The 110,900-nt window shown below is 38.3% G+C and overlaps 2 protein-coding genes across 3 annotated transcripts in view; both read left to right on the top strand.

The window, feature by feature from the left end:
* Window positions 1-6,075: 6,075 nt before the first annotated feature.
* LOC133608925 (leucine-rich repeat-containing protein 49) lies at window positions 6,076-89,389 on the top strand. Of its 2 annotated transcripts, XM_061964579.1 has the most exons (19): window positions 6,076-6,349; window positions 8,706-8,768; window positions 8,858-8,924; window positions 9,266-9,406; window positions 9,491-9,593; window positions 11,370-11,573; window positions 14,116-14,182; window positions 25,098-25,241; window positions 53,942-54,013; window positions 54,107-54,168; window positions 57,220-57,367; window positions 61,325-61,408; window positions 65,673-65,848; window positions 67,376-67,522; window positions 80,708-80,936; window positions 80,999-81,184; window positions 83,799-83,908; window positions 86,722-86,875; window positions 88,980-89,389. In XM_061964579.1, exons 1-19 carry the CDS (start codon window positions 6,275-6,277, stop codon window positions 89,187-89,189), a joined length of 2,442 nt encoding a protein of 813 aa, XP_061820563.1. In that variant the 5' UTR covers window positions 6,076-6,274; the 3' UTR covers window positions 89,190-89,389. The 2 variants fall into 2 exon arrangements, with proteins under 2 accessions (XP_061820563.1, XP_061820565.1); XM_061964581.1 differs by lacking the exon at window positions 53,942-54,013.
* A 2,771-nt stretch (window positions 89,390-92,160) lies between these two features.
* Window positions 92,161-110,900, top strand: part of LOC133608924 (thrombospondin type-1 domain-containing protein 4-like) — a 75,516-nt gene continuing 56,776 nt past the window's right edge. Inside the window, exons 1-7 of the mRNA XM_061964578.1 lie at window positions 92,161-92,565; window positions 93,939-93,993; window positions 94,063-94,132; window positions 98,737-99,014; window positions 106,431-106,752; window positions 108,735-108,837; window positions 109,833-109,972. Of these exons, the coding sequence (XP_061820562.1) occupies window positions 93,965-93,993; window positions 94,063-94,132; window positions 98,737-99,014; window positions 106,431-106,752; window positions 108,735-108,837; window positions 109,833-109,972 (942 nt within the window). The 5' untranslated portion in view covers window positions 92,161-92,565; window positions 93,939-93,964. The remainder of the gene's footprint in view (window positions 92,566-93,938; window positions 93,994-94,062; window positions 94,133-98,736; window positions 99,015-106,430; window positions 106,753-108,734; window positions 108,838-109,832; window positions 109,973-110,900) is intronic.

Genomic DNA, 110,900 nt, shown 5'->3' with positions numbered 1-110,900 from the left:
GGCGAGGGTCACCACTTTGTGAACAAATGCATGAGAAAATTGTTGAACAGTTTAAGAACAACATTTCTCAAACAGCTATTGCAAGAAATTTAGGGATTTCACCATCTTGGGTCCGTAATATCATCAAAAGGTTCAGAGAATCTGGAGAAATCACTGCGCGTAACATTGACCGTGGATCCCTCAGGCGGTACTGCATTAAAAAGCGACATCAGTGTGTAAAGGACAGTTTAAGCGCTTTTTACCAAATGGCCCACACTCGCACGATGACGCTGATTAAATTGTGAGCCGTAAATGAAGCGTATGTGCAGCTGGAAGACTGACGTGGTATTGTGCCAATATGGCCCACTCCTCGTCACACACACGCACACACACACACACACACACACACACACACACACACACACACACACACACACACACACACACACACACACACGCACGCACACACACATTTTCTTGTATTTCTTACCTTCTTGCGATCTCAGAAAAATGCCTACCTCTTTAGGACCAGCCTTTCTGGATATATAAAGAAGTGTATTTACAACATTAATAATATATACATACTATGCAAATATAAAAAAAGCTTGTAGTGAAAAAAGGAGTTGGAATTTCAGAAGAAAAAGGTCACAGTTTCACAAGAAAAACTTAAAATGTCGGCAGTATTATAATAAAAGTCGGAATTTTACTCAACGCCAGTCAAAATTTTACAAGAAAAACTGAGCATTTGTGCAATATTATGATAAAAGTTGGAATTTCACTCGATAACGTTCGCTATTTTACAAGAAAAGCTTAACGTTTTGGCAGTTTTATGAAAAGAGTCGTAATTTTACTCGACAAAAGTCCCAATTTTATAAGAACACTTGAAAATGTTGGCAACGTTACAGTAATAATCAGGGGCGCCGAAAAGGGGGTGTGGGGGGGGGGTAAAGGAGACGGATTCTAGAGGCCCATGATGGAGGGGGGCCCAGAGAGGCCCCTAATGATGATGAAATTATAATACAGAAAAAATAATGACACTGTGTTGGGTGCCCTGTAAAGATTATTTTCATGGGGCCCAAAATCCCTAGCAATGCCCCTGGTAATAATGACAAAAGTCATAATTTTACTCCAAAAAATGTTCACTATTTTACAAGAACAACACAAAAATTGGCAACATTGTGATAAAAGTCAGAAGTTTATATGACAAATGTCACCATTTTGCAGTAAAATGTCATAAGTTTGCGTAAAAAAAGTGATAATTTTACAAGAAAATATTACAGAAACAGAAAGAATATGAGAAATATGTTCCCAATTTTATAAGAAAGAAGTCAACACATTGTGAGAAAAAGACTGCTTTTAGTTAGCTTTTTGTTGTTGTTGAATTTTGTGTTTGTAATTGGTTTTTAATCTTCATTATTTACTTCAAGTTATTACAGTATGTCTCTATTTACATATTTATTTATTTTTTTTTCATTAATTTTGACTTTTGGGGGCGCATTTCAATTTCTCACACACACTCGTTATTACACATGTTGGCCAGAGGGGGGCACTTCATATTTTTACACACACTTGTTATTTCATTTGTTGACCAGAGGGGGAGCACTTTTAAAAGCGACACACAGTCAATTTGAAAAATCCCTACAAACAGTCATTTTGAAAAATCTCTCCTTTTTGGGACCACCCTAATTTTGATAGATTTCACCACCAGGGGTGTAACTGAGATCTCTATTTTTTGTTTTTTTTGTAATGTGCTTAAGGCCGATGACAAAGGAGTCACAGATGGCCCCTGTGCCGCACTTTGGGCAACCCAGCTGTAGAAGCTAACTGTTAATGGCCACTATAGTCTTGGAACCGTAGTTTATTTGTACATCCTATAGTCACATATGGGACGCGGGTTGTCCTACGTCAGCCCCGGAAGTCGTAAAATCAGCTGTTCACCTTTTTTCGGGGATGAATAGGGAAGTCCTTCTTTAGCTGCCGTCTTGTTTTATCACATATTGCTGCCTTTGCACCTGTCAATGTTTACATTTGCATGCGCATTAAATCAACAAAAAATCCTGACTTTGGAGCAATGTTCACAGACTCTAGTATTTCGTTCTCTATTAGATGCAATGGTTTTCCGTATTGGGACCATGATTTCGGTCCTAACTTGTTCACCGGTCCTCATATGGAAGGTAATTTTCCTTGTTGATGTCTCAAGAAGGGTAGAAATACAAGAACACACACACACACACACACACACACACACACACACACACACACACACACACACACACACACACACACACACACACACAGACACACGACAGGCAGCTCACATGCCAGCATGCCAGCTTCATGAATAGATTGTGACAAGCACTGTGTGGGAAGCCCTTTTGATAAATAAAGACTGCCTTCACAGTCCATTTTATCACACTATTATTGCTGTTTAAAAAAATATATATTTTATGTACAGTGCATCATGAAAATATTCACATTGCTTCACTTTTTCCACATTTTGTAATGGACTGTATTATTTTTCCTCCCTCACAATTATATGCACACAACACCTCATGGCAGCCTGATTATTTGTTATTAACTGCAGCACGGTGGAAGAGGGGTTAGTGCGTTTGCCTCACAATACGAAGGTCCCGAGTTCAATCCCGGGCTCGGGATCTTTCTGTGTGGAGTTTGCATGTTCTCCCCGTGACTGCGTGGGTTCCCTCCGGGTACTCCGGCTTCCTCCCACCTCCAAAGACATGCACCTGGGGATAAGTTGATTGGCAACACTAAACTGGCCCTAGTGTGTGGATGTGAGTGTGAATGTTGTCTGTCTATCTGTGTTGGCCCTGTGATGAGGTGGCGACTTGTCCAGGGTGTACCCCGCCTTTCGCCCGAATGCAGCTGAGATAGGCTCCAGCGACCCCCTGCGACCCTGGAAGGGACAAGCGGTAGAAAATGGATGGATGGATGACTTGACCAGTGGGTCGCATATGTCAAGCCTCTAATTCTAGATTGTGTCCCAGATGTCAAAGGTCAGGTGAGGAACCATACATCAACATGTCTATTAGGGGTGTGGGAAAAAATCGATTCGAAATCGAATCGCGATTCAGAATCAATTCTCATTTAAAAAAAATCTATTTATTTTTTTAAATTTATTTATATTTTTTTCTTTTTTTTTTTTTTTTTTTTTTTAATTAATCAATCCAACAAAACAATACACAGCGATACCATAACAATGCAATCCAATTCCAAAACCAAAACCGACCCAGCAACACTCAGAACTGCAATAAACAGAGCAATTGAGAGGAGACACAAACACGACACAGAACAAACCAAAAGTAGTGAAACAAAAATGAATATCATCAACAACAGTATCAATATTAGTTACAATTTCAACATAGTAGTGATTAAAAATCCCTCATTGACATTATCATTAGACATTTATAAAAAAAAAAAAAAAAAAAGAACAATAGTGTCACAGTGGCTTACACTTGCATCGCATCTCATAAGCTTGACAACAAACTGTGTCCAATATTTTCACAAAGATAAAATAAGTCATATTTTTGGTTCATTTAGTAGTTCAAACAAATGTACATTATTGCAATCAGTTGATAAAACATTGTCCTTTACAATTATAAAAGCTTTTGACAAAAATCTACTACTCTGCTTGCATGTCAGCAGACTGGGGTAGATCCTGCTGAAATCCTATGTATTGAATGAATAGAGAATCCTTTTGAATCGGGAAAATATCGTTTTTGAATCGAGAATCGTGTTGAATCGGGAAAAAAAATCGATTTTGAATCGAATCGTGACCCCAAGAATCGATATTGAATCGAATCGTGGGCCACCCAAAGATTCGCAACCCTAATGTCTATTTACCAGGCGGTATGTGTGTGTGCGTGTCTTTATCTGTGCTGCATTTTCTCTATAGTGTGTGCATTAGAACTAGCTGATATTTGCCCCTGCTGCTCTGAAAAAGACGTAAAAAAATGCTCTGTGAGCCAGATTAACCTCACAGAATGCAGTAAGTAGCCTAAAATACATCAACGGGTGTAAAAGAAAGTGCATCTCTACCCTCCTTCAAAACCGCACTAAAACAACACCTCCAGCCAGGCAACTTCAACAATACCCTCCCCCCTCCACATCCCACCTGCCCGGATTGTAAATAACCAAATGTAAATAATCAAATGTATTTCTAATGTATATACTTGTTCTTATGCTATCTGAACTCGCTGTACATATCCTACCAAGTCAGACCTACACTGTTTCAATGCCCATTTCTCCGATGATGCAATTGTTGATGACTGAAGTGTTGATATCAACCAAACCCTCCTCATCCCACCCCCCCGGATTGTAAATCATACTTGCCAACCCTCCCGGATTTTCCGGCAGACCCCCGAAATTCAGCGCATCTCCCGAAAACCTCCCGGGACAAATTTTCTCCCGAAAATCTCCCGAAATTCAGGCGGAGCTGGAAGCCACGCCCCCTCCAGCTCCATGCGGACCTGAGTGACGTGTCAACAGCCTGTATTCACGTCCGCTTTCCCACAATATAAACAGTGTGCCTGCCCAATCACGTCATAAGTGTAGAATGATCGAGGGCGAGTTCTTGGTTTCTTATGTGGGTTTATTGTTAGGCAGTTTCATTAACGTCCTCCCAGCGCGGCAACAACACACAACAACAGCAGTCATGTTTTATTCTACCGTAAAGCAGTTCGTCTGCCGTAAACAGCAATGTTGTTGTAATATATTGAGTTGGAGGCAATAACCAGGCGAGGTGATGAAGTACGTCTCTTTACTGTAGACTTCAGAACAGACTCACACACTTGACGTCAGGTGCGCAACACCACGTAAATCGTTGGCCAACCAAAAAGTAACCCCAGTACGCTATAGCCAACATTCACCAGGAGATGGCAACAGACAAACATAGATCACTCTGTTACATTCCTCCCCTTTTCGAAATGTAGAAGTCACTCAAAATAAATAAACAACCCAACCAAAAAATGCAGCAGCTCAATTAAAAAACTGTACTTAAGCCACATTCTTTCTTTTTTTTTTTAGTACTGAACTCTTAACCCTCATTTGTAAACAATAACATGCTTATTATACAAACAGTATTTGTACACCTTTAACACAGATTTTTATACTGTCTTCAGAGATTCAGTTTTTTTGGTGGTACTCGAAACCTTTCTGGGTAACTGCGAAAGGGTGTTCAGCATGGTTAGAAAAATAGTGACAGAGAATAGAACAAGGATGGACAATTCAACCCTTAACTCAACAATGAGTAGATGAGTGTTATGTGTGTGTATATGTGTAAATAAATGAACACTGAAATTCAAGTATTTCTTTTATATATATATATATATATATATATATATATATATATATATATATATATATATAATTAAAAAAATAAAAATATATCAATCAATCAATCAATCAATCAATCTTTATTTATATAGCCCTAAATCACAAGTGTCTCAAAGGGCTGCACAAGCCACAACGACATCCTCGGTACAAAGCCCACATATATATAGCTAGAATTCACTGAAAGTCAAGTATTTCTTATATATATATATATGTGAATACTTCCCCCCGACCACGCCCCCCCCACCTCCCGAAATCGGAGGTCTCAAGGTTGGCAAGTATAATTCAATGTATATACTCAATCAATCAATCAATCAATCAATCAATCAATGTTTATTTATATAGTCCTAAATCACAAGTGTCTCAAAAGGCTAATACTCTGATGATTAACTTGTGTGATGACTGTATTATGATGATAGTATATATTTGTACCATAAATTGATTTACGTGGACCCAAGTTGAAAAACTTATTCGGGTGTTTAGTGGTCAATTGTACGGAATATGTACTGAACTGTGCAATCTACTAATAAAAGTTTCAATCAATCAATCAATCAATCAATCAATCAATCAATCAATCAAGAAAAAGGCGATATAAACTATTGTTGTACCGTTTATTAAAAACAAAACATTGCATCACACTAGCAGGCGGCCCATTTAATGAAAAGCAGATTCTGGGGCAAGATAAAACCATGCTAGTGCCAGTTCCTTCACGGAAGGCCTTTTTGCAAACACCGGAAGTGAGCGTTGCCGAGCAACGCCGTGGTTGTTATGGAAACGGAACCTTTTTTTTTTTAAGCCTCGTTCTCCGTGGAAGTTTTAAAGCGCCGGAAGAGAAGCGAATAACCGACAAGGATCGATTTTCGAAGCGACAACTCGAACATTGGCGAGCTTTTGTTGTCGTTGTTGTTCGATGCTATTGCTAACGAGCGGCGGCTAACGTCACTCAATGGAGTCGGCGCGGACCCGGAAACAAAACCGAGCAAACAAAAGCAATGACAACCTTCTGTTTCTCACCCCCACGGTTTGTTCGCCGTTTAGTCATTAAATGCTTCATTTGGACGTTTTGCTCGGCGCCACATGTTTTTTTTAAAGTATGTAAAAGTTGTCGAAGTCCGTCAAAGTTGCGCACGAGTTTACGCGCATGCGCAAATGGGTTAACATTTAAAATACAATTTGAACTATTTAAGTTGGATTGTCATTTATATGTAGATTTGGATACTTGTAGCTATATTTATTTACATATTGGTTAGTCATGTGGGGTTATACATTTTGAAATAAAAGTAAAATATGGGCGGATCAAGCCCAATATCGACTTGCCGATGCTAGGGTACTATTATTGTGGATGTTACATTGTATCATTGTCGATGCCAAAATGTGTAGTATCGCCCACCTCGACTCACAATAGGGATTGGATGTATGACTCTTTGAAAGGGATCCGGATATCAAGGAGCCGTTCCTTTCAAAGAGAGTCAGACTGGCTCGTTATTATAGTTTTTTTTAACAGTTTTTTTGTTTTAATCAAGGACACAATCACTAATATCAGTTATATGTTAGGTGTGGATCAGAATGTAATTTACACTAATATTACTGTATATTAATATAAACATTCCATAAGGCGGTGCCATATTTCTATGTTTTGGCAATGACATCACTCGTTATCATCACCTAAAAAAATGTTAGGCATTTTAACAATATAAAAAGTACACAAATAATGAGTTAGAATAAAATGCATTACGAATATAAAAAGTGTAAATAAAAACAAAAATGGTAAAAATGAAGACAAAATAAAAATTTCCCTTTAAAACACAGGCGTCAAACTCAAGGCCCGGGGGCCAGACCTGGCCCGCTACATCATTTTATGTGGCCCGTGAAAGCCTGGTAATAACATGAGTTAATAAATTACTTAATCCTTTCTTACTAAAGGTATTTGTTCTTTCCATTTTGATATTTAAAAATAACATGTACTGCACGCAATTTCATATCTTTTAAACTTTAATTGTATCTAATAATGAAGCAAAATATTACATTCCTATGGAGCCCCTAAAGGGACATAGGGGAAATGTTTTTTAAATTTTTTAGACATGTATCTCGTGCACACGAGAAACTTTCTCATGCGCACAAGAAACTTTTTATAAAGTTATAACACGCACGAGATACATGTCTAAAAAACAAAAATTCCCCCATGTCCCTTTAGGGGCTTTGTACATTCCCATACATTCCAAAACATTTTTTTGTTAAAATATAAAAATAAATACTTCAATATCTGCTTGACTTATAATTGCATTGTAAGTTACCCATCAAATTGTACACTGTAAAAATGGGAATAGATTTTAAGGTAAAATTCTGGGGATTGAGCTGCCATTTTTTTTAATCGTACAAAAAACTTTTGTACCGTTTTTCTATGTACATTAGCACACTATAAAAACAACAACTGTAGATTTTATTGTGGAAAAACTAGAAGCTCTGTTGCATGAATTTAATTGTAAAAAAAAAAAAAGTTTTTTTTTTTAGACGAAAACTGGTAAAATTCTGGAGACTAAGCTGGCAGTTTTTTTGCAGTAAAATCTAAAGATTTTTTTTAACAGTGTATGTAAAAAAAGATTCTAATAATCAAATGCATTGGCAATTATGAACATGTATTGTACAGGTATACATTTATGTTGATATATTATTCACTATTAGAAGCGGCCCTCTGAGAGCAACCATATGAAAACAAGTTTGACATGCCTGCTTTAAAATAATGAACCCGCAAAGTCAATCTAAATGAAATTAATACAATAAAAAAATGTATACAATAAAAAAATAATACTACTTTTTGTATATTTCTATATTTTTATCTGTAAACATTTAAAAAAAAAAAAAAAGGTCAATCCGAAAGCTGCTAAATTTCCTTTAAATCTGGCTAATTTTCTAGTCCAGTTGCCAGTTGGGCAGAGTGGGCAATTGCCGACGCTAAATTTGCATGCGCATACAAAAACGATTCTCATCATTCACTTAAAAGAGCTGTTAAAAAACCTTGATTCGTTCGTAAACATCACATCTCAACTAACTAACAGCAAGTGTTTTGTCAATTAGTTAACACCCTGGTCCAGAGTGATGTATGATGTCATTACATAAACAGTCATTACAAGATTAGAGGATTATATTTACCATAGATTTATTAGTAGATGGTATGTGGTTTTTTTCTTATTAATATGAGTGCAAGTGAACAAAAGATTCATACTATGAGACCATAAATTATTACCATGACCTTGATGTGGAAACAATCAATGATTTATCTACAACACAGATGAAATAACCGACAGTTGCTGGGCTTCATTGCATTAGATTGCATTGTTTGACCAGTTTAATGACAATTGTCAACTCTCTTCCTGCAGGTCAACAGTTGCAATTTGCGCCTGAAGACGGTCAGATCGCTCCCGGAGAGAGGCCAGCGCCTGGTGAGAAGGAACACACCGGTTTGGATGTTAAATTATTGTTTACTTTCAGTTGTCAAAGGCTGATTCAATTATATTATACCACATGGCAGGTTACCTCTCATGATTTTTTAAAGGACCCTTGCCTGACTGTCAAAGCAATAAATCCTCCTCATCCAGGTAAGTCCTGTCTGCACACTCGAATAATGCATGAACATTAATTGTGGTTGTAGTTGGCATCGACGCAGAGCGGCACTGCATCACACTAAGAGCATTTTTTAAAATATTTAAATGCCCTAATGAAGGTATCAAGACATTCTTTATTTTAATAATAACTACTTTTTGTGCAAAAAAATGAGGAAAATATACAGTATTATTTAATAATGTTATTTTTAAGAAATGTAGACACAAAGACCCTCACCCGCAATAGAAACCTTACCACTGTTTGCTGTTATCTGCCATTAGGTAAGTAATAAAAGGGAATGCATCCTTTGTTTTCCCCATTATGATTTACTCTCCAGAGCCACTGCAAGACGGCGCCCCCCGCGGTTTGCCCGTATTCTCATTTACAGGAAATGATGGCCGCCACCAACACAGCAGGCCCACTCACAGTGCGGACGCAAGGCACTGCCGCCACGCCTCACTCCCCCGCAAGCCAGCGGGTAAACAGCATGGAGCAAATGAGTACATAAATGCATGTTTTTCCTCCTTTACCTGAGTTGATTGTGTGTTCGTGTCCATGCCAGGTGTGTCCGGAGCGTATCATTCCAACGCCACATCTGGGTTCCCCCTCATTCACTTCCATTGGGACGGCGCTCTATCCTGTTTTCAACGCATTGACCTGGACAGGTGTCATTTGTCTGTCCACCTATATCAGACCTGGGTAAATTAAGGCCCGGGGGCCACATGCGGCCCGTTAAGCTTTTCAATCTGGCCCGCCGGACAGTCCCAAATAATTTTTTTAGATCTTTAAGATGGAAACTGTAGCTATCATTATGATTGATTGATTGAGACTTGTATTAGTAGGTTGCACAGTGAAGTACATATTCCGTACAATTGGCCACTAAATGGTAACACCCCAATAAGTTTTTCAACTTGTTTAAGTCGGGGTCCACTTAAATTGATTCATGATACAGATATATACTATCATATATACTATCATCATAATACAGTCATCACACAAGATCATCACATTGAATTATTTACATTATTTACAATCGGGGTGTGGAGGGGGGCGGGGGGGGGGGGGGGGGTTGGGTTTGGTTGTTATCATCAGTCATCAACAATTGAGAACAGAGGAATGGATATTGGAACAGTGTAGGTCTGACTTGGTAGGAAATGGACAGCAAGTAGTGGGCAGAGAGAGAGAGAGGGAGGGAGAGAGAGAGAGAGAGAGATAGAGAGAGAGAGAGAGATCAGAAGGCATAAGAAAAAGTATCTGCATTTGATTGTTTACATTTGATTATTAACAATCCGGGGAGGGTGTTAGTTTAGGGTTGTAGCTGCCTGGAGGTGAACTTTTATTGCGGTTTTGAAGGAGGATAGAGATGCACTTTCTTTTATACCTGTTGGGAACGCATTCCATATTGATGTGGCATAAAATGAGAATGAGTTAAGACCTTTGTTAGTTCGGAATCTGGGTTTAACGTGGTTAGTGGAGCTCCCCCTGGTGTTGTGGTTATGGCGGTCATTTACGTTAAGGAAGTAGTTTGACATGTACTTCGGTATCAGGGAGGTGTAGCGGATTTTATAGACCAGGCTCAGTGCAAGTTGTTTTACTCTGTCCTCCACCCTGCGCCAGCCCACTTTGGAGGAGTGGGTAGGAGTGAGGTGGGATCTGGGGTGGAGGTCTGGAAGTAATCTGACTAGCTTGTTCTGGGATGTTTGGAGTTTAGATTTGAGGGTTTTGGAGGTGCTAGGATACCAGGAGGTGCATGCGTAATCGAAAAAGGGTGCAGTGATGTTTTCAAATTACCGTAAGTCTTGAACTATACAAAGCATTTCAATGGTTGGAATCTGCGCTTTTGCATGGTATACTAGCTACTATGGTAATCTAAGTCACGAGACACCAGGCAGTGTGGGTGGGGAGCGTTTCCACAGAGTGTTACCAGAGCGGCCAGCCTGAAAAGCTTATATCAGATATACCAGATTGTAGGTGTTTTTTTGTTTTTTTACCTTTCGCGTTCTTATTTCGCTGTGTTTGTTGCATTTTTGTTGATTGTAAAAATATGTCTATCAAGAGGGGGTGTAACGTTTAATATGTTGTCAAAATTCAGTGTTTTATCATTCATAGTTAATATTGTAATATTTTCATGTACATTCTGGGTGTCTCATTCAGTAAAAACATGTACAATTCCATTCTGTTTTTTAAGGCGCTCTGTCATAACGTTTTTAGCATTCAATCAGACATTATTGCGAGATTTTGTATTAGTGTTCCTAAAAATATATATACCGGCCCCCAGACACATTTTTTTCTCAAAATTTGGCCCCCTCGAGTGAAAAGAATTGCCCAGGCCTGACCTATACCGTCTGTCTGTTGCAATGCCGCATGTTGCCACGGGGGCGCAGCAGAGCGCCTTGCAATACCTCAACACTTGAGAGTTCAATTGCTCTTCAATCATCCAGGCGGTGTCTGCAAGAGTGCCCTCACCTCGGCGTCATGGACCAGCTGCAAGTTCTCAACCTGCAGCACAACCTGATCGCCAGCATCAGCCGTCTGTCGCTGCTGCAGCAGCTGGTGGTCCTCAACTTGTACGACAACCACATCTCGGACATGAGCGGCATCGAAACGCTCGTCTCCCTCAGGATCCTCAATCTGGGGAATAACAGGTTTGTGGTTATATAATAACAGTTTCTGCCATCCTTTAAAGCACCGTCATGTCTTTACCCTCCTGCTCCCAGTGCCACCCACACTGGTTTAAATGTAGCTTAAAGATGGAGATAAGGGTATCAAAGTCAAGACCCTCGGGATGATATTTGATTAGTATTAGAACCGGCCCGCAGGCCACAGCCGCCTGCTGCTGTTTTGCACGCACCAATACTCCATCAGTGTTGAGGCTAGGAAATTTCAAAATGGGGTCCCAGGGACCCCATCAAGTCATAAAAATGGGGTCTCACAGTAATTTTTTGGGGTCCCACTTTTTTATAACCGTTTTGAAAACAAAAGACAAATGTATGCACTATTCTGTTATATCTCACATTCTATATTGTGTTTTGGGAAAAAGTTGTCATAAATGTTACTTAATTCATAAAAAAAATAATATAAAAGAAAACACATTTTTATGCAAACATTCATTCACTTTCTTCTTTCCTTCATGGATCTAAACTTTACCGCTGCCGGTATTTTTTTCTATATTTTTATTGTAATATTTTCACAATGTGTTTGTTCTATTTTTGGCCAAAGTAAGACAAAGAAAAACAATCTGAAGTTGTCTTTATTTTTTTGTTTTAATGCCATGATTTTAATAGCGTGTGCACAGATTTTCCTCCATGTGGCCCCTGAGCTAAAATGAGTTTGACACCACTGCTGTAGATCATGGGGTCCACTATGTAAAGTGTAGTGAGTCTCTAGAGAAAAGCGCTGTATAAATATAATTCAGTTCACTTCACATTTGATTGTGATTCACCTTCAAAGCCATACAGTATAGTACAGTGGTCCCCAACTACAGGGCCGCGGCCCGGTACCAGTCCGTGGACCGATTGGTACCGGGCCGCGGCCGCACAAGAAATACATTTATTTTTTATTTTATTTATTTATTTTTTATTAAATCAACATAAAAAACACAATATATACATTATATATCAATATAAGTCAATACAGTCTGCAGGGATACAGTCCGTAAGCACACATGATCGTATTTCTTTATTAAAAAAACAAAAACAAAAAACCATAACTCCCCCCCCCCCCCCCCCGGTCCGTGGGACAAATTTTCAAGCGTTGACCGGTCCGCAGCTACAAAAAGGTTGGGGACCACTGGTTTACTACATTTTTGAGGGGTGTAAAAACATTTTGCATTCAAGTTTTTTTTAGCAGTTTTTTTGCTCAAATTTCTCAATGAAGTTCGGTCCTAAAAAATATCAAACATATATATTTTTTTACCATTTTGACAGCTTTTTGATTCGATTGTCTTGACCTATTGTTCAGGTCATGCCTTGTTTTGGTTTTGTGGTGGTTCTTCCTAAGTTTAGTGTGTGGTTTGTTAAAGGATGCATATATGTTTAGGGGTTCTTTCTTTTTACATAGCCATGTTTAGAGTATCTAGTACTTTTCTTTTTTGTCTTTTACCAGTCTCTCTTTGTCTTCAGATTGTCTGTTTAGTGTCTTACGTTGGATTGTGAAGACAACCCCCACGTCTCTCTCCTTATCAGTGTTGAGAGGGGGAAGATGAGGGCTTTCTTTGTGTGAATTTCCGTTGGAATGCCAAATCACTTAGAGCAGCCGATATGAATGTATTGGTTAAGCTGATCTCCTAAAGCTTTGGTATAAACTTGAAAATATTCCAATTCTGTCTTGATGGTCCTTCTTACTCAGCATATATGTCATCGAAAGAACTTGGGATTGACCAGTAACTTAGATTCCCTGGGAGGAAGAACTGGTCCGACGCAACAGGTTCCTGCCAGCGCTCTTATGTTGTAGTTTTCACTCCCTGCTTCTTATTATGCAGCACGCACCTGCCCCTCAGTTTGTAACCAGGTCTATTTAGGTTCAGCTGTGGCTGCCAGCTGGTGTTGGAACATTGTGTTTGGGGAATGCTGTTGTACGCTTCATGTTTGTGAACTGTTGCTGTTAAGTTTACTTTGAAGCCGGTTTATTTTATTTTTTTGTATTGCATAGCATTCGCTACACTTCAGGTGCACTTCTAGCTGCACTTGTCTTTTGTTTCGTCATAGATTGAAATACTTTTTACTTGCATGCTCTCTTCTGCTGTCCTTTGCATATGAGATGCAACAACCGCTTCATTGGGGCCACACCTTCACAGGGATACAATTACAGGTTTAAATTAGTAAAATAAGTCCTGTTATGCACATTTACTAATTGGAAACTGTGACATAATTTTATCAAAAGGCCTTAAAAGGGTTAAAATAATTAAAATACATGTTTTGGTATTTTTCAGGGTTTAGCTAATAAAGGCCCTGGCTGTAACCACAGCATTTACTTTGTGTGTTTATCTAAAATTTGTAGTTAATATAGTGTTTAGTTAAATCAAATTTTTATGTCATTTTTGAGGTAAGTATGATAAAAAAAAATGTTGATAAACTGTGGGACATTATGTTATCAGAATATTTATTTGTAATAATATGTAACAGATATGCTTGTTTTTGTAATGTGTCTTTAATAGTGTGTGTAAAGTACTGTCTTCTTCTATTGCAGGATCCATAAAATATCCTGCTTGGATAACCTACATGAACTCAACATCCTGGATTTGCATCACAATCAGGTGCAATTCAATATTCTTACCTTGTGTTCAGTCGGGGCATTTAAGAAGAAGAGTGCCATGAATGGGAGTGGCTTTCTTGTTTCATCCACACTGTCTGGAGTGAGGATTCCACTTCCCCAGCAGCACTGTAAATTGCAGGGTCAACCTGGTTTGGCAGCAGAATCTTTGCTAAGCATGAGGGGTCATGTTTGCAGCGCTGAATTCTGCCATCTCGAAATTGGGATGCATGTACGATATTTAACGGTGTGGTGTCCAAAGTGTGCTCACTTTTTAAACGGTATCATTATCAAAGTGCAATAAAAGAACAAACAGGTGTAATGTAATAAGAAAAGCTTGACATGCAGGCTGTTTTTTTCCTAGAAAAATATATTTAGAATTACCATTTAAATTTATTGTACTGGTTTTGAAAGTGAAAAATATCAAAATGACCCCTACATCCTTTATTCGCCACAACATAATCATAATCCTACAGCTCAACCAGGACAAAGCCTTGGCGCTTATAATAACAATATCACTCATATTTGGTTACTTTTCAGGTCACAACATGTAAATAATGGAGTATTGTTGGCGCTTTCAGGATTTTTATAGTATAATGATCGCAACAGAGGACCCTTGACTCAATTGTTAGCTATTTATTTACGATTTTGAATGCATACAAGAAAAGCCAAGCATATGTTCTTGTCTTACATAAGGATTTTGAATGATAGACAGCACATCTCTTTCTAATTTTTGTTTTTTTTCAACAAGGCTGATCTGATAATATAGTCAGAGTGCAGAAGCGTTACTATCGTGATGTCAGTCAAAATAGCTGAAAGTATTCGGAGCAGAATATTCAAAATGACTGACCGAATTTGTGGCATTTTATGACGTTCAAACTGTGTTCTCAGATCCTTTGTGGACTGTAAATACAATTAGATATTGTTTAATAAAACAATGAAACAAAAAAAGGATATAGAGTCAACTTGTTTTTGTCCACTTTACTACACTGCAAAAATTGAGTGTTCAAAAACAAGAATAAAAAATACAAAAATTAGGGGTATTTTATTTGAACTAAGCAAAATTATCTGCCAATAGAACAAGAAAATTTGGCTTGTCAAGACATTTCAAAGCAAGTAAAATTAGCTAACCTCAATGAACCCCAAAAAACCTTAAAATAAGTATATTCTCACTAATAACAACTGTACTACTATATGAGCAGTGTTGGGACTAACGCGTTACAAAGTAACGCGTTACAAAGTAACGCGTTACTGTAACGCCGTTAGTTTCGGCGGTAACTAGTAATCTAACGCGTTATTTTTTATATTCAGTAACTCAGTTACCGTTACTACATGATGCGTTACTGCGTTATTTTACGTTACTTTTTATGTAGTATAAAGTGTGTTTTATCGGAGCGCTGCGTTCTGATTCTTCTTGTGTCACAAGCCGGAGAAGAGAGAGAGACATGCGCTCTGTGTGGGTGTGTGTGGGTGCGAGTGTGGGGAGGGAGGAGAGGGGGGAGGGGGGGGCGTGTCTGATCATGGCGGAGCCAGAAGTCGAGTTTGCTAACATGGAGATATTTTCACTACTTTTCTTTTGTCGAGCACAAAGAAAAGAACATTTTAGTTAAATGTAAATTGTGCTTTGGATCAAAGATGCCATCTACTGCCCAAAACAGCAATTCAAATCTGCTGAAACAAGCTACATAAGCAACATGCTTCGACGAAGCTAGTAAAGAGAGACAGAGACTCTGATGCCACTTCACCTCCACCACCACCATTTAAGGATTAACTCTGCCTCTGCCTCATCATTCACCGCTGAAGGTACACACACTCTGTCAATCAATGTTCCCTCTAATTGTTCATGTTAAAGTTAAAGTTAAAGTTAAAGTACCAATGATTGTCACACACACACTAGGTGTGGCGAAATTATTCTCTGCATTTGACCCATCACCCTTGATCACCCCCTGGGAGGTGAGGGGAGCAGTGGGCAGCAGCGGTGGCTGCGCCCGGGAATCATTTTGGTGATTTAACCCCCAATTCCAACCCTTGATGCTGAGTGCCAAGCAGGGAGGTAATGGGTCCCATTTTTATAGTCTTTGGTATGACTCGTGTGACTGTGTGTGAGCAAAGGCAAAAAGTCCCTGAGCATTGAGTGGAGCCCATGTGAGCAGCATCACATGTGTACACTGTGGCTACACCAGCAGCACACCTGTCCCAAACCTCACTAAATAACAAGTTCAATCTCCATCCATCCATCCATTTTATACCGCTTGTCCCTTTCGGGGTCGCTGGAGCCTATCTCAGCTGCATTCGGGCGGAAGGCTGTGTACACCCTGGACAAGTCCCCACCCATCGCAGGGCCAACACAGATAGACAGACAACATTCTCTTATTATTATAATCAAATGACAGCAGTCATTTCCATTTCTAATATAAGTGTTTAGGCCCACTTACAATGACAATAACAACAAATAGTGTTTTTCATGAACTGTGTACTTGTATTGTTTGTCTGGGTGGAGGTCCTGCTTTGGAAATAGTTTGTACCCCTTTCAGACATTGCATTTAGTTCCCATTAAAACATTCACATGTTGCGCAATGAGATGTAAGCAGGGGATCATGTGTACATTCCTGCAACTTCCTGTTTGTAAAAAATATATTTTTATTAGTATTTATTTAATATACTAACAGCATTTAATGATTAATATTTATAAATTAAGATTCCTAATAAATGACACTAGAATAAGCACACATTTGATTGGTAAATCATAGTGTAACGACCTGGAATTACACTTTATGTGTGGTGTTGGAGTTGTCCGACTTTTTGTGTGGCTGTAAACGCATCACTGGCTAAGTGCCATATGTGCAAGTGTTGGCGCACATGAGAAAGAGCGAGTGGCTGCTGTTGATATAACAAAGTAGCTTTAGGTCTGGTTTGTACTGCAGAAAATGACCACTTTTGCTAGATATCGTTTTTTTTTACAAATGTTTTGGTGATGTGTTTATGGCCGACAATAAAGAGTTTTGCTCAGTAAAGTGATGGATGGAATTCATGTCCTCAAAGCGTCTCGACAGACGTATTATTATATTTGAACAATGATGACGAAAACGGTTTTCTCTGTCGTGTCCGTGTCGTGTCGAAAATTGTTATGCGCTTATTTTTTTATTTGATTTTGTGCGTGGCATAGATTTGCCGTGCGCAGAGGACGCTTGAGCAGTGCGCAATTGCACAGGCGCGCACCTTAGAGGGAACGTTGCTGTCAATTCTCTTATATACTCTTTCATTCTAGACTTCTAGAGTGTTTGATTATCACATCACTCTAAATGTATAGACTATAAAGTTCACAAACATAAAGAGGGATGCTAGTGGGCCAGGCCAATCTTTCCTTATCTCTAAACTAAAACTGGGGAAATGTGTCGAGTGTTCTGGGCTTCAGACATGATTTTGTATCAGAATTACTTGAGGAAGAAAATGCCTGGTTAGGCTTTGTGTATGTAGTGTGTGCCTTTCTTGCTTTACATCTATGCTGTTATTATGTTGTTTGTTACTTATGTATGTTATGTTGCAGCTATTTAAAATAGTTTTGTCAATTTGTTCTGGCCTGAAACAAATTGGCCTTTGTAACATATCTTTGTCTTTGTGTGTTGTATGTAGAGCACATTGCTTAGCAGAGTTCAGTGATACAAATGCATGTCAAGTTGATCAACACATTGTATTATTCTCCAGTGCAATAACAGTACTGAAATGAAGGCTAAAAGGGCATTAATGGGAGCTTTAAAAAAAAAAAAGAAAAAAAAAAGAAGTAACTAAATAGTTACTTTTCACAGTAACGCATTACTTTTTGGTGTAAGTAACTGAGTTAGTAACTGAGTTACTTTTGAAATGAAGTAACTAGTAACTGTAACTAGTTACTGCTTTGCAGTAACTAACCCAACACTGTATATGAGTACATATTTTCTATTGTTTTATTGAAAATAAAACAGCAAAGTCCATTTGGCTGTCATTTGTTTTAATTATGAGACACAATTGTGTCAAAGTCATGATTTTTTTTCATGCTTGAAATAAGAAATGATTACTTAAAAAAAAAGCAGTTTTATACTTGTAGTGTTGATGACACAGCTTTGCAACAGTTGATATTCTAGTCTCAAGCATGTTTTACTCAATATACGTCATCAAATCTCAGCAACAAGCTGTAATATCTTACTGAGATCATTTAGGACCAAAACCCTTAAAACAAGTAAAACACTCTAACATAAAATCTGCTGAGTGAGAAGAATTATTTTATCAGACAGAAAATAAGAAATATCACCCTTATTTGAGATATTTAATCTTACTTAGATTTAAGTTTTTGAAGTGTAGTTCCTAAACACTTTAGGCCAAAAACAAGTACAATAGGCTTAAAAAAAACTATGTGGTGAAGTCGTGATATTTGAGGTGCGTTGTAGCGAGGGACGGCTGTGTTACTCCAAAATCATGCATCTAATCCAGGGTTGTCATCAAGCCCGCGAATTTGCTAAGTATAAAGATTAACTTGAAATTTTTGAATGAAAGAAACCGCTGTTCTAAATGTGTCCACTAGATGTCGCAACAGCAATTCTTTGTATCTTTGTAGATAAATGGGTTGTTCTACATATGTACAAAATAAACCACATGATGTTATAGTGCAGTGGTTCTCAACCTTTTTTCAGTGATTTACCCCCTGTGAATTTTTTTTTAATTCAAGTACCCCCTAATCAGAGCAAAGCATTTTTGGTTGAAAAAAAGAGATAAAGAAGTAAAATACAGCACTATGTCATCAGTTTCGGATTTATTAAATTGTATAACAGTGCAAAATATTGCTCATTTGTAGTGGTCTTTCTTGAACTATTTGGAAAAAAAGATAGGATTTTATTTATATTTATAAAGGATTTTTGAATTGTTGCTATTTTTAGAATATTAAAAAAAAATCTCACGTACCCCTTGGCATACCTTCAAGTACCCCTAGGGCAGGGGTCGGCAACCCAAAATGTTGAAAGAGCCATATTGGACCAAAAATACAAAAACAAATCTGTCTGGAGCCGCAACAAATTAAAAGCCATATTACATGCAGATAGTGTGTCATGAGATATACATTGAATTGAGATGACTTAAAGGAAATTAAATGACCTCAAATATAGCTACAAATGAGGCATAATGATGCAATATGTACATATAGCTAGCTTAAATAGCATGTTAGCATCGATTAGCTCGCAGTCATGCAGTGACCAAATATGTCTGATTAGCACTCCACACAAGTCAATAACATCAACAAAACTCACCTTTGTGCATTCATGCACAACGTTAAAAGTTTGGTGGACAAAATGAGACAGCAAAAGAAGTGGCATAAAACAAGTCCTCGAAAGTCGGAGAAAGTTATACATGTAAACAAACTACGGTGAGTTCAAGGACCGCCAAAATTAGTAGGACAAAACGGCGCTTGCCAAATACTTGAGTCAGTGAAGCATGTTTAATATAAATAGTGTGCTTTATAACAATTAGGGAGGTTTGTGTCATGTTTGTCTTCCTACAGAAACCATATTAAAACAAAAAATATATTTTTTTCCCCTCATATTTTTCCATTTTTCATACATTTTTGAAAAAGCTCCAGAGAGCCACTAGGGTGGCGCTAAAGAGCCGCATGCGGCTCTAGAGCCGCGGGTTGCCGACCCCTGCCCTAGGGGTACGCGTACCCCCATTTGAGAACCACTGTTATAGTGTACTAGTCGAGGAAAATGATCAAACTACATAAATAACATACTGTAATTTGATTTTGATATAATTTTTTTATTTTGATAGATTGAAAATTAACACCAATGAGTTGACTAATGAACATTATCATATGATTTATTCAGAAAATATAAACAACGCCAAATAAGGATAGAATACTAATAACCGCAACATGTAAGTGTAAAAAAACCCCAACAACATTATGATTTGTACAATTTCAGAATGTGCTTGCTCTATTTTTAAACAAAGAAAACAATCTGAAGTTGTCTTTATTTTTAAGTTATCGTGCCGTGATTTCACCAGTCCGGCCCACTTGGGAGTAGATTTTTGTCCATGTGGCCCCCGGTCTAAAATTAGTTTGACACACCTGACCCTTCAAACCACCAACTTCTGAAATCCAAATCTCATCTCTGGTTCCCATGATTCATACCAAACATGTTTTGTCTCAGGTGGACTCCCACGTCTACTTTCCCAGTGATCCGAGCCTGATTCCTTCAACAGGCTGTGATCTCAGCTGTGAGAAACGGCGCCTGCAGCGGATGATTACTATGCCCCTTATTAATTTCAGCTACCACCTTTTAGCTGTTGTCCTTTTGCATGCCGCCTCCACAGTAGCGCGTGGCTCCCGCACACACACGAATGCAAAACAAATAAAACGATAAAAAAGATCAAACGTAAAGGACCTCGCTTGGTCTTAATAGCGCTTTGCCAACACGCCGCCCACGCCACTCCTCAGAGAGGCGCCCCCGAGCCCTCCCTGCTTTGTAGCGCCGCTTTACACAAGCCCAGAATCCAAATAAATAATCATTTCAGCCACATCAGACAGGTCTAGCTGTCTTTGTCTCATACGTGTGCATTCATGAAATGTATGCTTATTTGAAACTACACCACCGATACTTTAATCATTTATTTATTAAGGACTTAATTTCTCATCTTTAATAGATTTTGAGTGCATGAGAAGGTGGAAACGTAGCTCTGTTCGACCTCAAGCTCATTTGCAGACAAGTAAATTGCACAACACAGCAGCAACAGAACCAGTGTTGCAATGGCTGTTAGCAACAAATGGCTCAATCAGCATTAATAGTACTGATGTGTTCATTGTAAACAAAAGTAGTGATTTCATAACAACACTTGAGGGGGCAACATTTTAAAGGGGTGGTGATGATGGTCAGGAGGTTGCCTACAGCCACAGCTGTTCATGCCAATGTTTTTGAACAGAAATAAAATGGGGTATGTGGGCACTTTGAAGGAAGCCGGTTTTTGAGGAGCTGTTCCTTTTAAAGAGCCGTTCAAAAAATTGTCTCATTATAATTCATATCTTTAGCAAAAAAAAAAAATCACAGATAAAATGTGGATATTAATATTTCTGATGTACACCAATATTACTCTATTGTTGGGAAATATTCGTAAATATTGGCTATTATTGTACTAGTGTTGTGTTTTCAATAACATTCCATAAGGTGGTGCAACATCTCCATGCATTGATGCAGGGGTCTGCAACCTGCTGGCTCCCTGGAGCTTTTTCAAAAATGTATGAAAATAGAAAAAGATGGGGGGAAAAATATAGTTTTGTTTTAATAGGGTTTCTGTAGGAGGACAACATGACAGAATCCTCCCTAATTGTTAGAAATCCCACTGTTTATATTAAACATGATTCTCTGATGAGAGTATTTGGCGAGCGCCGTCTTGTCCTCATTTTGGCGGTCCTTGAACTCACCGTAGTTTGTTTACGTGTATAACTTTCTTCAACATGCCAGAGAAATGCATATTTTATGCCACTCCTTCTTTGTCTCATTTTGTCCACCAAACGTTTTATACTGTGCGTGAATGCACGAAGGTGAGCTTTGTTGATGTTATTGACTTGTGTGGAGTGTTTATCGAGCATATTTGGTCACTGCATGACTGCAAGCTAATCGATGCTAACATGCTATTTAGGCTGGCTTTATGTACATATTGCATCATTATGCCTCAATTGTAGGTATATTTGAGCTCATTTAATTTCCTATGTCCTCTGTGTATTTAATTTTTATCTGCATTTCTCATGACGTATTATCTGTATGTAATATTGGCTGCATTTCTGATAGTTGTTTGTGCGCCATGTTGTTCCAGACCACAGCAAACGTTACCCAGCTTGCATAGATTCCAATAAATTCATTAGAAGAAGACAGCCCGCCATTTCCTTTAACTTGGACATACCTTTGGCCATTCCAAGACAGTCATTTAGAGGAGTTATCTTACCCTCTGAGAAGGTTTACTAATGTTTTCCAATGTTGTAAAAATAAAAGTAGGCTAATATAGCTAATATAGAGACACGTAAATCATGTGTTGTCTTCATTATAACAGATGTATAAGACTTTTAAAGTAATTTCGATAGTAGGCTAATATAACTAAAACAGACACATACATCATGTGTTGACTTCATCATATCACTTATGGAAGGCTTTTCATTTTTTGCGGCTCCAAACCGATTTTTTTTTTTTTTTTTTTTTGACAAAAATGGCTCTTTCAACATTTTGGGTTGCCGATCCCTGCCCTAAAACAACCTTTTCAGAAAGAATACACCAATAATGAGTGAGAACAAAATGTATGTATGTATGCAAAAAGTGTAAATAAATCTAAAATGAAAATGAGGACAGAATAAAAATGTAACTGCAAAATTGCACCGTGTTTTTACGCTCAAATTACTTTACATGTCATCTTTACATCAGAACAATGAACCGAAAAAGTGAATCAAAATGCTGCTTTGACTCCGACTCAATTGCATGCTGTATGTGCATGTGCATAATAAAACAAACTTCACTTGGTTCAAAAGATTAGATTTGTTAACAGGGATGTAACGATAAACAGAAAACAAATTCTTGACGGTTAGTATAACATTTTGAAATTAGTATTATCGAAAAACCGAGATTGATAGCCGCACCGTCAGATTTTCCTTTTGTTTATGAGTTTAGTTAGTGTAAGTGCTCCTTCTTCCATGTTTTCTCTACTTCCTGTGCACTTCCCTGCTGCACTAGCTCTTTGTTTTTTAATTAAATACTTCGGCCTGCACGCCGTCTCCTGTCTCTGCTTCTTGCAATCGCAACTATTGAAATCACGAGGCCCAACCGTATCACGCACTCTAATAAACTCACTTTCCGATTTTTTAAACTCACGGACTGGCGCAGGCTCGCTAGCTTAAATACTAACATGAATACAACAGACATAACGTCTTTCCTCCACTTATATAGCCACATTTCTGTCTGAGTAACTAAGCTATTCAATTGTGCACAGTGAACCTACAAGCTGTGCTCTCTTACAACAAAGTTATAGATATATATGACCCAGAGGTGTTTTTATGATGTGTTCAAAGAGGGCTAAACTGAGTACGCCATTACAACGCCGCCAGACCACTTATCAATGAAGCATAAGAAACACAAAATATTCCAAATAGTGGGATTTCTAACAGTGTGTCTTTTTTAAACATTTATTTTAAAAATATCTAAAGATTATACATAATTTTTGTGGGTTACTTCTTTGGGAGAGAAAAAAAGAACATTTGACATGTGTTTAATTGTATTTCTGCACTGTAATGTTAAAAATCCAATAATAATACAAAAAAAAAAAAGACAAAACAGTGTGATGTTTTATCATATATGTATATATAATTTTTCTGTGTGTGTGTATATATGTATGTATATATTTATATTTATATATATATATGCATGTATATATATGAATATATGTATATATGTATATATGCATATACATATGTGTATATATGTATATATATGTGTATATATGTGTATATATTTATATTTGTATGTAAGCATATACAGTATATAATTGTGTATATACTGTATATATGTATATGTGTATATATATATATATATAAGTATATATATATATATATATATATATATATATATATATATATATATATATATATATATATATATATATATATATATACACACACACATATATACACATATACATATATACAGTATATACACAAATATATACTGTATATGCATACATACAAATACAAATATATACACATATATATATATACACACATATACATATGTACACATATATATACACATATATACATATATATATACATATATTCATATATACATGTATATATATCAATATAAATATATATATATATAAAAAATAAAAAAATAATATATATATATATATATATATATATATATATATATATATATATATATATATATATATATATATATATATATATATATATATATATATTTCAGTGCTCTTTTGCACTGAAAAGGAAAATACTTTTTTTTCAATTTAATTTTTTTGGTTTAAAAAATACAATTCTGATAAAGCAATAAAAAAAAAAGGAAAAAACTAAAGATTTCAGTGTCGTACTGTTTTTAACACATTCAACAATACAGCTATAGTGATAAAAATGTTTTTATATCGTTATATGCGTATTTGTTCACAGACGTCACCATGTCTCGAGACCCCAGTGACCATTTTCTTTTTGATACCACATACCTGGCAACTTCATGGAGTCATACGTCGGCAGTTGATTGAATGTAGAGGTGTTAATTAGGGCATTTCTGTAAATCAAAGCAAGAACCCTGTTGTAATGTGACAACTGGCCCAAGATGGCAGCGGTAGCAAAGGACGAGCTCTCTGGCATTGTGCAACGCTTCCATCCTCAGTGACCCAAGCTCAGCTTTATATGTGACCTGACACGTTTGAATGAGCGATGCTTTTATTTCTTCCACTTGGCCAGTTTGACTCGTGGAGTGACACTGCTTGTGTTTTCGCTTTTGTTAACATTCGCCTCGACGGTGGCCCGCGCCGCGCTGAGTGACATGATGTATTGTCATCATCGCGCTGCCGAAACAACAAATCTAATGGTGGTCTGAGGCTGTTTGCACGGCATTGTACAGTGAGACTAATGCAGGCCAATGATCGCTCTTTTGCTGTCTTTGAACTTAATAACCCCACTCAGGCATTGCAGAGTAGACCACACTTGGATTCTAAATGCATATCGTAAATGGAAAGGGCTGAAAACTGAAGGCTCCCCCGTTACTTTCTTTGTATTATGCTATAAGCTGTGAACGGGCTTCCCTTCTTAAGTGATTTTCTAGCTCCAAGGTATTCACAGTGCTTTTATGGTATCACCTCATTCGCGCAATGATTAATGGCACCCCTCTGTCTGACTGCAGATCTGCAAGATGGAGAACCTGAACCACCTGAAGGAGCTGCAGGTGTTGAACTTGGCAGGAAACAACATCTCAAAAGTGGAGAACCTCCAAGGCATGGACTGTTTAACGGAACTCAACCTACGGCACAACTGCATCTCTTTCGTGGTGAGGACTCTGCATTTTCGAAGACAGTTTGAACAGGCGGTCATTTATTAACAAGTATATCGCACAACACGGCAGCAACCAGAGGTGGGTAGTAACGCGCTACATTTACTCCGTTACATCTACTTGAGTAACTTTTGGGATAAATTGTACTTCTAAGAGTAGTTTTAATGCAACATACTTTTACTTTTACTTAGGTATATGTATAGAGAAGGAACGCTACTTTTACTCCGCTACTTTTATCTACATTCAGCTCGCTACTCGCTACTAATTTTTATCGATCTGTTAATGCACGCTTTGTTTGTTTTGGTCTGTCAGACAGACCTTCAAAGTGCCTGCCTTACTGGTGACGTTTCACTTTGTTCCACCAATCAGATGCAGTCACTGGTGACGTTGGACCAATCAAACAGAGCCAGGTGGTCACATGACCTGACTTAAACAAGTTGAAAAACTTATTGGGGTGTTACCATTTAGTGGTCAATTGTACGGAATGTGTACTGTACTGTGCAATCTAATAATAAAAGTTCCAATCAATCAATCAATCAATCAAAAGTGTGAAGGAAAAAGATACTTTTTTTTATTTCAACCGGACATCCCGTCAAAAGCCTAAAGACTGACCGCACATGAGGACGTTCCTGTCTTCACAATAAAAGTGCCGTTCCATCGCGCCTGCGCTTTCAAAACAAGAGTCTCCAAAAGCCAAACAAGCTAGCAAGCTAAGGAGTTTGACGCCAATATATTTATTGTAAAGTGTATAAAAACGAATATGGAAGGTGGACAAATAAGATGCCAAAAACCCACCACTTTCATGTGGTATTAGACAGAAAGAAGGAACTTTTCTTCTCCTCCATTTGAAAACGTGGACGTTATCAGCACTACTGTCTGATTACAATCAACGCAAGTCATCAGAATCAGGTAATACACCAACTTATATTCTACTCTTCATGAAAGAAAAGAATCTATATGTTAAACATGCATGTATATTCATTAAAACACCTTTAACATGTAAACAAAAACAGCAAAATAAATACATATAAATTATATACTGTATATATCAATGTATATGTATGTATATATATATATATATATATATATATATATATATATATATATATATATATATATATATATATATATATATATATATGATATGAGTGTGTATGTTACTCATCAGTTACTCAGTACTTGAGTAGTTTTTTCACAACATACTTTTTACTTTTACTCAAGTAAATATTTGGGTGACTACTCCTTACTTTTACTTGAGTAATAAATCTCTAAAGTAACAGTACTCTTACTTGAGTACAATTTCTGGCTACTCTACCCACCTCTGGCAGCAACAGAACCAATGTTGTGATAGCGGTAAGTAGGGATGTCCGATAATATCGGACTGCCGATATTATCGGGCGATAAATGCTTTAAAATGTAATATCGGAAATTATCGGTATCGGTTTCAAAAAGTAAAATGTATGACTTTTTAAAACGCCGCTGTGTACACGGACGTAGGGACAATTTCAGAGCGCCAATAAACCTTGAAGGGGAACATTATCAGCAGACCTATGTAAGCGTCAATATATACCTTGATGTTGCAGAAAAAAGACCATATATTTTTTTAACCGATTTCCGAACTCTAAATGGGTGAATTTTGGCGAATCAAACGCCTTTCTATTATTCGCTCTCGGAGCGATGACGTCACAACGTGACATCACATCGGGAAGCAATCCGCCATTTTCTCACTTTCGTCGGTGTGTTGTCGGAGGGTGTAACAACACGAGCAGGGACGGATTCAAGTTGCACCAGTGGCCCAAAGATGCCAAAGTGGCAAGAAATTGGACGAAATTTGTTCAAAATACGAGGCTGTGGGGAAAGCCGACGAAATGGTCAGTCGTTTGTTCCGCACACTTTACCGACGAAAGCTGTGCTGCGACACAGATGGCAAGAATGTGTGGATATTCTGCGAAACTCAAAGCAGATGCTGACATCAACTCCAAAACTGGACAGATCAGCTTTCAGGAAAAGAGAGCGGATGAGGGTATGTCTACAGAATATATTAATTGATGAAAACTTTATTCATTACTCGCGGTTTTACGTAAATTATTATACATAAACTGTGTTTACCAATAATTTAGCTTAAAAACTTCTTTTTTTTTAATCATTCGATTACATTCGGGTAGTCTTGTGTAATGCAGTATTTTGCGTCTATTTAGGTATGGTTAACCTGAGTGCTGAAATCGTGGAAAAATATATGTTCTTAGCGCGCCTGAAATGGGCTGTCTGCACTCTCAAAGTGCATGTTGTTGCCAAATGTATTTCATATGCTGTAAACCTAGTTCATAGTTGTTAGTTTCCTTTAATGCCAAACAAACACATACCAATCGTTGGTTAGAATAGCGTCTGTTAGCGTCTTATACAAATTGGAGTTCAATAAGCATACAGAAGGAAATATATGCCATGGTTTCATGGTTTGTGTGTGAAAAGCCATAGATATTATGTGACTGGGCCAGCACGCAAAGGAAGTGCCTTTAAAGGGGAACATTATCACAATTTCAGAAGGGTTAAAACCATTAAAAATCAGTTCCCAGTGGCTTATTTTATTTTTCGAAGTTTTTTTCAAAATTTTACCCATCACGCAATATCCCTAAAAAAAGCTTCAAAGTGCCTGATTTTAACCATCATTATATACACCCGTCCATTTTCCTGTGACGTCACACAGTGATGCCAATACAAACAAACATGGCGGAAAGAACAGCAAGCTATAGCGACATTAGCTCGGATTCAGACTCGGATTTCAGCGGCTTAAGCGATTCAACAGATTACGCATGTATTGAAACGGATGGTTGTAGTGTGGAGGCAGGTAGCGAAAACCAAATTGAAGAAGAAACTGAAGCTATTGAGCCATATCGGTTTGAACCGTATGCAAGCGAAACCGACGAAAACGACACGACAGCCAGCGACACGGGAGAAAGCGAGGACGAATTCGGCGATCGCCTTCTAACCAACGATTGGTATGTGTTTGTTTGGCATTAAAGGAAACTAACAACTATGAACTAGGTTTACAGCATATGAAATACATTTGGCAACAACATGCACTTTGAGAGTGCAGACAGCCCATTTCAGGCGCGCTCAGAACATATATTTTTCCACGATTTCAGCACTCAGGTTAACCATACCTAAATAGACACAAAATACTGCATTACACAAGACTACCCGAATGTACTCGAATGATTGAAAAAAATAAATGTTTTTAAGCTAAATTATTGGTAAACACAGTTTATGTATAATAATTTACGTGAAACCGCGAGTAATGAATAACGTTTTCATCAATTAATATATTCTGTAGACATACCCTCATCCGCTCTCTTTTCCTGAAAGCTGATCTGTCCAGTTTTGGAGTTGATGTCAGCATCTGCTTTGAGTGTCGCAGGATATCCACACATTCTTGCCATTTCTGTCGTAGCATAGCTTTCGTCTGTAAAGTATGCGGAACAAACGACTGACCATTTCGTCGGCTTACCCACACCCTCGTATTTTGAACAAATTTCGTCCAATTTCTTGCCATTTTCGCATCTTTGGGCCACTGGTGCAACTTGAATCCGTCCCTGTTCGTGTTGTTACACCCTCCGACAACACACTGACGAAAGTGAGAAAATGGCGGATTGCTTCCCGATGTGACGTCACGTTGTGATGTCATCGCTCCGAGAGCGAATAATAGAAAGGCGTTTCATTTGCCAAAATTCACCCATTTAGAGTTCGGAAATCGGTTAAAAAAATATATGGTCTTTTTTCTGCAACATCAAGGTATATATTGACGCCTACATTATAATGTTCCCCTTTAAAGGCACTTCCTTTGCGTGCCTGCCCACTCACATAATATCTACGGCTTTTCACACACAAACCATGAAACCATGGCATATATTTCCTTCTGTATGCTTATTGAACTCCAATTTGTACAAGACGTTAACAGACGCTATTCTAATGGGGTGTACTATCCTGATAGAATCTGCTAGAAGCTTCATTCATCTTCATGTCGTTCCTTTGGAGCGTGTCCTTCTTAGAGGCCGCTGTTCTGTTATATCACTTTGTACGTGTAATCAAATCTGTCCCATTGCTACAACTCAGCGAGACATGACCAATAGCCTAACATTGTCTCTCTGGCTCGGCACATGAAATTGGATCTTCCAAACAAAGAAACACTTCTTCTTCCCTCAGTAAAGTTGTTAATCTGCTAAACAGAACCAGTACAAATCAGAACATGTCCCTTCTTTTGTATGGAAATCTCCACAGTCATTTTCTGGCATTTTGGGGTAGAATCCGACGTATGGAACTTTAACCCTTCACTTATTGTGTACTGTGCTTGGACGGTCTCCTGAAGAACCATTTCCTGTCCGGTTTATCGAATGCGATGCTTCAGTTGATGAAAGGGGCTGGAAAAAATGTGTCGTCTCTGGCAGATTCTCCAGGTCCATATCATTAATGCTACACACTGCTGCCAAGCTGCTGCTGCTACACGGGTAAACAAGCAGGTTTTTCCCTCTTGAACCTTATGACAGTGAACAGGTGGATCTGGAGAATCTTAGTTGACTCTCTAACTCATCCATCCATCCATCCATCTTCTTCCAGGTGTCAAACTCAAGGCCTGGGGGCCAGATCTGGCCTGCAAAAAAATATTTTATCTTTTCTCAGTAAATGTATTCGTTCTTTCCACGTTGACATAGATAATACATACATCTAATTATTCAAATATTATACTATCATATATTTCAAACTTTTTTTTTAGTAAAATAAAAATAGTACCGTACTTAGAGTGTATTTAAGCCGAACTTACCAAATTTTTAAAGAAATAAATCATACTTGCCAACCCTCCCGATTTTCCCGGGAGACTCCCGAATTTCAGTGCCCCTCCGGAAAATCTTCCGGGGCAACCATTCTCCCGAATTTCTCCCGATTTCCACCCGGACATCAATATTGGGGGCGTGCCTTAAAGGCACTGCCTTTAGCGTCCTCTACAACCTGTCGTCACGTCCGCTTTTCCTCCATGCAAACAGCCTGCCAGCCCAGTAACATAATATATGCGGCTTTTACACACACATAAGTGAATGCAACGCATACTTGATCAACAGCCATACAGGTCACACTGAGGGTTGTCAGAGTTTGTAGGTGACGAACCCCAAGATGCAGAGAAGGTGAAAGGCATTCTGCGGGAAAACAAGATTTAATGTTCATAAAATAAAGGAAAAAACACAAACAAGGAACTAGGAACAGGAAACAGGATGCCAGGAAAACAGGAACTGGAAGACGAGGAACAAAAAGACAGCAAGCTACAAACATCTACAATAAATAGCTTACCGCTACCGCTTACAGCTACACTGGCATCGACAAGTAGGAAAGACAATAATCCAGCATTGACTGAAGGGGAAGGCAGGTTTAAATAGCAGCTGGCTGATTGACACCAGGTGTGGCCAGGTGCCAATCAGCCACAGCTGAGGGGAAGCAGCACTCAGGGAGACAATCAGGAAATGAAGACAAAATAAAAGCGCTGACAGAAAACTAAGACAAACGCAGAGGAAAAACTAATACACAGTCAAACTGTCAGGAACAAGCCTGACAAGGGTGGCCGTATAAACAACTTTAACACTGTTACAAACATGCGCCACACTGTGAACCCACACCAAACAAGAATGACAAACACATTTCGGGAGAACATCCGCACCGTAACACAACATAAACACAACAGAACAAATACCCAGAACCCCTTGCAGCACTAACTCTTCCGGGATGCTACAATATACACCCCCGCTACCAGCAAACCCCACCGCCCCTAACCCCCCCCCCCCCCCCCATCCCGAATTCGGAGGTCTCAAGGTTGGCAAGTATGAAATAAATATTTTTACATATATTAGTCGCACCAGACCATAAGCCGCAAATATATACCGGTACGAAATATTTTGTAAATGTTTATTTACATACCTTAATTGTTTCCAGTAAAACGGCTGATCAAACAAAACCGAAGGCCACGTTATTCACCCACTATCCGTGGAAGCTAACTCTCCAATCAGCTAAACAGACTCATTAAATCCACAGTGACATTTTGGTGAATTCACAAAACTGAAACAATGCAAAAAGAATGCCAATGTAAGTTAATTATACTAACACAGACACTTATAAAAGTGTTAGCAGGATCACTAATGCTAACAACACTTGCTTGATTACATTTCGATAGCCCGTACAAATATGCATTCAAACATTCCTACAGACATCACACATGAGGCCGTTTAGTAAATATGAATTGTTTTAGTTCTATTGTAAAACGTACAAACGTTGCCTGGAGTGATGAATGAAGAATCCTTTCAAGCTTCCGGTTCAAGGGAGGAAACATGAAGTACATTTGAAAAGTTCTTGAAAAAGCGAAAGGTTTGTATAGTGAAGCAAACTTCTCCACAAGAAACAATGTAACTATGAATAATGGGTTCCAGCCTTGACAAAAGTCCACATTTTAGTGAAGATTTGTACACCGAAGACAATATGAAGTTCTATACAGTTCAAACAAACAATAGCAAGGGGGTGATGGATCAACTTTCTCTTTATTAAGAAGCCAAAATAACAACGACAGGCTGTTGTCCTGTATGCGCCGCTCTGCCAGCACGCGTGCACACACAGAACTCCCTTTGGTGCCCTCACGAATGATCAGAAATTACAAAAATCCTCAACTTTAATAACCATATTATTTCAATAATTTACAAAAGTAAAATCCACTTATATTAAAATACTAACCATGGTGATAGTTTGACCTGACAATTGATTATTTCTATTTCCATTATTTCCAATTGCTATAATTAGAATGCTTTAAAATGTAATATCGGAAATTATCGGTATCGGTTTCAAAAAGTAAAATGTATGACTTTTTAAAACGCCGCTGTACAAAGTGGTACACGGACGTAGGGAGAAGTACAGAGTGCCAATAAACCTTAAAGGCACTGCCTTTACGTGCCAGCCCAGTCACATAATATCTACAGCTTTTCACACACACAAGTTAATGCAAAGCATACTTGGTCAAGAGCCATACAGGTCACACTGAGGGTGGCCGTATAAACAACTTTAACACTGTTACAAATATGCGCCACACTGTGTACCCACACCAAACAAGAATGACAAACACATTTCGGGAGAACATCCGCACCGTAACACAACATAAACACAACAGAACAAATACCCAGAACCCCTTGCAGCACTAACTCTTCCGAGACGCTACAATATACACCCCCCCCCCCACCCCCGTTACCCCTAACACCCCCCCTAACACCAAATTCCAAGCTGCTGTTTTGAGGCATGTTAAAAAAAAAAAGCACTTTGTGACTTCAATAATAAATATGGCAGTGACATGTTGGCATTTTTTTCCATAACTTGAGTTGATTTATTTTGGAAAACCTTGTTACATTGTTTAATGCAGGGGTGCTCACACTTTTTCTGCAGGCGAGCTACTTTTCAATTGATCAAGTCGTGGGGATCTACCTCATTCATATATATCATTTATATTTACTTATTTATGAAATATATGTTTTTGTTAACAAGTTAAAGGTGTTTAATGATAATGCAAGCATGTTTAACACATATAGTTAATATTGTTAATAAATTAAAGGTGTTTAATGATAATGCAAGCATGTTTAACACATATAGTTAATATTGTTAATAAATTAAAGGTGTTTAATGATAATACCAGCATGTTTAATACATATAGTTAATATTGTTAATAAATTAAAGGTGTTTAATGATAATACAAGAATGTTTAATACATATAGTTAATATTGTTAATAAATTAAAGGTGTTTAATGATAATACAAGCATGTTTAATACATATAGTTAATATTGTTAATAAATTAAAGGTGTTTAATGATAATACAAGCATGTTTAACACATATAGTTAATATTGTTAACAAGTTAAAGGTGTTTAATGATAATACAAGCATGTTTAACACATATAGTGAATATTGTTAATAAATTAAAGGTGTTTAATGATCATACAAGCATGTTTAACACATATAGTTAATATTGTTAACAAGTTAAAGGTGTTTAAAGATAATACAAGCATGTTTAACACATATAGTTAATATTGTTAATAAGTTAAAGGTGTTTAAAGATAATACAAGCATGTTTAACACATATAGATTCCTTTCTTTCATGAAGACAAGAATATAAGTTGGTGTATTACCTGATTGTGATGACTTGCATTGATAGGAATCAGACAGTAGTGCTGATAACGTCCGCATTTTCGAATGGAGGAGAAAAAAAGTCCTCCTTTCTGTCCAATACCACATGAAAGTGGTTGGTTTTTGGCATCTTATTTATCCAGCTTCTGTACTCCTTTGTATACACTTTACAAGAAATACATTGTCGGAAAACTCCGTAGCTTGCTAGCTTGTGCACGCCAGCTTTCTGAGACTCTTATTTTGTTAGCGCAGGCAGGATGAAGCAGCGCTTTTATTGTGCAACTGTGCAGTCGGTCTTTGGAGTTTTGACGACAGGTACGGCGCCAGAGTCTGTTGAAATAAAGTGTTTCTCGCCTTCCAGTCGGTAATTTTAATAAGCTGGCAGCAGCCAGCGTCCTCTCAGAAGACCCTCGGGTGCCGTGAATGTCAATCAAGTGACGAAAGTGACGTCATAGTGAAGATTTATGATCGCTCATTTTTAGGACTATTTTTTTAATGCCTGGCTGGTGATCGACTGACACACCCTCCGCGATCGACCGGTAGCTCGCGATCGACGTAATGAGCACCCCTGGTTTAATGCATCCAGCGGGGCATCACAACAAAATTAGGCATAATAATGTGTTAATTCCACGACTGTATATATCGTTATCGGTTGATATCGGAATCGGTAATTAAGAGTTGGACAATATCGGATATCGGCAAAAAAGCCATTATCGGACATCTCTACTAATAATGCTGACTCAGCAGTTTGTTTCTTAACGCTGTCACAACATTGCTTCTCTTGCTGCTGTAAGTTTTGCAGCACGTTGTTTTTTTTCCAAATACTCAATCTATCATTTAGACAAGCGCGTGCTTCCAAGTTGATACCGTAGCTGTAAACGTTAGCTGTTTACCTTTGTCGTCAGGTGGGTCGCTGTGTGTGCGTTTTGGATGAGCGCTCGCAGTGACAGCGCAAGACAAAAACATAAGAGACATCACCCAAAGGCATGCAAGGCGGCTTTAGGGATTACTTTTTTCCATTGCCGCTTGTCTTCATGTGAGGCTATCTGGCCAAGCTTCATTAGTGATGAGAAATAGTCGATGGATAGGTTGCACATCACTCATCTTCGCGGGTTTGTGTGTGGTCCTGAGTTTGAACACGTACAGTACAGTACAGTATATTAAGTTAAAAACACTAGGTGTGGCGAAATTATTCTCTGCATTTGACCCATCACCCTTGATCACCCCCTGGGAGGTGAGGGGAGCAGTGAGCAGCATCGGTGGCCGCGCCCGGGAATCATTTTTGGTGATTTAACCCCCAATTCCAACCCTTGATGCTGAGTGCCAAGCAGGGAGGTAATGAGTCCCATTTTTATAGTCTTTGGTATGACTCGGCCAGGGTTTGAACTCACAACCTACCGATCTCAGGGCGGACACTCTAACCACAAGGCCACTGTCGTATGTGACTGTGTAAATGAGCTTGATACGGGTGTATTCTGTTGGTTAACGGCGGCCCTTGAGGAGCCTCTCCCTCAGGCAGGACTCTGCCTCACTCCTGTTTGCGTGCCAGCGAGGAGGCGCTGCACGGCGTCTGAGGCTAAATTTAGCCGCGCCGTTTTCAGACAGAATGATGTCATCGCCAAGCCCACGCGCCGTCTAACAATGGCGTGTCTCTTTCAAATAACCTGATTGATTTGAGCCAATATCAGAGAGGAATGTTGGCGTTCCCCCCTCCCAATCTCTCGCCACCGACAGCTCGCGTGTGTTTTGCTTTTCCCACTCAGGCAGAGAGGGCTGCAAAAGAAAACACCGAGACAGTGCTCGTCACCTCTTTCACCTCACTAAAACAAATGTACAGTCGTGATTAGAGATCTCCGATAATGGCTGTCTTGCCGATATTCCGATATTGTCCAACTCTTAATTACCGATTCCGATATCAACCGATACCGATATATACAGTCGTGGAATTAACACATTATTATGCCTAATTTTGTTGTGATGCCCCGCTGGATGCATTAAACCAGTGATTTTCAACCACTAGTGTGCCATGATATATTGCCTGGTGTGCCGTGGGAAATTATGCAACTTCACCTAATTGGTCCAAAAAATATTTTTTGCAAAATCAATAATCATAATAATGTGCCGTTGTCTAGTGCCTGTGCTGTGTAGAGCTTGGCAGGGTAACCATGTAATACTCCATATCAGTAGGTGGCAGCAGGTAGTTCATTGCTTTGTAGAAGTCGGAACGTGTCGAGGATGGTTTGTCGTGATCCCAATAGGCAGAGCACAGCGGGAGACAGCGTGCAGGTAAAAAGGTATGGAACGCTTAAACCAAAAATCAACAAAAGGCAAGTCCCGCTAGGAAAAGGCACTGAAGCATAGGGATGGCTATGTAAAACAAAAGTAAAACTGAACTGGCTACAAAGTCAACAAAAACAGAATGCTGGACGACAGCAAAAACTTACAGCGTGTGGAGCAAAGACAGTGTCCACAAAGCACATCCCGTTCATGACAATCAACAATGTCCCCTCAAAGAAGGATAGCGTACGCACAACTTAAATAGTCTTGATTGCAAAAACAAAGCAGGGGCGGGGCAATAGCGCCCAAAGGAAGGCGTGAAGCTGCTACAGGAGAACACCAACAAAACAGGAAGGGTCACCAAAATAACAGCGCAAGACAGGAACTAAAGCAATACACACAGGAAACAACAACAAACTCAAAATAAGGCACGACAACCTGGTGGAGTTTAATTTTTTAACCTTTTCTGCTGGTGGTGTGCCTCCGTATTTTTTTTTATGAAAAAAATGTGCCTTGGCTCAAAAAAGGTTGAAAAACACTGCATTAAACAATGTAACTTTACCATGAATTGATTAACGTGGACCCCGACTTAAACAAGTTGAAAAACTTATTGGGGTGTTACCATTTAGTGGTCAATTGTACGGAATATGTACTGTACTGTGCAATCTACTAATACAAGATTCAATCAATCAATCAAAAACAAGGTTTTCCAAAATAAGAGAACAACTTCAACTCCAGTTATGGAAAAAAGTGCCATAACTGGGGTGTTGAGGTGGTGGTGGGGGATTGCGGGGTTGAGGTGGGCAGGGTTGGCGGGGGGCGGGGTTTGGTGGTAGCGGGGGTTCTGTTGTGTTTATGTTGTGTTACGGTGCGGATGTTCTCCCGAAATGTGTTTGTCATTCTTGTTTGGTGTGGGTTCACAGTGTGGCGCATATTTGTAACAGTGTTCAAGTTGTTTATACGGCCACCCTCAGTGTGACCTTATTGGCTGTTGATCAAGTATGCCTTGTGTGTTTAAAAGCCGCATATATTATGTGACTGGGCCGGCACGCAAAGGCAGTGCCTTTAAGGCAGTGTTTTTCAACCTTTTAAGAGCCAAGGCACATTTTTTGCGTTGAAAAACTCCGGAGGCACACCACCAGCAGAAATCATAAACTCAGTTGACAGTAAAAAGTCCTTGTCGCAATTGTTGGATATGACTTTAAACCATAACCAACCATGCATCAATATAGCTCTTGTCTCAAAGTACAGTAGGTGTACTGTCACCACCTGTCACATCATCCCCTCACTTATTTGGAGTTTTTTGCTGTTTTCCTGTGTAGTGTTCTAGTTCCTGTCTTGCGCTCCTATTTTGGTGGCTTTTTCTCTTTTTTTGGTATTTTCCTGTAGCAGTTTCATGTCTTATATTTCCCACATCTACTTTGTTTTAGCAATCAAGAATATTTCAGCTGTTTTTATCCTTCTTTGTGGGGACATTGTTGATAGTCATGTCATGTTCGGATGTACATTGTGGACGCCGTCTTTGCTCCACAGTAAGTCTTTGCTGTCGTCCAGCATTCTGTTTGTTTACTTTGTAGCCAGTTCAGTTTTACTTTCGTTCTGCAAGCTTCAATGCCTTTTCTTAGCGACACTCACCTTTTGTTTATTTTTGGTTTAAGCATAAGACACCTTTTTACCTGCCTTTACAAAGCAATTAGCTACCGGCTGCCACCTACTGATATGGAAGAGTATTACACGGTTACTCTGCCGAGCTCTAGACAGCACCGACACTCAACAACAACACATCATTTGCAGACTATAATTACTGGTTTGCAAACATTTTTTTTAACCCAAATATGTGAAATTAGATAATCTCCCACGGCACACCAGACTGTATCTCACGGCACACCAGTGTGCCGCGGCACAGTGGTTGAAAAACACTGCTTTAAGGTTTATTGGCGCTCTGTACTTCTCCCTACGTCCGTGTACACAGCGGTATTTTAAAAAGTCATCAATTTTACTTTTTGAAACCGATACCGATAACTTTGAAACCAATACCGATAATTTCCGATATTACATTTTAAAGCATCTCTAGTCGTGATCAAAAGTTTACATACACTTGTAAAGAACGTACCAGTGACCAACAATATGTGCTCCAATCACTCTATCACAAAAAAATAAGACTTGTATAAATTATTGGAAATTCAAGACAGCCATGGCCAAACAGCTCAATTTTTGTTTCATCTGACCACATAACTTTCCTCTAGAAGGTCTTATCTTTGTCCATGTGATGTCAGATGAAACACAAATTGAGCTGTTTGGCCACAATACCCAGCAATATGTTTGGAGGACCGTTTTTGTCCGATTTCAGTTGTGATCAAAAATGGAATCATTCAATGATCTTTAAAATGTGAAATATCAGTATCAGTATCAGCATTGATCTGACCTATACTTCCCCTGTAACCACTCACATTTGTAGAATCGCCCAAAACTAATGTACAATATCAAACGATAGAAGAAAAAGTTGTTATTATATTTTAACAGAAGTGCAGATAGAACCATGTTATGACAGAAAGTAACCAGATATTAGCAATAAATTAACAAGTACATAAATAATAGTTTTGACAAGATCATACAACCAGAACTGATGCAATATGTTACCATATTTGTCAACAGCTAAATTTAATTTAAAATGATTCTATTATAATTTATAAATGCCAAATACCGCATTTTCCGGAATATCGGGTGCACTTAAAATATTTTTTTTATCCTCAAAACTCAACAGTGTGCCTTACTGTACTCTACTGTACGGAATAATTCTGGTTTTGCTTACCGACCTCGAAGCAATTTCATTTGGTACATGGTGTAATGACAAGTGTGACCAGTAGATGGCAGTCAAACATAAGAGATTCACGTAGACCGCACTATGAAGGCAATATGACTCAAGTAAACAACACCAACGTTTAATATGTTCCCTTGAAAATATAGAACATTACACACGGCGCGGCCCTGCGATGAGGTGGCGACTTGTCCAAGGTGTACCCCGCCTTCCGCCCAATTGTAGCTGAGATAGGCTCCAGCGCCCCCGCGACCCCAAAAGGGAATAAGCGGTAGAAAATGGATGGATGGATACACACGGCGCTCAAAAACCTATCAAAATGGGGCGGCATGGCGTAGTGGGTAGAGCGGCCGTGCCAGAAACCTGAGGGTTGCAGGTTCGCTCCCCGCCTCTTACCATCACTTCACCCTTGCCCCCGGTGCCGCTCACACCGGAGAATGAATGATGAATGAATGAGTTGTAAAAATGAATGATGGGTTCTCACTTCTCTGTGAAGCACTTTGAGTGTCTAGAAAAGCGCTATATAAATCTAATCCATTATTATTAAAATGTTTTAGTACGACTTTGGTAAGCTATGAAGCCGCAGATATGGTGTGTGTATAGGGTAAGACATATTATCTAGCGTCTTGTTTCGCAATATTATGCAAAAGCAACGTTTCTTACCTTCTGGTACCTACTGATCTATATTTGGGATCTGCATAAATCCTGAAAAATTGCGCGCGTTCGCCTTTGTACTCCGTGCCGACTCTGTAGTCGATAAGCCATACTTGCCAACCTTGAGACCTCCGATTTCGGGAGGTGGGGGTGGGGGCGTGGTCGGGGGTGGGGTGGGGCGTGGTTGGGGGCGTGGTTAAGAGGGGAAGAGTATGTTGACAGCTAGAATTCACCAAGTCAAGTATTTCATACATATATATATATATATATATATATATATATATATATAGATATAGATATAGATATCTACATCCTGAAAATATGCAAACAAACTGTGTTTAGATAATTGATACTTCAAACTTGCATAAATAAATCTTAAGAAATATAACATAACTTGGCTTCTGAGAGTTTCAAAATGTAATGAATAAAATGCTAAAGTTGTTGATAAACAAGCAATTATTTTAATAATTAAATATGGTCATTTTAAATGAATTATTATAATAATTTAAAATCAATTATTTCAAATATGTTTATTTTAATGTATAATTCTATGGCTGGATGTAATAAGGAGTCACAAAAAAATACAAATAAAAATACAATTAATTTTGATGTTTTTAGCAAAATATAGTAAAAATGTATTTAGTTTTTTTTGTTTTTTTTAATTAGTAAATATATTTATTTTTAGGTAAGATAAACATAATAATATAATTTGTCTCTAGTCTGGACGATTTAGTTCTTGTCACCCTGTTGTCCTCCCGTCGTGAAAAAAGGCTGTCCTCACTCAGGTTTGCATGGAGCTGGAGGGGGCGTGGCCTCCAGCTCCGGCTGAAAATCGGGAGATTTTCGGGAGAATATTTGTCCCAGGAGGTTTTCGGGAGAGGCGCTGAATTTCGGGAGTCTCCCGGAAAATTCGGGAGGGTTGGCAAGTATGCGATAAGCATCTTCTTTTTCTTTATCTTCTTGTTATGGTACGTTCATCCTTCGCTGTTGCCATTTCTAATATAAAGTAGTGTAAAGTTCCTAATTATCTGTCAGTAAACTCGCCATGAAAGCGCTAAAACGTACCGGTGTAGTGAGTTTACATTATTTACCCAAGGAACTTTAGTTATTAGAGAGTTCCGGTCAGACGGTTTTTCATGGGACACATTTCCGGTGTTGTTATTTTTGGATGAGGAGATGCTGCTCCGTTATTGATTGAAGTAAAGTCTGAATGTCATTAAAACCGTTAGCTCCATCTTTTGACACTTCTTCCACTCCCGTCCTTGCACGCTACACCGCTACAACAAAGATGACGGGGAGAAGACGCTGTCGAAGTTGAGCCACGTAAATAAGACCGCCCACAAAACGGCGCATCCTAAAGCGACTGTCATAAAGCGGCTTGAAGATGATCTGTAAAACATAATCTATGCAACATTTTGACCAAAGAACAATCATTACATGTTTTGTAGACCACAAGGAAGTGTTTTCCATTTAGAAAAAAATAATAATAATATGACTCCTTTTATGCGCCCTATAATCCGGTGCGCCCTATGGTCCGGAAAATACGGTAATATATTGTGATAGTGTGGTGTTATTGCAAAAAGCTGCACTATGTATCCTAATATAGGCTATAGGCCGTATTGCCCATCCCTAATTTGTGATAGTTGTAATTAGAGATGTCCAATCGGCCGATAAATGCGTTAAAATGTAATATTGGAAATTATCGGTATCGTTTTTTTTAAATTTTTTAAATTTTTTTAAAATTTTTTAAATTTTTTTTATTTTATTAAATCAACATAAAAAACACAAGATACACTTACAATTAGTGCACCAACCCAAAAAACCTCCCTCCCCCATTTACACTCATTCACACAAAAGGGTTGTTTCTTTCTGTTATTAATATTGTGGTTCCTACATTATATATCAATATATATCAATACAGTCTGCAAGGGATACAGTCCGTAAGCACACATGATTGTGCGTGCTGCTGCTCCACTAATAGTACTAACCTTTAACACTTAATGTTGCAAATTTTCATTAATTACTAGTTTCTATGTAACTGTTTTTATATTGTTTTACTTTCTTTTTTTTCAAGAAAATGTTTTTAATTTATTTATCTTATTTTATTTTATAATTTTTTTTAAAAAGTGCCTTATCTTCATCATACCTGGTTGTCCAAATTAGGCAAAAATAATGTGTTAATTCCACGACTGTATATATCGGTTGATATCGGTATCGGTAATTGAAGAGTTGGAAAATATTGGAATATCGGATATCGGCAAAAAGCCATTATCGGACATCCCTAATTGTAATGCATTATATTTTATATTTAGCTACTGCATCATCGTCACTTGTGATTACATTTTTGAACATAACAATGTTTTACATGACCTTATTAGAGGCTCCTTTTTTACACTTACTTGTATGACAGTTACAGGTTAAAAAAAAAGAAATGCATGTGGAAGATCTCTGTAAGGAACATGATTTCAAATAATGTTTTATTATGTCAGTGGTTCTCAGTTTTTTTTTTTATCGTGCCCCATGATTCACTGGGATGTGCATTTTTACACTGATCCCCGAAGGAATTACTGTATTATATTAAGATATAAAAGGTACGGTAGCTAACTAAGAATGCTCAAACATTATCTTAAATATTTACCATAAAGTTAGCACGTTTTTCTATGGTGACAGTAATTTTCGTAATTCAGATTCAATAACAAGGAACATTCAAAGTTAAACCTAAGCCATTCTGCTTGACTTTCAAGTTGTTGTAGTGTCAAAATCAAGAAAACGAGGATTTCATCTGTTCCAGATTCAAGCTGTTGCCATCATAAAATGTTTGATATCAATGCATGCTATGTTTTAATTTCATTTTATTTTATCTCCCTAAACTGCCATTCAAAGGAAAACAATTCACCACTAAAATGACTACTGTCAGAAGATCTTTCTAAATAAATAAATCACACTTTTGCATTTTAATAGATCATGTTTTACTTAAATCTCTTTGAAAAAGTAATTAATTATAGTTGTTGCTTTCCAAAAAAAAAGTAATTTAATTACTAACAAATTACTCTTCAGTAAGTGTAATTAATTACCAAGGAAAGTAATTAATGTGTCACTTAATTTTTTAAAATAATATCTGGCATATGCAGTTGAGAGATGCTACATGAGCGCTGGGCCTGTGTGTGTGTGTGTGTGTGTGTGGCTTTTCAAAGGCGGTACCTGTTGCCAGGTGACGTCAGCGAGAGCGTTTTCAGACAGAGCAGTATTAGCTGTGTTTGTTAGCTTAGCAGTGGCATTTTGCTGGCAGTGACTGCAGCTCTGTTTAATTGTTTGATTGGATTGTGTTTGCGTTAGTTAACAAAGAGATTTGAATGTGCTTCGGTGGCTGTAGTCTCCTTGTCCACCAACAAGATTTGCAAGCTTGTCACTTCCATCTTTGATTTATTGTTCATTATTCCCTCGTAGTAGTAGTAGTAGTAGTAGTAGTAAGAGTGTGTAGTGTTTGCTGTGTGATGTTTCTTCTTTCTATTTGATATCCAGATCATTTCAGTGTGGCGCTGGTTGTTGCTTTCATTAGTAAAAAGATACTTTCTGAATTGAACTTCCTATGCTTTTGACACTGTCTTGTTGACATAAAACCACATCAAAATTAGTGTGCCGCATTCCTTCTCATGCATCAGTAACAGTGTTGTAACGTACAGTACATAAAAGTAATTTTTTAGATTAGGGATGTCCGATAATGGCTTTTTGCCGATATCCGATATTCCGATATTGTCCAACTCTTTAATTACCGATACCGATATCACCCGATACCGATATCAACCGATATATGCAGTCATGGAATCAACACATTATTATGCCTAATTTGGACAACAAGGTATGGTGAAGATAAGGTACTTTTAAAAAAAATTAATAAAATAAGATAAATAAATTAAAAACATTTTCTTGAATAAAAAAGAAAGTAAAACAATATAAAAACAGTTACATAGAAACTAGTAATTAATGAAAATTAGTAAAATTAAGTGTTAAAGGTTAGTACTATTAGTGGAGCAGCAGCACGCACAATCATGTGTGCTTACGGACTGTATCCCTTGCAGACTGTATTGATATATATTGATATATAATGTAGGAACCACAATATTAACAACAGAAAGAAACAACCCTTTTGTGTGAATGAGTGTGAATGAGTGTAAATGGGGGAGGGAGGTTTTTTGGGTTGGTGCACTGATTGTAAATGTATATTGTGTTTTTTATGTTGATTTAATAAAAAACAAAACAAAAAAAAACCCCCAAAAAACCCGATACCGATAAGAAAAAAAACGATACCGATATTTCCGATATTACATTTTAATGCATTTATCGCATACTTGCCAACCTTGAAACCTTCGATTTCGGGAGTTGGGGGGCGGGGGGCGTGGTCAGGGGTGGGGCGGGGCGTGGTTGGGGGCGTGGTTAAGAGAGGAGGAGTATATTGACAGCTAGAATTCACCAAGTGAAGTATTTCATACATATATATATATATATATATATATATATATATATATATATATATATATACAGGTAAAAGCCAGTAAATTAGAATATTTTGAAAAACTTGATTTATTTCAGTAATTGCATTCAAAAGGTGTAACTTCTACATTATATTTATTCATTGCACACAGACTGATGCATTCAAATGTTTATTTCATTTAATTTTGATGATTTGAAGTGGCAACAAATGAAAATCCAAAATTCCGTGTGTCACAAAATTAGAATATTACTTAAGGCTAATACAAAAAAGGGATTTTTAGAAATGTTGGCCAACTGAAAAGTATGAAAATGAAAAATATGAGCATGTACAATACTCAATACTTGGTTGGAGCTCCTTTTGCCTCAATTACTGCGTTAATGCGGCGTGGCATGGAGTCGATGAGTTTCTGGCACTGCTCAGGTGTTATGAGAGCCCAGGTTGCTCTGATAGTGGCCTTCAACTCTTCTACGTTTTTGGGTCTGGCATTCTGCATCTTCCTTTTCACAATACCCCACAGATTTTCTATGGGGCTAAGGTCAGGGGAGTTGGCGGGCCAATTTAGAACAGAAATACCATGGTCCGTAAACCAGGCACGGGTAGATTTTGCGCTGTGTGCAGGCGCCAAGTCCTGTTGAAACTTGAAATCTCCATCTCCATAGAGCAGGTCAGCAGCAGGAAGCATGAAGTGCTCTAAAACTTGCTGGTAGACGGCTGCGTTGACCCTGGATCTCAGGAAACAGAGTGGACCGACACCAGCAGATGACATGGCACCCCAAACCATCACCCAACCATGCAAATTTTGCATTTCCTTTGGAAATCGAGGTCCCAGAGTCTGGAGGAAGACAGGAGAGGCACAGGATCCACGTTGCCTGAAGTCTAGTGTAAAGTTTCCACCATCAGTGATGGTTTGGGGTGCCATGTCATCTGCTGGTGTCGGTCCACTCTGTTTCCTGAGATCCAGGGTCAACGCAGCCGTCTACCAGCAAGTTTTAGAGCACTTCATGCTTCCTGCTGCTGACCTGCTCTATGGAGATGGAGATTTCAAGTTCCAACAGGACTTGGCGCCTGCACACAGCGCAAAATCTACCCGTGCCTGGTTTACGGACCATGGTATTTCTGTTCTAAATTGGCCCGCCAACTCCCCTGACCTTAGCCCCATAGAAAATCTGTGGGTTATTGTGAAAAGGAAGATGCAGAATGCCAGACCCAAAAACGCAGAAGAGTTGAAGGCCACTATCAGAGCAACCTGAGCTCTCATAACACCTGAGCAGTGCCAGAAACTCATCGACTCCATGCCACGCCGCATTAACGCAGTAATTGAGGCAAAAGGAGCTCCAACCAAGTATTGAGTATTGTACATGCTCATATTTTTCATTTTCATACTTTTCAGTTGGCCAACATTTCTAAAAATCCTTTTTTTGTATTAGCCTTAAGTAATATTCTAATTTTGTGACACACGGAATTTTGGATTTTCATTTGTTGCCACTTCAAATCATCAAAATTAAATGAAATAAACATTTGAATGTATCAGTCTGTGTGCAATGAATAAATATAATGTACAAGTTACACCTTTTGAATGCAATTACTGAAATAAATCAAGTTTTTCAAAATATTCTAATTTACTGGCTTTTACCTGTATATATATATATATATATACACATCCTGAAAATATGCAAACAAAACTGTGTTTAGATAATTGATACTTCAAACTTGCATAAATAAATCTTAAGGAATATAACAACTTGGCTTCTGAGAGCTTCAAAATGTAATGAATAAAATGCTAAAGTTGTTGATAAACAAGCAATTATTTTAATAATTAAATATGGTCATTTTAAAGGAATTATTATAATAATTTAAAATGAATTATTTCAAATATGTTTATTTTAATGTATAATTCTATGGCTGGATGTAATAAGGAGTCAGAAAAAATACAAATAAAAATACAATTAATTTTGATGTTTTTAGCAAAATATAGTAAAAATGTATTTCGTTTTTGTTTTTTTTAATTAGTAAATATATTTATTTTTAGGTAAGATAAACATAATAATACAATTTGTCTCTAGTCTGGATGATTTAGTTCTTGTCACCCTGTTGTCCTCCCGTCGTGAAAAAAGGCTGTCCTCACTCAGGTCCGCATGGAGCTGGAGGGGGCGTGGCCTCCAGCTCCGGCTGAAAATCGGGAGATTTTCGGGAGAGGCGCTGAATTTCGGGAGTCTCCCGGAAAATTCGGGAGGGTTGGCAAGAATGATTTATCGGCCGATAATATCGGCAGGCCGATATTATCGGACATCCCTAATTTAGATTGTTCGTTACGAGAGATGGGAATGTTTGGGCAGCTCATGATTCGATTACGTTTCAGGATCTATGATTCGATTAAAAATCGATTATGGATGCATCCTTAATTCATGTATATGGTTTTACATTTCTTTTTGTTTCACTAAAGAATCAGAAGAATTAGAATCAGAAGAGTTTTTTTAATTGCCATTGTTTGAGAACGGGTTCACAAACTAGGAATTTTACTTGGCGCAATCGTGCGACATCAAACACATATAACACAGAATAGAATAACATGAGCTGTAACTGAGCTATCAGATCTTGTTATTGTTCATGTGCCTGATGGTGGCGGGAGGTGTGGGTCTGGATGGACCGTAGTCTCCTGCCTGAGGGGAGAGGGGAGACTAGTTTGTGTTTAGGGTGAGAAGAGTCAGCTGTGATCCGACCCACACGCCTCCTGGTCCTGGAGGAGAACAGATCCTGGAGGGGTGGGAGTTTTCCAGCCAATAACCTTCTCAGCAGCACGTACGATGCGCTGCAGTCGATGCTTATCCTGGACTGTGGCGCCTGGGAACCACACGGTGATGGAGGAGGTGAGGATGGACTCGATGATGGCTGAGTAAAACTGCACCAGCATCTCGGTCGGCACCTTCAGTTTCTTCAGCAGGAAGTACATCCTCTGCTGGGCCTTCTTGATGAGGGAGCTGATGGTCGACTCCCACTTGAGGTCCTGGGTGATGGTGGTGCCCAAGAAACGGAAGGAGTCCACAATGGAGACGGGGGTGGGAGAGTCAATCCGGGTGAGGGGGGATGGTGGGGCTTTGACTTTCCTGAAGTCCATGATCATCTCCACTGTTTTCTGGGCGTTCAGCTCCAGGTTGGGCTAGAGTATACAAATGAGATTTAAGATGGGACCATACTTGCCAACCCTCCCGGATTTTCCGGTAGACTCCCGAAATTCAGCGCTTCTCCCGAAAACCTCCCGGGACAAATTTTCTCCCGAAAATCTCCCGAAATTCAGGCGGACCTGAGTGACGTGTCGACAGCCGGTTTTCACGTCCGCTTTCCCACAATATAAACAGCGTGCCTGCCCAATCACGTTATAACTGTAGAATGATCGAGGGCGAGTTGTTGGTTTCCTATGTGGGTTTATTGTTAGGCAGTTTCATTAACGTCCTCCCAGCATGGCAACAACACACAACAACAGCAGTCACGTTTTCGTCTACCGTAAAGCAGTTTGTCTGCCGTAAACAGCAATGTTGTGACACTCTTAAGCAGGACAATACTGACATCTACTGTACATGCATATGTGACAATAACATCTAGGGCTTTTAGAGAGTGCAGTGCACAACTGCACACACAACAAGGAGACGAAGCAGAATGCATCATCAGAGAGGGTGTTCAGCATGGTTAGAAAAATAGTGACAGAGAATAGAACAAGGATGGACAATTCAACACTTAACTCAACAATGAGTAGATGAGTGTTATGTGTGTGTATATGTGTAAATAAATGAACACTGAAATTCAAGTATTTCTCTTATTTATATATATATATATATATGTATATATATATATATATATATATATATAAGTATTTCTTTTATATATATATATATATATATATATATATGAAATACTTGACTTGGTGAATTTTAGCTGTAAATATACTCCTCCCCTCTTAACCACGCCCCCAAACACGCCCCCACCCCGACCATGCCCCCCCACCTCCCGAAATCGGAGGTCTCAAGGTTGGCAAGTATGGATGGGACTTAAAATCTCTCTCCTGTAGGCGGACTCGTCGCCATCCGAGATGAGCCCGATGAGGTTTAGTGTCGTCCGCAAACTAAGCATTCATCACTTGCAACTTTTAAAAACAGTACATTTGTAATAAGAAACAGTATAATTAATTTCCATTACTTCTTCTAAATGAATGGAAATGTGTGCAAAACTGGAACATAAATGCCCTAAAATGGTCGGATCTCTCGACGAGGTGGCTCGCTCCGGTCAGCCAAATTTTAGAACTGTCTGCATTACTTTATATACAATAAATAAATAATCGATTATTGACGTATAATAATCGATTTTGCAATCGCCTTTGTACAAATTGCGATGCAATTAGTTGCAGTGAATAAAAATTAAGTGCCTATTTGAAAAAAGACCCCAAAATGTTAAAACAAATGCAATTTTATTGCCAGAATATCATAGAGGGACATTTGTTGATGTTTTACTTCATTTATTTGATCAAAACGTGCTAACAGTTTTATCTAAAGTACTGACTATTGGTGTATTTTTAAGTGAAATTTACCAGCGAGCATACCAATTGGAGTCTCCTCCCTCACCTGATTTGCATTCAGTTAACCCACTTACTTCTGGCCTGCAGAGGAAGTAAATAATGCAACTTCCTGTGAACCATGTGACTCCCCGAGTATTCCAACATTTTCAAAATGGTTTAATATTTCATGGTAACGGGACTGAGTGCAGACCCAGGGACAACACTGAAATGTGAATTTGAACTCATTTTTTTTCAAAGTAAATAAACTTATAGTATAATTTGGAATAATAGACTAACACTAAACGTTCAAAAGTATAAATTTTTTTATGATTATACAGGTATTTTTGTACAAGCTTTCAAAGCCAAAAATTACTTACCGGAGTAACAGGAGTGAGTCTTCAGCAAAGAAATAGCACATGCGTAAAATGTAGCCACATGACATTCTTGCTAATAGCATGTTGACGCTAATGCAGCTAAAACATTTGAAAAATAAACATCAAAAAGGATTATGGTAACAGGACTGTGCTTACATATCATCAAATATACAGACAAATAAGTTAACAGTCTTACTTTTGGCCTGGAGAGGATGTTAATGATGCAACTTTCTGTGAACCATGTGACTCGCAGAATATGCCAACATTTTCAAAAAGGTTTGTTTCCGGGAAACAGGACTGAGTGAAAACCCAGTGACACCACTAAAGTATAATTTCAACTAACATACACTGGAAAAAAAAAGTCCCTCTGAAATAGAGTAGAAAAACAAAATGATGCAAGTTATTTTTTGCTTGTAATGAGCAAAAAAAATCTGCAAAATGGATCAAGTCAAAATTGTCTTGGTAAGATTTCTTATAATAAGACATTATATTTCAGCTTTAAAAACTTAAAAGGGATCTTGAAATGAGCAATTATTACTTCACAATACTAGTAAGTATACCTTTGTGTCTTACAACAAACTTGTGATGTTCAAAAGCAGTATTTTACCTCCCCTAGAAGATCTATTGCCTAAAAACAAGTTCTTATAACCTGTATTAAGTTTGTTTAGCTTTTTTGACTAGAAATGACATACACTTGGTGAGATTGTGAGTTTTTCCCAGTGTAATATAAATAAATGTAACTCTTCTAGAGGATTTAAATTCAAGGTTCAAAGAGCGTATTGTCATTTGCACAATAGAAACATGTTTCATCTGTACAATTAACTTATTTATTTGTTTTCCACACTAGTGCAGAATATATTAAAGAAAGAAGATATATATATATATATATATATATATATATATATATATATATATATATATATATATATATATATATATATATATATATATATATATATATATATATATATATATATATATATATATATATAAAAGAAACATTTAAGATAAGTCTAAAAAATAAGAAAATAAAAATAGTATGTAAACATTAGGAAGGTGATAATGTCCATATTGTGTAAAAGTGTACGGGAAAAAAGTATGTATATATATGTATGTATGTATGTATGTATACATGTATATATGTATATATGATATGTATATATATATATATATGTATGTATATTTATACAGTCGTGGTCAAAACGTCCAATAATTTCTACAACTCTTATTTTTTGTGATAAAGTGATTGGAGCATATACTTATTTGTCACAAAAAACATTAATTAAGTTTTTGTTTCATCTGACATCACATGGACAAAGATAAGACCTTCTGGAGGAAAGTTATGTGGTCAGATGAAACAAAAGTTAAGCTGTTTGGCCACAATACCCAGCAATATGTTTGGAGGTGAAAATGGGAGGCCTTTAATCCCAGGAACACCATCCCTACCGTCAAGCATGGTGGTGGTAGTATTATGCTCTGGGCCTGTTTTGCTGCCAATGGAACTGGTGCTTTACAGAGAGTGAATGGGACAATGAAAAAAGAAGATTACCTCCAAATTCTTCAGGACAACCTAAAATCATCAGCCCGGAAGTTGGGTCTTGGGCGCAGTTGGGTGTTCCAACAGGACAATGACCCCAAACACACGTCAAAAGTGGTAAAATAATGGCTAAATCAGGCTAGAATTAAGGTTTTAGAATGGCCTTCCCAAAGTCCTGACTTAAACGTGTGGACAATGCTGAAGAAACAAGTCCATGTCAGAAAACCAACAAATTTAGCTGAACTGCACCAATTTTGTCAAGAGGAGTGGTCAAAAATTCAACCAGAAGCTTGTGGATGGCTACCAAAAGCGCCTTATTGCAGTGAAACTTGTCACCAAATATTAACATTGCTGTATGTATACTTTTGACCCAGCAGATTTGGTCACATTTTCAGTAGACCCATAATAAATTCATAAAAGAACCAAACTTCATGAATGTGTTTTGCGACCAACAAGTATGTGCTCCAATCACTCTTATCACAAAAATAATAAGAGTTGTAGAAATGATTGGAAACTCAAGACAGCCATGACATTATGTTCTTTACAAGTGTATGTCAACTTTTGATCGCGACTGTATATATAAACACATATACATACATACATTCAATGTAGACATATATATATATATATATATATATATATATATATATATATATATATATATATATATATATATATATATATAAATAAATAAAAATAGTATTTAAAAAAATGTAAATGTGCAGAGAAGAATATGCAGTAACACTTTAGTATGACAAACATCCATTCTTCCCATCCATTTTCTACCACTTGTCCCTTTTGGGGTCGCGGGGGGTGCTGGAGCCTATCTCAGCTGCATTCGGGCGGAAGGCGGTGTACACCCTGGACAAGTCGCCACCTCATCACAGGGCCAACACAGATAGACAGACAACATTCACACTCACATTCACACACTAGGGCCAATTTAGTGTTGCCAATCAACCTATCCCCAGGGGAACATATTCACCATTAATTAGTTGCTTATTAACAGGTTCGGGTATTAATATTCCCCATACTAAAGTGTTATTGAATATGCATATTCTGTAATACAGTGTTTTTCAACCACCGCGTGAGATACAGTCTGGTGTGCCGTGGGAGTTTATGTCATTTCACCTATTTGTGTTAAAAATATTTTTTGCCAACCACTAATCATAATCTGCAAATTATGTGCCATTGTTGTGTGTCGGTGCTGTCTAGAGCTTGGCAGAGTAACCATGTAATACTCTTCCATGTCAGTAGGTGGCAGCCGGTAGTTAATTGTTTTGTAGATGTCGGGAACACGTCGTGTGAGACGACAAGGGTTTGTCGTCGTATCTAATGCTTAAACCAAAAATAAACAAAAGGTGAGTGCCCCTAAGAAAAGGCATTGAAGCTTAGAGAAGGCTATGCAGAACGAAACTAAAACCGAACTGGCAACAAAGCAAACAAAAACAGAATGCTGGACGACAGCAAAGACTTACTGTGGAGTCAAGACGGCGTCCACAATGTACATCCGAACATGACATGACAATCAACAATGTCCCCACAAAGAAGGATAAAAACAACTTCAATAGCCTTGATTGCTAAAACAAAGTAGATGCGGGGAATAGCGTTTAAGGAAGACATGAAACTGCTACAGGACAATACCAACAAAACAGGAAAAGCCACCAATATAGGAGTGCAAGACAAGAACTAAAACACTACACACAGGAAAACAGCAAAAAACTCAAAATAAGTCACAGCGTGATGTGACAGGTCGTGACAGTACACCTACTTTGAGACAAGAGCTATAGCGATGCATGCTTGGTTATGGTTTAAAGTCTTATCCAACAATTGCGACGACGACTTTTTATTGTCAACTGAGTTTTTTTTTTTTTAATGATTTCTGCTTGTGGTTTGCCGCCGGATCTTTTCAATGAAAAAAGTGTGCCTCGGCTCAAAAAAGGTTGAAAAACACTGCAGTAATATATATATATATATATATATATATATATATATATATATATATATATATATATATATATATATATATATATATAATATGTATATATATATATATATATATATATATATATATATATATATAATATGTATATGTGTGTATCAGTGACGTGCGGTCACTGGAGTCAGGTGAGGCGGGACCTCACCTGCCATCATGGAAAGAAAAAAAATGTAAAAAGAAAAAAAATTAATTAAATTGTTATATGTATTCAGTGATTGTACTATAAAGTTATTTTCCATTTGACTTCACCAGTTTTAGATTATTTTTATTCAAAATCGCTGAATTTTCACATTTGCCGTTCAAATACTGAGAAGAGACGGTGCGGTGATCAGCAGCCAGTTGAGGCACGTCACTCAGTGCCTCAACATGGATTGCGGACTCGGCTAACTGCTGGCCTGCTGTGCAGTGAGACCGTATTGCTATATGAATTATATTATACATTTCCATAGTTCAGTCAGCTGAGGTATATAATGTGCAGTGTATTTTGTCAACAACTGTATGTGTGTAAAGTATTTCTTGTGCTGAGCGATCATAAAACTGCTGCGAAGACGCACTGTGTGAGGCTCGCAGTAATCCTGCCTCCTGGTGCCAGTTAATGTACCCCCGCCGCAGAATGCACCCCCCCGACGGGAGCGCCACACCAACCAAAGCCCACACCCAAACCCTCCACGTGCAAGACCGAATCCACCCAAAAAAAGTCGCTTAACAAGAACCCAAAAAGTGCAAAAACAACAATGCTCGCGCCGGAGGAGCCGTGAACGACTGCAGGGACACAACATTAGGTACACCTGCAGACTGCAGCACGGATTTCATATTTCATTCATTCACAACTCCTCCAACACGAACACAACTGTTCCCGCACTTATAAGTAAAGGTAAGACCATGATAACGTTTTTTTAATTAAATGTGCTTTTTTGTGTGCTACAATTTGTATGTGTAAAGTTAAAGTTAAGTTAAAGTACCAATGATTGTCACACACACACTAGGTGTGGTGAAATTTGTCCTCTGCATTTGACCCATCCCTTGATCACCCCCTGGGAGGTGAGGGGAGCAGTGGGCACGGGAATCATTTTTGGTGATTTAACCCCCAATTCCAAGCCTTGATGCTGAGTGCCAAGCAGGGAAGAATGCTGGTATGAGCTTTTAAACATAACCCGTTAACTGCTGCCAATCAAATGGTGAATAAGATACTCTTTAGGGTTCATATGTTTGTAAATGTGACTGTGATGAAGTCAGTGCCTCACCAGCCATCAACCTCACCGCACGTCACTGGTGTGTGTATATATATATATATATATGTATATAAAATAAAAAATGTGCAGAGAAAAATATGCATTTTGTGTAAATGTGTATGATGATACATTATTATATTTCATGGCAAAAATGCAATTTTTATGGTAGTTAATGTAGTTTAAATTCATCTTTTGAACAGTATTTCGAGTTACTTTCAACATGCATGTCTACATGTTATTTCCTGGGGATGCAAATGGAACCAACTGGTTGGACTTGGTCCAGCGAGGGGCGTGGTGCTGATGCTGCTCATTCAGCATGCTGATGGGTGTGTCCTCTCCGCCCTTCAACACGTGCTCCGCTCATACTAACGTCTTAATGGGCTGCTCATAAAAAAATGTGCCATTGATTATTTCAAAACACACACGCCGTCCCTTCCGCCGATGTCAGCCATTGTTCTTGCGGCGGGGTGTGAGGATGTGGCCTGCTGCAGTGTGAGCTTCTCTGCATCGGCTCCCTCCCTCCCCGCCTCATCCTCGCTCTCATCGCTCTCACACCGCCTCTCTTCCCCCCAGCCCTCCCCGTGCAGACCAGGCAGCATGCTGGGCTCTTTGTGCATGCGCAGGGCACACGGAGGAAGCTGCAAGGTGACTGAGGCGATGGAGAGGCAGCGAGGGCTCACACAAAGTGATGATGATCCATATCTCATCTCTCATCCGTCTCCCCCTCTTCCCTCCTAGACCGAGGTGGACCGCCTGCCCCGCTTGCAGCGCCTCTTTCTCAGCTGCAACAACATCACCAGGTAAGATCTTCCACAACCTTAACCACCACACTTTCACATCCCTTTCCTCTCCTGGTGTTAATAACCTGCAGGGACGCAGACGAATGTACATTAAAAAAAAAAAAATACCCCGGAGGTGTGACATTCCCTAAAAAAAGTTGCAGACAGATTTATAGGTTGAGTGAGTTCATGCGCTAGCAAAGAACCTTGTTTTTGTGCAGACATCAGTCGTCTTCCACACGCCCTTCGGTCTTGATCTGTGAGCCAAGCACAAACAATCAAGACGTCCTGACGCTAACTTGTTAAAGCAGCGTAAGCTAGCCTTGCTAGCCTGAGGGGGAAAGAGGAAGGCAGGAGGGTAGCCTTCTTGAACTACTTTCATACCATTAGGTTCACCTATGTTCCAAACAGCATGCAATTCTGATTATTTGCGTTGAAATATATTGTTCGTTCACCTTTAGGGCTTATAAGAAATCACTTGCACTTTGTTGCTAGGTAGAAATCTCTCCTCTCTATTATTTAATTGTCCTGTCACTTTAAACTATTTTTAAAAAGCCTATAAGTGTCATGTCTGTGTAATCATGTTTTGTTTTAGTCATGTTTTGTTTAGTTATTGGACTCTTTAGTTTCTGGCTTTCCACTCCCTTGTCTTGTTTCCATGATTACCCATTAGTTTCACCTGTTCCACGTTTGGACTCATTGTGCACTCTTGTTTGTCACCATAGCAACCCATTAGTTTTCACCTGTCACGTCACGCACCTGTTTCACGTTTTGAGTCACGCACCTGTTTTCGTTAATCATGTCTGTAGTATTTAAGTTCATTGTTTTTCAGTTTGTCTGTCTGGTGACATCCCCACATTTATGCTCTGCACATTTCTGACTCTGTTTTCATGTCCATCGTTCACGCTGCTCCTTTTTGTCCATGCCAAGTAAGTTTTGTTTATTAATGCTATAGTCTTTTGGTTCCATAGTTTGTTCTCCGCCACTGTGCGCGCTTTTCGTTTGTACTTTTTTTTGATATATTAAATAAATCATGTACTCACATTCCCGTCTCGCCCGAGCCAACTTTCCGTTGCATCCCGGAAAAGCAAACACCCAAGACCAAGTCATGACAATAAGTATGTTATCCAAAATGTCACCTTCGTGCAGGGATTTAGACAGTTTTTAGTAAGCACTCGTGGGTTTTGTGTGTCTGTAGCTTTAATGCTAATGAGCTGTGTGTGTTTCCAAGAAAGCGCTACACTGCAAAAAGTCAGTGTTCAAAAACAAGAAAAAATACAAAAATTAGAGGTATTTTATTTGAACTAAGCAAAATTATCTGCCAATAGAACAAGAATATTTGGCTTGTCAAAACTTTCCAAAACAAGTGAAATTAGCTACCGTATTTTTCGGAGTATAAGTCGCATGTGGGTGGGCTCCATACTTGCCAACCCTCACGATTTTTCCGGGAGACTCCCGAATTTCAGTGCACCTCCCGAAAATCTCCCGGGGCAACCATACTCCCGAATTTCTCCCGATTTTCACCCGGACCAGAATATTAAGGGCGTGCCGTGATGGCACTGCCTTTAGCGTCCTCCACAACCTGTCGACGCGTCCACTTTTTCACCATACAAACAGCGTGCCGACCCAGTTACATGTTGCATGCGGCTTCTGCATACACACGTAAGAGACTGCAAGACGTACTTGATCAACAGCCATCCAGGTCACACTGAGGGTGGCCGTATAAACAACTTTAACACTGTTACAAATATGCGGCACACTGTGAACCCACACCAAACAAGAATGACAAACACATTTCGAGAGAACATCCGCACCGTAACACCAGATAAACACAACAGAATTTTTTTTTCTATAGTTTATTATTCTTCGGTCAATGGTCAACAAAATAAACAAACAGTTGTACATTCATAGATTGAAAATGTTGCAGACCGAAAGGGTTTAGGCTGAAGTTGAACACTTATAGCGCCTAACCCTATAAACAATGTCAAGTACAAGATGAACTTCCGAAAATTATGAAATGTCTTTTGTACAACATATTATAAATACACATTATACACAATATGAACACTGTTCAATTATATACACAGTAAAGGCATGTGAAATATCCTTGTCCGCGTGTTAAACCTTTGTACCAATTGATATACTATATACAAACAAATATACTTCCATTATTATTTATATCCCACATTTAGTATTTTAATTAACATTGATCATAGTATTAACGACTGTGTTGATTCAAGAGTGATATCTTTTTTTCAAGACATTGGTCTTAAAGTGTTTTTTAAATGTGTGAATGGAACTGGAACATTTGAAGGGATCATCCAAGCTGTTCCACAGTTGAACCCCCCTGACACAAACACATCTACTTTTTAAGCTTGTTCTTATGTTAGCTTTCTGGAAGACAGCTGAACCTCTGAGGTCATAGGGATTATCTCTGGGTTTGAACCTCTCCTGTAGACACCGAGGCAGCATGTGGTTATGAGCACACAACAGAACAAATACCCAGAATCCCTTGCATCCCTAACTCTTCCGGGCTAAAAAACCCACCCCCGCCCCAATCTCCCGAATTTGAAGGTCTCAAGGTTGGCAAGTATGGTGGGCTCGTCTAGATAATCTCGCATCAGAAGTGCTATCATGTTCATGAGTGATGAGGTTCTTCCTCAATAAGTGGAGCAAACAGGTGAGGGCAATTAGATGTTTCTCACTTTTGGACTTTAGGGACATATTACTGTGAGAACATCATTAAAAATGTTTACTTGGGTGTCCCACTTTTGATGATTTTGTACACTTTTAAGATGATTAGACTCAAATTAGGCAGCTTTGGTTTACATGCAATAAATCTCTTCAAGGTTCATAGTTGCAGGCTATGATTATTATCCTGATTAGATAATGATCTCAAATTAATGCAAAATTGTACTCAGCATGACTCAGCTTTTCTTCTTAAGCCTTTTGCCCAAATGCTGTCTGCTAGTTGGCCTCTCCCTTCTCCCCACTTAATGTGAGGTTTTATATGTGCTGCAAAAATCTAATCAGTCTCTTGATACCCATTGAGCCCAATTTCTTCTTGTCCAGTCTCCATCAGCTAGGCTGCTCCGGAGAGTCGCGCTCCCTTTCTGAGCTCACCCTGGATGGGAACCCTGTAGCCCTGGAGACATGGTACAAGCAGGCCGTCCTGCGCTGTGTGCTTCACCTCCGACAGCTGGACATGAAGCGCATCACCGTAAGCATCACTCTTATGTCAAAGAATTGAACCCAGTCAGACACCTACTGCCTATTTGCATGACTGCCGATGTTGTGATTCTCTGCATGCGATCTCTAAAATGTCCACTCAAGCACTCGTCAGCTTGACAACTGCAGCTGAAGCCAGCAAGTCTCACCAAAGAGCTGTCAGAGTGTATGTTTTTGAAGCCGTCCCAGATGGAATACATTTGTCTCATCAAAGACTTTGTGTTGTATCTCTGGATTAGGGTTGGTCATTTCACGGAGATTTTTAAAGCATTCATCGTCTTTCATTGGAATTATGTAAGATCAATGTCAGAATTTGATGTTGTTCCAACATTAGTCAACATTCTCGTCATCACGTTTTAGAGTGTCCAGGTCTGAGCTTGTCTTTCGAGAAATCAGAAAGTCCCACCCACTTTTTCCCTCCAAACACAACACATATACAAACCCTGTTTCCCTATGAGTTGGGAAATTGTGTTAGATGTAAATATAAACGGAATACAATGATTTGCAAATCTTTTTCAACCCATATTCAATTGAATGCACTACAAAGACAACATATTTGATGTTCAAACTCATAAACTTTATTTTTTTTTTGCAAATAATAATTAACTTAGAATTTCATGGCTGCAACACGTGCTAAAGTAGTTGGGAAAGGGCATGTTCACCACTGTGTTACATGGCCTTTCCTTTTAAAAACACTCAGTAAACGTTTGGGAACTGAGGAGACACATTTTTTAAGCTTCTCAGGTGGAATTCTTTCTCATTCTTGCTTGATGTACAGCTTAAGTTGTTCAACAGTCCGGAGGTCTCCGTTGTGGTATTTTAGGCTTCATAATGCGCCACACATTTTCAACGGGAGACAGGTCTGGACTACAGGCAGGCCAGTCTAGTACCCGCACTCTTTTACTATGAAGCCAAGTACACGTGGCTTGGCATTGTCTTGCTGAAATAAGCAGGGGCGTCCATGGTAACGTTGTTTGGATGGCAACATATGTTGCTCCAAAACCTGTATGTACCTTTCAGCATTAATGGTGCCTTCACAGATGTGTAAATTACCCATGTCTTGGGCACTAATACACCCCCATACCATCACACATGCTGGCTTTTCAACTTTGCGCCTATAACAATCCGGATGGTTTTTTTCCTCTTTGGTCCGGAGGACACAACGTCCACAGTTTCCAAAAACAATTTGAAATGTGGACTCGTCAGACCACAGAACACTTTTCCACTTTGTATCAGTCCATCTTAGATGAGCTCAGGCCCAGCGAAGCCGACGGCGTTTCTGGGTGTTGTTGATAAACGGTTTTCGCCTTGCATAGGAGAGTTTTAACTTGCACTTACAGATGTAGCGACCAACTGTAGTTACTGACAGTGGGTTTCTGATGTGTTCCTGAGCCCATGTGGTGATATCCTTTACACACTGATGTCGCTTGTTGATGCAGTACAGCCTGAGGGATCGAAGGTCACGGGCTTAGCTGCTTACGCGCAGTGATTTCTCCAGATTCTCTGAACCCTTTGATGATATTACGGAGCGTAGATGGTGAAATCCCTAAATTCCTTGCAATAGCTGGTTGAGAAAGGTTTATCTTAAACTGTTCAACAATTTGCTCACGCATTTGTTGACAAAGTGGTGACCCTCGCCCCATCCTTGTTTGTGAATGACTGAGCATTTCATGGAATCTACTTTTATACCCAATCATGGCACCCACCTGTTCCCAATTTGCCTGTTCACCTGTGGGATGTTCCAAATAAGTGTTTGATGAGCATTCCTCAACTTTATCAGTATTTATTGCCACCTTTCCCAACTTCTTTGTCACGTGTTGCTGGCATCAAATTTTAAAGTTAATGATTATTTGCAAAAATGTTTATCAGTTTGAACATCAAATATGTTGTCTTTGTAGCATATTCAACTGAATATGGGTTGAAAATGATTTGCAAATCATTGTATTCCGTTTATATTTACATCTAACACAATTTCCCAACTCATATGGAAACAGGGTTTGTACATGTATCTCTTTATGCTTATTTTTCCAAGGTCTGTGTACCTGTTTTCATGACCCTTGTGGTCCCATAAGACCCTTTTCAAACCCAGTTCAAGTGGTCTGCAAGAACCTGTCAGCTGAAGTGACTGGATTAGCAGGCGATAGATAGCATCAGTGCTCCACAAGTCCACACATGTTAAATAGCTAAATGTAAATCTTATAGCTGAATGGCGGCCAACAGTTTTGTTCATTCCAAGTCATTACTTTAAGTGGGAAAGGAGATTTTACGATCATAAAATACAAGCCGGGGTCATTTTTGATCCACTCTACTTTGCTCAGAACCGGGTACAGGACAATATGACCTGATGCAACATTCAGGGCCTGATCTAAGATCCCAAAAAACAACTTCTAAATAGCATGTGCACACTATAAAATTGCGTGTTGCGGGTGATATACCAAGACTGTGTGTACAAATGATGGGTTCTCTGTGAAGCGTTTTGAGTCTCTAAAAAAGCGCTATATAAATCTAATCTGTTATCATTATTATTATTATTATTATGATAACAAGTGCAAAGGTGGTGCGGACCACTCTAAATAAATGAGGTTTTTGCGTGTATACCAGGTAGCTGTCACCATGGAGCCATTTCATATGGTCCAACCTGTGGCGTTTTGTCATGTTGTTGATGGTCAACAGCCATACAGGTCACACTGAGGGTGGCCGTATAAACAACTTTAACACTGTTACAAATATGCGCCACACTGTGAACCCACACCAAACAAGAATGACAAACACATTTCGGGAGAACATCCGCACCGTAACACAACATAAACACAACAGAACAAATACCCAGAATCCCTTGCAGCACTAACTCGTTTGGGACGCTACAATATACACCCCCGCTACCCCATACCCCCCAAAACCCCGCCCCCTCCCAACCCCGCCAACCTTCCTCATGCTCTCTCAGGTAGAGCATGTCCCAAATTCCAAGCTGCTGTTTTGAGGCACGTTAAAAAAAACAATGCACTTTGTGACTTCAATAATAAATATGGCAGTGCCATGTTGGCATTTTTTTTCCCATAACTTGAGTAGGATTTATTTTGGAAAACCTTGTTACATTGTTTAATGCATCAGGCGGGGCATCACAACAAAATTAGGCATAATAATGTGTTAATTCCACGACTGTATTTAATGGTATCGGTTGATAATTAAGAGTTGGACAATATCGGAATATCGGCAAAAAAGCCATTATCGGACATCTCTACTTTTTGATGTTTAGGGAAAGTAAAATAAAAATTACTTTTATCTTTAATTATGATCATGATTTCTGGTTATGTTAGGCCAGCAGAGAAGGCCTTGCTGGAAGGTGAGATGTATCCTGTGAGACTGGGTGGGACTATTATTGATGGAACCCCCAACAAGCATAATCTTTGTGCCCAAAACTTAGTGGGGGGGGGGGCACCTAAACAGAGAGAGTATTCTTAGTGAAAAATGGCATTCTCTGAAATCAATGAGGTATTGATTTGTGTCACCAAACAGAACACAGGTTAGTTTCTGTTTCTTTATTTTGAAGCAACACAGCAGCTCCACATCTTAATAACTTGTCACTGGCAGACAGCCATGTCATTGTTTTTAATGACAGCAGAATTTCGCCGCAAGCCCTGTCTCGGGCTGTCGCCGACTGTCACAGCTTCTCATTGCTCGACGCCAGCGCACACACAGATTGTGGCTGGCAGCGTTGCATTCTGGGAGTATTGGCTATCCCCGACAGCAGGGCAACTGGCTTGATCCGAGACAGAAAATCAGACAGATAATCCTGTGATGTTGCTGCATCGCTCCCCTCCCTCAGCAAGTGGTCCAATTCCGGACGCCACAGCAGCAGCAGCATCTTTTTTTTTTGGTATAATAATTAAGAAGTCGGAAGCAAGCCTTATTCTCACCTCACTGGCTTTATTTGTTTGTTGCTTTGTAGGAGGAGGATCGGCGCATGGCTGGTGTTCAAGCTCGGAAAGAGGAGGAGAAGAGGAAGGAGAGTCAAAAGCAGACCATTCATAAGGTACATGTTCTTATCATCTCTGTTTTACCGCACCGACATCACATCCTTATTTATTTTAGGCAGTGACTTTCAGTTTTTCTTACTTAAAAAACTAATCTAAATATAATCTATTGAAGGTTTTTCTTGACATTCTTAACTGCCATACAAGTGTAAGAATAAAATACTACCAGAGTAGTAGCCAAACATGTACCGTATTTTTCGGAGTATAAGTCGCACCTGTCGAAAATGCATAATAAAGAAGGAAAAAAACATATATAAATCGCACTGGAGCCTGGCCAAACTATGAAAAAAAAACTGCGACTTATAGTCCGAAAAATACGGTACTCAAGTAACTTAGAGAAGTTTATTTTAGAGCAGCGCTTCTCAAACAGTGGGGTGGGAGTAAGTATTGAGTAAGTATTCAGTGAAATACCGTAGTCGGTGTGTGTGTAAGAGACAGAGAGCCCCTAGGGTGGTGCGGCTCGGTTGATAGAGCGGACGTGCCAGTAATTTGCGGGTTCGATCCTCGCTTATGCCATCCTAGTCACTGCCGTTGTGTCCTTGGGCATAACACTTTAGTGCCACCCACACTGGTGAATCTTAAAAGGCCTACTGAAATGCGATTTTCTTATTTAAAGGGGGATAGCAGGTCCATTCTATGTGTCATACTTGATCATTTCGCGATATTGCCATATTTTTGCTGAAAGGATTTAGTAGAGAACATCGACGATAAAGTTCGCAACTTTTGGTCGCTGATAAAAAAGCCTTGCCTGTACCGGAAGTAGCAGACGATATGCGCGTGACGTCACAGGTTGTGGAGCTCCTCACATCCGCACATTGTTTACAATCATGGCCACCAGCAGCGAGAGCGATTTGAACCGAGAAAGCGACGATTTCCTCATTAATTTGAGCGAGGATGAAAGATTCGTGGAAGAGGAAAGTGAGAGTGAAGGACTAGAGGGCAGTGGGAGCGATTCAGATAGGGAAGATGCTGTGAGAGGCGGGTGGGACCTGATATTCAGCTGGGAATGACTAAAACAGTAAATAAACACAAGACATATATATACACTCTATTAGCCACAACACAACCAGGCTTATATTTAATATGCCACAAATTAATCCCGCATAACAAACACCCCCCATGTCAATATAACCCGCCAATACAACTCAAACACCTGCACAACACACTCAATCCCACAGCCCAAAGTACCGTTCACCTCCCCAAAGTTCATACAGCACATATATTTCCCCAAAGTCCCCAAAGTTACGTACGTGACATGCACATAGCGGCACGCACATACGGGCAAGCAATCAAATGTTTGTAAGCGTACTCACGGTACCGCGTTTGCGCATCCAACTCAAAGTCCTCCTGGTAAGAGTCTCTGTTGTCCCAGTTCTCCACAGGCCAATGGTAAAGCTTGACTGTCATCTATCGGGAATGTAAACAGTGAAACACCGGCTGTGTTATCCGGCACAACAGTCAGGGGATGCATTCTACGGCGGGGGTGCGTTATCCAGCACAACACCTGCCGCAATACACCGCTTCCCACCTACAGCTTTCTTCTTTGCTGTCTCCATTGTTCATTGAACAAATTGCAAAAGATTCACCAACACAGATGTCCAGAATACTGTGGAATTTTGCGATGAAAACAGACAACTTAATAGCTGGCCACCATGCTGTCCCAAAATGTCCTCTACAATCCGTGACGTCACGCGCAGGCGTCATCATACCGAGACGTTTTCAGCAGGATATTTCGCGCGAAATTTAAAATTGCACTTTAGTAAGCTAACCCGGCCGTATTGGCATGTGTTGCAATGTTAAGATTTCATCATTGATATATAAACTATCAGACTGCGTGGTCGGTAGTAGTGGCTTTCAGTAGGCCTTTAAATGTAGCTTAAAGATGACGATAATGGGTTTTACATGTAAAGCGCTTTGAGTGTCGGGAAAATATCGCCGTATAAATATAATTCACTTCACTACTAGACTACAGAACGGGTATGTACTACAAAAGATACACATTTTGCAGTCACTGGTCAGCTAAAACATTAAAAAAAAAACATTTCTGTGGTTGTAAGTGGAATTCCTGCAGGCTGAAAAGTGGATATTCCTACTGACACAGATGACAGCACATGGTATAATTCTTGTTTTTCATAGTTACGTTTTGTGTGTAGTACGAGTGTGATCATGTGACTGCCAAGCGCCGTTGGATTGGTGAAAAGGAGTCAAAAGCCACCAGTGCGGGGTTAAGGGGGGAGGAGTACAGTATATTTATAGCTAGAATTCACTGAAATTCAAGTGTTTCTTATATATATATATATATATATATATATATATATATATATATATATATATATATATATATATATATATATATATATATATATACAAGAAATACTTGACTTTCAGTGAATTCTAACTATATATATATATATATATATATATATATATATATATATATATATATATATATATATATATATATATATATATATATATATATACATATATATTTTATTATATGTCACGACTAGAACTATGGCGTGGTTTGTTCTCCCGAGGTGCAAGTAATTTGGACCAGACATGGCGTGAAGGTGAATACATGATTTATTTTAACACTATATATCAAAAAGGAACAAACGAAAAGCGCGCACAATGGCGGAGGTACAAAACTAGGCTATTGAAAACAAAACTTGCACATAGGCAGAAACTGTGAACAATGAAACAAAAACACTAACTGTGGCATTAATAAACAAAAAAACTTACTTGGCATGGACTATGAAGTGCGCAGAGGTAAGAGTGTGACAGGGGTATGAATCCGGATGTCGCCAGAATGACACACTGAAAACAATGAACTTAAATACTACATACATGATTAACGAAAACAGGTGCGTGACTCAAAACGTGAAACAGGTGCGTGACGTGACAGGTGAAAACTAATGGGTTGCTATGGTGACAAACAAGAGTGCACAATGAGTCCAAACGTGGAACAGGTGAAACTAATGGGTAACCATGGAAACAAAACAAGGGAGTGAAAAGCCAGAAACTAAAGAGTCCAATAACTAAACAAAACAAAACATGACTAATACAAAACATGGTCACACAGACATGACATTATATATATATATATAAATAAAATAAATACTTGAATTTCAGTGTTAATTTATTTACACATATACACACACATAAAAGTCTGATCTACAAAATGTGCAGGCAGCATACCCCTTCCCCTTCGAGCTGTCCTGGATGAACTGAAATTATTTTTTCCAATCATTTTGGAACTTGCAAGCGTACTTCTTCTTACTCGTCGTTGCCATGTCTCTTCTTCGTTCTTCTGCTTCGTATCTGTTATGTTTTTGGACATTACTACTTGCCGTAGTTTTGAAGCAATGCATAATGGGAATCCGGATGTTGTGTGTGAGTGTATTAAGTGCCGGCTGGAATAAACAAATGCTGAGAAATAGCTTCGTGCCTGCCTACTTTATGGGTTATAGATAAACCTATGGATAACGGAGACATATATAATAGCATACTTGCCAACCCTCCCGAATTTTCCGGGAGACTCCCGAAATTCAGCGCTTCTCCCGAAAACCTCCCGGGACAAATATTCTCCCGAAAATTTCCCGATTTTCAGCCGGAGCTGGAGGCCACGGGAGGGTTGGCAAGTATGGTGCCTGCTGGAAGAAGAAGTTTCTCTGACAAGCAAACGTCTTTGCAAGCAGTAATTAATAGACTATAAATAGGTATGATGACGCAAAATAGTTCAAACTGTCCTCAGTGGCTCGCTCTACATTCCACATCAATATTTTGTTTGTGAGGATCGCCTCGTTCCGCCTGAGAGACGCTCCTCGTGCGCTCCACTCATTTCAGCTAATCCCTGAAAAGCCACTGTAGATACTGTGGTTCACCATGGGAGCTGCAGACTTGTTTGAGTTTTCAACTCTGACTCACCTCGTCATCAGGGAGTGGTACATTCCAGACGTGAGAGCCTCAAAACCAGGTGGAGATACGTGACACAGTAGAAGGGCAACCGCTGTCATGGAAGAATATTTAGTGTTAAGGCCACAAAGTCCACCTAGTATAGCATTCAGTATGTCTGCAAAGCACAAGCTATTAGGTTGCCTTTGACGGGGACAGGTCGCTATATGGCCTTTGTGGTTTTGCTTGAGGCGACTGTCACTTGAAACCGTCACTGGTGTGTGTGTGTGTGTGTGTGTGTGTGTGTGTGTGTGTGTGTGTGTGTGTGTGTGTGTGTGTGTGTGTGTGTGTGTGTGTGTCTTCCAGGAGAAGCGACGTCTAGCCATCCGTAATGCGGCTCAGCAGTGGGAGGGTGTCATCGCCTGCCTGGAGCTGCCATCCACAAATGGCGCCAAAGAAGAGGTCAGCCCGGAGAACAGCCCCGCCCACTGCCCGACGCAGACCAATGGGCTGCCTCAGGAGCCTTCGCCCGATGAGCCGAGGTGGGCCTGACCATATTAATATTAATAGAATTTCACTTCCTGTGTATAGTCTAAGGATACGTCTCATTTGTTGGAGGTCTTTTACGGTGTTTTCGCTACACATAGTAACAGGAAGGGGAAATGATCTGTTCCAGGGTCAAACTGAAAACATCCCAAAATCCTCTGACATCCGTAACTGCCACAAGGGTTACAGTTTGTCTTTTTCAATTGCGTGAAATGTGTTTTATAATAGACTTAGACTTAGACAAACTTTATTGATCCACAAGGGAAATTGTTCCTAGTATCTACCAAAGTTTAATGTGGGCTACTGGATTATTTTTGTTTGTTGAAGATGCTCCAGTGTTGCATCCATTCAACTTTTGTGGATTACATGACCTGATGACTGACGAGCTACACACACACATTTGTTGTTAGACACCCTGTAGTGTCACTATCATAAAGTGTAGTGTCACTATTATAAAGTGTAGTGTCACTATCATAAAGTGTAATGTCACTATTATGAAGTGTAACATTACTATCATAAAGTGTAGCGTCACTATCATGAAATGTAATGTCACTATCATAAAGTGTAGCGTCACTATCATAAAGTATAGTGTCACTATTATGAAGTGTAGTATTACTATCATGTAATGTAGTGTCACTATCATTGAGTGTAGTGTCACTATCATAAAGTGTAGTGTCACTATCATGAAGTGTACTGTCATTATCATAAAGTGTAATGTTACTATTATGAAGTGTAATATTACTACCATAAAGTGTAGCGTCTCTATTATGAAGTGTACTGTCACTATCATAAAGTGTAATGTCACTATTATGAAGTGTAGTGTTACTATCATATAGTGTAGCGTCACTGTCATAAAGTGTAGTGTCACTATTATGAATTGTAATGTTACTATCATAAAGTGTAATGTAACTATTATGAAGTGTACTGTCATTATAAAGTGTAATGTTACTATCATAAAGTGTAATGTCACTATTATGAAGGGTAATGCTACTAGCATAAAGTGTAATGTCACTGTTATGAAGTGTAATGTTACTTTTATAGAGTGTAATGTCACTATTATGAAGTGTAATGTTACTATCTTAGAGTGTAATGTCACGATTATAAAGTGTAATGTTACTATCATAAAGTGTAATGTCACTATTATGAAGGGTAATGTTACTATCATGAAGTGTAGTGTAACTATCATTGAGTGTATAGTGTCACAATCATAAAGTGTAGTGTCACTATCATGAAGTGTACTGTCAATATCATGAAGTGTAATGTTATTATTATGAAGTGTAATATTACTATCATAAAGTGTAACGCCACTATTTAAGTGTAGCGTGAGTTTTATAAGTTGTAGTGTCACTATCATAAAGTGTAGTGTCACGGTAATAAAAAGGTGTAACAAAGTGCCTCCCCTTACAGCTCAATATACTTTGCATCCTTTTGTTTCCAAACGGCTTCCACTTAATGTCCTCTCACACAGCCACACTAGCTGGCATTGGGTACATACGTCATCTCTGTTTGATGTCCTCCATCAGGCGTACAAGTCCAGGTGCTGGACCAGAACCAGTCATGTGTGCTGGACCAGAACCAGTCATGTGTGCTGGACCAGAACCAGTCATGTGTGCTGGACCCGAGAACAGATTCCGCACCAACAGCCGTCCAAACAGCCCCAGAGATCCAAAGTAAGGCAACAAATTCATCAATTTCACGTTGTGTAAACTGTAAATATAAACAGAATACAATGATTTGCAAATCCTTTTCAACTTATATTCAATTGAATTGACTGCAAAGACAAAATATTTCATGTTCACACTGAGAAACCTATTTTTTTTTTTTGTGCAAATAATCCTTAACTTAGAATTTAATGGCAGCAAACAAGTTGGCACAGGGGCATTTTTACCACTGTGTTACATGGCCTTTCCTTTTAACAACACTCAGTAAACGTTTGGGAACTGAGGATACCAGTTTTTGAAGCTTTTCAGGTCTATTTCTTTCCCATTCTTGCTTGATGTACAGCTTAAGTTGTTCAACAGTCCGGGGGTCTCCCTTGTGCTATTTTAGGCTTCATATTGCGCCACACATTTTCAACGGAAAGACAGGTTTGGCCTACAGGCAGGCCAGTCTAGTACCCGCACTCTTTTACTATGAAGCCACGCTGTTGTAACACATGCAGAATGTGGCTTGGCATTGTCTTGCTGAAATAAGCAGGGGCGTCCATGAAAAAGACATTGCTTGAATGGCAACATATGTTGCTCCAAAAGCTGTATGTACCTTTCAGCATTAATGGTGCCTTCACAGATGTGTAAGTTACCCATGTCTTGGGCACTAATACACCCCCATACCGTCACAGATGCTGGATTTTGGACTTTTCACCTATAACAGTCCGGATGGTTCTTTTCTTCAAGACATCCACAGTTTCAAAAACAATTTGAAATGTGGACTTGTCAGACCATAGAACACTTTTCCACTTTGTATCAGTCCATCTTAGATGAGCTCAGGCCCAGCGAAGCCGACGGCGTTTCTGGGTGTTGTTGATAAATGTATTTCACTTTGCATAGTAGAGTTTTAACTTGCACTTACAGATGTAGCGACCAACTGTAGTTACTGACAGTGGTTTTCTGAAGTGTTCCTGAGCCCATGTGGTGATATCCTTTACACACTGATGTCACTTTTTGATACAGCACCGCCTGAGGGATGGAAGGTCACGTGCATTGCCACTTTCGTGCAGTGATTTCTCCAGATTCTCTGAACCCTTTGATGATATTACAGACCGGAGATGGTGAAATCCCAAAAATTCCTTGCAATAGCTCGTTGAGAAAATGTTGTTCTTAAACTCACGCATTTGTTCACAAAGGGGTGACCCCCGCCCCATCCCTGTTGGCGCATTTCGTGGAAACTGCTTTTTATACCCAGTCATGGCACCCACCTGTTCCCAATTAGCCTGTTCACCTGTGGGATGTTCCAAATACGTGTTCGATGAGCATTCCTCAACTTTCTCAGTCTTTTTTGCCACTTGTGCCAGCTTTTTTGAAACAGTTGCAGGCAAAAATATAACAAACTTTACCAGTTCGAACGTTAAGTATCTTGTCCTTGTATTCTGTTTTTATTTACAATTTACACAACGTGCCAACTTCACTGGTTTTGGTATCTATCTATCTATCTATCTATCTATCTATCTATCTATCTATCTATCTATCTATCTATCTATCTGTCTATCTATCCATCCATCCATCTATCTATCTATCACATACAACAACATAACATTAAGGAATGGCAACACTAGCATATCTATGTCAGCTGCAAAACAAACAAAAAAAAGGTTTTCAGTTCCCATCTCTGTATCTGACTGACAGATGGTTAGCAGGTTAACAGAGCTATATTTTAAGATGTGTAGTGAAGCATTTTTTTATTTTTTATTTTTTTTATACAAAGTGGTTGCATTTTTATTTGGTGGGTTCATCTACTGTAGCTAGAGGCGGGTCAGAGGTAGTATCATGTCCACCAGGAAGGTGGTTTTTCCTTCATAATATCACCTACAAACGTAAATGTGTTTAGTGCCTCCTCTTTTAAAAGTGGGGCAAACAAGTAAGGTACCGTATTTTTCGGACTATAAGTCACAGTTTTTTTCATAGTTTGGCCGGGGGTGCGTCTTTTCCTCAGGAGCGACTTATGTGTGAAATTATGAACACATTACCGTAAAATATCAAATAATATTATTGATCTCATTCACGTAAGAGACTAGACGTATAAGATTTCATGGGATTTAGCGATTAGGAGTGACAGATTGTTTGGTAAACGTATAGCATGTTCTCTATGTTATAGTTATTTGAATGACTCTTACCATAATATGTTACGTTAACATACCAGTTGGTTATTTATGCCTCATATAACGTACACTTATTCAGCCTGTTGTTCACTATTCTTGATTTATTTTAAATTGCCTTTCAAATATCTATTCTTGGTGTTGGGTTTTATCAAATACGTTCCCCCAAAAAATGTGACTTATACTCCATCGCGACTTATATATCTTTTTTCCTTCTGTATTATGCATTTTTGGCCGGTGCGACTTATACTCCGGAGCGACTTATACTCCGAAAAATACGGTAATACTAAAAAAAGGAAACAACATTTATTAAAGCAACAGTATAAATAATAATAACATTATTAATAGCTGTTTAATTTTTTTTAAATCCAAAAAACACATTATTTTTTATTACGATTCCTCGAAAATTATGAATCAATTTGGAATTTGAATAAATAAAAATGTGTGATTTGAATGTGAATCGATATTTTTGAGCATCCCTAATTGCAACATTGGTTGTGTTGCTGCTGCATTGTGCAATATACTTAGTTATTGCCTTGTGATCAAAAAGAGAGCAAGGTTTTTACATTCCACTTTCTCATTCACTCCGAATCAGCATTTACTTTGTGTGTTTATCTAAAATTAGTAGTTATTATAGTTTTTAGTTAAATATAATTTTTTTGTCATTTTTGAATTAGTAACAACTTTAAAAAGAATTTTGAGTGATCTAATGAAAGAAAAATCAATCCCAGCTTTACAATTCTTAGGATAGGAATTCACAACGCAATTGAGAAAACATACAAATATTAAATACATATACCGTATTTTTCGTACTATAAGTCGTAGTTTTTTTTCATAGTTTGGCTGGGGGTGCGACTTACACTCAGGAGCGACTTATGTGTGAAATTATGAACACATTAGCGTAAAATATCAAATAGTATTATTTATCTCATTCATGTAAGAGACTAGACGTATAAGATTTCATGGGATTTAGCGATTAGGATTGACAGATTGTTTGGTAAACGTATAGCATGTTCTATATGTTATAGTTATTTGAATGACTCTTACCATAATATGTTACGTTAGGGGTCACCAACGCGAGGTAGCCCGTAAGGACCAGATGAGTAGCCCGCTGGCCTGTTCTAAAAATAGCTCAAATAGCAGCACTTACCAGTGAGCTGCCTCTATTTTTATTTTTTTATTTATTTTTTCCCAAATATTTTTATTGAATTTTGCAGACAGTACAGTATGATGGATCATGGCAACAGCAAGTTGAGGTATCTGCACATTTTACAATATGTAACATAGTAAACCCCACCCCTTACAATACCCACCCACTTTAATTCCCAAGGTAATTGTCACCTAGTGCCCACAACAAATATAGACACACATGAATATATGCAAACTTAGATTCAATCCAACAAATATATTAAAGGTAAACAAAAGATAAATAAGGTAAAATAAATAAATAAATACTACATAAGATATGCAAAAAAAAATAAAATAACGTAAAAGTAAATAAACACAAGGAATTTTATTTATTTACTAGCAAGCTGGTCTCGCTTTGCTCGACATTTTTAATTCTAAGAGAGACAAAACTCAAATAGAATTTGAAAATCCAAGAAAATATTTGAAAGACTTGGTCTTCACTAACTGACAAAGAAACAGATAACAGATTTGGTGTCCAGTTCAAAGTTTGACATGATTTATTTAAACATTTGAGAGTTGACTTTTGTATTTTACATGAGTTATTATTTGTACAAACACGGTGCAAAGTAATTCATGATTTGTTAAAAAAAAAATGTTAGTGGCTAGCTCAGGGGTCGGCAACCCAAAATGTTGAAAGAGCCATATGGGACCAAAAATACAAAAACAAATCTGTCTGGAGCCGCAACAAATTAAAAGCCATACTACATACAGATAGTGTGTCATGAGATATACATTGAATTGAGATGACTTAAAGGAAACTAAATGACCTCAAATATAGCTACAAATGAGGCATAATGATGCAATATGTACATAGCTAGCCTAAATAGCATGTTAGCATCGATTAGCTTAATCATGCAGTGACCAAATATGTCTGATTAAGTCAATAACATCAACAAAACTCACCTTTGTGCATTCATGCACAACGTTAAAAGCTTGGTGGACAAAATGAGCCAGAAAAAGAAGTGGCATAAAACAAGTCCTCGAAAGTCGGAGAAAGTTATACATGTAAACAAACCACGGTGAGTTCAAGGACCGCCAAAATTAGTAGGACAAAACGGCGCTCGCCAAATACTTGAGTCAGTGAAGCATGTTTAATATAAACAGTGTGCATTATAACAATTAAGGAGGTTTGTGTCATGTTTGTCCTCCTACAGAAACCATATTAAAACAAAAAATATATTTTTTTCCCCTCATCTTTTTCCATTTTTCATACATTTTTGAAAAAGCTCCAGAGAGCCACTCGGGCGGCGCTAAAGAGCCGCATGCGGCTCTAGAGCCGCGGGTTGCCGACCCCTGGGCTAGCTAGTTAAAATGGGATATTGTGATTTCACAAGACTGTCTTAGAAGTGATCATTTGAAAATGTTCAATTTGAAAAATGTGCACTTAGAGAAAATATAAAAATAAAGTGTTGCATAATGATATTTATCTCTTTCTATATTTATTTATTGTGAGAAATCATTAAGATGATCAGTGTTTCCACAAAGATAAATATCATTAATTATTAATAATAACATACAGTTAAAGGTAAATTGAGCAAATTGGCTATTTCTGGCAATTTATTTAAGTGTGTATCAAACTGGTAGCCCCTGCGATGAGGTGGCGACTTGTCCAGGGTGTACCCCGCCTTCTGCCCGATTGTAGCTGAGATAGGCTCCAAAGGGAATAAGCGCTAGAAAATGGATGGATGGAAACTGGTAGCCCTTCGCATTAATCAGTACCCAAGAAGTAGCTCTTGGTTTCAAAAAGGTTGGTAACCCCTGTGTTACGTCATACTTGCCAACCTTGAGACCTCCGATTTCGGGAGGTGGGGGGGGGGGGCGTGGTTAAGAGGGGAGGAGTATATTTACAGCTAGAATTCACCAAGTCAAGTATTTCATATATATATATATATATATATATATATATATATATATATATATATATATATATATATATATATATATATATATATATATATAAGAGAAATACTTGAATTTCAGTGTTCATTTATTTACACCTATACACACACATAACACTCATCTACTCATTGTTGAGTTAAGGGTTGAATTGTCCATCCTTGTTCTATTCTTTGTCACTATTTTTCTAACCATGCTGAACACCCTCTCTGATTATGCATTCTGCTTCGTCTCCTTGTTGTGTACGCAGTTGTGCACTGCACTCTCTGAAAGCTGTAGATGTTATTGTACAGTAGATGGCAGTATTGTCCTGTTTAAGAGTGTCACAACATTGCTGTTTACGGCAGACGAACTGCTTTACGGTAGACGAAAACGTGACTGCTGTTGTTGTGTGTTGTTGCCGCGCTGGGAGGACGTTAATGAAACTGCCTAACAATAAACCCACATAAGAAACCAACAACTCGCCCTCGATCATTCTACAGTTATAACGTGATTGGGCAGGCACGCTGTTTATATTTTGGGAAAGCGGACGTGAAAACAGGCTGTCGACACGTCACTCAGGTCCGCCTGAATTTCGGGGGATTTTCGGGAGAAAATGTGTCCCGGGAGGTTTTCGGGAGAAGCGCCGAATTTCGGGAGTCTCCCGGAAAATCCGGGAGGGTTGGCAAGTATGTGTTACGTTAACATACCAGGCACGTTCTCAGTTGGTTATTTATGCGTCATATAACGTACACTTATTCAGCCTGTTGTTCACTATTCTTTATTTATTTTAAATTGCCTTTCAAATGTCTATTCTTGGTGTTGGCTTTTATCAAATACATTTCCCCCAAAAATGCGACTTATACTCCAGTGCGACTTATATATGTTTTTTTCCTTCTTTGTTACGCATTTTCGGCCGGTGCGACTTATACTCCGGAGCGACTTATAGTCAGAAAAATGCGGTAAATAAAAAAAATGTCCTCAAGTTGTGTACACAGAAACATGCTCTACGTACTTGCTGTTAGAACGTCATTAGTAGGGCTGGTCTCGTATCAGAAAGGGTGTTAAGATGTTGACACTCGTACCGATTTATTGCATGGGAATGTGCCAATGCATCATGTTCCCGTCAGTCCTGTGAGTCTTAATGTGAGCTGCAGGGCTGTGATGCATCTTCCCTGCGGGGGAAAGCGGCGCAGGTCACGAGGAATTATGAGGAGGACGTACAAATGTATCATTTTACAGTTCAAACGCCGCCTTCCTTCCTGCGCGGTGATAAGAAAAATAGCCTTGAAGCAAAATCCCTCACAGGCTAATAATCTCTTCTCCCTTCAGTCATGTGGCTCAAAAGGCATACAGTGACTCGCCCCTTAGAGGCGGTGACACCTCTCTATTGTGTTTGAAAAAAATTATTAATATAGCTTTCTCCCCTTAGGCTAAGCGTGTCATTCATTAGGCGGGTCATTCCCACACGATTAAACACAAACAAACAACAATACCCCGCCACTCCCCTTCCCTCCCTCGGAAGGCATACTCGGGTGTCAAAATAGCGCAGGAAGTAGCCTCTTGTTTGTCGAGGTCTTTGCACGACATCTTTGCATATCATCTCACCGAGCGTGCCAGGGAAGTCCGGGTTTTTCCTGGCTCAAATTGACACAGAGGTGGTACAATCCTGACCATACGGCAGAATTTTAACGCAAAATTTAGACAAAATTTAGTTTTTTTCAATTTACAGTAAATGTCATGATCTGTGGTCTGGATCATGTTTTTGTTATTTTCTGTTAGATTAAAGGGGAACATTATCACCAGACCTATGTAAGCGTCAATATATACCTTGATGTTGCAGAAAAAAGACCATATATTTTTTTTAACCGATTTCCGAACTCTAAATAGGTGAATTTTGGCGAATTAAACGCCTTTCTATTATTCGCTCTCGGAGCGATTGGGAAGCAATCCGCCATTTTCTCAAACACATTACAAACACCGAATCAAATCAGCTCTGTTATTTTCCGTTTTTTCGACTGTTTTCCGTACCTTGGAGACATCATGCCTCGTCGGTGTGTTGTCGGAGGGTGTAACAACACCAACAGGGACGGATTCAAGTTGCACCAGTGGCCCAAAGATGCCAAAGTGGCAAGAAATTGGACAAATGTTGTTCAAAATACAAGGGTGTGGGGAAAGCCGACGAAAATGGTCAGTCGTTTGTTCCGCACACTTTACCGACGAAAGCTATGCTACGACAGAGATGGCAAGAATGTGTGGATATCCTGCGACACTCAAAGCAGATGCATTTCCAACGATAAAGTCAAAGAAATCTGCTGCCAGACCCCCATTGAATCTGCCGGAGTGTGTGAGCTATTCAGGGACAAAGGACCTCGGTAGCACGGCAAGCAATGGCGGCAGTTTGTTCCCGCAGACGAGCGAGCTAAACCCCCTGGATGTCTTGGCTCACACCGCTTCTACCGTCCCTTAAGCCACCGAAGATGATCAAGAGAAGAATATCGACCCTAGCTTCCCTGGCCTGCTGACATCAACTCCAAAACTGGACAGATCAGCTTTCAGGAAAAGAGAGCGGATGAGGGTATGTCTACAGAATATATTAATTGATGAAAACTTTATTCATTACTCGCGGTTTTACGTAAATTATTATACATAAACTGTGTTTACCAATAATTTAGCTTAAAAACATTACAACACTTAAAAACAAACACATACCAATCGTTGGTTAGAAGGCGATCGCCGAATTCGTCCTCGCTTTCTCCCGTGTCGCTGGCTGTCGTGTCGTTTTCGTCGGTTTCGCTTGCATACGATTCAAACCGATATGGCTCAATAGCTTCAGTTTCTTCTTCAATTTCGCTTAAGCCGCTGAAATCCGAGTCTGAATCCGAGCTAATGTCACTATACCTTGCTGTTCTATCCGCCATGTTTGTTTGTGTTGGCTTCACTATGTGACGTCACAGGAAAATGGACGGGTGTATATAACGATGGTTAAAATCAGGCACTTTGAAGCTTTTTTTAGGGATATTGCGTGATGGGTAAAATTTTGAAAAAAACTTCGAAAAATAAAATAAGCCACTGGGAACTGATTTTTAATGGTTTTAACCCTTCTTTGCAATTGAAATGCGTAATATTGACTAGCTGTACTACTAAATAATATGTTGCTGTTCTCGTGTTGGAGTATTTAGATAAATGCTTCAAACTGCTTCAACTGGTTTAGAGAGGCTTTAAAATTGCCAGATGATTCTTCTAGGATTAAAGGTGATGGACTCTAATTGAATTAGATCCAGTGTCTAAAAAAATATGTCAGAACGTCAGCGCGACATCATCCTCGCCGCATCGTGCTCCTCCTCGCTCAACATGGAGTCGCCTGGCAGCCTGCCTCTTGTGATGTGCGAGGTACAAACAACCGTGCGCGTACACGTTAGTACAGACTGACTCACCGGGTAACCCCCCCCCTCCATCTCTGCCGACTTTTTTGTACGACTTTCTGCAAAGAGTAATTTGGGCTGGCTGTTTTGTGAGATTGTTGTTGTTTCGCCCTATTACTCTATGTGAACAAACAAGCAAAGCTGCACTTGTGCACCAAAAATCCCCACATTGTCACACCTTGGCCTCCAAATAGCACTAAAAGTTAGTCATTTCTTTTCATGACATTACTAACTTGTGTATAGGGAAAGGTACATTTCACATTTGAACCCACACAGTCCCTGGAAATCGTTATCGGTACTCAAGAGTACCAATTTTGTGTACTTTTGTCTGTGTTAATGTGGTGATAAATGTTAATTTTAGGGATGTCCGATAATGGCTTTTTGCGATATTGTCCAACTCTTTAATTGCCGATACCGATATCAACCGATATATACAGTCGTGGAATTAACACATTATTATGCCTAATTTGGACAACCAGGTATGGTGAAGATAAGGTCCTTTTTTTTTAAAATTAATGAAATAAAATAAGATGAATAAATTAAAAACATTTTCTTGAATAAAAAAGAAAGTAAAACAATATAAAAACAGTTACATAGAAACTAGTAATTAATGAAAATGAGTAAAATTAAGTGTTAAAGGTTAGTACTATTAGTGGAGCAGCAGCACGCACAATCATGTGTGCTTACGGACTGTATCCCTTGCAGACTGTATTGATATACCGTATTTTTCGGACTCTAAGTCGTAGTTTTTTTCATAGTTTGGCCGGGCTCCAGTGCGACTTATATATGTTTTTTTCTTTTTTCCTTATGCATTTTCGGCAGGTGCGACTTATACTCCGGTGCGACTTATACTCCGAAAAATACGGTACATTGATATATAATGTGGCCCTGTGATGAGGTGGCGACTTGTCCAGGGTGTACACCGCCTTCTGCCCGATTGTAGCTGAGATAGGCTCCAGCGCCCCCCGCGACCTCGAAGGGAATAAGCGGTAGAAAATGGATGGATGGATGGATATATAATGTAGGAACCAGAATATTAATAACAGAAAGAAACAACAAACTTTCGTGTGAATGAGTGTAAATGGGGGAGGGAGTTTTTTTTGGGTTGGTGCACTTATTGTAAGTGTATCTTGTGTTTTTTATGTTGATTTAATAAAAAAAATTAAAAAAAATAAAATATAACGATACCGATAATAAAAAAAACGATACCGATATTTTCCGATATTACATTTTAAAGCATTTATCGTCCGATAATATATCTAGTTAATTTGTTTAATAATTAAGTATATTTTTAATTGAACACTGATGATGATAACTATGCTGTCCAGTTGTTACATTTTAAATCAATCAATCAATCAATCAATCAAAGTTTATATAAAGTGTCTCAAAGGGCTGCACGAGCCACAATGACATCCTCGGCTCAGATCCCACAGTCCAGTCCCTAGTGGGGCCAGCAGGGGATCATCTTGAGTGGAGGCAAGTCAGCACCACAGAGATGTCTCCAACTGATGCACAGATGAGTGGTCCACCCCGGGTCCCTCATCTGTGGTCACCTAATAACCTCTCCACGCAGGAGAGAGGGGGGCAGAGCAGAAAAGAGAAGGCAGATCAACTGGTCTAAAAGGGGGGGGGGGGGGGGGTCTATTTAAAGGCTAGCATGTATAAATTACCGTATTTTTCAGACTATAAGTCGCAGTTTTTTTCATAGTTTGGCCGGGCTCCAGTGCGACTTATAAATGTTTTTTTCCTTTTTTATTATGCATTTTCGGCAGGTGCGACTTATACTCCGAAAAATACGGTAGTAGAGATGTCCGATAATGGCTTTTTTGCCGATATCCGATATTCCGATATTGTCCAACTCTTAATTACCGATTCCGATGTCAACCGATACCGATATATACAGTCGTGGAATTAACACATTATTATGCCTAATTTTGTTGTGATGCCCCGCTGGATGCATTAAAAAAATGTAACAAGGTTTTCCAAAATAAGAGAACAATTTCAACTCAAGTTATGGAAAAAAGTGCCAACATGGCACTGCCATATTTATTATTGAAGTCACAAAGTGCATTATTTTTTTTTAACATGCCTCAAAACAGCAGCTTGGAATTTGGGACATGCTCTCCCTGAGATAATCCTGATACCCACTACAACTATGGGAAGTACTATACTTTGACTTTCAGTGCATTATTTGTTTTAAACATGCCTCAAAACAACAACTACAAAAACAGTGAAGGCACACAGCTTCAGTCCAGAGTAGAGATGTCCGATAATATCGGCCTGCCCATATTATCGGCCGATAAATGCTTTAAAATGTAATATCGGAAATTATCGGTATTGTTTTTTTTATTATCGGTATCGTTTTTTAAATTTATTTTAATTTTTTTTTAAATTTTTTAATTTTTTAATTATTAAATCAACATAAAAAACACACGATACACTTACAAATTAGTGCACCAACCCAAAAAACCTCCCTACCCCATTCACACTCATTCACACAAAAGGGTTGTTTCTTTCTGTTATTAATATTGTGGTTCCTACATTATATATCAATATATATCAATACAGTCTGCAAGGGATACAGTCCGTAAGCACACATGATTGTGCGTGCTGCTGCTCCACTAATAGTACTAACCTTTAACAGTTAATTTTACTAATTTTCATTATTTACTAGTTTCTATGTAACTGTTTTTATATTGTTTTACTTTCTTTTTTATTCAAGAAAATGTTTTTAATTTATTTATCTTATTTTATTTTATCAATATTTTAAAAAAGGACCTTATCTTCACCATACCCCAGTCTGCTGACATGCAAGCAGAGTAGTAGATTTTTGTAAAAAGCTTTTATAATTGTAAAGGACAATGTTTTATCAACTGATTGCAATAATGTAAATTTGTTTTAACTATTAAATGAACCAAAAATATGACTTATTTTATCTTTGTGAAAATATTGGACACAGTGTGTTGTCAAGCTGACATGCAATGCAAGTGTAAGCCACTGTGACACTATTGTTCATTTTTATTTATTTTTTTATAAATGTCTAATGATAATGTCAATGAGGGATTTTTAATCACTGCTATGTTGAAATTGTAACTAATATTGATACTGTTGTTGATAAATAAATAAATAAATAAATACAAATAAATAAAAAATCGATTTTTTAAAAATGAGAATCAAATCTGAATCGCACAACGTGAGAATCGCGATTTGATTTCGAATCGATTTTTCTCCACACCCCTATTTAATAAGTTAAACTAAAATAACAATAGTTGTTCTTAATTTTGTCAAATGCAGAAGCATTGGCGTTGTTAGGCCTATTTTAGGGGGGCTCAAGCCCCCCTAAAATATTCTTAAGCCCCCCCCTAAATAATTTGGTGTTATATATATATATATATTTTTTTTTTTAATTAGTTTTTTTTACAAATATATGCTGACATATTCATTATAAAGTGGCCCGAATATGAGTTTAAATAAATAATAATATAACCTGTCATTATACCCCTCACTTCATAGCGTAAAATCACCAAAAATGATTCCCGGGCGCGGCATCGCTGCTGCCCACTGCTCCCCTCACCTCCCAGGGGGTGAACAAGGGGATGGGTCAAATGCAGGGGACAAATTTCACCACACCGAGTGTGTGTGCAACAATCATTGGTACTTTAAGGTAGAGAGCCCCTTTAATGTGTCGGTATCCAATCCATTTTTCTTGTTCGTATAGAAAATGCCCACATCACTCAAAATCCAGTCCGCATGTTCTCTGCGACCTTGCTTGCGGTCCTTGGACTTGTTCATATAGAACATGCCCACATCACTCTTGTAGAATCTATATAAAGTAATATACATTAGCCTCATGTTAAAATAATGAAAAAAACATAATTAAATATATTTGTTTTATTGTATTGTTACATTATTATAGGATGGCTTGTTAAACATTTCATAGGATTTTCAGAGGGAGGAAAAACCAAGATATTTAATATAAAATGTAAAATGAAGAAAAAAAATGGTTAAAAGCCATCGTCCCGGGGAGCATTTCATTTCGTCCCGTATATTTTTTTAAATAATATTAATAACAATGAATAGGTTCTAAGTCTTTGTTAGCCGTTTGTGAAGTTTTGTGCTTGTGCGCTACGTTCGCTCGCGTCCTGTACATCTCCTGGGGGCTAAGCCCCCCCTGTCCTTAAAAGCTAGTGACGCCCCTGTGCAGAAGCATGTCATGTTCTTCCCTTTCGACTCTCTGTGGCTATTTGCTACTCAAACACACGCTTTTAAAAATCTGCCCCAACAAGAACCTCGGATTAGAATCCTGTAATCAAAGGATTAGTCTCCTAAACCTCTACTTGGTTAGGAGATTGGGAGAGTGTGAAGTGTGGACAAATATTTACCAAGAAACAACCCATATGTAATCACAGCAAATAAGAATTTGGACATTATGGTATTAAGTCAGTACATTATCCATTTTTTGTGTTTGAAAGCACCATCTCTTTTCCAAATGTTTTCTTTCAGCGCTTGTTTGCGCCACAGAAGGGAGGCTAGATTGTTTGTTTTGTTCCTTTCAGGCTCGCAGAGGCAGGCAGCGTCCAGAGTCTGTCCCTGTCGGAAAGTCACCTGGCCGAGCTGGATGGAGACACCCTACGGTTGTTCGGACTCGGCGCCCTGGAGGCGCTGGAGAGGAGCTGGGGCGCTCAGACGGCCGGCGCCGTGACCGTCATCACCTTCCGCTACATCCAATTTGACGCCATCGTACCGACGCTGCCGAAAATCAGGGTCAAGTTCCCCAATCTGTTGGTGAGGACATGAAAAAAAAAACCCACATACATTGTTGCATCATCATTTGTTATTCTCTGCAGCATCTAATCTTCTTGGAAACCAACATCAGTCGCCTGCCGCAGCTGGCCGCCCTGGCTCAGGTCAGGCGTCTGGACCAGCTGACCATCCACCTGGAAGGAAACCCGGTGGTCAGCCTGGCTCTGTGGCGCTCCTTTGTCATCTACCGCCTCCACCACTTCAACATGCAGAAGATCAACGGCCAGGAGGTCAGTCAGTCTGGGAAGCTGCAGCATTAGGTTGGAGCGTCACTGTCTAATAACAAACATGACAAAAAAGTTATACACTTGCACAGATGATAATGCACTAAAATAGTGAGACATTACGTTGCCAATATGTTTATTGTTGTCGATCACAGTGGTGTACAGTAGAACTCTTTTATCAGGACATTTTTAGTAAGGAATCAAACTGAATGTAAGGACAATGTCAGAGTATGTTGGTGACGAACCACAAGATGCAGAGAAGGAGGAACTCATTGTGCGGGAAAACATGATTTAATTTAACACTATAGCCAAAAAAACAAACAAAAGGGTACAAACAAAAGGCGCGCACAAGAACAAACTTGGCTATAAACTAAAATAGCACAAAGGCTAACTGTCGACAAGAAACAAAAACACTTACTGTGACACGAAGGAACTATGACATGAGCAGAGTGAACAAAAGTAGACAGAGCTACAACGACAAGTATTATGACAGGTAGTAGTGACATCGACAATGACAATAATCCAGCACTGACTGCAGGGGAAGGCAGGTTTAAATAGCAGCTGGCTGATTGACACCAGGTGTGGCCAGGTGCCAATCAGCCACAGCTGAGGGGACAGCACTCAGAGAGAACAACAGGAAACTGAACCAAAATAAGAGTGCTGACAGGAAATAAAACAAACACAGAGGGAAAACTAAAACTTAACCAAACTGTCAGGGACAAGCCTGACAGACAAAAGTCTAAAAAAAACAAGTCTAGAGAGCAACACTAGACAACAAAGATGTTTTTCCTGTTACACACACACACACACACACACACCTGGCTGTAAAGCAAACCTGCTAACCGCACTTCCACCGTGCAGCCAAAATTAAAAACACTTTTTTTTCTTATTAATTTTTGTTGTCCTTGGTTTTCTTTGTTTCGAAAAATCGGCCTTGAAAAATAATATATTCTGGTCAGTTTTAGTAAAAATGTCAACCAAAACCATTTGATTCATACTATTATTATAGTTAAATTTAATGTTGTACTTGTTGATTTAATTAAATTAAATTAGTAATTGGAATGCAATGTAATTCAAATGTATCAATTTTATTTGTATTTCATTTTGTATCTTATTATATTGTATTTATTAAATGTAGTATGTTATTAATAAATTATACATGTATTTTATCATATTTAATTTGTAATATTTTTTATTGTATTTAATTATATTATATATTTTTTGGATTAATTAATTATTTGGCTCTGGGACGAAAATAGAATATTCGGCCTAGAGCCAAATAAGATTATGTATATATATATATATATATATATATATATATATATATATATATATATATATATATATATATATATATATATATACATAATCTTATGCAGTGTTGGGTTGGTTACTGAAAACCAGTAACTAGTTACAGTTACTAGTTACTTTATTTCAAAAGTAACTCAGTTACTAACTCAGTTACTTACACCAAAAAGTAATGCGTTACTGTGAAAAGTAACTATTTAGTTACTTTTTTTTTCTTTTCTTTTTTAAAGCTCCCATTATTGCCCTTTTAGCCTTCATTTCAGTACTGTTATTGCACTGGAGAATAATACAATGTGTTCATCAACTTGACATGCATTTGCATCACTGAACTCTGCCAAGCAATGTGGTCTACATACAACACACAAAGACAAAGATATGTTTCAAAGGGCCAATTTATTTCAGGCCAGAACAAATTGACAAAACTATTTTAAATAGCTGCAACATAACTTACATAAGTAACAAACAGCATAATAACAACATAGCTGTAAAGCTGGCTTCACCTAAGGAAGGCACATGTGACATACACAAAGCCTAACCAGGCAGATTTGAATTGTTGTTTTGGGCAGTAGATGGGATCTTTGATCCAAGACACAACTTACATTTAACTAAAATGTTCTTTTCTTTGTGCTCGACAAAAAAAAAAAGTGAGAATATCTCCATGTTAAGACACTCGACCATACTTGCCAACCCTCCCGATAGAGGGTTGGCAAGACTCACGAATTTCAGTGCCCCTCCCGAAAATCTCCCGGGGCGACCATTCGCCCGAATTTCTCCCCATACAGGTCACACTGAGGGTGGCCGTATAAACAACTTTAACACTGTTACAAATATGCGCCACACTGTGAACCCACACCAAACAAGAATGACCAACACATTTCGGGAGAACATCCGCACCGTAACACAACATTAACACAACAGAACAAATACCCAGAATCCCTTGCATCCCTAACTCTTCCGGGCTACAATATACACCCTTGCTACCACCAAACCCCGCACCCCACCCCCATTTTTGCTGAAGTGTTGTCATATAGATGATATTTGACCAGTTTTTTTTTGCAGTAAGTCTTGAAAAACAAATATTCTCACTCAGCAATATCCATCCATCTATTTTCTAACGCCCTTTCCGAATACACCAAATGAAAATAATAGTGAAGAGAGTGAGTTAGTTCCCTGATGTGGCCCCCAAAACATTTGAGTTGAGTAACCCTGACATATATATTGTATATTCAGCATATTATTGCCCTCTCGATGTCACTGTGTATGTTTTGTGTGTTGTATCAGTACATGTGTGTGTGTTCCCGTTCCATGCCAGGTCACTATGAACGACATCATCGCCGCAGAGCGCGTTTTCGGCACGCTGGGTCACATAGCGGCCACCGAGACGCCACGTTGCCGCCTCCTCCTGCTACTGGAGGAGTCCAGGTGAGCGGTTCAGACACACTCCACAATGCAACGCAGCTTTACTTGCAGCTTAGCGATTGAGGCGCGTAAGAGACGTGGCATCCCCTTGTCTTCATACGTTTGAGTTGCAGCTTGTGAAGGAGGTGTGGGCATGTGCTTGCTTGACTGTGTGTGTTTCTATGAATGCATTTTTGTGTGAGACTGGCACCCAATAACCAGTGCTATTAGACGGCATGTCTCTAGGTGGGTACTTGGCAGTGGGACGTACACACATTCCACCTTTTACTGTTACTGTGGCTCTAATTCTGTCTTCTGACAAGCACTTAGGCTCAACTGTAAATAACAACCTGCCTCCATGCATGACAACATTGAAGTAGAAAACAACACGATCATGTCCAGACAATCACGCAACAGCTGGAGATAATTGTTTTATGTAAGTGCAGCTCAGTGATCATCAAAGGTTATACTTGTTTATTTCGTTGCTTTTTTACTTCCAAAAGAATGTGAAGTACAGTAACCAGACTCTCGTTCAAAGCAGTCAGACTCAAGTGTTGCCATTGTGTCACTTTCTTATCAAAGTCAACATATAATCATTTGAGGCTTTTACGTTGGGTAACGTCTTTTTGCACTTGAATGTTTTAAATTGAGATACATGAGGTGCATACCGAGACATATTGATTCAACATTTGTGGCTAAAGCTGGCTAAATTGGGGCCATAAAAATTATTTTATTTGGACCCTCCATTACAAAAATGTTCACTTTTTTTTATGTGAAATTATTTTTTTTATAATCGTTTAATCAAATTATTTTTTTATTTGATTTGATGCATATTTTGTACTAAAATTAATTCATGAGAAAAAAGTGTTCAAGAATATGTTTTCGTGCAACATTTTTTATTTGTATTATTTTTTGTATTCCTACTTTTAATTTTATTTTCATTTTTATTTGTATTTTTTTTGTTTTATTATCTTTATTTTTATTATAATTTTTATGTAATTTTTTTTATTCTTGTATTGTTTTTATAGATAATAAATGTACTACATTTTTTGTACTAAAATGTACTTCTGGGAAATAAAGTGTTCAAGAATGACCTTTTATTGAAACATTTAAATGTTTAATACATTTAATTTTGTTTTTATTATTCTTATTTGATTTTAAATGTTTTTATTCTTGTATTTTTTATTTTGTTCTGTTTTTTTCACTGCAAAATAACAAATGTAATATAATTAAAACATAGATTTTTTTCATTTATTTAATTTGATGCATATTTTGTACTAAAATTAATTCATGAGAAAAAAGTGTTCAACAATGTGTTTTAGTGCAACATTTTTTACTTGTATAATTGTTTTCTTCCTTCTTTTAATTTTATTTAAATTAAAATTTTTATTTGCATTATCTTCATTTTTATTTTCATTTTTATATTTATTTTTTTATTCTGGTATTGCTTTTATAGAAAAAAATTGTACTGCAAAGTAACTATCATTTAATCCATTTTTTATTTAATTTGATGCACATTTTTTGCACTATAAAGTGTTCAAGAATAACATTTTTAGAGCAACATTTTTTCCTGAATTATTTTGTATCTTTTTATTATTATTTTTTATTTTATTTTTTATTTTTTTTACTGCAGAGTAACAAATCAAGGATTCAAAGAGCTTTATTTGACATACCCGTACACATTTGCACATTAACGGTACAAAATTTGGACTCAGGTCCCGGCAAGTATTAAGAAAAACGGTAATAAATAAGCAATAAAGAAAAACAGCATTAAATATTACATAATAATCATTTAGTATATATATTTTTTAATTTAATGCATTATTTTTGTACTAAAAAGTGTTCAAGAATAATATTTTTAGAGCAGCATTTTTTTTAACTTTTATTATAATTTTTTTTATTTTATTTTTTTTTAAATTATTTTTTTTACTGCAGAGTAACAAATCAAGGATTCAAAGAGCTTTATTTGACATACCCGTACACATTTGCACATATACGGTACAAAATTTGGACTCAGGTCCCGGCAAGTATTAAGAAAAACGGTCATAAATAGGCAATAAAGGAAAAACAGCATTAAATGTTACATAGTAGTCATTTAATTATTTTTTTTCTATTTTGATGCATATTTTTTGTACTAAAATGAACTTCTGGGAAAGAAAGTGTTCAATAATGACCTTTTAGTGCAACATTTTTTTTTTTTTTTTTTTTTTTTTTTTGTATTTATTTTTTGTATTTATTTTTTTATTCTTGTATTTATTTTATTAAGTTTTTTTCACTGCAAAATAACAAATGTAACATAATCAAAACATATATTTGTTAATCTTTCCTGTCGCAACTCTTCCTGGGGATCTAAAACAGTATGACGACCAGCAGCGTTTCCCAGAGGACAAGAATTAAAATAGGGATATTTGCGATTTTATTATCATTAGTGATGGAACAAAAAGGGCTAGGAACACACTTGCAGTAAAATGTCATATGAAGTGCCCTGTCTTTTTTTAATTGCCATTTTACAAGCAAAACAGGGCCCCAAACGGGCCTTATGCACAGTGCGTATATTTGCGTATAGGGGGGTTAACGTCCTTAAAAATATTTTATATTGATATCTAACTTTTACAAACTACTCCTCCCTTATGTACTTTTAAAGTTGTATTGACATTAAAATGGTTTCCTTATTTCAAAACTTGGTTTATTTCAAGTTCCAAAATGTTTGAATGCAATGCATGCTTCAAATGGATTGTAAGGAATGTGCTGGCTGCCGTCTGCAGAGTACTAACAAGCCAAAGATTGTGATTTTACGATCACGTCACTCACTCTCTCGCTTCTTTCTGGCCCCGAAGGAAGCGCCAGCTGCAGTTCCTGTTGGAGGGGCGTGGCCGGCGGGCGGGGCTCAGCCCTGAGGAGCTGCGAGACAACGGGAAGCTCCTGGGAGAAGGTCTGAGCCGAGCGCTGTTCAACTACCCGAGCCGGGACAGCAACACCGACAGCCCTGAGGTCTGCATTGTCCTTCACACTAAAACATGATGAAAAGTTATTTTAGGGTAAACTATAACGCGGAATTAACTTTATGACGGCGTTCCAATAGTAATATTTGTCTGTTGATTCGCACCAAGCATGCTCCAAACTTGCTTTTTAAGGAAAAACCTCCCTATGGCATACTTGCCAACCTTGAGACCTCCGATTTCGGGACGTGGGGGGTGGGGGGCGTGGTCGGGGTAGGGCGGGGGCGTGGTTGGGGGCGGGGCTAAGAGGGGAGGAGTATATTTACAGCTAGAATTCACCAAGTCAAGTATTTCATATATATATATATATGTATATATATATATATATATATATATATATATATATATATATATATATATATATATAAGAAATTCTTGAATTTCAGTGTTCATTTATTTACACATATACACACACAACACTCATCTACTCATTGTTGAGTTAAGGGTTGAATTGTCCATCCTTGTTCTATTCTCTGTCACTATTTTTCTAACCATGCTGAACACCCTTTCGCAGGTACCCAGAAAGGTTTCGAGTACCACCAAAAAAACTGAATCTCTGAAGACAGTATAAAAATCTGTGTTAAAGGTGTACAAATACTGTTTGCATAATAAGCGTGTTATTTTTCCACAAATGAGGGTTAAGAGTTCAGTACTAAAAAAAAAGAAAAAAGAATGTGGCTTAAGTACAGTTTTTTAATTCAGCTGCTGCATTTTTTGGTTGGGTTGTTTATTTATTTTGAGTAACTTCTATACATTTCTAAAAGGGGAGGAATGTAATAGAGTGATCTATGTTTGTCTGTTGCCATCTCCTGGTGAATGTTGGCTATAGCGTACTGGAGTTACTTTTTGGTTGGCCAACGATTTACGTGATGTTGCGCACCTGACGTCACTCAGGTCCGCATGGAGCTGGAGGGGGCGTGGCTTCCAGCTCCGCCTGAATTTCGGGAGATTTTCGAGAGAAAATTTGTCCCGGGAGGTTTTCGGGAGAGGCGCTGAATTTCGGGAGTCTCCCGGAAAATCCGGGAGGGTTGCCAAGTATGCCCTATGGACATGATAGTAGACCCGTCCCTAACTAGATTAGGCCACCCCGGGTGTACACCAGCTCTTTGTAAGGTAGCAGGCTTCACGACACATCCTGAAATAATGCTAACTATGGTTCAGTCAGTTACAGGTCAGAATCAGAATCAGAATCAGAATCAGAAATACTTTAATAATCCCCCGAGGGGAAATTAAGATTTTCAGCACAATCCCATTCAAGAGCAGACAAACATTACAGGGAGACAGAACAGGATCGCTGACAGGTCTGCCAACTTTTGGCGCCCCTACAAAAAAGGTGAGAAACAGGTTAAATATTCAGTCTAAACCTGGGCCCCTGGAGAGGGGGTCCAGACTGAGGTAAAAACCCCCATAGCCATAGCACCCATAAACATATGTGTAAGAGGGCAACTTCAAAGAACATAAAAGACATTGAAGACATTGAGAGACCAGAGCTGATGCAACCAGCCACTTCTAAACAAAGCCACAAAAGTAAAACAAAAACAAAACAAACAAAAAAACATACACTGTGGTGGCCTCTGCGGTGTTCCACGCCATCGTCTGCTGGGGTGGAGGGAGCATTGCCAGAGACAGGAGCAGACCAGGAAATATGTCCCTGGACACATGAGGACTTTGAATATGACCAATATATGATCCTGTAACGACTTGGTATCGGATTGATACCTAAATTTGTGGTATCATCCAAAACTAATGTAATAATAGAAAACGCTCTATAGCCCGCAGACTTTTTTTGGGCTCTGGGAATCACTAATAAGCCGGAGTTCTTTGAACGCAGATTTCTCACCGGGACATATGGTACAATACAATCGGCAAGATAGGCTGGAGCTAGACCGTGTAGTATTTTATACGTAAGTAGTAAAACCTTAAAGTCACATCTTAAGTGCACAGGAAGCCAGTGCAGGTGAGCCAGTATAGGCGTAATATGATCAAACTTTCTTCTTCTTGTCAAAAGTCTATGTTATCTTATCCATTAGCCCCTTATGGACGTTTGCATTACAGCATCCGGTAGAACGCCCTCATTTATCCTCCTTCTTTCCCAGGAGGGTGCGATGGAGGCGTCAGAGCGCATCGCCATGGTGGATCAGTACCTCCAGGACCTGGTGCGCAGGGCCTCAGACACCAACCTAAAGGGCGAGGCCCTCCACACGCTGTGGCCCTCCATGTTCGCCGAGATGGTGAGGGACTGCGTGCTGGAGATGAGGGACCGAGCGGCCTTCCGCCAAGCCAGCCTCGCCAAGTGTTCCAAGTGAACTTCTCGCCGTCACGGTCCCATCTTTACCAGTAGCAACACACTCTCACCTCTTGACTTTTCCACTCCCATGACTTTTTTGAGCCTGACAGGTTTATCTCCTAGACCACTTTAAAGACTCGTGGATTGAATGTATAGGCGGCCGCATCATCAGCTTGAAATGACCACAATCTTTTTACTTTGTATATTTTAGAATGACCTTTGCAGCTCACTTTCCCGATAGAAGACACCAATGAAGACGTCACTTTATTTGCACTGGATTTCCATATCCTTCTGCACTTGTAGTAAAATAAATTCTCTATCGACACGCTACTTTGCTACACCTGGTTGTGCGTCCATTTCATCTCAGAACTGAATATATTTGCCAGGTTTACTCCTGAAACAACTGCAGAGAGTCCCAGGCATCTATTGAGGGTGAGACTGTTTATTTCTCTTTCCACAGATGATTTTTTTTATGTTCATAAGTTAGAGATTTTTTAAATATTTTTCCACAAATACAGTTTAATTTACAAAACTATTGTAAAATTACAACAAATAGAATTTGAGTAGCAGATGTCTATTTAATGTTATTTGTACCGAGTGCCTTTTTTAAAGACTTGTATTTTAAAGCTGTCTTCCAACAAATAATTGTTCATATGTAAATAGGAAATCCATCAAGTACGCAAGCTCCGAGGAGTTGCGTGAGCTCGTGCTGGGATATCCCTAAAGGCTACTTGATGCTTCACCAGGTTTGGACCATCTGCTGCTGCTCCCCTCATGCAAGCCATGCGTAAATAATTTGTGTTTTTAACCCCGCTTTAATGACACTGCACCACACCAACCTGGGAGTTTTTTTTTGTTGTCTTTTATCGATATATACACTGTATATCCTTTATTTTTGTAATACGTTTTAATTTGTTTTTATTATTATTATTATTATTTTTTTTTTTTAATACTGCTTATTTATTATCTTAAAATAAAAATGATGTCAGTTTTAGGTTGTATTCTAATATTTGGTTTTATTTGAAAATATATGACCTATATTTTTTAAATACATTTCAATTAGTTTTTATTTATTTTGTGCTATATAATTTCATAAATACTGATCATTTATTATATCATATTAAAAAGCAAGTCATTTTTGGTTTGTATTTTAATATTTTGTGTTTGTTTATTTATTATATACTTCCTATATATGTGTAATGCATTTTAAATAGTTGTGATTATTATTTTGGTATTTTTATTTATTTTATTATTACTGTTAGTTTATCCGTTAGTTTAATCAAGTCATTTTTGGTTTGTATTACAAAACATAGTCTTATTTTATTATATTTTTGCAATGTTTTGTAATTAATGTTTATTATTTATTTATCTATTTTATTAATACTGCTAATTTATTATTTTAAATTAAGAATTTAGTAATTTTTTGTTTGTATTTTAACATTTTATCTTATATATATTTCTCGTATTTATTTTGTTATTATTTAGTTTAGTATATTTTAGCAATACAGCTATTTTATTGTTTTTTATTAAAACAAATCATTTTTTGTTTGTAGTTTAGTATTTTGTTTTCTTTTAATACATGATTTTTCTATGTTTTTGTAATATATTTCAGTCAGTTTTTTTAATTATTTATTTAGTTTACATTTTATTATTACTGCTAATCTTTTTGTTTCAAATTATGAATGAAGTCAGTTTTGGGTTGCATTCTAATATTTGTTTTTAATTTGAAAATATATGGCCTATATTTTTTTAAATACATTTCAATGAGTTTTTTTTTTTGTTTTGTTTTTTTGTTATTTAATTTTATTAATACTGATAATGTATTATTTCAAATTAAAAAGCAAGTAATTTTTGGTTTGTATTTTACTATTTTGTGTTCTTTTATTATATACTTCCTATTTTTGTGTAATGCATTTAAAATAGTTTTGATTATTAATTTACTATTTTTGTTATTTATTATATTATTACTGTTGGTTAATCAAGTCATTTTTGCTTTGTATTACAAAACGTAGTCTTATTTTATTATATTTTTGCTATGTTTTTGTAATTAATTTCAATATTTTTTTTATTATTTATTTAGTATCTATTTTATTAATACTGCTAATTTATTATTTCAAATTAAGAATCTAGTCATTTTTGGTTTGTATTTTAATATATATTTCCCATATTTACTTTTTTTATTATTTATTTTAGTATATTTTAGCAGTACAGATATTCTATTATTTTGTAATCAAAACATTAAGTAATTTTTGGTTTGTAGTTTAGTATTTTGTTTTCTTTTAATATATGTTTTTTGTATATTTTTGTAATCCATTTGAGTTAGTTTTTTTTTTTATTATTTATTTAGTTTATAATTTATCATTACTGCTAATCTTTTTGTTTCAAATTAAGAATCAAGTCATTTTTGGTTTTTATTTTACTATTGTGTCACATTTTGATATGTATTTGCCATATTTTTTAAATGCATTGTCATTACAGTATTTTAGTAATACTGATACTTTATTATTTTGTATTAAAAATCAAGTACTTTGGTTTGTAGCCAATACTTAGTCCTATTTTAAGATATACTTCATATATTTTTCAAATACCAAATTCTTATTTATTTTGTTTTTTTTTTTAGTTTACGGTAATTAATACTGCCAATATATTATTTAAAAAAATAAATAAATCAAGTAATTTTTTTGTTTGTATTTTAATATTTTGTCGTTTATTATACCTATTTTAAAAATTGAATCAATGATCATTTATTTTAGTAATAATTATTTTGGTGACCAGTAATTTACAGTATGTTCCTATAGGAAATGAGTTATTGTTTGTGTCAGTATTTCATGTGGAGATGCCTCCGGTGGGTTCAAGCAGAACAATAACACTTCATTATTGATGCTTTAATTGGGGGATCATGTGTGACTGTGACGGACTAGTAAACACTGGGGTCAAAGGTTAAACCAGGTACTGTCAACCCCCCTCACCATCTTCCCTGCAGATGCACACAGGAAAATACTAACTTTCATGTTATTATCGATGCAAAGACAGTGTGGGTGTACCTAACAAAGTGGCCGATTAGTGCCCAGCTGCCTTTCACTTGCAACCAAAGCAACCTGCAGAGAATCTTCCTCCCCAGAAAGTTGCATTCCAGCAGGGGACGCACAAGAGTCTGCTTTTCTAACCGTGTGTCGCCTCTCTGCTGCAGTTCTCCTGTCATTCAGTCTGTTTGCGTCCAAAGCAGAAGCACTTTGGCGTCCCTCTGCCTTAGCGTTTGGAGCAAAAATGCTTGTTTTACTCGTCTGTGCAGGTGAACACACCTGGACTGAAAGTGGATCCACGTTTGGAACCTGTGCAGAGTAGAACATGTCCGGGGGAGTTTAGGAATACCTGCAGCAGGAACACACACGCAGGTAAGTCTTTATTATTATTATTACTACAATATCTAGCATTTGTGTAATGAACATGTCTTTTTACACACTTTTTACACTTACAAGACCAACAATGGGTGAAAGTTGCTGTTTAGTTCCTTTTCTTTTTTTTTGCTGTTTTCCAGCATGGGGCATATGGTGTCCCTCATTAGGAGCCAGGGGTTATAGGTCAACTCACATGGTCAAGTGGGGGAGATACCAAGAGTCTTTTTCCCTAAGAACCATCAAGAAAGTTTAACATTGGTAGTTGGCCTTAATATCATCTATCCATCCATCCATTTTCTACCGCTTGTCCTCGACTGAAATCAATGAGAAAATATGAAATCTAGTTAGAGCATACAAATAACGTTTTAAATTATTTACAACTGACCACAAAATGAATATACAGTAATAGTACATGTTTCCCCTTTTGAATATATCTATAGTTTGAATATACTCAATTTATTTACTATTATTACCATTTTTATTTATTTTTATGACAACCTGAATTATATTTAGGTTATTTACTATTATTACTATTTATTCATTTTTTCATAACAACATGAATTTGATTTAGTGAGAAGTTTACATAGTTATTTATGTCATACGTGTAATTTATAACATACATTTTGTGATATTGATATGTTATTTTATGTTTAGGGGTAGTCAAAATAAGCTGATTTGAATTTAAAAAAACACATTAACTATATATTACTTATTTATCATGTGTTTTTTTAAATGTACATTTAATATTATGTGCAATATTTTACACAAAATAATGTATATTACATACAAATTATTTAACGCCAAATCATTTAATTTATTTTAAATATTTAATGTGAAATAATGTGACAAATTATAACTTGTTTTCCTTTTTTTTTTTTTAACAACCTACATTTGATTTAGTGAGATATTTAAATTTTTGTCATAAATATACATTTATAATAGATATTTTGTGATATTAATACACTTTGTTTATGGTACTTAAAATTAAACATATTTAAATTTAACAAATTATTTATTACATATTTATTTTTTTATTAATATGTATATATAAAATATTTTTACCCCACATAGTAATTTATATTGCATAAAAATATTTTTTAAACAAAACAATTTAATTTATTTTATATTTGTAATGTGAATTATTCATAACAAATTTTCATTCCTTAAAGTTAAACATATATATTACTGAAACATTTTTGCAAAAACATTATTTAGGCAAAATTCCAAATATATCTATGGGGTTGCAATTTGTTGTGTTCATGTACTGTAGGATCTTGTAGCGTGTTCTTTTCCTGCATGAAGACACATTCAAAGTGCAACTTTGAAGGGTTTATTCTCTGAGCAAGTGTGTTTTTTTTCTCTCTCGCAAGTGTCCAATTGTAAACATCCATCAACAATGCCAGGAGTGTGCAGGTGCATCATCAGGTAATTCTGCACTTGAACGCAACACCATCAACGCCTTTTATGTGAAACTATGCAGGAATGTCTGTGCAGGAATTTGCCGTTTCTCCTGCTTCTTTGCTGGGAGCCTGTGAGGTGCCAGCGCACAACAGACCACAGGAAGGTGAGTAGCAGCACCCAAGTCCAAACACGCGTGATCTTCCATTCTCGTGTTGTCAGAGCCACCTTAAATACTTTTCTCCACGGTGTAATCGCATGCTTGGCACCGGCGTGACATCGTCTCCTTTTGTTAGCCAAATGCCTCAGAGTGGGAAAACTTCCTGCTTCCCGCTGAGTGAGGACAGCCAGTGGGAACGCTCCCAAAAAGGCACAGACAGCCTTTTGCCAGGTGCTAACGGGCTCTTGGGTTTGGGGGGGAGGAGGATGGGGGAAAGGGTCAGGAACAGTGTGCATCGAGTCAGCTGTCAACACACTTTTATGTCGTCACTTTGAGTCTTTTTTTCTTTTACTTCCTACCAGTGGAACTGAACAGGAAGTCGTCTTTGACACCTGGGTTTGAGACCTTTAGGTTCCTCTGCTTTGTGTGGCCCATACTAAGTCCCCAACCCAGGCTTTCACCACCGCTTGTTTCCCCTCGGGGTGACGGTCGGCTGGCAGCGCTTCATAACAGCAGTCGACCTCCAGGGTCCCAACTCCCCGTCCCTCTGTTGCGAGTTTGTCGTGATTAAATGTAACATGTTTATGTGTGCATTGCATGGAGGTTTTTTTCCCACTCCAAAATAGGCCCAGTCTAGATTGTATTTTTTTACTCATCTTCTTCTCCAGCGTTTAACCTTTTTCTTATCTTTTACGGGGCGCCATTGGCGACCCATCAGCGTTCCGTAACCCTGTACACTGTTTGTTTGTCTAATCTTGAACGGGTTTGTGCTGAAAACATAATTTCGTTGAACTTGTGCAATGACAATAAAGTCCTATCCTATCCTATCCTATCCCTTCTACACTAAGGTTATCCAGGGTAAAATCCCACCTAACCTTATCGTTGTCCACATACACTCAATGGTCGTCTAAGACCTCCCTCCCCCCCTCCGTCAGCTGGCGCAACGCGACCTTATACGCATGCACGGAAAATGCGCACGTCATAGTCACCTCCGGTGTTGCTTTGTGTGCAAGTTCTTAAATTTGACTTATCTGAACAATATCCAGTGTTGTGGTATTTCAAGTAACTGGAATCCAGTGTGCTGTGGGGCCCGATTGTAGTGAATCACACCTGAGCCATCATAAATTAATCAAATCTTTATTAGACACGTAAACAATGGGATAAAGAACATTTTACACACAGTCAAACTAGGGATCTAGATATCTGGTCAGGACAATTCTCACTCTTTTGCCTTCATTTTCATTGTCCATTCGTTTTTGGTGACTTTATATACTCTGGACCTAGACGTTGAGTCCGCGACATACATGGCGGACAATAACTGATACAGTCTGCTTTGCCAGTCCAAATGCATTCGCTTTTTTCCACAGTCTTCCCTCGTCGGCCAGGTAATACAAAGCACACGCTACCTTTTTTATCACATCCACAGGAGCCTCTCCTTCGATAAATGGACAAAGTTTTTGCTAAGTAGAATCACAACTGACCCGGACATTCGAAAGTTCTCTTGCCGTCTGAGAAGTGTTGTATCCCAAATAGCTGCAATCGCTTTCTCTTCAGGTATTCATGTGTGATTCCCACAAACGTCTATAGGTGTAGAGCAGGGGTGTCAAACTCAAATACAGACTGGGCCAAAAATTTTAAACTGAACAAAGCCGCGGGCCAAGGTTGAACAAATTAACCTTTTAATAGGGACCCAAACAAGTTTTGCATTGAATATTGAACAAGCAAGGCTTATATAACTTTATAGTGACATGCAAAATCGAGTTTCAAATAATAATAATAATTAAAAAATATCAATGGCATATCAAATACAATTTAAATAAAAATGTAATGCCTCTTTTCTATTTGCAGCCTTCTGACGTAAATATCAGCATGAACTTTTTCCACAGGCTAATAAATTTGAAAATAAAATAACAATGAATAAAACAACCATTCAGGACTTTAAACTGCTCAGTTTGCAACACACTGATCTAATCTGATGTGCCCAAGCATGCTAGTTCATTAATGTCGGGGCTCAGGCTTTGAGCTGAGGCAACCTTCATTATCGAACGAAGGTGTTCATCAGTCATTATGTCTCGTAGTACACCCGGACCACAGTCTTGGGGGCGTGCCTTAAAGGCACTACCTTTAATGTCCTCTACGAGCTGTTGTCACGTCCACTTTTCATCAATTCTAACAACGTGCCGGCCCAGTCACAAAATATGTGCGGCTCCTGCATGTACACACACGTAAATGCAACGCATACTTGATCCGCAGCGATACAGGTTACACTGAGAGTGCCCGTACAAACAACTTTAACTCTGTTAGAAATCTACGCCACACTGTGGATCCACACCAAACAAGAATGACAAACACATTTTGGGAGAACATCCGCACCGTAACACAACATAAACACAACAGAACAAATACATTTTCGGGAGGGGCACTGAAAGTTGGGAGTCTCCCGGGAGGGTTGGCAAGTATGAGAATTAGCGGTGAATGCGGTGTTACCGCGGCACCGCCGCTGTATATAATCGGCGGACCAGCTCTTGTGTTAATTTGATATTGCCTCAAGGGCCAAGTGAAATTACACGGCGGGCCAAATTTGGCCCGCGGGCCAGAGTTTGACACCCACGGTGTAGAGGAAGGGGAAACACGGGCATGTCTGGATGACTTGCCTCCATCTTTCTAGTCACTAGAAAGATAGAGGCGAGTAACTCGGCGGCAACCACAAGAATCTTGTGGTTGCCGCCGAGTTACCGAACGGGTTGTTATGAAGCTGGCTGTGGCGCGTTCTTTCTGATGTCACTTCCTGTGTGGGACGTGGTCTTTCTGGCGTCACTTCCTCTCCGAACCCACTTTGTAAACGATCGATGAGTCCATACAAAGCTAAGAGCCGGAGATTCAAGAAATACACGGCGCACTTACCCTTGTAAAATATTGTCCGAGGAGGGGCACCTTAAACGATGGTTTAGTGTGGCTGAAACGGGGCTTAGGCAAAATAATTATTCGTTTAAGGGGTTATCCGGCTTAGTGTAGACATAGCCCAGGGGTCGGCAACCTTTACCAGTCAAAGAGCCATTTTGACCAGTTTCACAAAGTATAGAAAACAATGGGAGCCTTTACATATTTTTGAAATTTTAAATGAAATAACACTGTATAAAAAGTGTTTTATTTGCTTTGTATAAACCAGGGGTCTCAGACACGCTGCCCACACCTTTATGTGGAATTTGAAAGCTGGTGCGGCACGCGGGTTTTAAATGAAAGGCTTAGCGTCATGCGCGCTGTGATGGTACAGCATATAGTACCCACTACAGCCAGCGTGCCTGATCAAACACCCTTTATATGGGGCTTCCGCTTGCTCACGTAGGTGACAGCAAGGCATACTTGCTCAACAACCACACAGGTTACACTGACGGTGGCGGTATAAAAAAAAAACAAAAAAAAACTTTAACACTCTTACTAATAATGCGCCACACTGTGAACCCACACCAAACAAGAATGACAAACAAATTTCGGGAGAACATCTGCACCGTAACACAACATAAACACAACAGGACAAATACCCAGAATCCCATGCAGCCCTAACTCTTCCGGGATACATTATACACCCCGCCCACCTCAACCGACGCACAGAGAGGGGGGGGGGGTTGATGTGTGGGGAGCAGGGTTGGGGTGGGGGCGGGGTTTGGTGGTAGCAGGGGTGTATAATGTAGCCCGGAAGAGTCAGGGCTGCATGGGATTCTGGGTGTTTGTTCTGTTGTGTTTATGTTGTGTTAAGGTGCAGATGTTCTCCCGAAATGTGTTTGTCATTCTTGTTTGGTTTTGGTTCAAAGTGTGGCGCATTATTAGTAAGAGTGTTAAAGTTGTTTTATATGACCACCGTCAGTGTAACCTGTGTGGCTGTTGACCAAGTATTCCTTGCTGTCACGTACGTGTGCAAGCAGAAAATGTATATTGTATAACAAGTGTTGGGCTGGCACGCTGTTAATACAGATTGTAGAGGGCGCCAAGTGTCCTTATTATAACCGTAAGGGTGAATATCGGTGAATATTAATCCCGGGCGTTTTCTGCGAGAGGCACTAAAATCAGGAAGTCTCACGGGAAAATTGTGGGGTTCAGCAAGTGAGCTGCTGAGCCGCATCAGAGTGGTCAAAGAGCCGCATGCGGCTCCGGAGCCGCGGGTTGCCGACCCCTGACATAGCCTAACAGAGCTATCAATCAATCAATCAATGTTTATTTATATAGCCCTAAATCACAAGTGTCTCAAAGGGCTGCACAAGCCACAACGACATCCTCGGTTCAGATCCCACATAAGAGCTACCGGCGCCCCCTGGGGTTGACTGGAGACAAGCGTCTTGTCTTTCAGAATTGGCATCCACAAGAAATCCAAACCTCCTGGGCTTCATTGAAAGGAGACTATACTGGAGTTAAGCAGCTCCACAATTAAAGTCGCCATAGTCCAACACAAAGTAGACCAAATGTCTTTGGCAAGGTCTCACAGAAGGACAGGGGCCAGGAAGAAGCAGAAGGGCTGCAGGCCAACACTTAAAAACCTGGACAGGAACTCTTCTTGCTGGCACGTTGATGAAGTGAGATCACTTTCTGACTTCTAAGGCATCTCATTGTTGCAGGTCCCTCAGAGGGCAGCACAGGACTTTAGAGCAGACCTTGGAGGACCTCAGGGTTCCTGGGGGACCTGGGGGTCCTGGTCGGCCTGCTCCCTGACCTGTGGAAGTGGCGTGCAGGAGAGGAGTAGACCCTGCCTGCGGGTCTACATGCCAAGAGTACCCCCCTTACAGCAAGGAGTTGTCATCTCAGCCCTGAAGCCTTCAGTTTCTGTGTACCGAGACACCGGGAAATCGTCTGAGGGCGACGGTCACGAAATTGCGACACCACCTGGTGGGCACAGGTAATGTGACAGTTTATTGTTTTTTTTGAGACTTTGATGAGACCATCAGGAAACTTAAAATGCACTGTGTGTGTTTTTTATAGACCTCAAATGTAATTTAACCATCAGTGAACTTAATGAACCACAATTCAGGGTCTTGAACAAACCTCACCTTGCACTTTTTCAAAAACCTCAAAGACAGTTTCGAGTGGTAGACGAACCTAAGGTATAACTTGTTTTCAGAAAAATCGACAATTTTCATCTTCAACAAACTTAACTGAGCAGTGTACATCAAAGACGGTTTAAAGTTGTAGCTCAGGGGTGTCAAACTCATTTTAGCTGAGGGGCCACATGGAGGAAAATCTGTGCACACGCGGGCCGGACTATTAGAATCATGGCATTAAAACTTTGGTCAAAAATAGAACACATTCTGAAAATATTACAAAAAAAATATAGAAAAAAATACCGGCAGCGGTAAAGTTTAGATCCATGAAGGAAAGAAGAAAGTGAATGAATGTTTAGAACTGAATACAATCACATTTGCATAAAAATGTGCTTTCTTTTGTATTCTTTTTTTTAATGAATCAAGTAAGGTTTATGACAACCTTTTTCCAAAACACAATATAGAATGTGAATACAACAGGATAATGCATACATTTATCATTTGTTTTCAAAACATTTACAAAAAAGTGGGACCCCAAAAATTTACTGTGGGAGCCCATTTTTATGACTTGATGGGGTCCCTGGGACCCCATTTTGAAAATTCCTAGCTCCAACGCTGATAGAGTATTGGTGCGTGCAAAACAGCAGCATGCGGCTGTGACCTGCGGGCCGGTTCTAATACTAATCAAATATCATAGATAATTCGGCCTGCGGGCCTTGACTTATATATATTAACCCAATGAGTGGCGCATGTTTTTGTAAACCAATTCATCCATCCATTCGTCTTCTTCCGCTTATCTGAGGTCGGGTCGCGGGGGCAGCAGCCTAAGCAGGGAAGCCCAGACTTCCCTCTCCCCGGCTATTTCGTCCAGCTCTTCCCGGGGGATCTCGAGGCCTTCCCAGGCCAGCCGGGAGCATAGTCTTCCCAACGTGTTCTGGGTCTTCCCCGTGGCCTCCTACTGGTCAGACGTGCCCTAAACACCTCCCTAGGGAGGCGTTCGGTTGGCATCCCGACCAAATGCCCAAACCACCTCATCTGGCTCCTCTCGATGTGGAGGAGCAGCGGCTTTACTTTGAGCTCCTCCCGGATAACAGAGCTTCTCACCCTATCTCTAAGGGAGAGCCCCGCCACCCGGTGGAAGAAACTCATTTTGGTCGCTTGTACCCGTGATCTTGTCCTTTTGGTCATAACCCAAAGCTCATGACCATAGGTGAGGATGGGAACGTAGATCACCGGTAAATTGAGAGCTTTGCCTTCCGGCTCAGCTCCTTCACCACAACGGATCGATACAGCATCCGCATTACTGAAGACGCCACACTGATCCGCCTGTCAATCTCACATGCCACTCTTCCCTCACTCGTGAATAAGACTGAGGTACTTGAACTCTTCCACATGGGGAAGGGTCTCCTCCCCAACCCGGAGATGGCACCCCACCCTTTTCCGGGTTAGAACCATGGACTCGGACTTGGAGGTGCTGATTCTCATCCCAGTCGCTTCACACTCGGCTGCGAACCGATCCAGTGAGAGCTGAAGATCCTGGCCAGATGAAGCCATCAGGACCACATCATCTGCGAAAAGCTGAGACCTAATCCTGCAGCCACCAAACCGGATTCCCTCAACGCCCTGACTGTGCTTAGAAATTCTGTCCATTAAAGTTATGAACAGAATCGGTGACAAAGGGCATCCTTGGCGGAGTCCAACCCTCCAAATCTTGGCTTCATACTGACCTATTTCAAGCTTCCACAGTCATTGAAAGCATATCTGCAAGGTTAACTAATTACCATTGATTAAACATTAAATTCTCTCCTACTTTATGTGGTATGGGGCTAAAGTCCTTAGTCATGGTGCTGTTGTACGCTTAAAATTGTTATGTTTGGCTCACATCCCTTTGGCACATTTTGTGGGCACTCTTGATCTAGAGCATGGGTGTCAAACTCTGGGCCAGAGTTTGACACTCAACATAAACACAACAGAACAAATGTGGGGACTGACAAATGCTGCAGCCACCACTACACCATCAAGGAATCAGAAACAAACAAATTACACTTTGCTTTTAATTCGTAATGGGGTTTTTTCTCCACAAAATACAGCAGCATGTGTGCTGACTAGTTGGGTCTGAAAGTCTGCCTGACCCCCCTGCCTTCTTCTTTCTGTGTAAATCTTAAAAAGATGGCAGTCAAAGTTATTGGCTTGTGCTTGGCAGCATTGAGATCCACTTCCTATTGCCTTTGAACAAATAACTCTTGACAGCTCAGCTACAGGGGAGGGGGGAATAGACTCTGTTGAGACAAGTGATTCTACGATCCCACAGTGTTGCTCACTAGGTCTAGTTTGGGTTTGAGCGTCTTAAGAGTTCTTTCATTCCAAGAACTGACATTTGTTGAACCCCCTTTTGGTTGTGTGTGCTTTGGAAGAAGTGCGAGCATGTAAACTTTAAATGCAAATATCAAAGTTGTATACCGTATTTTTCGGACTATAAGTCACAGTTTTTTTCATAGTTTGGCCGGCGATGCGACTTATACTCAGGAGCGACTTATGTGTGAAATTATGAACACATTACCGTAAAATATCAAATAATATTATTTATCTCATTCACGTAAGAGACTAGACGTATAAGATTTCATTAGATTTAGCGATTAGGAGTGACAGATTGTTTGGTAAACGTATAGCATGTTCTATATGTTATAGTTATTTGAATGACTCTTACCATAATATGTTACGTTAACATACCAGGCATGTTATCAGTTGGTTATTTATGCCTCATATAACGTACACTTATTCAGCCTGTTGTTCACTATTTTTTTATTTATTTTAAATTGCCTTTCAAATGTCTATTCTTGGTGTTGGGTTTTATCAAATAAATTTCCCCCAAAAATGCGACTTATACTCCAGTGCGACTTATACTCTAAAAATACGGTAATCGTTAGACAAATGTTTTATAGACAATTAGATACTAAGTCCCAGAGATGCCAATACACAGACTTTTTGCTTGATAGCGGCTCAGTTTAGCTCAAATGTCAGTAGGAATGTCCTAATTCAGGGGTCGGCAACCCGCAGCTCTAGAGCCGCTCTTTAGCGCCGCTCTAGTGGCTCTCTGGAGCTTTTTAAAAAAATGTATGAAAAATGGAAAAAGATGAGGGGGAAAAAAATCTATTTTTGTTTTAATATGGTTTCTGTAGGAGGACAAACATGACACAAACCTCCCTAATTGTTACAAAGCACACTGTTTATATTAAACATGCTTCACTGATTCGAGTATTTGGCGAGCGCCGTTTTGTCCTACTAATTTTGGCGGTCCTTGAACTCACCGTATAGTTTGTTTACATGTATAACTTTCTCCTACTTTCGAGGACGTGTTTTATGCCACTTCTTTTTCTGTCTCATTTTGTCCACCAAACTTTTAAGGTTGTGCATGAAAGGTGAGTTTTGTTGATGTTATTGACTTGTGTGGAGTGCTAATCAGACATATTTGGTCACTGCATGACTGCGAGCTAATCGATGCTAACATGCTATTTAGGCTAGCTATATGTACATATTGCATCATTATGCCTCATTTGTAGCTATATTTGAGGTCATTTAGTTTCCTTTAAGTCATCTTAATTCCATGACACACTATCTGTATGTAATATGGCTTTTAATTTTTTGCGGCTCCAGACAGATTTGTTTTTGTATTTTTGGTCCAATATGGCTCTTTCAACATTTTGGGTTGCCGACCCCTGTCCTAATCTGATATCAATAATCTGATTTTAATATTGGATATCAGATATAAGCGCTCCGATACAGTTTACTTGTGCAAAGCTGGACAGCCAGTTAACATCTAAATGTTCTCCAATAAACACACGTAGTTGGTATTTTCTTCTATTTTAGTCTATTTACAAAAGGTAAACATGGTAGGCTCTAGGGCAGGGGTGTCAAACTCAAATACAGAGTGGGCCAAAATTTAAAAGTGAACAAAGCAGCGGGCCAAGGTTGACCAAATTAACCTTTTAATAGGGACTCAAACACATTTTTGCATTGAATATTGAACAAGCAAGGCTTATATAACTTTATAGTGACATGCAAAATCGAGTTTCAAATAATAATAATTAAAAAGTATCAATGGCATATCAAATAAAATTTAAATAAAAATGGAATGCCTCTTTTCTATTTGCAGTCTTCTGAGGTAAATATCAAAATGAACTTTTTCCACAGGCTAATAATACATTTGAAAATAAAATAACAATAATGAATGAATCAAACATTCAAGCCTCGAAGTAGCAAGAGAAAGTGCATGGGGGGTTGAGGTGGGCGGGGTTTGGTGGTGGTGGGGGGTGGGGTGTATATTGTAGTGTCCCGGAAGAGTTAGTGCTGCAAGGGGTTCTGGGTATTTGTTCTGTTGTGTTTATGTTGTGTTATGGTGCGGATGTTCTCCCGAAATGTGTTTGTCATTCTTGTTTGGTGTGGGTTCACAGTGTGGAGCATATTTGTAACAGTGTTAAAGTTGTTTATATGGCCACCCTCAGTGTGACCTGTATGGCTGTTGACCAAGAATGCTTTTCATTCACTCGTGTGTGTGTAAAAGCCGCATATATTAAATGAATGGGCCGGCACGCTGATTGTATGGAGGAAAAGCGGACGTGACGACAGGTTGTAGAGAATACTAAAGGCAGTGCCTTTAAGGCACGCCCCCAATAATGTTGTCTGGGTGGAAATCGGGAGAAATTCAGGAGAATGGTTACCCCGGGAGATTTTCGGGAGGGGCACTGAACTTCGGGAGTCTCCCGGGAAAAATTGGGAGGGTTGGCAAGTATGAGAATTTGAGAGTTTGACACCCATGCTCTAGGGTACTGGGAGCTCGCAGCTACACAACAGATAAGCACACAAGCTAGACATACATTGCAAAAAGTGCACTTTTCTTGGTAGAAAAAAAAGAGACCTTTTGGCTCAATATGTTGAAAAATATTCTTACATTAAGTAAATGCTAGTGCCATTATCTTGACATAATGATATGCACTCGGCATCATGATTTTTTTTTTCATGCTTAAAGTAAGAAATTATTACTTTAAAAAAGTAGTTTTATACTTGTGAGTGTTGATGACACAGCTTTGCATCAGTTGATATTCTAGTTTCAAGCAGGTTTTACTCAATATAGGTCATCAAATCTCAGCAACAAGCTGTAATATCTTACTGAGATCATTTAGGACCAAAACCCTTAAAACAAGTAAAACACTCTAACATAAAATATGCTTAGTGAGAAGAATTATCTTATCAGACAGAAAATAAGCAAATATCACCCTTATTTGCGATATTTAATCTTACTTAGATTTCAGTTTTTGCAGTGAACAATGAATTGAACAATGTTGCAGTCTAAAACACCACATTTGTTTTCTGTTTTTAAGTAACTTCTGCAAAAAAACTTGTCAAAGATCACCTCTATGACAGCACTCTAGTGTTTTTAAGAATCTGTCGCAAAAATGTGAGCCTCTCACACATGTTTTTGAACTGAAATTGCGGGCTGCCAGTTGAATTGGGCTATACGAATGATGAAAAGGAGAGGACCTAAAATGGAACCTTGAGGAACACCACTAGTATAATTATAGAAGTTAACGACATGACTACTGCACACTAAAAAATGTTGGGTTAAAAAATAACCCGATTTTAATCCAACCGCTGGTTCAGAAAAGGACGAACCCCTTATTTGAGTTATTTTAACTCAACATTTTGGGTTAATTTTTTCAACCCAACTTTTGTGTTGAATTATTTAACCAAAAAGTTGACTTATGATAACTTAATGTTGGGTTATTCCCAACCAAACTATTGGGTTGAATTTTTTTAACCCAAAAATTGAGTTATGCTAACTAGATTTTGGTTGATTCATAACCCAACTATTGGGTTGAATTTATTTAACACAAAAGCTGAGTTATGCTCAATACAATGTTGGGTTATTCCAAACCCAACTATTGGGTTGCGCAATTTAGCGCTCCTTGACCCAATAGTTGGTTAAAAATGATACAGTTTACTGCTGGTTTGTCCTACTCCTTCCCAATTACTGATCAAAATTATTTTTTTTCCATTAAAATATACTCAAAAGCAAGATATAAGTGACTTTTTTTTTTTTTAAAGAATTGCCGTGTATGGTCACAGTAGTTCTATACAGCATGCTTAAAAATGTTCATGTACATAAGATGTGTGATTGTAAATAATGTTAATGAGATGAATCCTTAATAAAATTCCCTTCAAGAAAAAAGTACTTTTAAAAAAAAAAAAAAGCCTTTTACCCAAAAATGCATTACTCATTGAAAAACAACCCAACAATGGTTCATAGTTTTAAAAACCCAGACATTTAGTTCAAATAATACCCGTATAACCCCAAAAATGGATTGCTCTTCATAAAAAGATAGAAGTTTAAGTGTTGAAAAAAAAAAAAATTGGAATAAAATATTGCATACTTTGTGTTTTTGCCATTAAAAATGGGGTTTTCTCTAATAAAAAGGACATAAAACATACACAAAAATAACTTTATATCCTTTTAAGTGATGAAAAAAATAAAAACCTTATGCGGTAAAACTTGAATATTTTGTGTTTTTGCCATTAAAAATCAGGGTTTTCTTTAACAAAAAATGCATAAAACATAAAAAAAACCTTCATATCGTTTTTAGTGTTGAAAAATATAAAAACATTTCGGGGTAAATATTGTATATTGTGTGTTTTTACCATTAAAAAACAGGGTTTTCTTAAAAAAACAAAACATAAAACATATAAATAGATAAATCAATAAATAACTTATACATCGATTTCAGTGGTAAAAAAAACTAAAACTTTTTGGGGAAAATATTGCATATTTTGTGATTTTGCCATCAAAAACAGTGTTTTTTTTATTTTTATTTTATTTATTTATTTATTTTTTAAGAAAGAGGGCATAAAACATAGAAACAAAATTACTTTATATCGACAGATCTGAAGTTGAGCCAGGTATTTATGTTGAAAAAAAATAATTGTATATGACTTATTTTATGACCAAAACTTAAGGGGAGCTCGAAAAGCAATTACAAAATAAAAAAAATAAAAAAAATAAAATATTTATATATATATATATGTATATATATATATTGGATTTGAAAATTTTAAAAATATCAAAATTGCTCCCGCATGCTTTGATTTTGTAGTGCGTGGCCCTGGGAGGAAAAAGTAGGACACCCCTGCTCTATAAGAACTCGGGGGCCAGTATGGCTTACACCAACAAATCTAAATGACCCAAAATATCAAAATAAAAGCATGTTTGTTTGTTTCTACAGGACGATTAATCCCATCCTCCCAGGCAGGTACGGCTATGGAAAACCTCCTTTGGAGTCCGATACGGGCCACCCGGCTTCTGGAGGTGTCCAACACTCCAACAGGCACAGACGCTCCACTTCTTCCCAACGTTTTGGTCTCGGATCGCACCATCACCTCCACAGCCGAGCCCAAACGCAGCCCATGTGGGCGCCGCTCTACCAGCAGGGCTCGGCCAGACACGGTCCTGGACCCCAGCAGCAGAACACGGAGAGGCCGTACGACCCCCTGCCTACCTCTTGGTGTACGGGGGAGCACGCCCACCACAGGCTCTGCAGCAGTAACGTATGCATTTTTATTAAAACATATTTAATGTTACATATTCTGAGAACTAGCGTCCTCTCTAGTGGACATTTGTGTGTTGCATAACATACAAGAGGAGGCTCCAGCAGTGTCTACTTTACTGAACGCATCATGATGCATTCAAAGAGCATCAGCGTCTCTGTGTATTGTCACCAGTGTAAAGTGGATCACAGTGCAGGCTTGTTTAGATCTTAGCAGTTCCTCAGAGTTCTCAGGAACCAACCCTGGACTGAAAAAAATAGTAATGTCAACTTCCTGTCGTTACAAAACTCCGTTTTCCTGCTTGATTAATTACGTTTTTAAAAAAAAATCTTGTCCTCACCAACCTTTGGGAGAAAACACACACATCCTGGGTGTGTTTAAGGTCATGTTAGGGTGAAGGAGAGATGTTTGCATTAGACCCCCCCACTTGTTTCATTTATAAACACATCTTTCCATAATATTGAAAATAGAAATGATCTGTTCCAGTGTCAAAATTTGTACACAATAACATCTTTATTAAAGGGGAACTACACTTATTTTTGGAATTTTGGCTATCGTTCACAATCAGTATGAGAGAAAAAAACACATGTCTTTTTTTTTTTAGGATTCTAAAGATGATAAAAAAACGATTGCAAGATGCGGCTAATCAGAGTAGCTGTTATAACCTTCAAAGTCCTCTAAAACAACTTCCAAACCCTGCATCAACATGTTGTATAAACACTGCAAGTCTATATATAATGTAGTAACAGACACGTTCATAACAATACGTAATATGTTCAATATTTACCGTATTTTGATCATTTTTATGCATTAACGGAACTCCTTTCGCATTTATTTCCGTTTCCATAGCAACGCACTTTCGACTTCCGGCGACAAATGTGTGTTCCTACTTCCAGAAACAATCGGGTGTGTTGTAATCATGGCAGACTTGGCATCAGACAATGAAGATGACTATTTTTTTGGACAGAAGAGGATTCACAATCTCATGTTTTTGAAGCTGAATATACGGAGGATGAACGTCTGAGCATGAAGCGCAGACGGACCATTAAAACATGTTTGATAGCCATAAAAGTACAAGAAAAAAAGTTTTAAAACACCATTCAAACATGTTTAAGCGGTGCGTCTTCAATGTCATACTAAAACATTTTGACAGATTTTTGATTGCCGTGTGTAATGATCTTTATTTTCAATGGCACATTTAAAGTTTTGGTGTTGTTTACTGCCATCATGGCACTCAGCATCAAGGGTTGGAATTGGGGGTTGAATCACCAAAAATGATTCTTGGAATTGGGGGTTAAATCACCAAAAATGATTCCCGGGCGCGGCCACCGTTGCTGCCCACTGCTCCCCTCACCTCCCAGGGGGTGAACAAGGGTGATGGGTCAAATGCAGAGAATAATTTCACCACACCTAGTGAGTGTGTGACAATCATTGGTACTTTAACTTTTTATTGCGGTCTACACGTATCTCTTCTGTGTGACTACCATCTACTGGTCACACTTACCATTACACCATGTACCAAATAAAATAGCTTCGAGGTCGGTAAGCACAACTATTTTTGAGAAAATGAAAGGATTTTAAGTGCGCCTTATAGTCCGAAAAATACAGTAGTCCAAATGACAAACGTCTCGTTACAAAGTGAAAACAACAACTGGGGTGTGATGATATTTTTTATTTGCATGTCAGCAAATAAATGAATGGATGTTTCTTTGCTTTATTCTTGTAAAGTTGCTCCTTCCGTCTCCTAATTTGACTCGTTTTGCTTGTAGTTTAAAGTACTTTTTTATAAAAATAACAATTTCCTTTTGGCATGTGAGTTTTTGATGGTCATGTTTTTGCGACACTGTGACTTTAATAGCAATTCTGTCTCCATTTTCTCCTGATTATAGCAACTTTTCATTTTCCTTGCAATATTGTGATGTTTTAGCTGTCATTCCATATTTTGAGAAGGTGGCGCTCTAACGTCGATTGTTCATTTCCAGGCCTGTGCTGCATCCAGCAAACACATCCGAGCAGTGCAGTGTTCCACCTTCAACAAGCAGCCTTTTATGGGCAGGCTCTACGACTGGGAGCCTTTTAATGAAGGTGAGCATCATTTATCATTAAAGTCTCAACATTGGTGATTAAATAAATATTAATACTAAAGTCCGCTGGTTTGCAGGTCGCAATTAATCACTTCCACCTGACCTTTAACCTCCTATGATCTATTGTGTTGTTCTTGGCAGTGATGGATGTTTATTTATTCAAACTCACTGACCTTTTCTGTCTTTCTTATAACAAAGCAAAACTTTATTTACAGCATGTTTTAGCACACCTTACTTTAACGCTTTAATTTCCATTACTGCTCCTTCATTTTGGCTTTTGTCTATTGTCATATGCATGCATTTTTTTCCCAGTTTTAAATGTGACTAAAACACTGTGCATGCGCTTCTACTCCAGGCCAACAGGTGGAGGCAAAACACTTCAATTGTTTGAAATACTTAAAAAAAAACAGCAAAAAAAATATATATACATATCCTGTTACCTTTATTGTCTGCTGACTCTTGCTTTTTCACAAGTTAGAATGCATACAAAAAGAAACAGGGTTAGGTTTGGGTTAGAGTTCTTGTCTTGTATAAGGATTGTATATGATTGGAAAATTGATTTAAAAAAAACGTGCAGTTCCCCTTCAAGACCTTTTAAAATTAGTTTTCAACATGATGGGAGCCCTTTCGAAATGAAATAACACCCTTTAGTCAATTTTACACACTTTTAGTCCAATATAGTAATGCTGCCTGAGGCTTAGCCATTATTGTTATTATCAGTGTGTAATGCAAACCTGAACAAAATACATCATTATTATTTGATTTATTTGATCCAAGCAACCTAATTATTGAAATTACTTTTATTTATAAATTACACATTCAAATGCTTGAGGCCCCGAAATATTAGGTACAAGTATAGTTACTGATGTGTTTCCATCCCAGAGGTCGAAAGCTTCATTGTGACATGATCCTATTCTTCCTCGTGTTATTCTTTTCTTTCCTTTCAACCAACGACTAAACCTTGAGTCGTCTATGTTTTGTTAATCTGCTTTTTAGTCGGCGGCGGTCAGCACTGCCAGCTCAACTGTCGAGCGGCGGGCTTCAGGTTCTACGTGCGGCTGTCTGACAAGGTGATTGACGGGACGCCCTGCGGACTCAATGACTCTTCTTCTGTCTGTGTGGAGGGACAATGCATGGTAGGACCACACTTAATTTAACTTTCTTACCCCCACTATCTGTTTATTCATAATATACTACGTGTGTGTCTACGTATAAACACATATATATATATATATATATATATATATATATATATGTATATATATATATATATATATATATATATATATATATATATATATATATATATACATATATATACGCTAGGTTAGGAAAAAACATAAGAGGCTATATCATCCCTACAAGCCTGTTTTGCAGGTTTCCCTGGATTTTATATTTATGCTCGTATATATTTATATATCTCTATATTTACACAACAATATATATATGTATATATATATATATATATATATATATATATATATATATATATATATATATACAGAGGCTATATCATCCCTACAAGCCTGTTTCACAGGTTTCCCTGCTCGTCAGGGGGTTTTATATTTATGTATGTATATATTTATATATCTATATATTTACACAGTATATATATATATATATGTATTATATATATATGTGTATGTATGTATATATATCTATATATATATATATCTATATATATATATCTATATCTATATATATATATCTATATATATATATATATATTTACGTTAGGTCAGGAAAAAACACTGAGGCTATATCATCCCTACAAGCCTGTTTCGCAGGTTTCCCTGATTTTATATTTATGTATGTATATACTTATATAGCTATATATTTACACAGTATATATATATATATAGCTATATATATATTTATATATATATATATATATATATATATATATATATATATATATATATATATATATATATATATATATATGTGTACAGGTAAAAGCCAGTAAATTAGAATATTTTGAAAAACTTGATTTATTTCAGTAATTGCATTCAAAAGGTGTAACTTGTACATTATATTTATTAATTGCACACAGACTGATGCATT

The sequence above is a fragment of the Nerophis lumbriciformis genome, linkage group LG06 (assembly GCF_033978685.3).
Source record: "Nerophis lumbriciformis linkage group LG06, RoL_Nlum_v2.1, whole genome shotgun sequence".
In the NCBI taxonomy this organism is placed as follows: domain Eukaryota; kingdom Metazoa; phylum Chordata; class Actinopteri; order Syngnathiformes; family Syngnathidae; genus Nerophis; species Nerophis lumbriciformis.
The sequence above is the reverse complement of the archived record's forward strand: the minus strand, read 5'-3'. Positions and strand labels throughout refer to the sequence as shown.

Coding starts and splice junctions, on each gene's coding strand:
- LOC133608925 (XM_061964579.1), top strand. CDS start 6,275: ATGGAGTCGGCGCGGACCCGGAAACAAAACCGAGCAAACAAAAGCAAT. Junction 6,350..8,705: donor TTCTGTTTCTCACCCCCACG/GTTTGTTCGCCG, acceptor CTCTTCCTGCAG/GTCAACAGTTGCAATTTGCG. Junction 9,594..11,369: donor CAACGCATTGACCTGGACAG/GTGTCATTTGTC, acceptor TCAATCATCCAG/GCGGTGTCTGCAAGAGTGCC.